The sequence below is a fragment of the Acipenser ruthenus genome, chromosome 29 (assembly GCF_902713425.1).
Source record: "Acipenser ruthenus chromosome 29, fAciRut3.2 maternal haplotype, whole genome shotgun sequence".
NCBI lineage: Eukaryota > Metazoa > Chordata > Actinopteri > Acipenseriformes > Acipenseridae > Acipenser > Acipenser ruthenus.
In genome coordinates, this window is record NC_081217.1 from 11533572 (window position 1) to 11677750 (window position 144179).

The 144179-nt window shown below is 42.3% G+C and overlaps 3 protein-coding genes across 6 annotated transcripts; 1 reads left to right on the forward strand and 2 right to left on the reverse strand.

The window, feature by feature from the left end:
• Positions 1-10313: 10313 nt before the first annotated feature.
• Positions 10314-27461, forward strand: LOC117431472 (casein kinase II subunit alpha). Of its 3 annotated transcripts, none has more exons than XM_034916123.2 (13): positions 10314-10514; positions 14571-14798; positions 15617-15728; positions 17055-17156; positions 18332-18382; positions 19112-19168; positions 20413-20496; positions 21411-21521; positions 22046-22147; positions 22874-22974; positions 23786-23934; positions 24822-24896; positions 26226-27461. In XM_034916123.2, the coding sequence occupies exons 2-13, from the start codon at positions 14698-14700 to the stop codon at positions 26333-26335; spliced, it is 1155 nt and encodes a 384-aa protein (XP_034772014.1). In that variant the 5' UTR covers positions 10314-10514; positions 14571-14697; the 3' UTR covers positions 26336-27461. The 3 variants fall into 3 exon arrangements, with proteins under 3 accessions (XP_034772014.1, XP_058859769.1, XP_034772013.1); XM_059003786.1 differs by having other exon boundaries at positions 10317-10541; positions 19109-19168; XM_034916122.2 differs by having other exon boundaries at positions 10318-10514; positions 19109-19168.
• Positions 27462-31080: 3619 nt separating this feature from the next.
• On the reverse strand, positions 31081-75683 carry LOC117428173 (tumor necrosis factor receptor superfamily member 5-like). Of its 2 annotated transcripts, none has more exons than XM_059004212.1 (9): positions 75636-75683; positions 40798-40876; positions 39446-39562; positions 38827-38973; positions 37662-37755; positions 34873-34931; positions 33650-33751; positions 32587-32612; positions 31081-32196 (listed from the first exon to the last, which is right to left on the reverse strand). In XM_059004212.1, the coding sequence occupies exons 2-9, from the start codon at positions 40799-40801 to the stop codon at positions 31996-31998; spliced, it is 750 nt and encodes a 249-aa protein (XP_058860195.1). In that variant the 5' UTR covers positions 40802-40876; positions 75636-75683; the 3' UTR covers positions 31081-31995. The 2 variants fall into 2 exon arrangements, with proteins under 2 accessions (XP_058860195.1, XP_058860193.1); XM_059004210.1 differs by lacking the exon at positions 75636-75683 and adding an exon at positions 50067-50264.
• Positions 75684-78455: 2772 nt separating this feature from the next.
• On the reverse strand, positions 78456-84682 carry LOC131702030 (zona pellucida sperm-binding protein 3-like). Its single transcript, XM_059003445.1, has 7 exons — positions 84490-84682; positions 80917-81094; positions 80687-80801; positions 80451-80542; positions 79654-79844; positions 78934-79071; positions 78456-78586 (listed from the first exon to the last, which is right to left on the reverse strand). The coding sequence occupies exons 1-7, from the start codon at positions 84680-84682 to the stop codon at positions 78456-78458; spliced, it is 1038 nt and encodes a 345-aa protein (XP_058859428.1).
• Positions 84683-144179: the final 59497 nt, after the last annotated feature.

A 144179-nucleotide genomic window follows, 5' to 3' on the forward strand; every position in this document is an offset into this window, starting at 1 on the left:
CCAGAACATTTTAATAACATTTGTGGGGACCCACTTGCACACCCTGGAATGTGACCCCAGGTTGTTCCCATGATGTGCTAGATAATGTTTGGGTTATCAAATATTCAAAAATGTCATCAGGGATGAACAACTGGAAAACATGAATTAGGATAAACCAAGTTGTGTGCACCTGGTAACTGGTGTGCCATAAAAAGGGGTATTTGAGGTTGGGGTGGGGTCCAGAGGTAGAACAGCTGAAATCTACCACCTCTCTGTCCAGGTCCACCTACTGTACTGGGTTCAGACAGGGGCTCAGGCTCTGTTTCCATAGGCTCCTCGTCCTCACCACTGCTGATCTCCTCACTGGAGGACGTGTCACTCGGCTCATATTCACTGCCAGAGTCATCTCCCACAAAATCACTCTCAGAGCAACCTCTACTGCCCAGTACAAATACAAATAAGAAAATGCAATAATACAATTAGACCCTATACTATTGCAATGGTTGTTGTGAGAGGAGAGGAGATAATTCAAGAAAAAAAACATATCATAAAGTCAAGTAGTTTTTTTAAAGCAGAAATACATTTTATATATATATATATATATATATATATATATATATATATATAAAATAAATTTTACACTCTTAAAAAAGAAAGTGGGTATTTTTTTGTTTTTTTAAATCTTTTTTTTTTTTTCGTCTTCACAATTAAGAATTGAGCCGATTTTTACCTAGGTCTGCCTCAATGGACGCTACGCGCCGGCTGTGGTTTTTTTTTTTTATGAATTGGGGACGGCAACACAACCACATTACATAGTTCTGTGTTAGTTTTCATGCAGAATGCTGGACCACATCTGAGCTTTCATTTATAAGAAGCCATAACAAATATGTACGTAGTAATACATACCAGTGAAGGAAGGGGAGCTCAGGCTTACTATTAAACTATTTCAAATGTGAAAAGGAGCCCTTTTCAAGTGAATTCCGATATTTTGTTGGCGTTTCACAGGGAAAAAACAAAAACAGCACATGCATTGCATTGCAGCAGTCAAGTTTTAATCAGTGCATCCTACAATGCAAACATTAGAGTAGGCCTATATAAAGACAGTTAGTACTTAAAATGTCCCTACTAATGAAATGAGATCTAATATACAATTAAGTAAGAGAAATAATGCTATACAGGGATTACAAATACAAATATTTGATGCAAGTAGATGAATCTGTGAAGAATGCTCAAAAACGAGCTCACATCACTGGAGGAAAGAAAATGTCAACACAAGGTTTGAACTGCCTCCTCACAGCCTTAGATAATCATGAGAAATCAGTGAGTAAAGATGTGATGTTCTCCTCACACAGTGAGACAGCACAGAGTGCTGGAGAGCCTCAGCAATGCCCCTCATGCAGTTTATCACGAGAAATCAGAAAACAAGGGCTTCAAGTTTTCATTGTATTTGAAACATAACAAAAAGCAAAACAACCAAATGATTATAAGCTCTATTCCAGTGATTACACCTCCTGAGCTGCTGTGGGGATTCTTGGTTGCTTCTGCCTGGAAGAAGAATAGTTAGCGCTGTAACCAGCAGGGATGGAGCTGTGTTACTACGAAGACTGATGTTTTGTATATCTGATGAACCTTTACCAGCATTCTTACATGGTCTTCACGACAATGTGTAGAAATTCCACATTTCTACAAAACGCTCGTTACTGTGTTCTGATACAGTCCACCTGTTTCTGCACACATGATGGGAGCTCCGGGATGTCATGCTTTGACATGTACTGTATCTGGATAAGCACTTTGGGATGAAGCTTGCTTTGGGCATTCTTTAGTTATGGGGGAGTTTGGGGAATCTGGGTAATGGGAATTTGCAGTAAATATCTTCATAGGGTACAATTTCAGGACTCTGCTTACTATTAGAAGTTTAGGAAATGCTGCGGTGCTGATCCAAGCTCTTGCGTATGTAAGAACGTGGGATCCTGGATTTGTTATGCTGTGCTGTCAGTCTGAAGTTGTCTGAAAGCTTTCTGTTGCGCATGTCCCTTTAAGAAGGGAGTTACTATTGCGAGAACGACCAGAAGAGTTAATACACAGACCCCTCCAGCGAGTCCCACTGTCAAACCCCAATGTGCCTGTTCACGTGCTGCCAAGGGAGACTGCTTTACCTCCTTCAACACACCCACTGCTGGTTCAGGACAGCCTGGAAACGAACAAGCAAAAGAGGCATCGCAGTTAGACATGATTGGCATCTGAGCCCCACTGAACCAAGGTCATCTACAGCTATGGCCAAATGCTTTGCATCACCTAGAATTTGAGACATCATTATAATAATTTAGATCTTTTAATTTAACATCATGCAATCAAAGAAACTACAAAACGATATCTCAAAAGTATATCGGAAGCCTTACTAGTAGTACAGTGTTTCATGTTAGATTTCACTATGTCACATTTTTAAATTTTTGTCAGTTTTTCGTTTAGTATATGGGAAAACTAGAAAGCGGTATGTAATTCAATATGCTAGCGTAACATTATTCACCAGGTTTCATTTGACTTTATGAAGCAAAATGAGTTAATTCTAGAGGGGGGATGCACAAGCTTTCGCCACAGCTGTTATATATTTAAAAGAAAATACGCTGTAGCAATTTGTTTCCTTTACAACAGATCAAACTCCTAGACGTTTCACAAATGAACTTGCCTTCCCAGTACATCATTAAAACAACTCAGATTCCCCTTTTAACATAAGGTGTGCCTCTTTCATACACAGGGAAATACGAGATCTATGGGGTGACAGCAAAACAAATTGATTTACTGGAATTATTGTGTTAGCTATTGGTACTTCAAGGCAGTGGTTCTCAAACTGGGGTCCAAGAAAACTTTTCTTTTATACACAGAACAAGCAGGCCTTCAGGCCTTGTGATCCTAACAGACACAACACTGCACAGAAATACCTCCAGTGCTTGAATCTGAAGGCCTTGTGATACTAACAGACTCCACACTGCACAGAAATACCTCCAGTGCTTGAATCTGAAGGCCTTGTGATACTAAAAGACTCCACACTGCACAGAAATACCTCCAGTGCTTGAATCTGAAAGCCTTGTGATACTAACAGACTCCACACTGCACAGAAATACCTCCAGTACTTGAATCTGGGGGTTATACTGAAACATGCACATTCACTGAAGTACAGTTGCCTTTCCTCAGCTGCTTTAAGGTAACACTTCAAGTACAGCCCTCAGTTTCTGTAGTTTTACAGGAGAGCCTAACCCAAAGGCCCTGTGTGGTGCTGACCGACTCACCGTCAGGGAGGAAAGTGCAGTCCCCCTCTTGCATGCGTTGTCCCAGGGGAGCCCAGAGTGTGCAGCGGTACAGCCCACAATCCCCCAGCCCTGCGCCTGGGATTAGGAGGGAGTAGTCCTCCTCTATCTGGTAGCTGTGATTAGCAGAGCTGTATAGATAGGACCTGTTAGTGTGGAGATCCTTCAAAACCAGACCAGTCAATTCACCCACTCCGCCTTCAACCTGCACATCAAAACAACAAGACAGCTTCACTTTACACTCCACTTGTATTTGAATGCATCACAATATCACTGCTCTCATGCTTTATATGAAAGTGTTGCCCAACATCTTAGCTGCGGCTTACTGTGTTGTTCTATTCCTTTTTCAAAGTATTCATTGCAATTGTTTTGCTACAGTTCAGGGAAGCTTGGAGTGTGTCATTAAACTGTGCCTATTTCCACACAGGGCACTGTGAAATCAGACTAAGCTGTTAGTATCCTTTTTGCTTGGCGTGTCAAGTAATCTAACTATTATTTGTCTTGTATATAGGGCAGCAGTGTGGAGTAGTGGTTAGGGCTCTGGACTCTTGACCGGAGGGTTGTGGGTTCAATCCCCAGTGGGGGACACTGCTGTTGTACTCTTGAGCAAGGTACTTTACCTAGATTGCTCCAGTAAAAACCCAACTGTATAAATGGGTAATTGTATGTAAAATAATGTGATATAATGTATAATATGATATCTTGTAACAATTGTAAGTCGCCCTGGATAAGGGCGTCTGCTAAGAAATACATAATAATAATAATAGTATATAATCACTTTGCATATTTCTTTTTGTTTCAGTCTTCACATCCTCGTGACTTTAAAACTCTGAAGCTGAAAGGACCCCTGTAGCCTTTATAGAGCTCTTAAAACATCTCTTCTAAGTACAGCTGGTACACCAGAGTGTAACCATTAACCTGTCCCCCTGAAACACTCCTCTCAAAACATATCTTCCAGCACAGCTGGTACACCAGAGTGTAACCATTAACCTGTCCCCCTGAAACACTCCTCTCAAACATATTTTCTAGCACAACTGGTACACCAGAGTGTAACCATTAACCTGTCCCCCTGTAACACTCCTCTCAAACACCTCTTCTAGTACATCTGGCACACCAGTGTGTAACCATTAACCTGTCCCCCTGTAACACTCCTCTCAAACATCTCTTCTAGTACATCTGGCACACCAGTGTGTAACCATTAACCTGTCCCCCTGCAACACTCCTCTCAAACATCTCTTCTAGTACATCTGGCACACCAGAGTGTAACCATTAACCTGTCCCCCTGCAACACTCTGTACCTAGTGGATGCAAGAAATACCTAATTTCCTGTTTTGCTCGAATCAATCATACAGGTTGGTTACTCGCAACAACTCCAACACAGCCAGATTCAGGGTCTTGTTTTTTGTTTTTGATAAATGACATAGTTGTGTTTTTTAGAACTATAAACCTTTTCATAGACACATTCTGCTAGGATATGGCATGTTGTTTAATTGACTGGTTGTTCCCACATTGAGACCAATTGCAATCCAATTTGAAAAGCAGGTTGATTGTGAGGAGGTGAGGTGGGGAAGCACGGGATTCAGCGCACAGCAGAACGCTAACATGCCTCAGCTCTCTTACTCGCAATCATCCTGGAGGAATCTTTTCAGAAACAAAGTATTTGCTGGAACAGTTATTAAGCATAGCAAAAAAATAACATTAAACTACTCATACAGAAAACTAATAACAATATTATGAATCTTCCAAGATTAGACATGCTGATGATAACAAAGCTTTAGGAAACAAAGAGCAATGAGAAAGGTATATGACACTATAGTAATATCTGAACATACTAATGCCTGATTCACCGATTGGGTTTGCCTTAGCGCTGCACTGGCCTCGGTGCTCCCGTGGGTTAGGAAGTGAAGCTGCACTGGCCTTGGCGCTCCCGTGGGTTAGGAAGTGAAGCTGCACTGGCCTCGGCACTCCCGTGGGTTAGGAAGTGAAGCTGCACTGGCCTCGGCGCTCCCGTGGGTTAGGAAGTGAAGCTGCACTGGCCTCGGCGCTCCCGTGGGTTAGGAAGTGAAGCTGCACTGGCCTCGGCGCTCCTGTGGGTTAGGAAGTGAAGCTGCACTGGCCTCGGCGCTCCCGTGGGTTAGGAAGTGAAGCTGCACTGGCCTCGGCACTCCCGTGGGTTAGGAAGTGAAGCTGCACTGGCCTCGGCGCTCCCGTGGGTTAGGAAGTGAAGCTGCACTGGCCTCGGCGCTCCCGTGGGTTAGGAAGTGAAGCTGCACTGGCCTCGGCGCTCCCGTGGGTTAGGAAGTGAAGCTGCACTGGCCTCGGCGCTCCCGTGGGTTAGGAAGTGAAGCTGCACTGGCCTCGGCGCTCCCGTGGGTTAGGAAGTGAAGCTGCACTGGCCTCGGCGCTCCCGTGGGTTAGGAAGTGAAGCTGCACTGGCCTCGGCGCTAGTGTATAGCAACACCATTAAAATGTAGTTTATGCTAAAAACTTATGTTATTTGATGTTAATTAAGCTTCCAATTAATGATTATTACACGGGGAGTTTGTACAAAAAAAATATTCATTCACTTACCTAAAAAAAAGTGTTTGGATACTGTAAATAAAATTGAAATATTGAAACTTCTAGGCGTCGTTGACAGTTTCCTTCAAATCCATTATCAAAATACTGTATCGGTTGAAGTGATCTTCCTCAGACACTGCTAAGATTGCAAATATCATTGCTTGGTTTAGAAGTTTGGTTTAGACTACAGTATACTACGAAGTCGGATGAATGTAGTACCATGGGGGAGGGGGGTGTTAGGGTCGTACCAATCCTTCCCCGGGGTCCATGACTGCTCTCGGCGGCCCTGATCAGCGACCCAACCCCCCCTGCCCCCCCCCCCCCGGACTGATCATATACATTGCACCCTCTTTATTTTATCTGAGGGGAAGGCCCTAACATAGTCTAGCACATGTACAATTTCCAGTCAGCATGGTGTAGCTGTGAATGATGGAGGGAGCACTGCGTTTCCAGTTGTATAAGGGGGTCCTACCTTGTACCAGGTTACTTTCCTGTACTGCAGTCCCTGTTCAGCTCGGGCAGTGCATAGCAGACGCTCCGTTCCGTTATAATCCCCTGCAACCAGCATAGCAAGGGCCACACAGGAGGCTGTGAAGCATGTAAATGAGACATTCTTTATTAAAACAGAGCCTGCACCTGTGAAAAGCTGTGGGACAGGCAGGTGCTGAGGTCTGGGGTTCAGTATCAACATAAGTGTTATCCGAACTTAGCAACAGAAAAACTGTTGCTTCTCTGCATAGTAGTTTTGCATTGGTAGAAAAAGCCACACCTTGAAATCTTTGGCACGGGCTATATTAGGGCAATACACGGACGCTTAAAAAAAAGTACACCTTGCAATATAAATTAAAAAAAAAAAACGTATCTTCCACAAGCTATTTGAAGGATTAAGAAAGTATTTCTGAATGTCTCTTCTGCTGCAGAAGAAGTCTATGCCCCTAATTATTATTTGGTAGACAGTGTTTTATAACAATAATATATGAAGTGCCGTTTCATGTTTAGTCAGGCTTATTGCGTCCACACACCATTAGAATAGTTCAGTTACAATTCCCAGCAACGCAATGAACCGTCGAAATTAATACGATAGTATCCCACCATGCACTGTATTTTATTTTAAAATAATGTGTTATGCCCCATATTAACAAAGGTCCATATTGCATAAATGAAATATAACAAGTATTGCGTAAAAAGTAAATCCGAACACACACACACACAAGTAGGGCTTGAAGTTTTCAGGTTTTATTTTTAATCAGGTGAAGTCCCTTTAAACAAATTGAGCTGATTCTGTTTTATATTTAAACTCAGAAAAAGCTGTTAATTACAAAACAATCTTTGTTTTTACCTTCATATTTTGCCTGAGCCTAATTCTGGTCCTCTTAATTTTATTTCAGACAGAGCTGACAAAATACGTAATTTGTTCATCCCTGATCCTACTTTTAACTTGCATTTCATTTTTGCAGTCGCCTAATTTAACGTTGCGTTTTTGTTATTTTCCCCACTAGTTTAACAGAGATGTCCTGACAGATTTTTTGAAACATAAAAATGAGATTTTTTTAAACATAAAAATGAGATTTTTTTAAACATAAAAATGAGTACACTGATAGCACGTCCTTCAGGCACCAAACATACCACAAAGCATTTGGGGATATTGGAGGATACACAAAAAACATGTAGTTTGGTATTACAGCGTCCACATTTCTGATAAACCGCACTACCTGGTGCGATCTAATTAGAACCAGACTCGAGACTACCTCCTGAGGTGGTCTCGAGTCCGGTGTTAAATGCTGCGTGGTGTGGACGCAAACTGTATTTAGCACTTTTAAGCCGGCTTAAATGCAACCAACGGTTTAAAGGCATAGTGTGGACAGGGCCATAGGTTTCTGAAACTAGACTGTTTTCCTTCTGATTTCTGATTGGTTTCCTTATTCAGTAGAAGCTCTTCAGAATTCGTCATCACTTATTAGTGACTAGTTATTGAAAGGCTTGTTCAAGTGTCACGACAGAAAAGGTAAAAGTGATGGTGAAACGGTAGAAGTATAAATTATTTAAAACATGTTATCAAGTAGGGTTATCAAATAATGTCGTGTAAGACTTTAGTGTGACTCAGCAGGCAGACAGGCAGACACACACACACACACACACACACACACACACACACAACCCCGTGATCTGCACTGTCTAGAGTTTGTTGCAACTGTTAAACGTTTTACACAAAAGTAGAGCTGTGTTCAGCTTTTGCTGCAAGTAAAATAAAATAAAATAAAAGTTTGCGTAGTCGTAGCCTACTGGGTGCATATTTATGACCACTTCCAAGAAACAGGTCAATGTAAACACAGCGCTTTGAGCCGCATTATTTCAGATATGTGCGTGCATTCAGTGCACCTAATGCTAAACAATTTTGCAAAGCTCCAAAAACAAACAAATAAACTGTATCAGTCGTTTTAAAACACTTACTAAATCTGAACGGCAACGCCCGCATTTTGAAGACAGCAGCTCTGTACGGATGCAGTTTCTGTTGACAGTTTCGTTTTGCGACGGGGAATTCCACTTTGCACACGACACGGAAATACGGAAGCCAGACACGTAGATGTCAAATAAATAAGTAACAGTATCTATCATGTACCAACATTACAGTTTATATACGACAAACTAACACGTAATATCTATAGTAAGACCCAGATGGATTCCTATGTATTCCTTAATTATTTATTTAGGGAGCACGGGAGTGATTTTCACAGAGAAACACTCACGTAAAGCATGAGAGACTGGGGGGGGGGGGGGGGGGGGGTCATTGTGCGGTAGAGAGCAGCTCACCGACTCTATTAGGCCAATAAGAACAGGAGAGAGCCACCTGTGGCTAAAAATGAGTAATAGCATTGTCACCTGCCAAACAGATATCTACCTTGTGTGCAGCCTACACCCCTCCCCCCCTCCCCTTGTTACAAAGAAGACACCTTCCACAATCTGCCACTTCCAGGCCCAGTGAAGTGTGCTGTTCTGCGGTGACTTTAATGCCAGAACAGGCACTCTGCCTGACTTCATTAACACACAGGGGAACAGCCACATATTTGGACAATCCCCTCTGTACCACACACAATGACTACAAACAGGACTAGCCATGGTAGTGTTGTAAATAAAATGAGAGACTATTGAATCTCTGTCAAGGCCTAGGCCTATATATCATCAATGGCAGGATGAGAGGGGATTCTTTAGGTTGGTTTACATACAGCTCAGCTCTTGGTAACAGTATGGTGGACTAGCAGCAGTTTTTAAGTATTCTGTAAATATTTCATCTAATGGTTATATATATATATATATATATATATATATATATATATATATATAATACAGTTGTAGTCAAAAGTTTACATACCCCAATGGAAATTTATAATTTCTCGAAAACAAAATGCTGGACTGTAGGTGAACATTCTTAGAGATTATAAAAGGGTTTGGCGTAGGATGATTGCTGTCATTACCAATAAGTCAATATGGGAAAAAGTAAAGAGCTATCTGAAGACCTTAGGCAGAAAATTATATATTGTCATAAAGCTGGAGAAGGACATAAGAAGATTTCCAAGCATTTGAGTATCCCAATTTCAACTACTGTTTCTACTATCAAGAAGTACAAGACTCATGGTACTGTCACAACGCTCCCTCGGTCTGGAAGAAAGAAGGTTCTTTTACCAAGAACAAGTAGAAGAATTGTGAGGAAGGTTAATAACAATCTGAGACTGACTGCCAAAGATATTCAAAGTGAATTGGCTGCAAGTGGGACTGGGGTTTCCATTTCAACCATAGGTCGAGTATTGCATCGTGAAGGTCTCAATGGTCGCAGGCCACGGAAAAAAAACACTCTTAGGAAAACGTCACAAGGACAGTCGCTTAACGTTTGCAAAACGGCATTGGAATGATGGATATGAGTTCTGGTCAAAGGTTTTGTGAAGTGATAAAACACAAATCGAAAGAACACCATACCTATCAAGCATGGAGGTGGTAATATCCTTCTACGGGACTGTATTTCCTCTAATGGCACAGGAAATTTAGTTCCAATACATGGTAAAATGGATTCCATAGCATACCAAAAGATATTGGCCAATCATCTGAAACCCTCCGCTACAAAACTTGGTTTAAAGTGCAACTGGCTGTTTTCTGAGTGCAAATCTTTCTTGCATTTTCCTGCATGAAACCCGTCCTTCCTTTGTATCGTCTTTAAATAGTTTTTGTGCAAACGTATTTGTCTTGCATATCCTGCTTGATCCCAACACATGTTGAGTTTGGTTCCAGACGGAGAACAGTGTAAAATATTGTTTCAATGTGGAAAAACTGGTGAACTGGGCAAAAACAAGTTTGACACCCAACCATTCCGTACGAGTACTAACATAGGACTTCAGTTTTTTAAACTTAGATGTTGAGTCCTGGTAGCTTGGAATATAACAAACTAGAGGTGAAGATAGTTTTCCGATCTAGCCTCTCCGGCGCGCTGTTTATGACTGTGCCTGCATTGCATTTCCGCTTCCTTGGCACCCGCGCTCTGTTTCCTGTGTGGCTGGGAGAGTGTGGCGCGGCCATATTGTCTCTGATACAGCAGAAATAGCTTCTCTGTCGATACCGACGAGACAGGGAAGGGACCGGCCGCCTTACCGGAGGAACCGACACCGAGAGCAACCGGAGGAGGTAAAGAGAACGCCCGGGCAGAGGCGGGTGAGGTTCCTGGACCGCGTCTGGGTGTGGTCCGGGGTAGCCAGGGCGAGGTGGTCTCTCACTCTCCACAATGACGGGTGCAAGCGATGTGCAACCATTTAATCCAGGCAGCAGAGCATACAGACCTCCGTGAACTCAGGGGTACATGAGGGTTAACCCCTACACAGCCAGTTTGAGCAGCTGGGAGATCAGGGGGGGAGACCGATGCGGATGGGTGTAAAAATAGCAGCGGGGTTTGAGAAAAGAAGGCTGTACCGCCGGTGTGTAACTTACATTGATATTATAAGGGTAGCGTGTTCATTTTGTTCTGCTCCGATCAGTATGCATACAACGGATTAAATGTACATACAAAGATTGTCCGGCCTAGTCCCCCGTGCACGAAGAATACTAAAAGAAAACTAAGACGGCCAAGATATTTTTTTTTCTAAATACAGTCCATTCTGATACCCGGTCAGACACTATACGACAGTGTATTTGTTAAATACATATCATTTCGGTGCGGAGGTATTTCCATTTATTGTGTATATGGAAATATATTTAACAGGACTTGACATTATCCGTGGTTAATCATGTAATGAAGACAGCAGGGCAGTGTTTGACATTTGTGTGAAAGAGCATGATTTTTATTCCCAGATTGAAGAAAGGCCGAAAAGAGTTTGACAGTGCAGGCAGTTTGTGAACGGTGGGTTATTTATTGTCTACACTACATTAATCAGATCAGTTCTATATAGTTCAGGACCCACAAACCAGGAGCAAAATGATCAATGCATTAATCACGTAACCAAACTTTATGACATTTATAACTACCTAATGCTGCAAGTTTTGGACGGGAACTCTTGATTGTCTGGCAGTACACTCTTTTCAGGTAGATGGCACTCTGTGTGGGTGGTTTGGTTGATCTTTTGTGCGTTACAGATATCTAGGGCAGGCAACTAGAATTGAAGAGCAGATCCTGAACTCCCCAAGTCAAAGCACCATAACAGACTTGATCAAAAAATTACATTTGAGTAATTTCTATAAAAAAAAAAGAATGTTCTAAAATGTAATTTCCATGTTAAGGGGTTGGGATTAAGGGAAGTTGCCATGATACCAGTTTCTGAGGTCTCGCTGGATAATATTAATTTAGCCAATGTCAAAAAAGGGTCCTTTTTACCTATTGCATTGCAAACCAGGATATAAACTGTGAGCTTTTTAGACTTCTGCACCCTGGCTACTGATAAGTGCTTGTGTTGACTGTGATGTCAGCTGATCAGTCACTAATCAGTGGAACACAGGGGTTCAATAAGGCTGTGCTGACGTGGGCTGCCCTGTTGTACAGTTATCCACACCCACTAAACCGGCTCTGGTGGAACCAATAATCAAATTTCTTGAAATTATTTTGGAATCACAAATGACTGTTTTGTATTTGTATGAAACATGTAGCCATTCTTGCACGTTGGGTAGGTACAGTAGGTGAATATTTATTTTGCTCCTCAGCTTTAGAAAGTTAAACCTTTACTAAGTTTGATAGGGATTATTGTGCTTTGAGAAACTGGTCCAAATTGATCCTTTTAAAATATAATAAAATAGGATATTGGAGATTGCTTAACATTCTCCAGAAAGATAAAAGCGGTCATCTATTTATTTCTTAAGCAGCTTTGACGTATGTTTATTGGTAATAGGTCATAAACCATTTGAGATGCTGCCTTCATATTTTCAAACTCCATAGGCTTTGGATCCTGCACACAGCTGTATTCTGTGAAAAGGTCTGCGACACGATGCGTCCTTCGTACAGCAAAGTGAAACTGCACCGCTTTTCCGGCTGACGGATTGCAGTCATCTGGGACAGAAGTATGAACAGGATTAAGCCAGAAAAATAACATGGGGATTGTCTTTGGAAGACTGGATAAATAAACTGTTCTGGGGGCAAGATTGCTCCCCGGGCCTTGTGCTTTAGTTAACGGAGTGTCATACCCACAAGTTTACATAGAGCTAAAATAGAGTTGATCTGATTGTGATTAAACTTGGAAATGAGAGAGAATATAGGTAGAGCTGGCAGGGGTGCCTAACTTTGTTTAAAAGGGGGAGCAGGGGTCCCTGAGTGGCTCATCCAGTTAAAGTGCTGCCGCGGGGAGCGCAGGACGAGTCACACAGCTTGGATGGCGCCGGTTCACGTCCAGGTTGTGCAAAGAGGCCGAACTTTGCTGGGGACTCCGAAGGGGGCATCACATTGGCTCCTGGGATGGTGGGTGGGAAACCGGCAGGGACCCTTTTCTCCTCGTCGCGCAACAGCGAACCCTACTGGCCAGACACCGAGCACATTCAGAGTTGATAAGAGGCAGGGCTGGTCTCTGTTCTCTGGGATCGGTAGCCCCGCCCACCTCTGCTTTGGATTGCTCGGCGTAAAAGCGATTCTGGCTTTAGGCTTGTGAGATCGGAGGACGCTCACACACCCTCAGAACATCTATGCTGTGTGGGGACCCACTGCGGTGAAGAGAAAAAAACATAATTGGACATTCCACAAGTAGCACCAGTGGTATATCTGCACAATGTTATACAGTACCTGTAATTCCAATATGCAACTTATTAAAGGGAAGTGCTAAACAAACACAAAGAATAACATATACAAAATATTATAAGATTGTTTATTGATAGATATATTGATATGTATGTTACCAGTTAAAATGTTCCTTGCTCAGCTTTGTTTTAAATGTGCTGGATGCTACAGTTCCACGTTTTATCATCAGACATTGCTGAGCTATGAGACTCTCAAAGTAAATGCTTCCTATAGCAGGGCAATGCTTGGTGCTGATAGGTTGAAACAATAAGCACCCGCCCTCACACGGCAATGCTAATTGGTTGAAACGGCTGATTCATGACAATATTACAGCAGTGCAGCTCAACCATACACTGCTCGTCCGTTAACAAGTACAGTTGTGAGTTCGGCTACACCGACAGCACTCCCACTTCCTGTATCCTCAGGCACCAAAGTAAATAAAAATGGATGCGCCAAGTATGTGAAATCTACCTGCCCCAGACCAATGCAGTCGATGATAGACTGAAATCAGTCTGCATTTATTTCTACATTTTTACAGGAATTCAGGGACATAATGTACCTAAATGTTTATTATTAAACAAGTTTCAATTATTAGTAAGTACACAAGTTTTGATATGAAAGCTGAGCATTAATATCAGCAAAGAACAAGTTACAAGTTTTTAATGAAAAAATAATTGTAGCCAACTTTTACACTAAAGTAAAATCAGGCTTGTGGTTTTGAAATGCTACTTTTTGATATATTTACTACTGCTTAATCCAAGTTAAATAAGATAAAGGTGGGAATTGAACTTGAACTTGTTCATGGCCCCGCGGCAACATTAACCTCATTTTTAATTCTAGACGCAATATTATTTAATTTACTTTCTCTTCCTTACCTTATATTCTTTTAATAATGGTCTATACTCTCTCTTCCTTCAGATATTTTTGCGAGTCATAAGTAAATCTGTGCGTATGTTTAAGGATTCATGTTCATGCCGTCGTCTCTCTTGACCGCCTGCCGAGTTCACATTCACTTCACGTCGTCTTTTCTTACTGTTTGCTAACGTTAGCCACGGTGCAGACCTTGGGTCAAACCAATGTGTTCGTGTAGAGAGAATTTATTGTGATTGTTTATAAATGTGGCCCATCCTCTGAATACTTTACCATTTCTATATTTTAAACACATATAGGGGGGCATATAGTTTGACCCCCCCCCCCATATTCAAAGTGAGGGGGCACATGCCCTTCTGCCCCCTGGGTTAGGCGCCTATTGGAGCTGGCTTTACATTTATTACATGTGCATGCAATATGAATCTAACTATAGCAGTCAAAAGGACTGGTTCTGACACGAGTACTGTACGTGACAATAAACAAATATAGAATGACTAATACTGAATCAAATCTATTTTTTCCATAGGCAGTTTACACACAAGTTCAATAATTGAATCTACTAACCATTACAGGCTTCAGTGCAGTAGCTCTAACATTGTGGTTGTGTGTTTGCTTGCTTACAGCTGTACAGCACAGGCCCCCCAGGCCAGCCCCCCAGGTGTGTGTGCAGATCGGCAGTGGGAGCTCGCTCCGCCCCCCATAGTCTTCGCTCCTGCCCCTCGTTCCTCCTCCTCTGTCAAGCTGTCTGACATGTCGGGCCCCGTGCCGAGCAGGGCTAGAGTTTACACGGATGTGAACACGCACCGCCCCCGGGAGTACTGGGACTATGAGTCGCACGTCGTGGAGTGGGGGTGAGTTGACATTAACACGGGACAGGGCTCTTCTGGAGTTTAGGGGAGTAATACTGTTTTCACACTTGAGCAAAATTAGTTGAATCTAGCAGTCAGATCCGGGACTAGTTAATGTGAATTTGCTCCCTGTTCTGTTCGCACTGGAAGCTAATCCCAGGTTTGATGCGGTTTAGTTTTTCCTCGGTGTAATCACACTAAAGCTGGAGTTGACAATGCAGTGCAGTTCTTTTGATGTGCGCTTGTGTAATGTTAATCTTTACATGCAGGACACAGGCGCAACTGAAAAAGTACGTTGCATTTTTTAAAAACGTGGCTTAGTTTTTTTTACACACACTAATGCTGGGTAAAATGACTCTGGTAGTAATTCATGTGGATTTGAAACTACCTCTGGCAGGAGGTGGATTAGCTGGTCCAGCAGTCAGTCGCACTCAGAGGGGAGTGTAAAGAAAGCAGGTTGCGAGTCTTAATTCAGTGCGCACTCAACACCACTTCACAGTCCCAGTGTGAAAACGGTAAAAAGTTTGTTTAATTTCCTAAATGTTTAAACTTTAAGAGTCGTTGCACCAGTTAGAAAAAGCCACCATTAGAAACTGTACAGTAGAGTACTGTTACTGTAAAATATTAGTGAAAAAAACATGTTTGTACCAACACTAGTTTTTCATAAACCTGACCAATTGGGCTAGATCGTCCCTGCCTATTTCAGCTAGTCAAGGAGAATGTTAAATGTACAGGGGCTGTTCTGTGGCTGGCTTTCTGCACACATAGTATCCACATGTGCAATATGGTGATCTGATGGCTGTTATATTCATTTATTTTAGAAATCAAGATGACTACCAGTTGGTTCGTAAACTCGGTCGAGGCAAATACAGCGAAGTGTTTGAAGCAATAAACATCACAAACAATGAGAAAGTAGTGGTGAAAATACTAAAGGTAAGACTGATAAAACGCCATGCCACTGTAGTACATACAGGTTATTGAATTGGTACATTTCCAATGCACCGCAGGGGAGTGTCTGTAAAGTGTAAGCTAGTGTGCACAGAACTATATATTCCAGTAATATTACCAGCTCGAGTCTAAGGGATGTGCTCTATATATCGTCTGAAATTGCTACTTTCTTACCTGCAAGATTCTTTTTTGCTGGCTTTACACTTTCTAATATTTGAGCAAAAAATGTCCTCTGAAAAGATCAATGTTGATTGTGGTATTCCACCCAGTGTTGTCTTTGATCTGCACTTCCAAATATCAGAACCCAAGCACATTGGACTGAATATTTATTTAGGAAGCAACATGTGCAATGACAATACTGCTTATCTGTACACAAATTAATAATTCAATTGGTAATCTACCTGTGTAAACCAGTCCAGACATGGTCTCGAGGGTCCAGACATGGTCTTGAGAGTCCAGAGCAGTTTGTTTTAGTAGTCCAATGCTTCAGAGCTTGCATAGTCTTGTCTCACAGTTCAGTTGTGTAATGTCACAGAGTCAGGTACTTCTGTTATTGAACCTCTCTGGATACACCCAAGGCTACACAGCTGTGATGATGTATTTCACAGAGTACAACCCAGTAGATGGCGCTAAAGGACTTACTATGTTACTTGAAGGTACAACCGGTTTGTAATCTGGCATAATTATATTTCAGTTACATACAAATGTGCTCTTGATATTGATACTCCCAGTGAATGAATGGAAGTGTTGTATGTTTCTCAGTGTTCAGTGGCTACCTCCTAATCAAGTTGAGTGTATTTTATTTCTTGTGCACTGTTTACTATGTCAGGCCAGTGCCAGTGAAGCAAGTCAGGCTCGTCAGATAAAGAGTGCATGAGAAAGTACACTCTCACCTCCGAGGTCGTGCTAGCTTTTCTGTTTGTGTGTTCCTGAAACGCACATGCCCCAAAGTTTATGTCCCATCCATCAAATATACATGGTAACACAAAGGTTAAACTCCAGGGATGTGCATTTTGGTACATTTTTATGAACGTTTAAACTCTGTGGCATGTAGTAGTTTACAAAAATCTCTGTCTGTGTATAGATACACATGTAAACACAGACACACTTCTTTGTTTTAAACTACTACATGCTATGGCATTCAATCCAAACAGAAAACAGACTAAAAGCCAGGTTTAACGCTGTTAATGTGTCAGTGGTATTGTTCATTCTGGAGCTGAGACTAGCCTGGGTGTGCATTCTCTACCAGATCTACACCTATTGTGAACAGCACACGCTTTTGCTGTTATGAGAAATCCTTTCTTTTTACAGCCAGTAAAAAAGAAGAAAATTAAGAGGGAGATTAAGATCCTGGAGAACCTGCGAGGCGGCCCCAATATAATCAATCTCCTTGACATCGTCAAAGACCCCGTGGTGAGGATCTCCTTCAGCTGCTCTTAAACTGAACCTGGGACAGTGTGCAGGCTCCTGAGCAAGTCCAGATACAAGCACTTGCACAATACGAAGTTAAAGGAGTGCTCGCCCAGGTTTTAAAATGAACACTATTAATGTTATCACCTCTCCTGGTCAAATAGCTCTTGGCTTGTTTTGTATTCTTTAATCTGGGAGATGTAATTATTTGAAATCCAGTGCATACAAGTGATAAACTGCTCTGTTTCACTCTGATCTGCAATTGGGACCTATAGGACAGGTACCAGGATGCACACGTTTACCTATAGCGTGGTCAATATTTGGAGATCACTTTTTTATTAAGTGATGAATCTCTAGATTCCCATCCCTATTTCTTTATTTTAAAAGTCTGTGTTCATGCGACTGTGTTCTGGGGCAGCTGTTTTCTTCTAGTTGCCAGTCATAGACTAGTAATGTGGGATAGCTCAGCTGTCAGTGTGCTTCTATTAGTAAGCATTGTGGGATAGATCAGCTATTGGTGTGCTTCTATTAGTAAGCATTGTGGGACAGATCAGCTATCAGTGTGCTTCTATTAGTAAGCATTGTGGGATAGATCAGCTATCCGTCTGCTTCTATTAGTAAGCATTGTGGGATAGATCAGCTATCGGTGTGCTTCTATTAGTAAGCATTGTGGGATAGATCAGCTATCCGTGTGCTTCTATTAGTAAGCGCAGCACCATCTAGAGCACTGCAGTGTATAACCAGAAAAATGAAAGGAAGCCTAATTCAAAGTGGCAGATCACCAGGTGGTGCTGGTTCGTACTTGAAAACACAGGGGCTGATCGAGTATCAGCAGCATGTCTCTGTGGCTGCTCTTGAACTCAGACTTGTAACAGACTTACCAGAAACATACAAAGTAAACCATTTGAGTCATTGCAATGTAACTGACTTACCAAAAACATACAAAGTAAACCATTTGAGTCATTGCAAAACAAGTGTCGTAAATAATGTGTATATGAAACGTCAAGCTGCTTGCTGTTAGACTTGTACTTTATAAGCCAGGTCTACAATTTAGCAGTTTGAATGTTTGACTAATATTTGTGAGAGTAGTCTATGGGAGAACAGGCAAACATGTTGAATAAATACAACTAAACACCTACAAGTGTACCATGAGGTAACCTGAGGATTTCTTTTCTCAGTCCAGGACACCTGCATTGGTTTTTGAACATGTGAACAACACAGACTTCAAGGTACAGTTTTCTTTTTTAAATGTCAGCGTGCTGTTTTAAAGACCTCCAGCATACACCATGAGCATTCATAGAGTCCCAGACCAGCCCCCAGGGAGCTGTATCCTCATGAGGGAGAGAACCACAACACTTCTGTTCATAATGCATGGAATTGAAATGTTTAACTATACTTAACAGCTGCATTCAGGGAATAACTGTGCTGTCATGGAATTTAAATGAATGTAAAGTTAAATCTTGTAATGAAAAACAAGAAATATTCGATGGTGGATCTGTCGAGACTCACAGTCTTCAAATCTCAGCTTAAAGTTCTGCTGCTTTCTCATAAAAAGCAATGTTAGAGCCAGCATCCCAGTTCTAGATACAATACTGCAGGAACGGCTGTAGACAAGCGTCAAATCAGTTCTATGACCAGACTTGCCTGATTTATTCTGACTGCCCTCGGTAGGGATAACTGTGACTTCATACTTAATCTGTGTGTTCAGATGTCTAGGGCTGTCTTCATACGCAAACACTGTGTATCCTAACTTAAATGTTTTGTTAAACAAAATACATCCTAGGAAGTGAAAAGCTGAAAGTTTCAATCATAACAGACTTGCATCCCTCGTTTTGGGAGTGTGTATCCTTATGCTAAGGTAACCATTGTGTAGTTTCTTGCTTTGAAAAAGCAGACTAACTAGATATGTGAAGCACTGAACTGTGAGTGACTTGTGTTTTGTGTCTTCTCAACAGCAGTTGTATCAGACTTTAACAGACTATGACATACGATTCTACATGTACGAGATCCTAAAGGTATGTTTTCTATTTTCACGCTCGCTTACTTGTAACACCCTGTGAAGTTTCTAGGAAACACATTGCATTACCGTCGCTGTGTCCTGTCTTTTGGTCGGATCATAGTGTTATATTTAACACGTTGCCCACTTATACAGTTTTGAATCGCACATCATGGGTCATAAATTGGCAATACATTTCTCAACATTTATCAAGAGCACTGACAAGGAGAAAAAATGATCTTGTAAGGATTGCAGTGTATCCAGATCATGCTCCCTCCTGCAACAATGCTGGTGACTGAAATGTGTGGCATGTTGTGGGAACAGAAAATCAGCATTGTTGTAGGAGGGAGCATGAACTGGATACACTGTGATGTTTGAAGAAAAGAATCTTCCCAAGTAAAGGAGGCGGGGGGGGTAATTATATAGTTGTATTTACTTCTGAATAAGAAGTCTCAAAACTATCGGGAATATGATGAAACCGACAACACGGGACAGCAAAGGTGTGAGCACGGCAGGGGTTCTGGAACACTGGGAGGACAGTGTGTTCACAATATGGAACCACAGCACTTCACAAAGATCATTTCACTTACACACTGAATACTGCATTAGAACATGTATTGAACTCAGTTTGTTCTGTGCATGTGTATAAATACCAGAAGCCAAGCCATGCTAAAGGGTTTTATACAGAAATATATGAGCTGTTCCCTCTGGAGCTGCTGCATAGATGCTGTGCTAGTTCATCTGTTAGGTCATCGTAACAATAATACCTAATTAAAATACTTTTTTAGTGCTGGGATGAATATTCAAACTAACACTGTGTGAAATGTATTCGCTGCAGAAATGACCATGTTTGTATTCGTTCATATAACATAATTTATAAATGACTGGATCTGAGGAAACCAATGCATGAATGAAGTCTTAAAAACAATTCTCTTCTTTCTTTAATTGCAAATGGGGTTTATTTTACTCTTGTTTTGTTTTACTGTAATGTGGTACACATTTCTACTTTGTTTACCAGCTAGTTCCAAATGAAATAGTATTCAAGTATTAAGAATTGAAGGACTGTTTAAACAAGAGTAACCCATGTTTGTCCCAGCACTATTTAAAAATGATTTAAATACATGTATTGTAACATTGGTCTTCTGCAGACTAGTGCTTCCATAGAGCCCCTTGAACACAACTGTTTGCTGTATTTATACAGAAAACTTCTCTTATTTGTATTTGGTTTCTTTTTTAAACTCTTTGGTACTGATTCTTTTCCAGGCTCTTGACTATTGCCACAGTATGGGAATCATGCACAGAGATGTGAAACCTCACAACGTCATGATCGACCATGAACACAGGAAAGTACGGATACATCCAATTACATGATTAACAATTCCCTGCATGGATAACCATGGATTCTTCCAGTGCTGGGCAGGGCTTTGAGGTGCAGGGGGGCCCTGGGCAGGGCTTTGAGGTGCAGGGGGGCCCTGGGCAGGGCTTTGAGGTGCAGGGGGGCCCTGGGCAGGGCTTTGAGGTGCAGGGGAGCCCTGGGCAGGGCTTTGAGGTGCAGGGGGGCCCTGGGCAGGGCTTTGAGGTGCAGGGGGGCCCTGGGCAGGGCTTTGAGTGCAGGGGGGCAACATTGAATGTTCATTCATGTAGCATCATTTATAGCAAACATATCATGCAAAACCAATGCATAAATGAGGTCTGCAATAAATTACGCATTGTACAGCACAGAAGAATTTCTCTCTTCTCAAGTCATTTCATGGATAGCAGGTTTATTTTGATCCCACTAACATAGAATATTATTTCCAGCTAAATCTGAATGAAAGCATATTTGAATAGTGGTTTCAGTTTTGAAAGAATATTTAAACGTGAAAGCCATGTTCGTCCCAGTACCAGGGGATGTACAATGGGACCTGCTTGTTTGTCTGGATTTGCCATGTTTCAGCTGATGAAATCCTGTCTCAAAGGGATGTACGTGTCACACGCTTGCATATATCTGGAGAACAGCTCATCCCGTTGTCATGAAACATGATCTAGATATCGAGGAGGGTATGGGGATTCATCCATCCGTATGCATGTCACACTTGCATTGTTACATGTATCCAAAGAGTGATCAGATTGTGATTTAAACACTTCAGTGCTAATTCTTCCTCTCTAGTATTCTGTACATACTGTTGATGAATGTCACGGTCATGCCTGGTGACTCTGGTTTTGAATGGACGGCCGTCGCAGAGTGTATATGACTGACATGCTTTCTGTTTCTTTTGTAGCTGAGACTGATTGACTGGGGTCTGGCTGAGTTCTACCACCCTGGACAGGATTACAATGTGCGAGTCGCCTCGCGCTATTTCAAGGGTCCAGAGCTCCTTGTAGACTACCAGGTAAGCAGGACAGTCCTCCCAGTGGAATATGGTTTTGCAGGGTAAATCGCATAATCCAGTATGGATTTGCAGGGTAAATCGCACAATGCAATATGGGTTGGCTTACTTGAAGACTGATGTTTCCTTTTCGAACGTGCTTGAAACCCAGCAAAAACACGAAAAGCACTTTCATTCAACAAATGTCTCGAGAAACCTGGTGAGGAACAGTTTTGTATAAGTTATTGAGAGAATCAGAATCTAGGGATGTATGGAGACGTCTGTCCTTACTTGCACACTTGCATAATTGGGCTATAATGGAGGAGGCTGTACTTCCATCTGTGTCATAGTTTCACATTATTAATAGTTTATAATTTTACACAGCAGGAAGTCCGATTGTAATGAGACTTGCTAAGTGTACTGTCTGTACAGCTGTGGTTGTATGTTACAGCTTGATTTCATTCATTTTTTTACAGTTTGTTGTGGGCAGTCACAGTTGTCAGACTTGGGTTCAGATGTGAATTTTGTGCACCTCTTCTGTGTTGTAGATGTACGACTACAGCTTGGACATGTGGAGTTTGGGCTGCATGTTGGCCAGCATGATCTTCAGAAAGGAGCCGTTCTTCCATGGACACGACAACTACGATCAGGTACTGCTTCTCTGGCCAGGATGGGAGCCTGAATCAAGGGATCGAGAGAATGGACTCTAATGATCTAAACCGGGCCAAATATCAAATACTAAAGGGCAGCAGTGTGGAGTAGTGGTTAGGATTCTGGACTCTTGACCGGAGGGTTGTGGGTTCAGTCCAATGTAGGGGACACTGCTGCTGTACCCTTGAGCAAGGTACTTTACCTAGATTGCTCCAGTAAAAACCCAACTGTATAAATGGGTAATTGTATGTAAAAATAATGTGATATCTTGTAAGTCACCCTGGATAAGGGCATCTGCAAAGAAATAATAATAATAATAATAATAATAATAATAATAATAATAATAATAATAATAATAATAATAATAATTTTCTTTATTATTATTAAATGACAAATGTTCAACTGGAAGTCTCTTAACATGCCGCCTTGTCACCAAAATGGTGTTCAGAAATCCTGAACGTTTTGTGCGCACATTTCAAGCAGTGTTTAAATATTTAAGCACTGATGGTAAGCACTATACCTCAGTAAATCTCATAACACAGCAATTGCATACCTGGAGAATTATAGAACACGCCAACATATTTCAAAGAGTTCTTTATAGTTTGACCCTTTCTGTGTCCTCGTTATCAGAGGATAGACAGGAGTGTTAAAATAAATCTTTGACTTGAAGGTTTGGCACAGAACACCTTTTATATAATTGTCTGCAATGTTACTTCTCTCCTCAGTTGGTGAGAATAGCCAAAGTCTTGGGCACTGAAGATCTGTATGATTACATTGACAAGTACAATATTGAACTGGAACCGCGGTTTAATGACATCTTAGGGAGGTGAGTGCTTCCTCTTTCTTTGAAACCTGAAGCTTCTTGCGTGTGTGGTGTGTAAAGTGCTGTACAGTAGTGTGAAGGGGTGTGTGTACAGTGCCGTACAGTAGTGTGAAGGGGTGTGTGTACAGTGCCGTACAGTAGTGTGAAGGGATGTATACAGTGCCGTACAGTAGTGTGAAGGGGTGTGTGTACAGTGCCGTACAGTTGTGTGAAGGGGTGTGTGTACAGTGCCGTACAGTAGTGTGAAGGGGTGTGTGTACAGTGCCGTACAGTAGTGTGAAGGGGTGTCTGTACAGTGCCGTACAGTAGTGTGAAGGGGTGTGTGTACAGTGCCGTACAGTAGTGTGAAGGGGTGTGTGTACAGTGCCGTACAGTAGTGTGAAGGGGTGTGTGTACAGTGCCGTACAGTAGTGTGAAGGGGTGTCTGTACAGTGCCGTACAGTAGTGTGAAGGGGTGTGTGTACAGTGCCGTACAGTAGTGTGAAGGGGTGTGTTTTGCCATTTCTAATTCCGTACTATTCTGTACGGTATCTGCTATATGTCACACTCAGGCTCTAACATTGAATTCACAGCTGTGGCAATGGGGGAATGTGTGTTACTGACATGCTTGTGTACGCTGGGTCATCTTGTGTAGGAGAACTGTGAAACGCTTCTAATAAGACACTCTACTCAGCTACTCTTAATCACTGAAACAAAGATCATCCTGAACAGCTGCTGGGAAGAATAGAAAGTGGGGCTGTATCTTCTGTGAAGTTTGGCAAACCTGTAACTTGCTGGTTGATTTCTCTTCCGTGCTTGCTGATTCGTTTCCCAGGCATTCTCGTAAGCGATGGGAGCGCTTTGTTCACAGTGAGAACCAGCACTTAATCAGCCCCGAGGCCCTGGATTTCCTGGATAAGCTGCTCCGATACGACCACCAAGCAAGGCTTACTGCGCGGGAGGCTATGGACCACCCTTACTACTGTGAGTATGTAACTGCACTGCGCCCTGCTTCTGAAACACAGTATGTCCAAAAAGAGACAGGAGTATGTCATACATATCCAAAGCGGTTATCCAGTTGTCATGAAACTTGGTATTAACTTTACTTGGCAAGTTTATTGCTATCCCTTTCTGTCTGTTCATACATCTGTTCATCTGTGTCACACTTCTATGTGCATATTTATCTGGAGAGCTGCTTATCCAGCTTGCCACTTCTATATATAGCACTCTGTGCATCCTGTTCTATGTCGTGATCATCGTCTGTATCATCTATAGCACTCTGTGCATCCTGTTCTGTCATGATCATCGTCTGTATCATACTGAGAGCTGCAATTGAATTTACAGCCGTGCCAATGGGGGTGGATGTTACATACTTCTTGTCAATGATCTTCTAATAGATGGCTGCTCGCACTCCTCGGGGGGTCACAGTGGAAGTGACAATGTCCTTTTCTGTATCCCCTTAAGTGTTCAAAGTGACCCTTCCTCTACATTTGAAATGCCTGTATAAAACAAAAGGCAGTATGAAAATAAATGTTATTTAATAGTAAAAGGAAACTATGGAAGCCTCACTAAATGAAATGAGTTGTCTGATATACAGCACCGGGTCCATTATGAGAACTCTGTCTCTGATTGGGACTAATGCATTCTCCCCACCATTGCTGAAGCCCCCAGATGACTTTGTAAGCACTGCCTGTATAATATAAGAATGTGCTGTGCACTGCCTGTATAATATAAGAAAGTCCAGTGCCATGAAAGCTTGGCTCCTATAACATTCAATGAGATGTGAGCGGTGCAGATTATGCTGTGCTGGCTCCTATAACATTCAATGAGATGTGAGCGGTGTGGATGATGCTGTGCTGTTGTCTTTGCAGACCCCATAGTGAAAGAGCAGTCCCGAATGGGGGGCCCGGGTAGCACCCCTGTCAGCTCAGCCAGCATGATGTCAGGTAAGCACCGTCCTCCTGGTGCTGGAGCTCTTTAACAGCTTCATTCCACTTCACTTCCGCTCGTTAGTCTCTTAAAGAAACGCATGTTATAGCAAACCTGAATTTTCATTTAAAACAATAATCCATACAGTTCACATCATGCATATCCATTCACTGGACAGGTCACTATAATCCATACGGTTCACGCCATGCATATCCATTCACTGTACAGGTCTCAGTAATCCATACGGTTCACGGCATGCACATCCATTCACTGGACAGGTCTCTATAATTCATACGGTTCACGGCATGCACATCCATTCACTGGACAGGTCTCTATAATCCATACGGTTCACGGCATGCACATCCATTCACTGGACAGGTCTCAATAATCCATACGGTTCACGCCATGCACATCCATTCACTGTACAGGTCTCAGTAATCCATACGGTTCACGTCATGCACATCCATTCACTGGACAGGTCTCTATAATTCATACGGTTCACGGCATGCACATCCATTCACTGGACAGGTCTCAATAATTCATAAGGTTCACGTCATGCACATCCATTCACTGGACAGGTCTCTAATTCATACGGTTCACGTCATGCACATCCATTCACTGGACAGGTCTCTAATTCATACGGTTCACGGCATGCACATCCATTCACTGGACAGGTCTCTATAATTCATACGGTTCACGGCATGCACATCCATTCACTGGACAGGTCTCTATAATTCATACGGTTCACGGCATGCACATCCATTCACTGTACAGGTCTCTAATTCATACGGTTCATGGCATGCACATCCATTCACTGTACAGGTCTCTCTAATTCATACGGTTCACGGCATGCACATCCATTCACTGGACAGGTCTCTATAATTCATACGGTTCATGGCATGCACATCCATTCACTGTACAGGTCTCTATAATTCATACGGTTCATGGCATGCACATCCATTCACTGTACAGGTCTCTAATTCATACGGTTCACAGCATGCACATCCATTCACTGGACAGGTCTCAGTCATGTTTGGATTTTAAAACATGGTATCTGGTGCAAGGCTCGACCTGGCTCCACCCTTTCAGGGCTTTGTCTTGTCAGTAACCAACCAGCCCCTTCCCCCTAATGACTGACATGCTTTGCAGCCAGTAAGATGCTTTGACCAGCATGGATGTTTTAAAATGAGAATACGTTTAGCGCATTGAGATCTATAGTCAGCGGAATTGCACGACGGTGAAATGTATGAAATGATTTTGTAGCTGAAGCCACACCTTGGTAAACACGCCCTGTTGGGTTGAAGTTGTGAGTGGATTGAAACCGCTCTGTTTTTTGTCTTGTCCAGGGATTTCTGCAATGCCAACCTCCTCCCCTCTCGGCCCGATGGCTGGCTCGCCCATCATTTCTGCTGCCAGTGCCCTGGGGACGCCAGTGGCAGCCGGAGCCCAGCAGTGATGTCACTTCCTTTCCCAGTTCCATTGCCAGAGCGGCGGTCTCCTTGCCTACCCTTTTTTTAACGGGGTTTGGAAGCTGGGACAGCACCTCTGAACAGTTTTGCTTGTGGATTTCTAAGTTCGATGAAACTAAAATGGCTAAATTAATACAATTCTTTTTTTTTTTTTTACTTGAATTTTTTGTATGTTCTAGATATACACGGGTTCCATGGATCTGACAGTTGTGAGATATATACATATATAAATATATATAAAATATGAATCTTAGTGATCCCACTTAACCTCATTTGTTGTAACAAAAGCAATCTTTATAGACAGTATCTTTATTTTTTGCGCTATTTAATCGAAGGTAAATCTATTGGTTTTTTACCTTGTATTATTTTTCCTGTCTTTTTTTTTAAACTGCTGCTCACCTTCGGTCACTTCAATTAGCACGTGTAGCCTAACCAAAGTTGATGCTGGTTTACTTGGAAACTTGACTGCCATTTAGGTAAAGCAAAGCAACACCAAAATAATTAACAGCTCAAACAGATACTGTCTTTGAAAATGCTGTTCACTTACACTGTTAGAAATATGGGAAACCTGTAGTTAGTTTTAACATAATAAAAAAAGAGCACAATATTCATTAAACGTTGTGCTTGAAAAATGATTTTCTACCACGGACTGCTGTTTAAGCCAAAAGACAATGTTTGTTTTAAGTTTAATATCCTTCTAAATACAATTCCTCTGGAGTCATAGTCACATAGGGTTACTTCTGGTCAATCTCATTTAGGGTTAAAACAAATCACTTTCTTTTCTTGAGTTTTTACCTGGGTATTTTCTTACAAACTGTATTGTCACGTAATGCAGTATAGGAGGCCGGTTCTAAGTTTCACTTGAAGAGGGTGACTCTCTCCTGCCTTTTGTGCCATTTGATGGGAATTTTGAGAACCTTGGGCTTGCAAGCTGAGACCCTGCTGTACATACGCATCTGGAATGTTTGTTTCTTCATTCAAACTGAATGTCACATTCTAAGGAAGTTCTTTCAACCCTACCATCACTGTATATAATTTGTCCTCTATGTGGAAGATCAGTATTTGGAAATATTTATGTAAATAAACATTTGTGTTTTATTTATCAAGGCTTAATTGAAGTCGGTGTGTGACGTCATTTCATATTTAGGCTTCTCTGTGAGGGGAGCTTGGATGAGTCTGGAGCTCCTCTGGTCCATGCCTGCTCATGTCTGATAAACCACTGCGGTTTCTTCATGTTTTCAGTGAGACGACCCTTTCACCTCTTGCCGAAGAAGCCCACCTGATTGAGGCCTTGCATCTCAAAAACCATTTCAGATAGTGACTTCATATTGGCGGGTTTTATAAACCCTGCATGATAAATGTGTTGCTAACCATGACAGAGACCTCTTGCTTAATGTGGCTGCAATACTAAGATCATGTGAAGTGAAGTTTCTTCTGTGTAGATGGTGCACTTTGAGTTACTGTCTTTATGTTTGATACAAAGCTGTATTTGATTTTCTTAAGTTCCATCCATAGTGTTGTCCTGTAAAAATCAACCCTGCATTTATCAGTTAGAAATCTGAATGAAGTGAAAAGCCCTCTCAGAACAAACCCGCTCCTTTAAAAAGACGAGCCATTAATAGAGTATTTTGTACACGCCTAGAAAACAAAACAGAAAAATGCAAGCAGTATAATTAGACGTATGTGTACTTGAGGATCACAATTTACAGGAGCAAAAGAGACATACAAAGAATGCAAATGGTACACATACTGGTTTAAGATTAATTCCTAGAAACATGAGTACAGGGATTTTACATCCATGCAAAATAAAATAGTTTTCTCTGGAGGTTTAGTCTTATTCTATTCATTCCTTTTAGAAATGGTAAACTATCAACATGTGGCTCCAGCGGCTGTTTCTGCTTCTCTATGATGAGACGCAAAATATAAATATAATCATTTTATACCTGCAATATAACATTTAAACATGCATCTTTTTAGTCTAGCGCCAACACTCCATTTGTATAAAAAGATTAATTCATCTGAATAAGGACGCTTGCCACATTCCATGCTTGCCAAACAAAACTCGCTTGAGTCGCTAAATCAGCTTCTTTACTGAACACCGAATGCAGCATCTGCTTTAAGTCTGATCCAGAAGGATATTCTGATGAAAATGTGTTGTGATTTGTTTGGTAATGACGTTTGAGGTTGCTCGCCTTGTAGTAGGCTACAGACAGTGTGTAAGAGATTTGTTGCAGATGAGACACAGGTTTACCACTGTTTGTAGTGAAAGCAAACTCTTCCTCCCAGTCTGGTTTAAAGCCGCATGCTTTCGTTTATTACGCGTGGAGGGTTTGCTCAACGCCATTGTCCATGAAATGAATGAAATTCAAAATTATGAAAGTTTCTTTCAACTGCACATCCTACTTCAAAATACGCATGCAATCAACAAGTGAGCTTTGCCGTGAACATGCAGGCTGAAAGAAACAGGAGAGAGAAACAGAGAAAAATGATCACAAATAATACATCATTTTGACTTTCTCTCTTTGTTTTTGTTTATTATTTCATTTCATTCGAGGTGCAAAGTGTGCGTCACCCAGCATTTCACCGGGAGCCGCACTTGAAGTGCTGAAGAGCCGCAAGCGGATCGCGAGCCGCGGTTTGGCCACCTCTAATATAGGCCACGTGTCTCAAAATAGGAAATATTAACGTATCCCTATATACAAGCAAACAGGTAAGAAATCTTAAGCAGTGTCAAGTCTGCTAGTGCAATCAAGTACGTCAGTAACATACACTCCCCTGCACAGCTGTGCATTCCGAATCACAGCTATCAGTACGATGACGTACATGAACAGTAAGAACAGAAGAGTAAAAACTAGGAAACAGCAATGAACAACTGAATGAAAATGAGATAAGTGGTATTTAAGAAACAGCAATGAACAACTGAATGAAAATGAGATAAGTGGTATTTAAGAAACAGCAGTGAACAACTGAATGGAAATTAGATAAGTGGTATTTAAGAAACAGCAATGAACAACTGAATGGAAATTAGATAAGTGGTATTTAAGAAACAGCAATGAACAACTGAATGAAAATTAGATAAGTGGTATTTAAGACCTAGATGTCATTAGTTAAGCAAATGTGGTGTTAGTATCATTGTCAATTAAACTGTACAGTATGTAGAATATCTTCTTGTGTTCTCAAGATGCTGTAAAAATATCAGTGTGGCTTCCAGACAGTCATACAGATAGGTGCCTCTATATATCCCCACAATCATCCTCCCAATAACTTCTACTAATTAATGTTCACTCCAAGTTTCATCACAGTTTAATTAGCAGCTTTCCTGATAAATGTAACAATGTAATGTGAGAGACAGATGGACACATGCATGGACATATAGACACCTCTATATATACCTATAATGTACTACTCTCAATCTGTGATAAATACTGTTAATACAAGTTTCACATTTCCAGATATGTGCACAAATGTAAGCGTGACATACGTGCGTACGACTGCCTCCACTACATCCCTGTCACTAGAGAGGCGAGAGGTGAGAAGAATGAATCGAAATCAAGTTTTAAATACTTATATGTCACTTATTATAAAGGAATTCCAATGGAGTTTCTCAAACCTTTTGGAAGAGGAATTATGGGACAAGCACGGGAAAGCATTATATTTAAATCAGTGCGTGTGCTTTATGCTTTCTCTTGTGAATTTCATTTTTTCTGCTAGTTTGTCAGCATGCTGGTTGCTTTATTTCTGTTGATAACTGGTTATATTCCATGTGCAGTAATCCAATGTCTATTTGTAATCTTCTCAATGTCTTTTGAGAGTGCTGGAGGAACTGAACCAGGCCTGAAATGACTCGCCTCATTTTCAGTGCCTGTTCACAGTAGGTGTTATAATGGCTGTTCAGCAGTCAGATGGGAAGGTGTTATTTTCAGATGACAAATTAGTTAAGCAAGTGACCGCTTGACTAATAACTAACCAATTTAAAATCAACCCGCCTATAAACTAAAATATCAAATGCCTTTATTTGAAAAGGACAGTAGTTTTAGTTTACAAATAGGAGTATAATTAGGGCTTCTGGTTTTCGGTTTTAACCGATAACACCACCCCCCATACAAAAAAAAAGGAGGAGATCAGGGTATAGCCAATAAACACCGGAAAAACCGTGGAAATGGTTACTCAATAACGAGATTACAATCAGGAACGGAGACTTGTTAGCGGGATTTAAAGCTGTATTACAGTGAAGACACAGAGGATTTAAAACAGAATTGCAAATTGTGGCGAAATGTAAAAAAATGCCTACACACAAAAACCATAGGAAGAATGTGCCCGTGACCATAAGGATTTAGTTGTGGAAGACAGCAAAGGAAAGAAGGCACAACTTAAGTGTGCAAGTACTGTCGAGTTACTACTGTACATATTTTGACAGAAGAAAACACACAAAAAAAAAAAACGTCCAAACGTCCAAAAGTAACCGAAAACAATAATTTCATACAGCATATAAAAAGAGAAAGCCCTTGAAAAAACCCCAACAACAACGATTTACATAAAACTCGAAAATAGCTAACACCAAAAACAGTATTTCATTCTTTTGCTTAACCTTCAATACTTGGTTTTCTAGCTGAGTTTTTTTTGTGCCTTCTTCAAAACATAAATTGGCAATAAATAAAATACCTAGACAGAAAACCCCAAACTACTGCAAATGATTAAATATTGTGAACAAATAAATACTTTTAACAACACGCATGACTAATGTTTTATTAAGTACATATATACATTTAATAAAGGACAGCACCCTTTTGGAGAACATCACAATATCAAACCAGAAACCTACTGTACAACATTAATACTTTAAAAAATGACATTTCTTCATGTTTTTTTTTTTATGTTGCTGCAAAATGCTTGCCTATGAAGATCATTGAAAGTTGTTTAATATATTGAAAATGTTTAAACTTTTGAAAGCCAATGAATTTGGAACAGGCATTGCAGTGTGGTCCTGCTGATTCAGTAGCAGGCTGATCCACAGTAGAATGGTACTGCGATGGATTACCAGCAGTGTGGATGTTAATGCTAACGCGTTGATACCATTCTACACATAGCAGCCTCGTCCTATTGTAGCTGCCCTTGCCTGTTAGTTCTTAGGACAGTGGGAAGGAGACACTTCTTCGGGAGTGGGGAGGGGATGGAAAAGGTTACCTAGTCATGTTGTTGATGCTGAATCACTTTAAGACCCAACTTGACAAAGTTCTGAGATCAAACAGCTGTTAGGAACCGGACGAGCTTACATGGGCTGAACGGCCTCCTCTCATTCGTGAATGCTCTTATGTTTTTTTCTGGTACTGCAAGGTATAGGGAAATTTAGCCTGCTTTGACCCGTGTTGAAATTAAGATATAAATACGGGCAAAAAAAAAAAAAAGAAGTGTATTTACAATGAAAACACAACAAACATTTAATGCTCCAGTCCTCCCGTTTTCTGACCACTGTCATTCACTGCTGTGCAGAGATGCAATTGTCTTATACTCCACAAAAAGCTGTAATCTTTGCAGAACACAGCATACTGCCCCCTAGCCCCTGGGAGGTGTAATGAATTGATGCGTGCAGTCCAGGGTTAGTGTTGCCTCCTCATCTCACAGCTGCTTGTCTGCTGGCTTCTCCTCATTAGCGGAAGTCTTGTGAATCTTGCTCTGGCATGTGTGAGTCCTTCCCCACCTCCTGGGTCACCAGCCTTTTCCCGTCGGACAGAGTTTCCTCAGTGGGACTCTTGGGTTCTGGTTCCTCGAGAGGCTGCTGGTCATCCATCTCTACAGGGTTGTTGGCTTCCTTAGCTGGCGCTGGCACTGTGTGGTATTGTCCCTTATGCTGAAACACAGGGTGTCATCTGATAAGTATTCACTGGATATGGGGTTTTAAAGAATGCAGCAAGCACATGTATAGCACAATATATATTTTCATTTTAAAACACGGTACCCGAGAATACACTAGGCTCAAGTAATCTATTTGCAAGCCATGCTTTTACACTGTCTTGCACTTCCTGGATCACCCAGTGTGAAACTTCCCCCTCCCCTTCACTGGCTTCTTTCCTGTCAATAACCAATCAGCTGCTTCCACTATTGACTGACATGCTTTCAGGTGAAATGAACAATGAAGTAAATCAACAAGAGACTTCCTGGAAGACAAGACAAGCACACACAGAACTTGGGGGTGGAGAGCAAACATTTATATCAAACATTGTTTTTTCTAAAGACATACCTTTTTGCAGTGCTCTGTCAGCTTTGCTGTAAAGAATAACAGAAATGTTATCAGCATGATTGCACAAATTGGTATTTCTTTATACAAATGCAGTATGGTTTAAAAAAAAAAAAACCTATCCCTCTATCTAACCAGCAGACCACACTTCGAGTGATGAACAATGAGAAAGATAAAAGCATAACTGAAAGCAGCAAGGCAAAAGAAACAGGGTATGTAAAATAGTGCAACCCCTTTATTAAGCAATATAGACTATAGCGGAGAGGAGACACAAACATTCATGGAGTACTGTGGTTATTGCACACAATAGGATGACCAATATCCCACAAGTTCTTCATGAGTGAAATCATTTAGTAGAAGATATGCATTGTAAAGACAACACTGGCAATGCAACCCTAACACCATGTGACACGAACACTGGCAATGCGACCCTAACCCTAACACCATGTGACATGAACACTGGCAATGCGACCCTAACCCTAACTGTATCCCCGCTGTAATGGAAGTTTATTGAGAGAATCATAGAATACAGCAGTGTACCAACTGGAAAGACCCTGTGGAAGCATGGGGTCTGTAACATTGATATGGCCATTAAAGAAATGCGGCAGGGAACGTTTTGTTTACTGGACAGCACTGGCAACGGCACTGAAGACAGCGGAGTACCAACCAATCAACAGCAGCTCACACTGTACCGTCTCAATGCAGCTGTAACTTCAAATGACCTCGATAGAGGCCAGTGTTGTGGTCAGCAACACACAAAGCATGCAGAGTTCATACAACCCTATGAATATGAAGACACTAGCTCACATGGTTTCTGAGATAGGAGGCTTTGACACCCACAATCAAAGTTAACCCAGGAGATCGCAGAATATATGTGTGTGTTGAAGATCTTTATCACATTGGAAACCAAAAAGTCACATGACCCCAATATGGTGGCCATCTTAGGTCAAAGTGAAGGGTGCCGTAAGATTTTGCCATACTACTGAAAATATGAAGTTGTCATTGAAATGGTTTATGACATATTACTAGCAGGAAGTGTTTGCAAACTCCCACAGGCTCCCCTTACCTCTTTGTGTGTAAACACTAAAGCCCACTGCTACCAGAACTGCAAGAACCCCCACTGTAATCCAGACTGCCATGGCAACTCTCTCGTCTCGTTCACCGGGACCTGGAAGACAAATTGAAAGCGCTAAGCCTCAAGCCCCTTGTTGTTTTATAACCTCTGAGACTCTGATTACCGCTGTGCTGGGTTTCTATTGGATTTAGAAGGGAGTGAAACACAAAACCAGTGCTCCACTGCTACCCCCGTATCTAACCAGCAGACCACCCTTCCTGAGTGACGAACAACAAGAACGAAAAAAAAACACGGGCTGTGATGGATAAACAAGTACATTGTAACATTAAAGAGATGGGCTTTGTATCAGAAAACTGGTGACGAAGTCGGAAATCACCTATATATATAGGTGATTGATTTTGGGCTTGTAAAACACGACTGACGTGTATCTGGGTAATGGATATCTGACTAAGTGCTGACTAACATGAATATAAACAGAGTACTGAACTGTGCTGTAAACACCAGATCCTGAACTGTGCTGTAAACACCAGATCCTGACCTGTGCTGTAAACACCAGATCCTGACCTGTGCAGTAAACACCAGATCCTGACCTGTGCTGTAAACACCAGATCCTGACCTGTGCTGTAAACACCAGATCCTGACCTGTGCTGTAAACACCAGATCCTGACCTGTGCAGTAAACACCAGATCCTGACCTGTGCTGTAAACACCAGATCCTGACCTGTGCTGTAAACACCAGATCCTGACCTGTGCTGTAAACACCAGATCCTGACCTGTGCTGTAAACACCAGATCCTGACCTGTGCTGTAAACACCACACACTGGGGGCTGGAAAGGCAAGGTTTACAGGACATGAGAGCACTGCAAGAAAGGGTACCAAGGACCTGAATAACCAAGATTTTATAGTAATGTGAAATGAAAGCAATGAGACTGCTGCACTGCTCAGATTGGTATTATATTGCATCAATAGTGAAATGGCAGTTCAGAATACTGTGTAGAAGTACCAGGGGAAATACACAAATACAATGTTCAACTCCAGTGAGTCCGTGTCAGCTCTCCAGAGACTTGGATAAAAGACATCTCCCAAATAAACAACAACAACAACAACAACACTACTACTACTACTACTATTACTACTACAACTACTACTACTACTACTACTAATAATAATTCTAATAATAACAGTAATAATAATAATAATAATAATATCACTCACCACACACGACATCAGAGGTTGCTGTGCCTTCTATTTTCACGATGAGTCCTGGTGCACACCTGGCACACAAACAGCCCAAACACATCAGGTTAGTTCCAATCTTTCACTTCCATCAGCTGCACAGGTCTCAGATTTGCAGTTTTGAAAGAGCAATTCATTTAATTTTAAAACACACATCTGGTACTACACGAGGTTAAAGCAAGTTCCCAGTTTGCGTGCCTTGCCTTTCAGGAAGTCAATTACTGCTTTACTTCCTCGGTCATGTCACCTCACCAGTGTCTTTTGGGTCAAAGCATGCTACTGGCTGAAAGCATGTCAGTCAATAGGGGAAGAAGCTGACTGGTTAATGACAGGAAAGAAGCCTGTGAAAATGTGGGAACAATTTCATCCTACAGGTGAAATGACCCAGGAAGTACAAGACTTCTTTGACCTAGAGTAGTACAAATATGTCATGTTTTAAAAAGAAAACACGTTTCTTACACACTGGAGATCTATAAATTGAACATGTGCATGGCGGAGACAATTTATGAACTATTGTGTCAGCTACATTTACTTAAATCTACACTGTTCAATACTATATGAACTAAAAGCACGTTGGTATCTGTTTACAGCCCTGCTCTCCTCAATGAGAGGGACAGCCCAGCCCTGCTCTCCTCAATGAGAGGGGCAGCCCAGCCCTGCTCTCCTCAATGAGAGGGGCAGCCCTGCTCTCCTCAATGAGAGGGACAGCCCAGCCCTGCTCTCCTCAATGAGAGGGGCAGCCCTGCTCTCCTCAATGGGAGGGACAGCCCAGCCCTGCTCTCCTCAATGAGAGGGACAGCCCAGCCCTGCTCTCCTCAATGAGAGGGGCAGCCCTGCTCTCCTCAATGAGAGGGACAGCCCAGCCCTGCTCTCCTCAATGAGAGGGGCAGCCCTGCTCTCCTCAATGAGAGGGACAGCCCAGCCCTGCTCTCCTCAATGAGAGGGACAGCCCTGCTCTCCTCAATGGGAGGGACAGCCCAGCCCTGCTCTCCTCAATGAGAGGGACAGCCCTGCTCTCCTCAATGGGAGGGACAGCCCAGCCCTGCTCTCCTCAATGAGAGGGACAGCCCAGCCCTGCTCTCCTCAATGAGAGGGACAGCCCAGCCCTGCTCTCCTCAATGAGAGGGGCAGCCCTGCTCTCCTCAATGAGAGGGACAGCCCAGCCCTGCTCTCAATGAGAGGGGCAGCCCTGCTCTCCTCAATGGGAGGGACAGCCCAGCCCTGCTCTCCTCAATGAGAGGGACAGCCCTGCTCTCCTCAATGGGAGGGGCAGCCCTGCTCTCCTCAATGGGAGGGACAGCCCAGCCCTGCTCTCCTCAATGAGAGGGACAGCCCTGCTCTCCTCAATGGGAGGGGCAGCCCTGCTCTCCTCAATGAGAGGGACAGCCCAGCCCTGCTCTCCTCAATGAGAGGGACAGCCCTGCTCTCCTCAATGGGAGGGACAGCCCTGCTCTCCTCAATGGGAGGGGCAGCCCTGCTCTCCTCAATGAGAGGGACAGCCCTGCTCTCCTCAATGGGAGGGACAGCCCTGCTCTCCTCAATGGGAGGGGCAGCCCTGCTCTCCTCAATGGGAGGGGCAGCCCTGCTCTCCTCAATGAGAGGGACAGCCCTGCTCTCCTCAATGGGAGGGACAGCCCTGCTCTCCTCAATGGGAGGGGCAGCCCTGCTCTCCTCAATGAGAGGGACAGCCCAGCCCTGCTCTCCTCAATGAGAGGGGCAGCCCTGCTCTCCTCAATGGGAGGGACAGCCCAGCCCTGCTCTCCTCAATGAGAGGGACAGCCCAGCCCTGCTCTCCTCAATGAGAGGGGCAGCCCTGCTCTCCTCAATGAGAGGGACAGCCCAGCCCTGCTCTCCTCAATGAGAGGGACAGCCCAGCCCTGCTCTCAATGAGAGGGGCAGCCCTGCTCTCCTCAATGGGAGGGACAGCCCAGCCCTGCTCTCCTCAATGAGAGGGACAGCCCTGCTCTCCTCAATGGGAGGGACAGCCCAGCCCTGCTCTCCTCAATGAGAGGGACAGCCCTGCTCTCCTCAATGGGAGGGGCAGCCCTGCTCTCCTCAATGGGAGGGACAGCCCAGCCCTGCTCTCCTCAATGAGAGGGACAGCCCTGCTCTCCTCAATGGGAGGGGCAGCCCAGCTCTCCTCAATGGGAGGGGCAGCCCAGCCCTGCTCTCCTCAATGGGAGGGGCAGCCCTGCTCTCCTCAATGAGAGGGACAGCCCAGCCCTGCTCTCCTCAATGAGAGGGACAGCCCAGCCCTGCTCTCAATGAGAGGGGCAGCCCTGCTCTCCTCAATGGGAGGGACAGCCCAGCCCTGCTCTCCTCAATGAGAGGGACAGCCCTGCTCTCCTCAATGGGAGGGACAGCCCAGCCCTGCTCTCCTCAATGAGAGGGACAGCCCTGCTCTCCTCAATGGGAGGGGCAGCCCTGCTCTCCTCAATGGGAGGGACAGCCCAGCCCTGCTCTCCTCAATGAGAGGGACAGCCCTGCTCTCCTCAATGGGAGGGGCAGCCCAGCTCTCCTCAATGGGAGGGGCAGCCCAGCCCTGCTCTCCTCAATGGGAGGGGCAGCCCTGCTCTCCTCAATGGGAGGGGCAGCCCAGTTCTCCTCTCCTCAATGGGAGGGGCAGCCCAGCTCTCCTCTCCTCTAAATGGTAATTGCTCCTGTACAGGTGCAGCATCAAAGCTCTTTTTGGGGGGATTGTGCATGTACACTTTTGTAAACCGTTAGTATCAATGCCGAGTTTTAAAAGGTCTTCGATCAACACTCACAATGTCCACTGGATGCAGGGCTCTTTTGCTGACGTGATGTTGGAGTAGTAGTTCTTAGGGCACGCCTCACACTCAGTGTCTTTCTGCTCAGTAGCTGTAAAGACAGACAAACAGACAGACAGACAGGTAAGTTATACTTGCCTTGACTGATATCCAGCTTCTTAATTCAGTTGGTGTTACTTTCCATATTATTGAGGATGATGAAGAGGGGTGTGTGGAATGCATTGAAGCGTGTTTGTTATGTATTATTTGTTTTTCAAATTTGGTGCATTTCCGCGTGCTTTGTTATACTTGATGTCCTGTGCATCACAGTAGTAACACTAGGAAGATACGGTTACAGTATAGGGTTATATTATAAAATGCACAATGTAACAAAACAATGCAAGACTTTTAGAAAGTATTATACCTTATAGAAAATATATTTCCATTACAATGATCAACACATATTTAGCACTGACCATTTCTAGACTTGACTCGGTTCAGTCAAAGAAAAAACACACTTTCAATTTAGGCACATTGCTGAGCCCACAGATGTTTACAAGCAGCTAGGTGACCAGTCAAAGACGCTTCTTTAGATCAGTTAGCCCTTTATTCAGTGGATTGTGGGATACGAGAAGGTGGTTCGTTCTTACAAACTTGCTTGGACTTTCTCCCGTAATACATGTGGATATAACCCTGATGCTGGTCCTGAGTCGTCTCCAGTCTCTCGTACTGTTACACTATATACTATAACCCTGACGCTGGTCCGAGTCGTCTCCAGTCTCTCATACTGTTACACTATATACTATAACCCTGACGCTGGTCCCGAGTTGTCTCCAGTCTCTCGTACTGTTACACTATATACTATAACAATGTCGACATTGCATTTCAAATAAAATAGCAACACGATTTGAACATGCATGTGAAACGAATGTGCCGATGAGAAAGGGTGAATTGAATAGAAAAAGGTTTTCCAGGACAAGCACAAAGCCAGATTTAGAAAAAGAAAATGTTGGACCAACAGAACTGAGAACCACCCTGAATAACTTCAAACCAAGGGACAAAGCTATTAAAATTACCATGATGAAAAAAAACATGTATTATAAAACTGTATTGAAATTCATAGCAATTAACCATTAAGTGCTACCAATATTTCATTAATGCAAGGTCCTGTCAGCACTAGTACCTGCTGCCTTGACTCCATGTCCTTTGTCACATTCTGTGTTTGCATTGCAGGTGTCACAGTCCACACTGGAGCAATGGGTCCCTTCTTTGCATAAACACTGTGCATTTTCAACACGGCTCCCATGAGTCTTATAAACAAAGTTAAGATCTGCAAATGAAGAGCAATACATGAAATCTCAATGTCCTGTCAAAACCTGCAAGCTTGCATTTTTAACTAGAGTGATGTACAATTTATCAAGATACACTTTTTGAAAAAATCAATGCAACATTCTGTTATTTTTATAGCATTAGGCAGCCTCTCTCTTAAAACATGAATGTTCATATTACTATTATAATAATAAAATATAAGAGGAGTAAAGTTTAAAATGTACATACAAAGCAAGTTTTAGTCTAGAGCAGGGAAAGCAGGTGTTTCTGGGTAACTAGCTACAGCACACGAGGCTCCAAATAGGGCACCAGGGCAATTAATCGATCAATGATTTATGAATGTTAATGGTGGCAAAATAAAAGCCATGGTGATCAGTAGTTGATTAACTGTACTGTGCCAATCAGTCTATCCCCTTCTACTAAAATGCAAAACCAAAATTTCTAAAAAAGTACAAATGTAATTGAAGCCCTACTTGGATCACAGTATGTCTTCACAATGCAGGATGTCTTGGGGTTGTATTCTGGCATGTACTCTCCATCCCCACAAGGTACACATATTGGGCTTTCACATCCAGACACTCTCTTCTCACCTGAAGAACACACAAGGGGGGTGAGAAAACAAACGCATATTCGGAGACCCCGTTCTCAAAGCATGATCATGTTAAATCTCACATCAAATGAAATTGTGTTGAACTATTTTGTAATGCCAGACTCTGAGCACAGCTTCCCAGAAACCTTTGCTGGAAATTAAATCTACGTAATAACAACACATGCCATTTTTCCCCCCCAAGCACATGTATTTTTTTACTTTTGCCCTTTTGCAAAGGGCAGATTAGCTCCCACTACATCCATTTCTGAGGTGATGTTCGATAGTACCATTTGATTAATGGATTATTACAATATTTTATCAATAAGACTATATCCTGGGCTTGAATCCCTGCCCCCTGTCCTGGGTTTCAGAACTCCCCTTGTTTAGGTATATTATTGAAATGACCATGTACCAGGAGTTTGAACTCTCTGGTAAATCCGCTCTGATGAACCGATTCTCTGTATGTCTACTAATAGGGTTGTTCATTTAAATGGATTATGGTAAAGAATTAATAACTGACAAATACATATTCAATACGAAAATGTTCCTTACTGTACAAGTTCTAGCATCTATGTTATGCATATCTTTGTAAACAGTTGTTCCAGAACCCCTGCAGTGTTTACCAGAAACACATTGCTTTACTTTGCTGCATCACGTGTTGTCCATACCACAGGAGATTCCTTTCAAAATATTCCACATTGTTTAGAGATGTATTTTATTCACACATTATAGGTAAATAAACTAGGGAATTCGTTTTACAGGGTAATGTTGACCGGAATTTTTTTATTTTTTTTTTCTTCTGAACACTGCGGTATATCCAGTTCATGCTCCCTTCTACAACAATGCTGGTGCTCAGATTGAATCGAATGCCAGATTGTGGGAACAGAAAACCGGTGCTGTTGCAGGAGAGAGCATGATCTGGATACACTGCGATGCACAGAAGAGAAATGCTTTTTCTCCTGGCCAGCACTCCCAAGTAAAATGTTGAGAAATGTATTGCCCAGTTGATTTATCACCATGATGTGTGATTAAAGTAGACAACACGTTTACAAATATAACACGCAGCACAGCAAAGGGAACCTTGCAGGGTGTGCTGTAACCCATGTAATCAAAACCTTGAACTCTGCTATTGTCTGCTGGTGATAAAAGTGTAAGACTCAGAGGCTGGGAAGGGCATTACAGATATGAGGGATGGAGTCTGGTTCCTTGACAAGAGTGGTAGAATACTAGACTTACCCATCGGACACTTTTCACAGCACTTATTGTTTTCATCAAGGTATTGTACCGGTCCACAGGTCGGAGCGGATCTGCACCCCTGAAATACAAGAGAAGGTACGATGTTAGCTTTGAAACCCCCATTCTCCATGCTCGTGAAAGGGCTGACACTTACTGTACCATCTCCACATGTACTCCACTTGTCATGCATTTCACGAATGTGTACAGAAACAAAGCATTCCTATGTGTCATCGTGCCATGTGACATGCACATACGGTAGCTTTGACAGAATGTCACTCGTTAAATCAATGGGTGCTAGTGAAACAGTTTTTAACTACCCTCGTAATGGAACTTGCCTGACAATCATAGAACACAGCTGTGTACCAAATCTACAGAAGAGTTTAAATTACTATACTTGACCTAAGGAATCAGAGAGTGTACTAGTGCTGCATGAAATGATTAATCTTGTAGATTAATCTATTGATTATTGCTTAAATTATTCAATTATCTGGATAATTAACAAAACCTCAGCAAGTTTAACCATTTTATTATGTTATTTTGTGAATAAAGCAATATTAATGTATGCACACAAAGGGGCATTGCTTCCTTTGCTCCAGTACAACATTTGTACCAGTTTTTCCTTTTATGAACATTCTGTTTCCTTTTAAGAAAAAACAAAGTTCATATTGCAAAACTTCAAATAAGCAACCTATATATAGGCCGAAAACAAATTGTTGTTTTTTTTTTTGCGTTACTCAAAAAACATAACTATTATCTGATCAGTGGTACTGCAGTTGTAATATTTATTTGGAGTACGAGAAAAGAGGATCGCAATACAATATAGAAAGCGGCGACTTTAATGAGATTTTTAATCCGTAGTAGTTTCTTTTAGGTATCATCAGATGCAAGAGTGCAAAGGCCAATGCAGTGCTACCTGAGGATTCAAACCAGCCAGATCCTGAGTGCATGACTCACCCCACTCCAGTGCCTTCACTAGCTTGGCTCAGAGCACAAGAATTTACAAACGACAGGAGACTATTCAGCAAATCTCAGCTTGTCCAGTACCTAGTAGCAGATTGATCTCAGAGCTTTGTTAAGTTGGGTCTATAGGGATCCAAGTGATTCTGCATCAATAACGTGACTTGGTAGCCCATTCCATCCCCTCACCACTGTGTGTGTGTGTGTGTGAAGAAGTGTCTTCTTCCCAATAGAAAAGCATAAGAAAAATAACCCACTTAATTAGAATATCCCTCAAAAAGGTTCCCCGGAGCAGGTGTCAGGAAGTGACTCAAACAGATCATTTCCTGTGTAAAACTCAAGACGCTTGCAGCAGCTTGTGCATTAGCAAGGCCAGGGATTTTCAAAAGTTCCCCTTGGCTAACCAACTTGGGGAGATTCCCCCTGAAGGAGAGGTCCCACCTAACTGAAACAGCAAGCAGAGGTAACTAACAAGACCCGCCCAGACACCCTCTGAAACAACAAGCAGAGGTAACTAACAAGACCCGCCCAGACACCCCCCTACTGGGACAGTGCATCACTGAATAGCATTACAATAACATCACTATAACCCAGTTTATATACACACTGAATAACATTACAATAATCTCACATACCACCCAGTTTATACACAGACACAGTCTAGTCACTGTTATGACCTACACCTATCAGGACATCGTCTCCCCTGATCAGTCTTGACACGGCATGGCATAGACTCCACAAGGTGCTGGAAGGTGTCTCAAGGGATCTATTCAGTCATTAATATTTCACACAACTAGCGCAGAGAGACAGGCAGGTGATCGTGATGACGAATGCATTGTTCAAGTGCATCATCTTGATCTGTAACAATGCTTAAGTAAACCACTGCATTCCTTCAGTCTTTCAGAGTAATCAAATCAAACCCAGAAATAACCATTGTATTATGCCTTTACAAAAGGTTTAGAAAATTCCTATACTGGAAAAACCCTACCAGAACATAACCTAAAAAACACCCCTACTTAGAAAATTCGGTTTTTATTTTTTAAAGCCGATAACACACAGCATTAGCAATATATATATTATATATATATATTTTTGTAACCAAATGTTGTTTTTTTTTATTGAGGAACTCAAAAGAACAATAACAGTACAAAAAAGATCACACGAGATCCTCATTTTCTTTATAAATGTGCAAGTTACTGACCCTCTACATAAGGAGCAATTTTCACAAAACTTTCATGACAGTTTAATCTTTAACAGTTTGTGGAATACATGCTCAGTGGACCCCCTACAAACACTGAAATTACAGCACAGTGGATTGGAAGGGGCAGCATGTACAGTGGCCACCATTGGATTATGTTGGCAGTGCCCGTATCCAGTGCCAATGTGGAATGCTCTTTCTCGCAAATTCATGTCAAAAAGCAAAGGCATGCAACGATGCCACTGATACAGCCCAACTTTTAATTTTCGTTCGTGGAGTGACAGAAACATTTGAAGTACACCAGGAGCTGGCATCTCTAGCTTCTCTGCATGGCAGAACCACTGGATCTGACATCTTTAATGCTTTTAAGAAAGCTGTTGAAGATTTAAATTTGAAGTGGGATAAATTGGTGGGGGTGACAACCGACGGTGCTCCGGCTATGGTTGGCAAGACCAGCGGTTTTATAGAGTGTTTAATAAAGCACATCGGGGATCGAGCTGCGCTGCTGAAGCAGTATCACTGTATAATACACCAGGAAGCCTTGTGTGCAAAATACCGGAAGTTTAAAGAAATGATGGACTTTGTTGTATCCACAGTTCACTTTATTCGTTCGCGATCTTTGAATCACTATGAATTTCAGTCTTTTTTGGAGAATATTAGCGCCACTTGATTTATCACACTGAAGTGAGATGGTTTAGCCGGGGGGCACCGTCCTAAAGAGGTTCTTTTCACTGCGAAAATAAATAAAACATTCTCTGCAAGAGAAGTGAAGAGACACGTCTGTCATGGAAGAAAGCGACTGGATTGCTGATCTGGCAATTTTGACTCACATTTAAATGATTTAAACCTAAAGTTACAAGGAAGTCAGCATCTCATTTGTTTGTTTGAGGCAGTGTGTGCGTTTGAAATGAAATGAAAGCTGTTCACAAACCAGCTCGAGAAAGGGCAGCTGACACACTTTGAAACATGTCAACAAGCCTTTCCACGTGAAGAGACATACAAATGGAAACGCCATGCAAGTGTCCTGAAAGAACTACATGGGGTGTTTGCCAGCAGATTTGAGCAATTCAGGAGCGAGCGAGCCTCTTTTAAACTCTTCGCGGATCCCTTCTCTGTTGATGCAGAAAGTGTACCTGACGATCTCCAGCTTGAAGTTATTGAACTGCAGTGTTCCGCTGCGCTGAAGAGCAAACACAGGGACCTGCCTCTCCTAGAATTCTACCCATCACTGGACCACAATCTGTCTCTTAATCTTAGCAGAGAAGCTTTGAAATTGCTGTCTTTGTTTGGAAGCACTTATAACTGTGAACAGGTGTTTTCCCTTATGGAGCTAAACAAGACACACCTCAGATCAAGGCTGACAGATGATAACCTGCATGCAGTGCTTAGAGTAGCCACCACTTCACTGGAGCCCAACATCTCTCAGCTTTATATATATCTATATCTATATATACAGTGCCTTGCGAAAGTATTCGGCCCCCTTGAACTTTGCGACCTTTTGCCACATTTCAGGCTTCAAACATAAAGATATGAAACTGTAATTTTTTGTGAAGAATCAACAACAAGTGGGACACAATCATGAAGTGGAACGAAATTTATTGGATATTTCAAACTTTTTTAACAAATAAAAAACTGAAAAATTGGGCGTGCAAAATTATTCAGCCCCTTTACTTTCAGTGCAGCAAACTCTCTCCAGAAGTTCAGTGGGGATCTCTGAATGATCCAATGTTGACCTAAATGACTAATGATGATAAATAGAATCCACCTGTGTGTAATCAAGTCTCCGTATAAATGCACCTGCACTGTGATAGTCTCAGAGGTCCGTTTAAAGCGCAGAGAGCATCATGAAGAACAAGGAACACACCAGGCAGGTTCGAGATACTGTTGTGGAGAAGTTTAAAGCCGGATTTGGATACAAAAAGATTTCCCAAGCTTTAAACATCCCAAGGAGCACTGTGCAAGCGATAATATTGAAATGGAAGGAGTATCAGACCACTGCAAATCTACCAAGACCTGGCCGTCCCTCTAAACTTTCAGCTCATACAAGGAGAAGACTGATCAGAGATGCAGCCAAGAGGCCCATGATCACTCTGGATGAACTGCAGAGATCTACAGCTGAGGTGGGAGACTCTGTCCATAGGACAACAATCAGTCGTATACTGCACAAATCTGGCCTTTATGGAAGAGTGGCAAGAAGAAAGCCATTTCTTAAAGATATCCATAAAAAGTGTCGTTTACAGTTTGCCACAAGCCACCTGGGAGACACACCAAACATGTGGAAGAAGGTGCTCTGGTCAGATGAAACCAAAATCGAACTTTTTGGCAACAATGCAAAACGTTATGTTTGGCGTAAAAGCAACACAGCTCATCACCCTGAACACACCATCCCCACTGTCAAACATGGTGGTGGCAGCATCATGGTTTGGGCCTGCTTTTCTTCAGCAGGGACAGGGAAGATGGTTAAAATTGATGGGAAGATGGATGGAGCCAAATACAGGACCATTCTGGAAGAAAACCTGATGGAGTCTGCAAAAGACCTGAGACTGGGACGGAGATTTGTCTTCCAACAAGACAATGATCCAAAACATAAAGCAAAATCTACAATGGAATGGTTCACAAATAAACATATCCAGGTGTTAGAATGGCCAAGTCAAAGTCCAGACCTGAATCCAATCGAGAATGTGTGGAAAGAACTGAAAACTGCTGTTCACAAATGCTCTCCATCCAACCTCACTGAGCTCGAGCTGTTTTGCAAGGAGGAATGGACAAAAATTTCAGTCTCTCGATGTGCAAAACTGATAGAGACATACCCCAAGCGACTTACAGCTGTAATCACAGCAAAAGGTGGCGCTACAAAGTATTAACTTAAGGGGGCTGAATAATTTTGCACGCCCAATTTTTCAGTTTTTTATTTGTTAAAAAAGTTTGAAATATCCAATAAATTTCGTTCCACTTCATGATTGTGTCCCACTTCTTGTTGATTCTTCACAAAAAATTACAGTTTCATATCTTTATGTTTGAAGCCTGAAATGTGGCAAAAGGTTGCAAAGTTAAAGGGGGCCGAATACTTTCGCAAGGCACTGTATATAGGCATTGCATTTGACAACGTACATGGTGGCCAGTTGTCTTTTTCGTGATCTGGCCCTCACAAAAATAAGGTTGTGCACCCCTGGTCTAGATGAAGACATTTCTGAGTCAACATAAACTCCTAGGTCTTTTTCATAGATTCCTTCTTCAATTTCAGTATCTCCCATATGATATTTATAATGCACATTTTTATTGCCTGTGTGCAATACTTTACACTTTTCTCTATTAATCATTTGCCATGTGCCTGCCCAGTTCTGAATGCTGTCTAGATCATTTTGAATGACCTTTGCTGCTGCAACAGTGTTTGCCACTCCTCCTATTTTTGTGTCATCTGCAAATTTAACAAGTTTGCTTACTATACCAAAATCTAAGTCATTAATGTAGATTAGGAAGAGCAGAGGACCTAATACTGATCCCTGTGGTACACCACTGGTTACCTCGCTCCATTTTGAGGTTTCTCCTCTAATCAGTGCTTTCTGTTTTCTACATGTTAACCACTCCCTAATCCATGTGCATGCATTTCCTTGAATCCCTACTGCGTTCAGTTTGAGAATGAATCTTTTATGCGGGACTTTGTCAAAAGCTTTCTGGAAATCTAAATAAACCATGTCATATGCTTTGCAGTTATCCATTGTCGATGTTGCATCCTCAAAAAAATCAAGCAGGTTAGTTAGACACGATCTCCCTTTCCTAAAACCATGCTCACTGTCTCCCAGGATATTGTTACCTTGGTAACATAGGTAACATACCTAGGTTATATAGGTAATTTTCCATTTTGGATCTTATTATAGTTTCCATAAGTTTACATACAATAAGTGTCAGGCTTATTGGCCTGTAGTTACCTGGTTCGGTTTTGTCTCCCTTTTTGTGGGACCTTTTACTTCTCACAATTACCTGAATCCTAAATGTAGACACCAAGTAAAAAGTTGTATTATTATTATTATTATTATTTTTTTTTATTTGTATTATTATTATTATTATTATTATTATTATTATTATTATTATTATTAAGCAGCCTAAATAATTACATTAGACTTACAGTTACAAAGTACTACAATTAAGGTAAATTGTAATTTAAATTATAGAAACCGAAAGTTGATATGTTTGAGTGGTGTTTATTTTTAATAGCCGAAAATAACCAATTTTGTAAAACAATAATAAAAACCAAAAAAACCCCAAACTAAACAAAAAATAAAACCTGAAAAAATCAAGCCCCAATTACGAGCAACGGCAACAAATATTGCACTGTCCTTATCTCCACACACAGCAATATTTAACCTGTTTCCTAAAAGTAATAAAAAATGAAGGGCTCTTACTTTTACACGAAAACGTGTGCTCAATTCAGCAGGAGTTTTCATTTTTTGTCCTGTGCAGTATAAAGCTGTGCACACATATTTTTTGGTGCCTCTATATAACCCAGTGCTGCAACTATGAATCTTTACAACCAAAGAATTGTGGCATTAAGTCATATTTTTGAATAATGCTACTTTACTGGATCAGACAGGAGGGCGCATGAAGATAAAACTGCTTTAAAAAGATTGAAGCGTTTTTTTTTTAAAATGCCAGCAAGTGAAAAGCAGACATAGAGAAAAAGAACTACTGAATAGAAAGTCTCCTGATTTAAGCTCATTGGGGTTAATGTGATTAGCTGAAAAACTAGCATTGAAAATGTCACTACAGTCCAACCGTACACTGCAAATGCTCTGCAATACGCCTCTTCACAAAGCCACAAAACACCTGTGGTAGAGATCAGGTGCTGTATGGTTAGATGTCAGCATCACTGTACCTCCTACAGAGAGCGATAGGCTTTGTGAGTGCAGTATACCGAGTGATAGGCTTTGTGTGTGCAGTACACCAGGTGATAGGCTTTGTGTGTGCAGTATACCGAGCGATAGGCTTTGTGAGTGCAGTATACCGAGTGATAGGCTTTGTGTGTGCAGTACACCAGGTGATAGGCTTTGTGTGTGCAGTACACCAGGTGATAGGCTTTGTGAGTGCAGTATACCAGGTGATAGGCTTTGTGTGTGCAGTATACCGAGTGATAGGCTTTGTGTGTGCAGTATACCGAGCGATAGGCTTTGTGTGTGCAGTATACCGAGCGATAGGCTTTGTGTGTGCAGTATACCGAGCGATAGGCTTTGTGTGTGCAGTACGCCAGGTGATAGGCTTTGTGTGTGCAGTATACCGAGTGATAGGCTTTGTGTGTGCAGTATACCGAGCGATAGGCTTTGTGTGTGCAGTATACCGAGTGATAGGCTTTGTGTGTGCAGTATACCAGGTGATAGGCTTTGTGTGTGCAGTATACCGAGTGATAGGCTTTGTGTGTGCAGTACACCAGGTGATAGGCTTTGTGTGTGCAGTATACCAGGTGATAGGCTTTGTGTGTGCAGTATACCGAGTGATAGGCTTTGTGTGTGCAGTACACCAGGTGATAGGCTTTGTGTGTGCAGTATACCAGGTGATAGGCTTTGTGTGTGCAGTATACCGAGCGATAGGCTTTGTGTGTGCAGTACGCCAGGTGATAGGCTTTGTGTGTGCAGTATACCGAGTGATAGGCTTTGTGTGTGCAGTATACCAGGTGATAGGCTTTGTGTGTGCAGTATACCGAGCGATAGGCTTTGTGTGTGCAGTATACCGAGTGATAGGCTTTGTGTGTGCAGTACGCCAGGTGATAGGCTTTGTGTGTGCAGTATACCGAATGATAGGCTTTGTGTGTGCAGTATACCAGGTGATAGGCTTTGTGTGTGCAGTATACCGAGTGATAGGCTTTGTGTGTGCAGTATACCGAGTGATAGGCTTTGTGTGTGCAGTATACCGAGTGATAGGCTTTGTGTGTGCAGTACGCCAGGTGATAGGCTTTGTGTGTGCAGTATACCGAGTGATAGGCTTTGTGTGTGCAGTATACCGAGCGATAGGCTTTGTATGTACAGTATACAGAGCGACAGGCTTTGTATGTACAGTATACAGAGCGACAGGATTTGTATGTACAGTATATTGGCATTTGCCAGTAGTGACTGATCATCAAGTCTTGTCCTCCCTCTTACCAGGGCTGCTACCACCACACTGTGGGAGTGAAGCTGACCTACAGCACCAGTTTCAATGTTAAACGAACGGGCCTTGCCTGTCAATGTTTGTCGGTCTGCTGAATATAGGCGATTGCAAACAGGATGTACTTTACTCATTTGAACATGTACAGCAACCACAATCACACCGAGCTGGCGCGAAGCGAGTGGAAAGTCCCGCGTCAGTCACGTACAAAGCCCTTGTTTAATACAGAAAGTCCATCATTCCCTAACCTTTAAACACTCGGCCGACCAACAATAATAAATAAATCTTAATTCGAGAAAACGATGGTACATTATACGATGCATGCACAACTGCTGTGGTATATTTAAATACTTTATATCAAACGCCCTTCTTCATATTGTATTATTTAATACCATTTACACGGTACCTCCCCAAAAAAGGTAAGGTACGTTGGTCGCATTTTCCCAGTACAATTTTGGGAATTATTTTAGGCCATATTCAAATAGACGATGAAGAGCGTTGAAGTCGGTTGCGTAAAATCTAAAGTGAAACCAGGATCTACACAACTCACAAGACAACAATAACGTCATTTTTTTGTTGTTGTTGTTAAACACTGCCAACCGACAAACCAAGAAAGAAAGTCACATTTTTCTTATTATTTTTTTGTCGTTATAAATATGTTCATTTCATTGAGTTGAACATTTGTGCTTTAAGGAAATCCCCACAGCCACACAAAAATACGAACATAATTTAAAAAACAGGAAACTGCCTCACACTTGCCATTATAATAAATATTAATAGAACCACACCTTTTATATTTGAATCCACAAGCTTGCACGGAAATTGAGCATTTTACTAAAATGAACAGCTTTCTCGAATATATCCGTATTAGTGACGTGTCACGAGACCTCTACTTGGTTAATGCTCAAATACTAAATAATCTACTTTATAGAAATACTGCTTATTTTAACTACTTGTTGATTAAAGTATTTATACAAACCTGAAAGAAGACGATAGCCATCTTCACAATGAGTACCGAGGCAAAATGCATTTCTCTTCTCAGGTAAACGCAAAAACAAAAAATCGATCAGTAAAATAAAACAATATGGTTTTGCACAGCAATACCGAGATCAACAAAGACGCCCACCACTTCTGTACGTTCGAGTCAGTCTGAGTTCAGTCTGCTTTAGACAGTCCCAAACATGACCTGAGTACCAATCAGAAGGCAGGGTGTGTTATACTGAGGGGCTTTCCGCGACCACACTGCGTCACACTGTGACAAGGAGCGTTACAGCGATTTAACTGCCCTAATATTCCCAAAGTAAACCAAAAAAAAAAAAATGCTACAGCATTCATGCAGCGTCACTGCAATCAAACACGCGTTATTGTATTACAATTACATTGTACGTACCAGTAATACAATAAACAACTACACTGTACAGCACGTCTGCAAAATAACCCTGTCCGCAATACTGCAGTGACGCTGTCTCACTGAACCCTAAACATAACCATAATCATGTATTAAGCGTACATGCTTTTAAAGGAGTTTGTTTCCCTATACTATACTTACTATTTATGAGTGATTGGTATTGCAGTTCATCAAACGTGGTATTATTATCATTATTATTATTATTATTATTATTATTATTATTATTATTATTATTAGAGTGTTTTGACTAAGTTACAGGGTTGCTGTTCTAGTTGGCTGCGGCCCTTAGACATGTGTAATGTAGGCTGGATCACCCAAAGTGCTTTTATATTAGTAAGTGCTAGCTACTGCAACCTTTAGTGTATCGACAGATAAGAGAATTACATTTGAGACTTGGGGTGGAGGTTGTATTGCCCATTTGTCTCACTTAGACCTTTATAATACAAAATATCTTGCTAGCTCTGAATAGATAATCATGTCCACTGTAAAAATATGCCAAACATGCAATGAGCAAGACATCTCACAAGTAGCATGGTCCCCTGACGTGTTCTCCTGTTTCTAAGAAAGCAGTACACCTGGGGATGGGGAGTTTGTTGCTGCTAGCCTCGATCAGACTGTTTGATCACTAAATATCTTGGTATCCCTGAAGAAATTGTCTCCACTCTAAAAATATGCAAAAGATTTTGATGAGCAATCCATCACACAAGTGCAGTGATACCCCAAATCAGATCCATTTTCAACGCTGAATCACTGGATGGAGAATTTGTTCTTTCTTTTACCCCAAATGAGTGACTGCCCAGACTGGTACAGTATTCAGTGTAGTGTTGTCCTTGGCAGCCTGAAATCTCTTTTCTGAGGGTAAAATGGAGAGAAAATATCAGACCCTGTCATTTCACATGGAGCGCTCCCTTGTTTCGCTATTCCACATGAAATGGTGTTCATTTCAATTACAAAATTGTGAACTGTGATTTTTGTTTTTAACAGTATACATTAGAATGACACAGCAGTGTCCCTGCAATGTGGAATATACCTTAAAGTATGGAATGCATTGGTCATAGGAAAGTTTGGGATTTGCGTGTGCGTATGTGCGTGTTGTCTAGTTTCTGTTACACATGACTTTTCTTTCTCTGTATTGGGAAATTCTTTAACATTCTCACTTCCCTACCATGACAGGTGGTAAACAGAGAACCAATGACGGCAGCAACATTAGCAGCACTATGACACACTAGCTCACCATGACATAAAGACAGAAGCACAGAGCCTCAACAATACTTACATTCTCACCCTCTCAAAGCCTCAAAGAATGCTCTTTTCAAGCTTCATAATCAAGTGGTTTTTTTAGATACACATGCCGGCCACTTTATTAGGATCTGTCTGTCTCTATTATGACATGTTCTCTGGTATCTCCTGGGGCCGGTTTTTCAGAACTTGTTATGTGGATAAGTGTGATCCGGATTTTGTAATACTATATTTTGTGATCGAGATTATGTTTTTTCAGAAAATGGCATTGCTGGAATAGGAGGCTGTGTGGTCCAGTGGTTAAAGAAAAGGGCTTGTAACCAGGAGGTCCCCACTTCAAATCCCACCTCAGCCACTGACTCATTGTGTGACCCTGAGCAAGTCACTTAACCTCCTTGTGCTCCGTCTTTCAGGTGAGATGTAATTGTAAGTGACTCTGCAGCTGATGCATAGTTCACACACCCTAGTCTCTGTAAATCGCCTTGGATAACATTGATCCAGATTACAATTAGGATTTTTTTTTTTGTTTAAGTAATTTCGATCATGAAATTTAGGATTACAAAATCTGGATCACTGTTTCCAGATTATAAATTTTGAGAAACCGACCCCATGGGTACTTTATTTACTCTGGAAGATTGAATAAATAGATTACTTCTGCATCATTCCACCCAGCAATGCTGCACTGAGCCAGAACTGTGTGCAGATCCACTGAGCCAGAACTGTGTGCAGATCCACTGAGCCAGAACTGTGTGCAGATCCACTGAGCTAGAACTGTGTGCAGATCCACTGCTCCAGAACTGTGTGCAGATCCACTGAGCCAGAACTGTGTGCAGATCCACTGAGCCAGAACTGTGTGCAGGTCCACTGAGCCAGAACTGTGTGCAGGTCCACTGAGCCAGAACTGTGTGCAGATCCACTGCTCCAGAACTGTGTGCAGATCCACTGAGCTAGAACTGTGTGCAGATCCATTGCTCCAGAACTGTATGCAGGTCCACTGAGTCAGAACTGTGTGCAGATCCACTGAGCCAGAACTGTGTGCAGATCCACTGAGTCAGAACTGTGTGCAGATCCACCCCTCCAGAACTGTGTGCAGATCCACTGAGCCAGAACTGTGTGCAGGTCCACTGAGCTAGAACTGTGTGCAGATCCACTGAGCCAGAACTGTGTGCAGATCCACTGAGCCAGAACTGTGTGCAGGTTCACCGCTCCAGAACTGTGTGCAGATCCACTGAGTCAGAACTGTGTGCAGATCCACCCCTCCAGAACTGTGTGCAGATCCACGCCTCCAGAACTGTGTGCAGATCCACCCCTCCAGAACTGTGTGCAGATCCACTGGGCCAGAACTGTGTGCAGATCCACTGGGCCAGAACTGTGTGCAGATCCACTGAGCCAGAACTGTGTGCAGATCCACCTCTCCAGAACTGTGTGCAGATCATTTGGAAGCATGCCAAAGACTTCAGACATTTTCCTTCATCAGAAGTTTCAGAAGCACCAAACAATTCAAATGCATTTCAAGTGAAATCAACATGAAATCCTGACTTTGTCAAGCTAAACCTGTCGCTGATTCCTTGAGAACAGGCTGTTATCAATAACGCACAGAGTGCGATCTATCAATCTCCATTTAGGATAGAAAGTACAAGAGTTATCGTAATTGATGCATCTTGTTTAGATTTATTTTGTGCTTCATTCATCACATCCTGGTGGCTTTTTAAAAACATAGCACCTACTACTTGTCTGTCTTTATATATATATATATATATATATTATATATATATATATATATATAATTAGCTCAAAGAGCCAGCTCCCCAACGTTTCAATATGTTGTACATATCTTTCTCAAGGGAGCCTGTGTTTGAATCAAAACATTGGAGGTATTTATAGGTTTTTGACGGCATGACAACTACTTGTTATTGTTTACATTCAAAGCCATGATTTATTCTTACATGATGTAATGGTGTTCTATATATTGTGACATCATTTTTACTTCTATCTTTGAATCTGTATTAATTCTAATTAACATTACTTTATATAAACTTATATTTTTATTATATCATGCAATGCTGTCTCTGAGGATCAGTCTAGATTTGGCCTCCCCAGCGCATCAGCATGCACAACTTTTGAATGAATTTTGTTTATTTATTTAAATGTTATATATTTATTGAAGTTAATTAGTTCATTCTTTTCTGTTGAGTCCCGCTGGCTTAATTGTGTTCAGTCTATTTATCCATTTACTTTCTTTTATTCTTCTATATGTCGCATTGTCTAATTTTAGCTGTTCTTATACTACAAACTTTACATCATTTATGTCATGTCCTTGACTGGTGAAGTGCTGTACTATTGGTTCATTCATTTTTATATTTCTAATTAATGAAAGGTGGTTCTGAATTCTTTTATATAAAGTAGTTCCAGTCTCTCCAATATAGTTGATTTCATCACATTTTTCACAGGCTATTCCATAAACAACATTGCTATTTTTACAGTAGGTATTAGTTTTTAGTGGATATGTGGTGTTCTTATGTTTAATTATATTTTTACTTTTGTCTATGTATTTACACACTTTACATCTACTGGTGCACATGTTCGTAGAACCTATTCTGTCAATTATTCTTTTATGTTTACTGTGAACTAAAATATCACCTAAATTAGCTTCTATTTTGAATGCTACAACTGGGGCCTTAAGAAATACTTTTTTAAATTTTTCTGAATTACGTAGAATCTTTCCAAACTATCTTAGAACTATTGGGCAAAAGTTTAGAGTAAGTCATTACTAATGGGACTCTTTTTACCTTTTTATCTCTATTTTTATAGTCTAGTAGATTTTTAGTTTATCCACTTTTCTTAACTCCATCTCTATAATTCTTTCTTTGTATCCTCTTTTTTTTTTTTTAAATATATATTTCAATTTAAATTAAAGATCACTTCAATAAATACCAGTTCCATTGTTAACTGTTCAGCATTTTTTTCCTAAATAACAAGCTGCCTGTGTTTGAACTCTTAGTATGCTACAGTGTATTAGGCACAGCACAGTGTAATCATGAACCTGTCTCACTTAAATACCAAACTTACAAACTGCCCGCTCTGCCGCACACCACTCTTGCAGCTGGAAGTGTGCAATCACTCAGCCATGCGTGCAATGCAACCAGATAGGCACTCCTGTAAGCGCCGTGCTGGTCATGGAGGCAAAATGACTGTACCAGCAGATGAAACCAGAAAGGTGAGGCAGATGTCAAAGCAAGTACGGGCAGTTTTAGTTTCAAACAGACACAGGTCTTTATTTCAAGCCAAAGGAGGCTGAATGGCTGAGCAAGCTGCATGACTGCGCTGTGTTTAAAATACAATAAAAAAAGCACTTTATAGTACCTTTCTAACCATGGCCATAGCAATATGAGTATTGCATTGCTGTGCTGCATCCTTGTATTGTTTTGCACACATTTATTAAAACCATTGAAAACTCATGTTTAGAGTTAAGGACATTTCAGACAAATTAACAGCCTCCATTGCCAAGGTGTTTGAGGCTCTACTGCAGGCAGAAGAAAATGCCACATGTTTCATGATTGGATCAGGCTTAGACCAGATGTGGTTTCTGTGACATTTACTCTGGGTAAAGTGTTACCTGGGGGACATGTATAACTAAAGTGCTTCAAGCTGAGACATGATTCTCAGAGCTCTAGTGATGCTCTAAACTTCAGTCCCCAGGATGTGATGACTGAATCAGAAAATAAAAGGAAATCTAAACAGCAACAAGAATACATTGTATAAAATAACATCTGTGAAAAATCTGCTTTAGAAATGGAAGGTCTGCTTTGAAATAGGTATTCAGCTAAAGTACAAAGCTGTTTAAGGTCGCAATAAAACTAGTTTACTGCAAATTAGCATTTCGATATACTATATTTTCTACAAGCTCTTGCAAAGTGACACGATAAGAAATGATAAGCAGGATTGAGGGGATCTGAACCCTGGGATATAGAATAGTGGGTTCATATAAGACTACACTGTGGAATAACCAGCTGTTAATACAGAGGAGGATCTGAAGCACTGTACTTACCTAACACTCTTTCTAACACTGACTCACAACTAGAGGGGATAACCCAGCTGGATTCTGAGAACAGAAGGGATTTCATAGCCGACAGTGAAACGAATATAAATAATGAATCCCAGTGAAAGGCTGTTTGTTCAGAGTAAATTTTAAACAGTCCTTGTGGTTCAAAGAAAAGGGATGTTGCTCTTTTTGAAGGCCTGTGAGTAAGAGAGTCATCGCTGGTAGAATACACAAGGTTCTGCTTTCTTAGCTTTGGGACTTGCTGCTGTGTGGAGGCGGTTTCGTACTTGTGCAGTACAGCATGACAAAACTGCTCACTCCAGTTGAAGAGAAGCCTGTGCTTTTAAAGACATGCCATTTACTATTTGGCAATATTTCATTTCGTTCCTGTTATTTGGTTTGTAGAATCTATAATGCTTTATTCACTTCCTAACGATCGCTGAGCCTGCTTCTGAAGTTTAGAACAGTAAATATATACAGATATTACAGTATGAGTACACATCCCCAGCTAATTCAAATGAAAGCAATCTGTATGATGAAAACCAGAACGATCATGACGTATAACAACAGCATGCACAGAACAGTATAGAAAAGGAAATGGCAGTGAATAGTTTAATACCAATTCGATAATGGGAGACCTAGATGATGAGGTGTTAGTAGCATGATAAAGTGTATAAACTATCACTCTGAGTGTGGTGTGCATGATTATATCTATAGGTGTATCATTATATACCAGGCTTACTAACTATTCCAGAAAAATGCTTCTGAATAGACTGATTGTGGCAAATTGAGGTAGGGAAGTGTGTTAGGGTTGCACTGTTCACAGAAGCCCATAGGTGGAGAGCTGTGCCTGAAGCATGTGCAGCATCAATATGCTTCCCCACCTCACTTCCCCACAACGAGGCTCGAAGAGTCTTTTGAGATGCATTCTTTGCTAGAATAGTTAGCAAGCATGGTAAATAATGAGTGAAGCAGAAACTACAATATAGAGTGATAGAATATAATTGAATTTGCTAATTGTGACAAAGAACCTGGCTATACAGTTTGATCCTGTACAGAAACAGTATTGTAACTTGGCTAGTGTCCCAGTTCTACAAAAGATCTCAGATTGCATACAAAATGCATGAGTGCTATTCACCTGCAGCTGGGAATCCTACCACAAGCTGTCACTCCTAAACACCTGCAGATTGGACCAAGGGTTCTTATATCTCTAGTGAGACAGTGCCCTCAGATCTGATTGTTAACATGAGCAACACGTTTCAAGTTACCATTAAAGTGTTGATCATGAGCCAGGGGCTCCTGTTCCCTTTGCACGCTTCATTAGCTGACTGACAGGCACACAGTGCCTCTTTTTCACAGGGTATTTGCAATATAGCGCAAAGTAGATTGGCAATATATCAAAATGTAATCTATATATACGTATTGTTACTTTTTGTAGTATTTATTAATGTTTTATCTTTGTAAAGCGCTTAGCACCAATCTATCGTGAAAGGTGCTATATAAAAATAAGGATTGATTGATTTATCTAAGTAAACCCGGTCACCTGTGGTGTCCCTCAAGGATCTGTCCTTGGACCCCTTCTCTTCAACATCTACATGCTTCCCTTGGGTCACCTCATCCGCCAGCACAGCCTCATGTTTCACTCCTATGCTGACGACACCCAGCTCTACTTCAAACTGGACCCTGGAAGCCCCTCTGCCATGGTCTGGCTCTCGGCTTGCATTCAAGACATCGAGTGCATCCTGTACTTCACACAGAGAGCCTTTACCAGATGCACCACTCGGGAGCCCTTGCTTTCCATGCTCTTAAGCCTGATATCTGTTATTAGCTGTTGTGTTGTTGCTGCTATTTTTTTTCTCCTCGCATCCACAATGTTTTTGAATTCTTTTTACATCCTAGTCTTGTATTTACTGTATTGTGCATTGTTTTTCACTGTATTTCATGTATTATGCATTTTTCGCTGTATTTCATCCTTTTTTTTGTTACTGTATCTTGTAAAGCGCTTGGTGATGGTGGTCCACTATGAAAGGCGCTATATAAAATAGATTGATTGATTGATTGATTGATTGACTGATGTATATTGTGCAAATAAGGTATGCATGTCAAAACTCTTTTAGCTATTACACTAGTCGGATTTCTTGAAATTGAGGCTTACTAAGGAAGCTTGAGGCATTTCTTGTTAAAAGTTGGTAACAACTTGTTCTAACACAATTAGGACCCGCTGATCTCAGAATGTGATGTTACCAAGCTGAACTGTAACCCTGAGTGCTAATCAAGTACACCTTATTTTTACAGGACTTGATGCATTTCATTATTACAGAAATCAGGATCCACATAATATAAGAAGTGTTGGGAACATTTTTAAATGTATCAATGCATACACATACAGCTATGGCCAAAAGTTTTGCATCACCTAAAATCTTTGGAATAATAATATAATAATAATAAACTTTATTTTGTATAGTGCCCTTAAAAGCAATCATCTCAGAGCGCTTCACAATTAATAGTACAGCAATAAATAAAAAGATTATACATTAAAAAAGCACAAGGAAATAAAACAAATCATAAAAATCATAAAAACGCCTTCCTAAAAAAGGAAGTCTTTAAATCAGCTTTAAAAACACTCAAAGAAGCCGAGTCCCTGATCTCTAGTGGAATAGAGTTCCATAATTTGGGAGCATAGCAACAGAAGGCCCTGTCGCCCATAGAGCATAGTCGAACAGGCGGGACACACAGCAGTCTGAGATCAGCAGAGCGGAGGTTGCGAGTAGGAGTGTAAAAAGATAAAAGATCTGACAGATAAGTCGGAGCTAGCCCATGAAGAGCCTTATATGTCAGCAGTAAAATTTTAAAATCAATTCTGAATCGATAGGCAGCCAGTGTAAGGCCTCCAAGACAGGAGTAATGTGATCTCGAGCGGGACCGAGACAAAATTCTGGCTGCAGAGTTTTGGACAAATTGAATTTTAGTGGGGATGCTATTAGACACCCCAGCGAGCAGGGCGTTACAGTAATCAATCCTGTAGAAAACAAAAGCATGAACCAGTTTTTCAGCTGCAGGTAGAGAAAGCATGGGGCGCAGTATGGCAATATTTCTAAGGTGAAAAAAAGAAACCTTGACAGTATTTAGCACATGCGATTCAAAAGTTAACCCAGGATCGAAAATCACACACAAATTTTTCATCTTAGATCTGAACTCAAGCAATGTTCCATTAACAGACAGATTTAAAGCATTGGTTTTTCCTAGCTGGCGGGGAGTACCTAACAGCATTACCTCAGTCTTGTCACAATTAAGATGTAAAAATTTTTGCGACATCCAATTTTTTATATCAGAGATACAGGCAGTTAGGGCAGAGGCAGCAACATTGGTATCAGGTTTAGAATTAATATAGATTTGAGTCGGCTGTGTAAAAATGCCAGAGTCAGTGCCAGAGATGCCAAATAAACACTCTAATCTATCAAGTAGGATCTCGTGATTTACAGTATCAAATGTCACACTAAGGAGGATTAAAATTGATAATGCACCTGAGTCAGCAGCCATTAACAGATCATTAGTGACTTTGACCAGGGAAGTCTCAGTGCTATGAAGATGTCGAAAACCAGATTGAAAGGGTTCAAAAAGATTGTTAGCAGTCAGATGCCAGTTTAATTGCCTACTGACAGCTCGTTCTAGTAGTTTGGCAAGAAAGGGGAAATTTGAAATGGGGCAAAAATTATTAAGATTGAGACATAGTTTAAAAATAATAATAATAATAATAATAATAATAAGAACATAATTTAGATATTTTATTTAACATCATGTAATCAAAGAAACTACAAAATTATATTGCAAAAGTCTGCTGGAAGTAGTTACAGTGGCTCTCAAAAGTATTCACACACACAACGTAATAACTGCAAGAGACCCCCACACACACACACAACGTAATAACTGCAAGAGACTGACCCCCCCCCCCCCCACACACACACACACAACGTAATAACTGCAAGAGACCCCCCCCCACACACACACACACACAGCGTAATAACTGCAAGAGACTGACCCCCCACACACACACACACACACAACGTAATAACTGCAAGAGACTGACCCCCCCCCACACACACACACAACGTAATAAATGCAAGAGACCCCCCCCACACACACACACACACACAACGTAATAACTGCAAGAGACCCCCCCCCACACACACACACACAACGTAATAACTGCAAGAGCCCCCCACACACACACAACGTAATAACTGCAAGAGACTGACCCCACACACACACACACACAACGTAATAACTGCAAGAACCCCCCCCACACACACACAACGTAATAACTGTAAGAGACACCCCCCCCACACACACACACGCACAATGTAATAACTGCAACAACAGACTCCACACACACAATGTACAGTGGCTCTCAAAAGTATTCACCCTCTTGGATTTTTCCACATTTTATTGTGTTACAACATGGAATCAAAATGGGTTTAATTAGGAGTTTTTGCCACTGATCAACACAAAAAAAGTCCATAATGTCAAAGTGAAAAATAAAATCTACACATTGTTCTAAATTAATTACAAATACAAAACAGAAAATAATCGATTGCATAAGTATTCACTCCCTTGAGTCAATATTTGGTAGAGGCACCTTTGGCAGCAATTATAGTCATGAGTGTATTTGGATAAGTCTCTACCAGCTTTGCACATCTGAACACTGCAATTTTTGCCCATTCTTCTTTGCAAAATTGCTCAAGCTCCGTCAAGTTGGATGGGGCCCTTTGGTGAACAGCAATTTTCAACTCTTTCCACATATTCTCAATTGGATTGAGGTCAGGGCTTTGACTGGGTCACTCTAGGACATTGACCTTTTTGTTTTTAAGTCACTCCAGTGTGGCTTTGGCTGTATGTTTGGGGTCATTGTCCTGCTGGAAGATGAATCTTCTCCCAAGTCCCAGGTCTCTTGCAGACTTCAGAAGGTTTTCCTCCAGGATTTCTCTGTACTTTGCTGCATCCATTTTGCCCTCTATCTTCACGAGCTTTCCAGGCCCTGACGCAGAGAAGCATCCCCATAGCATGATGCTGCCACCACCATGTTTCACAGTAGGGATGGTGTTCTCAGGATGATGTGCAGTGTTAGGCTTGCGCCAAACAGCGCTTAGTGTTGAGGCCAAAAAGCTTTATTTTGGTCTCAGACCATAGAATCTTCTTCCACTTGCTCTCAGAGTCTCCCACATGCCTTCTGGCAAACTCTAGCCGAGATTTGATGTGAGTTTTTTTCAACAATTGCTTTCTTTTTGCCACTCTCCCATAAAGGCCAGTTTTGTGAAGCACCCGGGCTATTGTTGCGGTATGCACAGCGTCTCCCAGCTCAGCCGTTGAAGACTGTAACTCCTTTAGAGTTGCCATAGGTCTCTTGGTGGCCTCCCTGACTAGTGCCCTTCAGTTTAAGGATGGCCTGTTCTAGACAGATTCACAGTTGTGCCATATTCTCTCCATTTCTTAATAATGGACTTTACTGTGCTCCGGGGGATATTCAATGCCTTGGAAATGTTCTTATATCCTACCCCTGATTGGTGCTATTGAAGAATCTTATTCCAGATTTGCTTTGAATGTTCCTTCATCTTCATGATGTAGTTTTTGTTAGGAAATGTACTTACCAACTGTGGGACCTCCCAGAGACAGGTATATTTAACCTGAAATCATGTGAAACACCTTAATTGCACACAGATGGACTCCATTAAACTAATTATGTGACTTCTAAAGACAATTGGTTGCACCAGAGCTCATTTAGGTGTGTCATAGCAAAGGGGGTGAATACTTAGGCAATCAATTATTCTCCGTTATATATTTGTAATTAATTTAGAACAATTTGTAGATTTTATTTTTCACTTTGACATTATGGACTTTCTTTGTGTTGATCAGTGGCAAAAACTCCTAATTAAATCCATTTTGATTCCATGTTGTAACACAATAAAATGTGGAAAAGTCCAAGGGGGTGAATACTTTTGAGAGCCACTGTACATTGTGTGTGTGGAGTCTGTTGTTGCAGTTATTACATTGTGCGTGTGTGTGTGTGGGGGGGGTGTCTCTTACAGTTATTACGTTGTGTGTGTGTGGGGGGGGTTCTTGCAGTTATTACGTTGTGTGTGTGTGTGTGTGGGGTCAGTCTCTTGCAGTTATTACGTTGTGTGTGTGTGGGGGGCTCTTGCAGTTATTACGTTGTGTGTGTGTGTGTGGGGGGGGGTCTCTTGCAGTTATTACGTTGTGTGTGTGTGTGTGTGTGGGGGGGGTCTCTTGCATTTATTACGTTGTGTGTGTGTGTGGGGGGGGGTCAGTCTCTTGCAGTTATTACGTTGTGTGTGTGTGTGTGTGTGGGGGGTCAGTCTCTTGCAGTTATTACGCTGTGTGTGTGTGTGTGTGGGGGGGGGTCTCTTGCAGTTATTACGTTGTGTGTGTGTGTGTGGGGGGGGGGGGGGTCAGTCTCTTGCAGTTATTACGTTGTGTGTGTGTGTGGGGGTCTCTTGCAGTTATTACGTTGTGTGTGTGTGTGTGTGGGGTCAGTCTCTTGCAGTTATTACGTTGTGTGTGTGTGTGGGGGGGTCTCTTGCAGTTATTACGTTTTGTGTGTGTGGGGGAGGTCTCTTGCAGTTATTACGTTGTGTGTGTGTGTGGGGGGGGGCTCTTGCAGTTATTACGTTGTGTGTGTGTGTGGGGGGGGGGGTCTCGCAGTTATTACGTTGTGTGTGTGTGGGGGGGGGGTCTCTTGCAGTTATTACGTTGTGTGTGTGTGTGTGTATTTGTGTGTGTGGGGGGGTCTCTTGCAGTTATTACGTTGTGTGTGTGCGTGTGTGGGGTCAGTCTCTTGCAGTTATTATGTTTTGTGTGTGTGGGGGGGGCTCTTGCAGTTATTACATTGTGTGTGTATTTGTGTGTGTGTGGGGGGGGGGCTCTTGCATTTATTACATTGTGTGTGTGTGTGTGTGGGGGGGGGGCTCTTGCAGTTATTACGTTGTGTGTGTATTTGTGTGTGTGGGGGGGGGGGGGGGGGGGGGCGGGGGGTTCTCTTGTTGCCGTTTAGGTAGCCAGAACAATTCACCTTAGATTCATGTTTTTCTTGCCCAAACTGCACAAGATGACACTCTTACACAATAACAGACACCCCACATGCCACATAGAGAATGGTACTATTGTTTTAAATGAAGAAAAATGAAAGCACAGTAAAGCTGTTTGAATAACACATCAAAGGAAGTTTTGCATTTTTTAAGTCTTATTAGAGGCTCGACTTCTGGACACATCAATGTTTGGGTTCATCACATCCTGTTTATATTAAAGGGAGATGTTGCCAAGTTTTACCAATGTATAAAATACACAGCATCACAATTAAATAAAAACCATGGAAAATGATAATAGCGTTTTTATTTAAACTCATTTCAAAGGCTTTAAAATACATAACATCCATTTCAGGATTCAGCCACCTCAAATTTTGTTAAATCATGTTGCCCACTTAATGTTATATTCACTTACCTCATCAAGTCAAGGCTGGATGCATTCTAACTAACCACATCTTTCAAATACTCAGCTGGTCCCTGTTTTAGAGTGCTTAACATGGTCGCAGTGGACAAAATAATTTCATCAATCTTACCTGTAATGCATTTCCATTCCCTATACAGGTCTCAAATGTGCAGTTCTGACAGAAACACACAGAGAACTTGCATTGTCATAAAACATATTACACTGTGTAAAAGAAGCTAGGTTGCCTTGCCTTAACCTATCTTTGGGGGTCAAAGAATCTTTCTGGTGGCAAAGCATGTGAATCTTTAAAGGAAGCAGCTGGCTGGTTACTACCAGGACAGCAAGACCTGCAACAGAAGATTCCTTAGTGTAGTTCACATATCATGTGTTAAAAGTACATGGAAGGTAAATTCATCTATCTACTGCTGGGAAAGTACAAGCCCTTACCACAAGAGCACGCCAGCATCGGCTTTGTTCTTTAACTTCTCATTAAAACCAAAAGCTATGAGAAATATCAACAAGAATAAAAAGGGAAGTGTTGTTTTTTATTTGAAACACAGTTCAACTTTAAACCAGAGCTATAGTGGAAAGGAAGGAGGTTTAGACAAGGAAGCAAACGCTGATGTTTGTATTTGCAAACTACACAATCTTAAACAGTACTGTGCTAGCTCTGGGGCAGGAAGTCTGTGCCTGGGAGCAGAGCCAGAGAGAGGGAGAGGGAGAGGGAGGGAGGGAGAGAAAGGGAGGGAGTGTTTTTTCCACGTGATTTCCTAGAAACCTTTGGTTTTCTAGAATCCCAGAGAACAGCACTGCAGAATCTGGTAGATCTGTATTTGAAAGGACAAGCAGAAACAGATTACCTTGGCCTTTACCTTACAATCTGCTGTTTGATGCAGAGACCGCCTTAGATAACTAAATGGAATGGAACTTTAATACACGTATGTTTGTGTTTGGGAATCAAACTAATCTTTTTAAGTTTCAATTACAAGTCATTTGAGTCTTAATTCTACTTTATTGATAATCAGTGATACTGACAACAACAGAATGAAACACAGCCCTACAGCATATTAAAATGATAACTTCAAACTACAGCTAAGGGCAAAAGTTTTGCATCACCCAATAAATTAACTAATTTTGCTTCATAAAGTCGAATGAAACCTGCTGAATGATGTTGTGTTAACATATTGATTTCCATACAGCTTTGTAGTTTTCCATATATAAAAAACTGACAAATTGAAACATGTGACGTTTCGAAGTCTGACATGAAATACTGTACTGCTATTATGGCTTATGGCAGACGTTTGCGATGTCATTTTGTAGTTTCTTTACCCCCTCAGGCTGGTGTGTTTGAAGCACCTGGGTTCTGCTTGACTAACGATGCATACAGGCTCAACAAGTCTGGGAGCCACAGTGAAGCAGACTGGGGTCTATTTCCAGTAAACCCAACACAGACACGCACATGGTTAACTGGAATTAAAACTGGACATCTCAATCTTGAGAGGTGTATTTGTGAATCATTTCAACATTATGATTATTAGCTTTTTGTTATTATTATTAGATTTGTGTTGTTAAAATCTTTTAAGGAAGGCCAATCACACAATCATAAAACAGTCCATATAAAATGATATGACTGCTTAGTGGTGACCTGCGAATCAACTTAAAGAGTGATGACCCTGAAGCAATAAACCCAGACCTTCTGTGGCTCCACTTTGAACATGTGCAAACTCAGAGAACTTCTTTGGAGTCACCGAAATGTCAAGGACAAGTTGATTCCTAAACACAAGGAGATCAACTCTATTCATGTATTGGGATTATAAACCAGGGGGCAGTGCAGATAGGGTCCCCTGCTCTCCCCTGACTGTGTGACACTCTGCACAACATACGGCCGTGCTTTTACCAGTGAGGAGAACTAGAAGCATCTTGGAATGGGCTTCAGTAGAGACTGCTAGGAACCAGGTTGAGCTGAAACATTATAAAAATGAGAATCCCAATACCATGAATGAGACACTGAGATTTTTCTTTTTTAATGTTGCACACCCTGTTTGTCAAACCTTTAAATGGACCAGGCCCTTTGTCTACAGAGTCTGTGGACTCCCTCCCTCTGCAGCCTTCAGACAGGGAAGTGTGGCCTGTCTGTAGCTCCTCTTAGCAGGGAAAGTTCCTGTGATTCGATGAAACAGTGCAGTGCTTTTTTTATAATTGTCACGGATTGGAAACAAAAGAGTTTGGTGCTAACCAGATGATTCACTGATCGAGAAAGGGGAATTCAGTCACCCCGGGGGGACAGTAAAACAAATAACAGATGAGAAGTGTTATTTCTGGCCCTACGGAAATCCCCTTCTAGCTCTGTGAAGAGTTCAGGGCTGTAAACACGGCAACCAGGCTGCAGGACCAGCCACCGTCTCTGGGGGCACGCAGGACGACTCAGAAATGCACAAATAAAAATGAAAGTAAAAGAAAGTACTGACCTGGAATTGTTTTTTTTTCATGGTAGTATATATTATCTCTAAACCACTCTGCATAAATATTTCAATTTGGTTTAGCAGCTCAAATGTTAGTAGACTGTATAGTTTCCAAATGATCATCCACCTGTACGATGGCATTATTTCTATTAAGTGGCGTCTGGCGATTCTGCCTATGGAGAGCGGTATGTCCTGCTCATTTTAAATGCCACACATCATTATGCTGAGATGGGAAGTAAATGGTAACGTGACAAACATTTAGAGTGCAGTCTATTTTGGATTATTTATAATAGCTTTGCCAAGTGTTTCCGAAGAGATTCACAAATACTGTGTTTTGAGTCACGCATCCAAAGACCTGTAATTACAAGTTTTATGAATTACTGTTTGGTATTCTGTCCTAAACCAGCAGTGTGTCAGACCCAAACTGCTGTGACAAAAATGATATATCAAATAAACAAATAAATGTGTTAATCAAATTATTCTGCCTTTCATTGCAGCTGTGGTACCATTCAGTAGAGTGAAAATTGTAAAGGGGTTCTTGAGACCTCCAGACAGAAGGGGTAGGCTTCGGTTTAAAAAAAAAGGTTCAAAACCACTGGTCTATAGGATGTGTATTCTGAAGAAAATGAAATGTGTGTTCCGTAAGGTATTTCACCTGACATTGAAGTACTATAGAGAATGTTGGCAGAATTTTTCTTTTTCGTGTTTTTTATATGTTGGACCACTTGTGCAATGTCGCTCATTTTAAGGTTCCTATGCATTCATGTTTTAATGGGAGCTCCTTCTTTAAACTACTTCAGAGTTCAGAATGCTGTTTGGTATTGTGAGAATATTAAAAGATGGGGATGACATTTAAAACTGGTAAAAAAAAAGAGTACAACTTGAGGCCCTAGTCTATACGTAAACTATTCTCTACCCTCCCCCCCTCCTCCTCTATCTCCTCTGATGACTTTGCCTCTTTCTTCTCTTCTAAAATCTCAGATATCCGCAAACTCTTTAACACCTCTCCATCCCCCGCACCCACTCCTGCTCCAACCCCTACACCCACTGCATCCCCTACTAACTCACCCTCCTTCTCCACCTTCTCGCCCCTCTCAGACTCTGACGTCTCCTCCTTGCTCCAGGTGCCCTGGACCCCCTCCCCACTCACCTCTTTCAAGCTGCTGCTCCTGCTCTACTTTCCTTCATCTCCTCCCTTCTCAACACCTCTCTCCTTTCTGGTCTCTTTCCCTCTGCCTTCAAGAAAGCCTCTATCACTCCCCTCCTCAAAAAACCTACCCTCGACCCCACCTCCCTCCAGAGCTATCGTCCTGTCTCCCTCCTACCCTTCCTCTCCAAAACCCTCGAGCGGACTGTATACCGCCAGCTCTCTGCTTTCCTGTCCATCCACTCTCTACTTAACCCTCTCCAATTTGGCTTCCGCACTGCTCACTCCACTGAAACCGCCCTCCTGTTTGTCACCAACTCACTAAACTCTGCCCGAGCTGCCTCTCTCTCCTCTGTCCTAATTCTCCTCGACCTCTCTGCTGCCTTTGACACTGTCGATCACTCTATTCTACTATCCTCTCTCGCTGACCTGGGAATCTCTGGCACTGCTCTGGCCTGATTGTCCTCCTACCTCTCCAACCACACTTACCAGGTAACCTGGCGTGGAACAACCTCCACACCTCGCCCTCTCAACAGGAGCCCCCCCAAGGGTCAGTCTTGGGTCCTCTCCTATTCTCTCGCTACACCCGCTCCCTGGGCCCCCTCATCGCATCCTATGGTTTCTCATACCATTTCTATGCTGATGCTGCTCAGATTTTCCTCTCCTTCCCCATCCCTGACTCCACCATCCCCTACCTGTCTGTCTGCTATTTCCTCCTGGATGCACTCGCATCACCTCAAACTCAACCTCTCTAATCTGACCTCCTTTTCTTTCCCTCCTCTTCCTCCCCCTCTTCTGATCTCTCTATCTCTGTTCCTCTGGAATCTACCACACTCTCTCCCTCTTCCTCCGCTAAGAACCTCGGAGTCACCCTGGACCCCTGCCTCTCTTATTCCCAGCACATCTCCATTCTGGCACGCACTTGCCGATTCTTCCTGAGCAACATCCGAAGAATCCGACCCTTCCTCACCAACTACGCCACCCAGCTCCTGGTCCAGGCCTTGGTACTCTCCCGCCTAGACTACTGCAACTCCCTCCTGGCTGGCCTCCCTGCGTCCGCCACCCGTCTGCTCCAGCTCATCCAGAACTCCGCTACTCGCCTGGTGTTCTCTCTGCCTCACTTCTCCCACGCAACTCCACTACTCCGCTCATTCCACTGGCTCCCGATCACCGCTCGCATCCAGTTCAAGACTCTTGTACTAGCCTACAGATGCCTGACCAGACTGCACCCAGCTACCTCCAGACCCTCATCTCTCCCTACACCCCCACTCGACCTCTCCGCTCCGCCTGCACTAGAAGACTGGCTCTACCTCCTCTACACTCCCCTGCCTCCAGAGCCCGCTCCTTCTCCACCCTCACCCAGCAGTGGTGGAATGACCTTCCTACAGATGTCAGGACTGCCCAGTCCCTGACCACATTCCGGCGCCTCCTCAAGACTCACCTCTTCAGAAAGCACCTGTAGCAACTCCTCTGATTTTCCCCTGGGACACATAACCCTTCCTTAAATGTGCTTTACTTGCTCTTATCTGCCCCCTATTTTACTGCATTTAATCATGTACTTCAGAGTACTATAATCTGTCAAGTGTTTAATCTGTTGTATTTAATTATATCCTGATGTAACTATCACTGACACTTATCTGCTGTATTATTGAATTGTATTTTGTCACACTTGTACTTGCTTGAACCAAAGTCATTGTATTCATCTTTGTATTTATCTTGCTCTTAATTGTATTAATACTTTTACTACGACTCTTGAAATGTATTTTTTGTTTATGACTGTAAGTCGCCCTGGATAAGGACGTCTGCTAAGAAATAAATAATAATAATAATAATAATAATAATAATAATAATAATAATAATAATAAATAATAATAATGTACTACACATACTGTGTTTTAACAGTATGTCACAGAGAGTCAAAATGAAAAACAAGACACAAATAGAATCAGCAGGCGCCAAGCTGAGAAACTAGCAGAAGAGAAATTTCACAACAAAAAGCACAGTCCAGAGCCTTCAAGGAAATGACATAAAACACCCCTCCCACTCCAGGGTTAAAGATAGCTGTATTTCCAGGGCTTGTCCCCTTACTTCCCTTTACAGAATACCCAACGAGAAACCCCATGCATATTCCTTTACAATCCTGTAAAAGAGACGACCTAGTATTGAAATGATTACATCACTTCATTATTAGCGCATATCACCGAGAAGGATCTGTTCAAATGCTTACCTGTGTATCATCCCACACACACAGAACATATTAAAAAACACCACCATTTAATAGGGCTTCATGAAAGCAATCTTCATTTGTGTGATTTGTAGAAAGTTCACACAGCGTACAGTATGTCTCTTATTATAACATGAATCATTTCTCCCAGTCTGAGCAGCCAGATAATAGGAGACAACTGGATTTTAAGCAGCCTCTTCCCTGGCCCGCTGTTCTTTGCTGTAGACCTCTTCCTTCTTTGTTGTATACAGGGATATTTTCTTTAATCTTTCATCCGATTATGAGACACAGGTTCTATATCATTTTTAGGCAGTGGCGTAACTTTGGTTTCAAAAGTGCGGGGGACAGTTTCTATAGCTGGGGCTGTAGTAAGAACACTACAAAAAGATGTTTGTTTCGAGCAGGGGCTGGTGCAGGAGAATTAAGATATATACAGACCCTTTTTTTACTGTTTCCCTGTAAAGCAGGCGAGACAGCAAGCGAGCGGTGGGTGGGCCGCTTCTTAGAGAACATTTACTTAAGATAATAATGTATTACAATTGGCAATCTATAATATCAGGAGTTTGAGTCTAAATAGGGAGTCTCCCGACGAAATCTGGAGACTTGGCAGGTATATATTTTTATATTATTGAAACCATAGATATCGGAAATCACGATTGAGAAACTACAGGACTTTTACAATAAAATTAATGATGGAGGTGATTTTTGTACATACTACGACTGAATTAGCAAATTCAATATAATAATTACACCTAAGGATTTCTTCATAGTGATTAATGGCACATAATAAATCACATACACTACATAATACTATAATGAAGTCTATTCCCACACTCTCCATAAAGGGTATTAATATTACAAATGATAAATATAGTAATTCTCATATTAGAAAAGTTTTAATATCCGATACCAGCTGTATCCTGACAGCTCCCAATAAATGGAAATTTATTTAATAACATTAATTGGAAAATTGCTTGAAATTCTCCAAATAAACTTCTGATACCAAACAAAGTTAAAGAAATTGATTTTAAAGTTATTAATAGGTTTTATCCATGTAACTTCTTTTCGGATATGTCTTGCTGCTCCTTCTGTCTCACAGAAAATGAATCAGTCCTACACTTATTCTATACATGCAAGTTCTCCGAAATCTTTTGTAATGACTTGTCCCTTCTGATATTTAGAAGCTTCAGCAAATGAGTTCAAATGTCAAAACACATGGTCCTGTTCCCGGATAACTACAATGTAAAAGTAATATCAATGTATTTGAGTACAATATTTACAATATTAGGTGGTTTGTATGCTGATCTCAATACTGCCTCTTTTTGTAACTTTGTATTGTTAATAAAAACCTAATAAAGGGGGGGAAAAGAATTACATAAAAGTTAAGCAACACTGCCATCTAGTGATTAACCCCAAAATAATTGTTAAAACGTATGATCTTTAATTACCTCAGGGAATAGACTAGCATGTTAATGGCGCTAGAAACACTGCTTTAAAATCCCTTGTACCTGTTATGAATATTATCACTAGTATTAGTATTCAGATTGAGGATGGGCAGGTATTTCACAAGTATAGATACCCGCCAGTAGCCGGTTACATGTGCAGTAGATCACATGGACTGAGTGCTTATAACAGGTAAGGAAATACATGTTAAATTATCAAACACTGAGAATAGAAAGCAAGAACAAGCTGTTTTAAATGAATGTTAAAGATTATCAAACCCTGAGAACAGAAAGCAAGAAAATAACTGTTTTAAAGTAACCTCAAGGACATACAACATGTAAAGCACACACCATTAAATGACAATGTTTGAAACATTACAACACGTCAAAATGATTGCCTTCCTACTGTAGCTGGCATTAACATGTGATTATAGTAGATGCTGGTTGAAGAGTCCCCCCATTATAGACAGGTATAGCATTATTATATACGTCTGTAATACCTGCTATACATCTACACCCTTAACATGTTCTTAAAATGCTCAAAGCTTTTAACTTCCAATTGTTATGAGCACAGTTGTTTTGCAAAGGAACAATATCATTTCTAGATGAATCGGAGAAACTTCAAATGTGTGGATTGTTAGTGTCTGGAAAGCTATTCAATCTGCGATTATTGCACTCGGGGACGTCACTAGAGATTCATGGATAGGGGGGCTAAGCCACTTTTAGGGGGGTCTGGGCATACTCCCCCAGGATTTTTTTAAAGCCCCCAAAATGTCTTTTCATCATGTATTTTTAGAGTAACAACGGGTGTAAAATCTATCAAAATAAGGTTATTTTTGGTCAAGGTTGGCTAAAAGTATACCTGTCTCATAGTTTGTGTTAGACACTGATCTAATATGACTTACTTAATATGACATGCTCCCTCAGCCCTGTCAGCTTCCAGCTTCTTTCCCTCATTCTTGTCTGCTGTGTTTTGACATGTATTGTTATTAAACTCATATTTACAATAACTCAAGGCTTAATAGGTGATTAATCAGTTATTTGTATATCCATCTAACGTTAGTCGTTAGCTAGCCTACAGTTGAGAAACTCAGGATAATACAATGGCATTGTGATCAACACTAATGTCACCTTTTTTACACATAACCTACTGAATTGTTTTGCAATGGCCTACTGAATGAAAGCAACTGAGTATAAAAAGATATGTGCATGATGTTACGTCATCTGTCTCATTTATAGCCTGGCACAGATAGCAAAACTACATTAAATACAACGTTAATTAGATATCATCGCCACATAACTTATGTCGAATTTAAAAGACACCGTTAACGTTACCGTTAGCTAGCTCGCAAAGTCTGTTACACTGTAACTTACAGGCAGCCTCACATAAAAACGTATTGGTTAACAAAGCTTTGATTACTATGTAACACAATTTTTGTTCCTGGGTAGTAAGTGTTATTTCCTAATTGCTTATGCCTCAAAAGTATAGAAAATGGCTATTATTCCCCACAAACTTTGCTTTTGTGACCAGGACAGTGATATTTTGAAATTTACCTATTTCCAATGAGAAAACGGGCAAATTTGTGTCTTTTCGTTCACATAAAGTCAGAAAAAAACATCATATGAATCCAAATTAACATGTATTTATACTAAAGTAATACAAAAATGACTACAAGAGATTTAGAAGAGTAGTTTTTCGAGATTTATGATTATACTGTAAATCACTTTCACGAATCAGCCCCCAAATGTAGTCTCCCATCATGTTCTCGTTATACTGTCCTTGGTAGCGGCGTTCAAAGTCCAGTATATCCTGGTGGAAGAGCTCGCCTTGCTCCTCCGAGTACGCTCCCATGTTCTCCTTGAATTTATCAAGATGAGGATCAAGGATATGGACTTTGAGGGACATCCTACAGCCCACTGTGCCATAGTTCTTCACCAGTCTCAACCAGCTCCACATAGTTTTCGGCCTTGTGATTTCCCAGGAAGCCCCGAACCACTGCGACAAAGCTGTTCCAAGCCGCTTCAAGCCGCTTCCTCCTTACTAGTGAGCTTCTAGGGGAATAAATTGCACTCCAGGATCTTCTTTATCTGTGGTCCGACGAAGACACCGGCTTTGACCTTTGCCTCAGACAGCTTAGGGAAGAAGTCTTGAAGGTACTTGAAGGCTGCCGACTCCTTATCTAGAGCTCTGACAAATTGTTTCATAAGGCCCAATTTGATGTGCAGTGGTGGCATCAGCACCGTCCGGGGGTCCACCAGTGGCTCCCACTTGACGTTGTTCCTCCCCACAGAGAACTCGATCTGCTGTGGACAGTCCCACCTGTGGTAGTGCGCCTTGGTGTCCCTGCTGTCCCAAAGGCAAAGATAGCAGGGAAACTTGGTAAAACCGCCTTGGAGACTGTGGCAAAGTGGTAATGACGTGCAGGTGAGTGCAGTGCAGAATAATCACACAGACAAACGTTGGTACAGGTGCAAGGGTGTTTATTTAAATTAATAAATGTCCAGAGCCTCAAGGCAAAACATGTAAATAATAATAGTGCTGGAAGTGATACAGCGGCGTATATCACTTCTCGTTATAATCCTACGGGTTTGACCCGCAACCCCAAAGTCCTGTTCCGACACCCACACTAAACACAAACACAAAGACAGTGCGTGATACAAGTGCTAAAAGGTGCAAAACAAAAGACAGTTCCAGTAGTGAAAAGGTGAGTGGTGAAGTCCGGGTTTGTCGCTGGCCTGCGGCTGCAGCTCCGGATCGTGCTCAGTAATCTTTAGTGAGAAAAACAACACAGACACGAAACACTCACGGTCGATTTCACAAACGGGCTCCTTCTTGGTCATATAATTTAACCATATGCAAAGGAACAGATCACTCAAGCCATGCCCCCTATTTATACCCTCGCCCATGACCCCGAGGTTAACGAGCGCATCCGCTCCTCCAGTCCTCGGATGCCACGCCGCTTACCGTCTGGGTCACTGAGCTCGGGTGCCATGGCTCCGCCCCCTTCCGAACTGACCGACTTCCATCTACCCTACGGAATAAATTGTCGTGCCATTTCATTAAGGGTACTCTGTTCCTCGTATACCGTGCTCTCACAGGTCGAGAGGGAGATCTAACACTAAGACTCATTCGATCTTTGTCACAGAGACCCATCAGGAATGCCACCATTTTGAAGTCTCAAAATGCGTCTGCCGGATGCTTGCAGCCTCTTGATGCCATCTCAGAAAAATGCAGATATGTATCCACTTAGGCAGCTGGAACTAAATTGAACTGGTGGGCTTAAGGCCCCTGTATTTATACTACTATTTATATTACTGGAAAGTTCTAGAATTTACTCCAAGTTTACTCGGCACTGACTCTATCTGGAATGTTCTGGAAAATAGGTAAATTTCAAAATATCACTGTCCTGGTCACAAAAGCAAAGTTTTTGGGGAATAATAGCCATTTTCTATACTTTTGAGGCATAAGCAATTGGGAAATACCACTTACTACCCAGAAACAAACAAACAAAAAAAAAATTGTTACACGGTGTTATGACCAAAGTCTATAGTAGTGAATACTCTCTCTCTCTCTGTTCTAACTTACCACAAATTCACATCGTAGCCTATCTGCATGAATCCGTCCTGTCAGAGCCTTTTCCTGTCCGTTTACTGTTAGCTAGCATTCTCAAGCCACAGAAGTAGCTAACGTTAACCAAAATGTTAGCTACAAGTAGGCCTAACAGTCACTAGCGCGTGCAGCAGCCTCTGCAGCAGCAGCCTCCCCCAGGTCCTAGTGCCCGCCCGGTAAGAAGTTTAAGATGCGATGGAACGGTTGACGAAAAAAAAAAGAAAATCACAGAGAAAAATATATTGACTGATATATTGATTTATTTAGGGGGGGCTAATGAATATTTTAGGGGGGCTAAAGCCCCCCTAAAATAGGCCTAGCGACGTCCCTGATTGCACTCATGCGTTTGATATCAAATACATTACACACCTCTCTCGTTTGAATTCCCCAGCGTGTGCAAAGTGTCCACTTCCTGCAACAGCGGATCATTTTCTTCCTATAAGCTGCTGTACCTTACATACGGTCCTGTACATTCTCATACATGCCAACAGTCCCTATGGTCGAGACAGTCCCGATTTCAAAGCAAATGTCCCGCGTCCCGATGCATAGGAAGAAAGTCTGTGTATATTTACCCATAAAAATATATATATATATATATATATATATATATATATATATATATATATATATATATATATATATATATATAAATAAATAAATAAATAAAATAAATCATTTATTCTCCAAAGCAGACTTGGTGAAAACCACACGCTGTGCTCTTCGTACGGCTGACACATCTGCTGATCACTAACTTATACAAAGGTAAGAAGTCTTCATTATGTTATTATTTTCTTTTGATCAAATACTATTACGTTATTTAAATGAATAATACAACTTTATCCGCAAAATGTATGTGGGGTGTGTGTGTGTATATATATATATATATATATATATACATATATTGGTGCACAGAGTATAAATTGGGCTATGTAGCACAAGTGTTGTAAAAACGTGTATTTTTATTTGGATTTAGAAAGGGGGATTGCACAATCACTTCACGTGCAGATAAAATGTGTATTAATAAGTGTGGGCACGGGGATTGCACAAATTAGTTCACGTGCTGGGATTTAAGTGAATGATTAATTAGTAATTGAACCCAGACACAGCTGTTATATATATATATATATATATATATATATATATATATATATATATATATATATATATATATATATTAGCTCAAAGAGCCAGCTGCCATATATATATATATATATATATATATATATATATATATATATATATATATATATATAGTGAACCAGCCAGGCACCACTCATGGTTTTTGCCCCTTTAAAAATTACACCCAGACACAAAAATGGATTTATCGCGGTGTCGCGCTATATTTAATTTACAAAAACACAAAATAAACAAACACCTAGCTCCTTTCAGAGCACTGACTAAACACACGGGAACCTAACTAACCCACAGGACGGCTAAGCTGTTTACCCGCTACAAACACCAAAACACGACTTACTTCTCAACGACTGCTTGGAAGCAGCGCACCTCTTCTGCCTCCTCCTCATCAGCAGCCACGAGCAAACTTACTACTTCCCTTTTATACCCTGTATCTGGCTCTAATTTAATAATAAGCACCAGGTGCAGGGGATAATTAGGCAATAAAACAATTCACAAATTAATTAAACAATAAAGCAAAACAATCAAACAATAAAAGAAACTAACAAAAAGGTACCTGCACACATATCCTACGCAGTGAGGATTTTAATCCCTCTCCCACTCTGTCTTACAAATAATATATATATATATATATATATATATATATATATATATATATATATATATATATTAGTGCCACAGACGGTTCTGGCATGTCCCTTTTGTGCTATAAATCATTAGATCCTCTTGCAAGGAAGGTCTCGGTTGCAAGGGTGTGCGGTTCTTTGATGGACCCAGATTCAGTTCAAATGTGTTTGCCCGCTGACGATTGGAATAAGAATATAGAGATGGGAGCCCAGCTAACAAGACTGAAGTTTTTGCAGGTATCAGGCTTTTAAAGACTGTCACTGACACCTCTGAGCAGAAACTGACTCAAGACTGTCACAGCTACTGGAAGCAGGCCGATCTTTGAGAAACAAATTGAACATTTGTGAAACTGCAAAAAATATTGTAATGACTAATGTGTTTTAGAAAATATTTTTAGCAGATGTGCACAGGCCTGTCGTGGTGTTCACAGAACCAGTCCGAGCTGAGCCTGGCGCAGAGTTCCAATCCCGTTGGGAACGTGCACATCTGAACAATGCAATTTTCGCCCATTCTTACAATTTTTGCAAAATTACTCAAGCTCCATCAAGTTGGACTGGGACCTTTGGTGAACAGCAATTTTCAACTCTTTCCACATATTCTCAATTGGATTGAGGTCAGGGCTTTGACTGGGCCACTCCAGAAATTTGACCTTTTTTTTTTTAAAGCCACTCTAGTGTGGCTTTGGCTGTATGTTTGGGGTTATTGTCCTGCTGGAAGAGGAGTCCCAGGTCTCTTGCAGACTTCAGCAGGTTTTCCTCCAGGATTTCTCTACTTCGCTGCATCCTTTTTGCCATCTATCTTCACAAGCTTTCCAGGCCCTGACGCAGAGAAGCATCCCCATAGCATGATACTGCCACCACCATGCTTCATGGTAGGGATGGTGTTTTTAGGATGATGTGCGGTGTTAGGTTTGCACCAAACACAGCGCTTAGACCAGAAAGAGGTGATGAGAAGGGAGGAGATGAATGGAAGTAGAGCAGGTCAGAGTCTGAGAGGAGAGAAGATGGAGAAGGAGGGCGAGTTAGTAGGGGATGCAGTGGGTGTAGGAGGGAGAGGTGTTAGTTTGTGGATATCTGAGATTTTAGAAGAGAAGAGGCAAAGTCAGAGGAGATAGAGGAGGAGGGGGAGGGTTTAGGAGGGAGGAGAATGTAGAGAATAATTTACATGGATTGTTAGTGGCAGCTTGGATTAGATTGGAAATAACATTTAGCAGAGGAGAGAGCGGTAGAGGTCTAGGGCAGCAGGGAGTTTGGTTCTCTTCCATTTCTTTTCAGCAGATCGCAGTTTGGTTCTTGCCGAGCGCAGAGGAGAGCCAGGAGTGGAGGGAGGAGAAGAGGGTGGAGATAGCAGAGTCTACAGAGAGTTGGGAGAAGGAGTCGATAGGAGGTGAGAGAGCAGTGGAGGCAAGGGCAGAGGGGGAGAGAGAGCTGAGGTTATGGTGGGAGGTCACCATGGGGGTAGGAGGAGCAGGGAGAGGAGAGAGACAGAAAAAGAGATGAAACAGTGATCAGAGGTCCGGGGGGGGGTGGGGGGGGGTGATAGAGGGTAGAGGGGCAGCAGGCCCTGGAGAAGGTGAGGTCCAGTTGACAGCCAGCTTTGTGGGTAGATGGAGAGAGACAGAAGTCAAAGGAGAGGGAGAAACCCAGCAGAGTGGCTGGGGGTTGGAGAGACTATGCCAGTTGAATACAGTTACACCCTCCTACTGGTTAAGAAACTAGAAGAACCACAGTGATAGTTAAGGAATTTGGCTACAAGGGAGGGTTACAAATCTAGCATTACAAGTTGTTACAGAACATTAAACCTCTTGTACTCTCCTATCACCATCTTGATGTTTCTGCTGCCTCTTATCTCTAGGCTATTTCTCCCTACACGGGCAGATTAGCTGTACCCCCTCTCCACTTCCAGAACTCTCTCCTTCACCCTTACCCCTCAGCGGTGGAACAACTGGCCCATGGATAAGGACTGCTCAGTTCCTGACCACCTTCCAGCACCTCCTCAACACACACCTGTAAAACTTCACAACCCTGGACTACAGCATTCGATTCTATCAGTACTTGCATCACCCTTGTACTAAAACTCCTCCACAAACTTGCTGTATTCTGCTACTACTCTCAACTATAACTTTTGCATCTTGTACTTTAATTTACTTAAGAGGTAACCGTATTCACATTTGAAATGGTTATCCATTTATTGTACTTATTTGCTCTTAATGGAATGCACGCAAGCATTATCGCAACTGCTTTGTCAAAATTGCTCTAATGCAACTTACTGTTTATTTTCTCTTATTTGAATTCACTCCCATTTACAACTGAATCTTATAAACCTAGTCACCCTGGATAAGCACATCTAAAAAAAAATATATATATGAAACACATTGCATGTCTTATTATACGAGAAGTCACCTTCTGCAGTTTGAGTGAAAGGAATTTTACCACCACCAAGCATTGACATTGTGCAACACAATCGTCCTATAAAAACACAAGACCACTGAGCAACTCCATTAGCTTAACAAGGCTTTTATTATTCGAACACATCAGGAAGACACAGCAAGCAGTTTGTCACTAGACCGGGAGCACCTCTTCAGGAACACAGCCAACAGGACAGCACAGGAGAGAGCCAGAGCCACAGCAGAGACTGCCAGCACAGGGACAGAGGAGCCCGAGTCTGAGACAGGAGACAGAGGGGTTAACAGGACAGCACGGGAGGGAAGCTATACCCATTGAAGACTCAGGAGTAGGGGTTTACATTGGGAACTGAGGATATTGTGGTCCAATGCTGAACCAGCTATAGCAAAAGTCGGTCAAGGCTCAGTTTCCCAGTACTGCTAAAAGCAGTCCAACATGCTTACAGGAGTGATGGAACATTAGATGACAATGCAGACTACAAGTATCTAAAAAAAACAAAACTCTCATTTGAAATGACAGACAACTGTTACACTCTTTAGATTAGATAAAAGCAGGCTAACCCTCCATTGACAGCAAGCTGGTTCAGAGCTCAGTAGCAGCACTTACCCTGCACTTCTTCCACAAGCTGCAGGGGGTGGTACAGGGACTCCTTACTGAGCACGACAGCATGGTCTCGGACTACATGAACCACGGTCAGGGGGCCGATGGTGATCTCCTTTACATGCACTTGGGGGTCCTGGCCAGCTACACAGAGGGGGGAAGAGACAGGAGGGCAAGGTTAGTGTCATTGAAGCCAAGTAATGCACTGGTAATTGAGCTACTCCACAATGCAACTCCATTGAAGGGGAGCACACATGGTCAAACTCTCCACTGAAAAAGGAGGGCAAAATGAGGTTAGAAATGCTTTAGCACTAGAAAGTCACTGGTCCCCATTTTCTTCCATTGAATATAGAGTATCATTGCAAGTTTGGCACATGCAGCTGTGGAACACAAGGTGATGCTGCTTCCTGGTACCCAATCACTTCATATGTTTAAACTCACACCAATGGTCTATCCAATCAGACCAAATGACCTACTGCAAAGGTCATCCATTAAATGTTACAATGGCAACAAGAGGATTTTGAACCATTGGTTAGAACTCCAAATGCCCAGAGTTCCCATACCCATTTAATGCTTGTCTTGTCTATCATATTGTACACTGGCAGCAAAGGATTAAGACTAAATTAATTGGAGTTGCCAAGTACAAGTGTGACAGTATTTATACAGCTTGGTTAGAGTTCCAGTCCTATGAAGAGGCCTCGCCCAGGCTGGGTGTTCAGACAGTACCTTGATCAAGAGGAGCCACTCTCTTCGGCAGCAATTTTCCGCTCCAGTTGGGCTGGTTGATCTCGGCAGGAATCCTGTAGCTCTTACTCTGCCGGGGAGGAAGAGGGCCTGTGAGGAACCGGGGTGTCCCAGAGCACGAGCCAGCGTCACAGCACCCACACACTGCAGAGGAGCCGTCCTCAGAGACCCACCTGAAAAAGGGAGGCATGGCATGAGGGGGCAGGATCAGACAGGAGAGCCAGCTAGGATACGAGGACTGTGCAGAGCCAACGAGATCTACACAACCGCCACTAAAAATCAGTACCATCAACCAGTACACAGGGAGGAGCAAGTATTTCTGCAAGGGGATATGAAACTTAATATGAAGACTGTAGGAAGCCACTAAATGCAAAGTTTCACACAGGTTCAAGCAGAGGCATGGGCAGGGAAAGGGACGTTAACATCAAAAGCAGACCGAGGAGGGAAAAATAAAGCTAAACCCCTTAGGACCAATAAGACAGTAATTCGGATTCCAGGCCGAGACTCCACAAGACATCAGGAGTCTTGCAGGGTTTGTACTTGCAGGGTTTGTACTTGCAGAAGAGCTGCAACTGGGCCACAGAGGTAGGCTGCCATGATTGCAGTGGCAAAGTTCATCTCACACATGCTCATCTGGATTGAGAAGTGGGAATTGTGCTCGACAAGCTAGACCAAGGTCCAAGAGCCAATCGCCAACAATAGCATGGTGGAAGGGTCCACATTAAGACTAATCTGTTCAGCATAGAGGATCTGATCACTCTTGCACTGCAAGAGCTTACCTGTAGGTTTGCTTCTGGTAGGAGCAGGCCTTGTTGGAGGCATCAGCTGGTTTGTTGGCATTGACTGCTCTCAGTGTGCAAGTCATGTAGATCTGAAACAAGAGGGGAAGGGGTCACAATGGGAATGCAGTCAAACACACCACAGCAAATCAACGTACCAGAAAACCACACTGGTCATTATAGTACACTTTGACAAGACAAAGTTAGTGATGGACCCAGGTCTAGACAAGCCTTACCATGCTCCTGGAATCCCCCTGGAACTTGAAAGCAGTGATATCAAAGCGCAGCTTGTTCAGAGCAGGTCTAGTGAATGAAGAGGAGTTGTCTGGAGACTTGCTATCCATCAGGCAGCTGGGAGAGACAGGCATGAGGAGAGGGTTACACCTCCAACACACAGCATTGAAACAGGTTCAATAAAGCAGCGTGCAGCACGAGCCAGTGTGTTTGAAGTAACTCCAGTTCTCACCCAAGCTTGTCCACGACAGCATATCTGGGCTCAGAGTCCTTGTTGTTGCTCAGGGTCGCGATGCAGCTGTCGACGTAGAGCCGTAGCGGCACGTGGTTGTCGACGGCAACAGAAGCCTCAACATGAAGGATGTCACCCAGGTAGATGACATTGGAGACTCTGGGACCACTCCAGTTATCTGGAACAGAAAGCAAGGACACAGACCACCATTTAAAAAAAAAAAAAAACCACCCTATCCCTCCATACCACTCATAAGCAGCAAGGAGAAGTCCACGATTTGCTCTGTAGAGGCTGTTGAAGTGAAGGGCACCCAGGTTGGTTTTATGGGGCTGTTGCTGACATTCCACCTTCTGAAAGAAATAAAAACCACATCCTTGTAAGTGATATCATGCATCACTGGCATCCTATTTAAGATAACACAGGAATACAAGAAATGTTGTCTTCAATAGAATTGAGTCCAAATCTTATACTACAGCAGCAGAGACTTGAGAACCCTGGTACAAGCGAGTGACCAGCGGCAAAGTGATTTAGTGTGAAGTTCAGATACGGCCCCTCAGGTCCCCGTTTGCTTGGTACAGTACCTCGGGTATCGGCATTCAAAAAATATATAAGACATATTAACCATGGTGATGATGCCAACGCTGGCAGGCTTGTAATAGAGATGGTTTGTGTAGCTCAGGAAGTCTGGGAATACCTAGGGAGAGGCCCATAGAATCATATGCTAACTGAATAGCATCCACTATCCAAAGAGAAAGGCGTTGCTTAGACAACGGCTGACCCAAAGTCTTAGAACCATGGCATATGAACAGCTGTTCTGTTTGCCTCACAGTCCTTGTGCGGTCAATATAACACCTCAATGCCCGCACGGGGCAGAGCATGTGTAACCGTTCTTCCTCTGGGGAAGAAAAAGGAGGATGGAACGCCATCAACTCGACTGGTTGGTTCATGTGAAACGGGGATATGACCTTGGGTAAAAAGGCCGGATTTGGACGCATGGAGACCTTAGAACCGTCTCCTGCGAAACGAGTACATGATGAATGCACCGAAAGTGCATGTAACTCGCCCACACGTTTTGTTGATACCACTGATAGCAAAAACGCAGTCTTTATAGACACGAACTTCATATCCACACTGTGGAGAGGCTCGAACACTGCCTTGGTAAGGGCTTCTAGCACCACATCAAGGCCCCATGACGGTAAACTGGTCGACCTTGGAGGCCGCAAGCGTCTTGCGCCCTTTAGGAACTGAGATGCCAGAAAATGGCAACCAGGTGATAACCCGTCAATGCGTACATGGCAAGCCGAAATAGCGGCTAAATACACTTTAAGTGTAGAGGGAGATTTCCCCTCATCTAGCAGCTTCTGCAGAAACTGTAATATCACTGCCATAGGGCAGGAGACCGGGTCATGGCCCTCAGCCAGACACCAACTCTGAAACAATTGCCACTTATACGCATACTGCGACGAGTAGAGGGCACTCTCGCACTCTGAATGGTCGATATAACTGCCGTCGAAAGCCCTAAGGCTGACAGGCGCTCCCGTTCAGGGGCCAAGCCCATAACTGCATGAGTTTGGGGTTTGGGTGCCATAGCCCTCCTTGGGCTTGGGACAACAGGTCCACTCGCAGAGGGAGCTCACTCGGGCAACCGTGCAACAACTGCACCAGACTCGGGAACCATATCCACCGAGGAGCGATTAGAATCACTGTCGCTTGCTCTACCCTGACCTTCTCTAAGAAGGCGGGGAGCATCGGAATCGGTGGAAACACATATAGGAGCCCTGGCGGCCATTCGTGAGCCAGTGCATCGACTCCTAGGGGGCTGTCGAGATCCTTCACTGAGAACCATAGGGGGCAGTGCGTGGTCTCTTGCGAAGCAAAGAGATCTACCTGGGCTGTGCCGAACCATTCCCAGATGCGCTCTACCACTTGAGGGTGGAGACGCCATTCGCCGGCAAGAGGGCCTCCTCTGGATAGGAGATCTGCTGCGTAATTGACTCTGCCTGGTAGGTGAACCGCACGCAGAGAGGTTAAACGCGGTTGTGCCCATAGCAACATCCATGCTACCATCCGATGAAGACCGGGGGACCGCAAGCCGCCCTGGTGGTTGATGTACGCCACAACTGTGGTGTTCTCTGACCGCACTAACACATGCTTGCCTAGAAGCACTGGCAAGAAGTGCCGGAGGGCGAGGTCCACCGCTCTGAGCTCCAGAGCATTGATGTGGGCTGACCTCCAGGGTCCTGACCACACTCCACGGGTCCCTGTCCCGTTCCAGACTGCTCCCCAACCGTGGTTGGAAGCGTCGGTCGTGATGACCTGCCTTCTGAAAATGGGACCCAAGCGTACGCCTTGGCGGAGGTTTGACGGAACTTTCCACCAGCGTAGCGCTTCCCAGCAGGCTCTGGATACCCTTAGCCTGCGGTGTTTGTCTCTCCGCGGATGCAACGCGAAGGCATTGAACCAGGCCTGCAGAGGTCTCTGGTGTAGTAAGCCCAAAGGAAGGGCTTGTGAGGCGGCAGCCATCAACCCCAGCATGCGCTGACACAGCTCCATGCTGACTGTTTGTCTCAACCTGAATAGGGAGAGACACCGCTCCAGCGAGGCAACTCTTTGTGTCGACAGGGTCGCTTCCATGGACACTGAGTCCAGATGCAGACCCAAGAATTCGGTCTGTTGGCTCGGCACTAGGCGGTTCTTTTCTGAATTGATCTTCAGACCTAGCCGCTGAAGATGGTCTGTAACCATCACTGTGTGCTGTGCCACCTGCTCCTTCGACTGCGCGCAGACGAGCCAGTCGTCCAGATAATTCAGCAGTCGGACACCTTGAGCCCGCAAGGGAGCTAGAATGGCATCCATACATTTTGAAAAGGTTTGAGGAGCTAGTGACAGGCCGAATGGAAGGACACAAAACTCGTATACCCTGCTCTGAAATGCGAAACGCAGATACTTCCTGTGACCCGGGCAGATGGGAACGTGAAAGTACGCATCTGTCAGGTCCACGGTGGTGAAACAGTCGCCGTGTCGGACTGACTGGATGATGTGCCTGTGCGTAAGCATCCTGAATGATAACACCCGCAGGTATTTGTTCAGTACTCGCAGATCTAAAATAGGACGGATCCCGCCGCCCTTTTTTGGCACTAGGAAGTACTTGGAGTAGAACCCCTGGTCGGTCAGAGCAGGGTCTACTAGTTGAATGGCACGCTTCTTGAGCAATGCCTGTATTTCTGCATTTAGAGCTGAGGACTGAACCGAGTCCTTCACTGCAGTTACCACCACTCCCCGGAAGGGGGGAGGTTTTAACTGGAACTGAAGGGTGTACCCGGTGAATATAGTTTTGCGCACCCAGATGTCGTTGGTGCATTGTTGCCAGAACTGGAGCTGTGGGACAGTGTAGGGGTGGGTTAACAGCTGCCTGGAGTTTTCAGGGCTGTTTTGGCTGCGCTTGCTCGTGAGGGGCCTGGCCAGAGCCACGAGGACATGGCCTGCCACCTCCTCTAGGACGCCACCCTCCGCGCTGCAGTCTTACAAACGAGGGTTGGTCGCGCGCTGATGGACCTGAAGGGGAGGTCTTACTACCCCGTGGTTGCGCCTGCTGCTGTGGCGGTGTCCTGCGCCACTGGTGTTCCTGAGACCGCTTTGGCTGGAACGGCTTGTTTGGCCACATTTTCGTCATTTTCTGCGACGCCTCCTGCGCCTTGACGGAGCGTTGCAGCATCTCCTCCACCGCCGGACCGCATGTGTGTCCCAGTGTAATTGGGGCAACCATCAATGGGGCCTTGTCAGGTTCCTGCACTCTCGCTTGCGAGAGCCAGAGCTGCCTTCTGGCCACCACCAGAGACGCGATGCTCCTGCCCTGAGCCCGCGAGTTGAGCTGGGCCAGCTTCACCAGCAGTTGACTGACGGTCCACAACTCGCTTCTGAGGGCCGCCGAAGGGCACTCAGGTAGGTCTTTAATTAGTGCCGCAGGTTGTGGAGGGGCCACTGGCTGACTAGCAATGGGCCCAGTCGGTTGTTCTGGGACTGGAGGCACCACATTTGCTAGGGACATGAGGATGGACTGCTGCCCCATCATAACCTCCATAAATTGAGACATTTTGGAGGTTAGCTCCGCCACCCCCGACCTGTCTCTGTATCGCCTGTCCCGACGAGGGGAACGAGAGCGTGCTCTCCGTCGAGGCGATCTGGAGTGCGACCTAGACTCCTGACGGGGGCGTACCCTACGAGGGGAGGGGCTGCGTTCCCAGCGACAGCGTGTGGAAGCGACATCGTGGGAGAAGTACAGTCGTGGACAAGTACAACGCAGTTAGAAGCAGAAAGGAGGAATTACATCTTTAAATCTGGAGTTGCTTTAATCAGAAAACATTGCAGCTTAAAGCCTTTCAGCTGCGTGTATCTTTCTGATCAGCTGAAACTCGGAGCAGCTGATTAAAATCCGGCGGCGTTCTGGGACATGGGGGAGGAGCGGAGCACGCAGCACAAACACAAACAAACAAAAGGCAGGCAGACTTCCCAGCGACAGCGTGTGGAAGTGACATCGTGGGAGAAGTACAGTCGTGGACAAGTACAACGCAGTTAGAAGCAGAAAGGAGGAATTACATCTTTAAATCTGGAGTTGCTTTAATCAGAAAACATTGCAGCTTAAAGCCTTGCAGCTGTGTGTATTATTATTATTATTAATTTATTTAGCAGACGCCTTTATCCAAGGCGACTTACAGAGACTAGGGTGTGTGAACTATGCATCAGCTGCAGAGTCACTTACAATTATGTCTCACCCGAAAGACGGAGCACGAGGAGGTTAAGTGACTTGCTCAGGGTCACACAATGAGTCAGTGGCTGAGGTGGGATTTGAAGTGGGGATCTCCTGGTTACAAGCCCTTTTCTTTAACCACTGGACCACACAGCCTCATACATCTGTATCTTTCTGATCAGCTGAAACTCGCAGGTTGACAGCTGCAGAAGCTACACTAAACAAAAAAAAAGGTCTTCAAGCCAGTAATCTGTGACAACTGCATGATGTGGGAAATCCGAGAAAATCCAAGAGAGCTCAACCAAGTTTGTGTAAAGTGCCGCACCATCCAGGACTTGCTTCAGCGATTAAGCCTGCTAGAAAAGGAGATGGAGGAAATGAGACAGCAACAGGAGCTTGAGGAGCTGACACACCCACAATTCATGGAAGTCTGCACCCCTAGCAGACTGAAAGCCACCACGGAGATGGAAGAGAGTTGAAACAGCTGGGTTCAGATAGGCAGAAGCAGGGAAAAAAAGAAACTTCGTCAAACACAACCACCAGAAATCCAGACACCCAACACATTTGAGCTACTTCAACATTTAGATGACCAAAACCAACATCACGAGAATGAAAGAAACAACACCCAGGACCCTATAAACAGTGCTGACCAGGCAGCAAAAAGAAGGGAGGTCATGATTGTTGGGGACTCCATACTGAGAAACACAGCAAGTTCAGTTCGCAGTTTGGACCCCCTTACTACAACAGTGTGCTGCCTTCCAGGAGCCTCAGTCAAGCACATCACTGAGAATGTGGACAGGCTCCTAGAACGAACAGGAGATGACCCGGTAGTAGTCATCCACATTGGTACAAACAACATTGGAAGAGACAGGCCAAGATCCCTGCAAAACAAATTCAGAGAGCTAGGAAGCAAATTAAAAGACAAGACCAAAACTGTGGTATTTTCTGGGATACTGCCGGCGCCTTGCAAAGGACCATATGGACAGCTGGAAATACAAAATCAAAATGCATGGCTGAAATCGTGGTGCACACAGGAAGGCTTCACCTTTCTTGAACATTGGATCACTTTCTACAACAAGGACTATCTATACAGGTGGGACGGACTGCACTTAAACAGAAAGGGAACCAATCTACTCGGAGAAAGGATCCTTCAGGCGGTACAGAAGCATTTAAACTAGAAAGGAAGGGGGGAGAAAACAAAAAAACAGAAGGGAGACTACATCAAAACAAGGGCAACAACTCAGGTAAGACCACTATTAAATGTATTTATCTTAATGCTAGAAGTCTCAGAAACAAAATGTTAGAACTTGAAACTACTGCACTAACAAGTAACTACGATGTGATAGGTGTTACAGAAACTTGGTTGTCTGAGAGTGATGGAGACGAATATAATATGAGTGGGTTCACACTGTATAGGAAAGACAGGCAGGACAGAAGAGGCGGAGGGGTAGCGCTATACATAAGAAATAGCCTTGAAGCCCAGGAGTTAAATTAGGACAAAGAAAACAATGCAGAATCAATATGGGTCAGAATAATGGACACAAATTCAAAGGGCATAATAATAGGAGCATGCTATAGACCGCCAAATTCAGATGCTGAGCAAAATAATCTGTTGTACAATGACATTCGAAATGCGTGTAGAAAAGGAGAAGCCATACTAATGGGGGATTTCAACTTCCCCTGTATAAAATGGGATAACCCAATGGGGGGCACGACGGATGAAATTTAAATGGTGGAAATGACAAATGACTGCTTCCTAACGCAATTTGTCAAGGCACCAACTAGAGGGGAGGCATGCCTTGATTTAGTCTTTTCAAATAATGAAGACAGAATAACTAAAACAGAGGTCAGAGAGCCATTGGCAAACTCAGACCACAACATGGTCTCATTTGAAATATCTTTTAAAACCCCAAAAGTAATGACTAAATTTTAGAAAAGCAAACTACGAAGGTATGAAACAGAGACTAGTAGAAGTAGATTGGAGTAAAATAGAGAAAACATCCACAGAAAAAGGGTGGCTGTTTCTTAAAAATGTAGTACTAGAGGCACAAAACAATTATATCCCAAAAGTAGACAAATCTAAATCTAAAACAAAATGGCCAAAATGGTTTAATAGATCAATTAAAAAAAAATATTCAGTGAAAAAAGGCACTTTACAGAGCGTTTAAAAGGGACCAAAAACAAAGCACACAGAAAGAGTACTTGGAACTGCAAACACAAGTCAAAAAGGAAGTTAGAAAGGCCAAGAGAGAGATAGAAATCAATATTGCTAAGGGGGCTAAAACCAATTCCAAAATGTTTTTCCAATATTATAACAGCAAGATAACATTCAAAGAGGAGGTTAAATGTCTAAGAGACACAAATGGCAAAATCATAGATGAAGAAAAAAAAAATAGCAAATATATTAAATGATTACTTTTCAAAGGTTTTTACAAAGGAGGACACGGACAACATGCCCCACATGTCGACCTGTTCCTATCCAATTTTAAATAACTTTAGCATAACAGAGGCAGAAATGTTAAAGGGACTAGGAGCTCTTAAAATAAACAAATCCCCTGGGCCAGATGAGATCCTCCCAATAGTACTCAAAGAAATGAAAGAAGTTATTTACAAACCGCTAACCAAGATCATGTAACAGTCTCTTGACACAGGGGTTGTACCGACAGACTGGAAAATAGCAAACGTAATACCAATCCACAAAAAGGGAGAAAAAACCGAACCAGGTAACTACAGACCAATAAGCCTGACTTCTATTATATGTAAACTTATGGAAACTATAATAAGATCCAAAATGGAAAATTACCTATATGGTAACAATATCCTGGGAGACAGCCAGCATGGTTTTAGGAAAGGGAGATCATGTCTAACTAACCTACTTGACTTTTTTGAGGATGCAACATTGAAAATGGATAACTGCAAAGCATACGACATGGTTTATTTAGATTACCAGAAAGCTTTTGACAAAGTCCTGCATAAAAGATTAATTCTCAAACTGAACGCAGTAGGGATTCAAGGAAATGCATGCACATGGATTAGGGAGTGGTTAACAGGTAGAAAACAGAAAGTACTGATTAGAGGAGAAACCTCGAAATGGAGCGAGGTAACCAGTGGTGTACCACAAGGATCAGTATTAGGTCCTCTGCTATTCCTAATCTACATTAATGATTTAGACTCTGATATAGTAAGCAAACTTGTTAAATTTGCAGACGACACAAAAATAGGAGGAGTGGCAAACACTGTTGAAGCAGCAAAGGTCATTCAAAATGATCTAGACAGCATTCAAAATTGGGCAGACACATGGCAAATGAAATTTAATAGAGAAAAGTGTAAAGTATTGCATGCGGGCAATAAAAATGTGCATTATAAATATCATATGGGAGATAGTGAAATTGAAGAAGGGAACTATGAAAAAGACCTAGGAGTTCATCTAGACAATGTGGGGAAGCTATAAAAAAAGGCTAACAAGATGCTTGGATATATTGTGAGAAGTGTTGAATTTAAATCAAGGGAAGTAATGTTAAAACTCTACAATGCATTAGTAAGACCTCACCTAGAATATTGTGTTCAGTTCTGGTCACCTCGTTACAAAAAGGATATTGCTGCTCTAGAAAGAGTGCAAAGAAGAGCGACCAGAATTATCCCGGGTTTAAAAGGCATGTCGTATGCAGACAGGCTAAAAGAATTGAATCTATTCAGTCTTGAACAAAGAAGACTACTCGGCGATCTGATTCAAACATTCAAAATCCTAAAAGGTATAGACAATGTCAACCCGGGGGACTTTTTTGACTTGAAAAAAGAAAAAAGGACCAGGGGTCATAAATGGAGATTAGATAAAGGGGCATTCAGAACAGAAAATAGGAGGCACTTTTTTACACAGAGAATTGTGAGGGTCTGGAACCAACTCCCCAGTAATGTTGTTGAAGCTGACACCCTGGGAACCTTCAAGAAGCTGCTTGATGAGATTCTGGGATCAATAAGCTACTAACAACCAAACGAGCAAGATGGGCTGAATGGCCTCCTCTCGTTTGTAAACTTTCTTATGTTCTTATGTTCTTATGTTCCCGAGCGCGTCTGGTGGGGGACGTCTGACCAGCCGTTAGCTGGGAGGACGGGCTCCTGGAGAGCTGCAGCCGCCCTGGCGGCGTCGCCGTAGACGACAGCGGGGCAGAAATGGTGTGGGACGATCCAGAGGAAGGAGAGTGCCCACCCACTGCTTTCTTCGCCCTTTGGCGGAGGGTGCGTGTCTGGAAACCAGCACAAAGATGGCAAAAAGCCCTATCCGCCAACACGGATGTGGCGTGCTCTGGCCCCAGACACGCCACAGTCCTCATGGGGATCGCTCGCTGGCAATTTTGCCTGGCAGGTGACGCAACGGTGGAACCCGGACATGGTTGCCACTCTGACCCTGAATGTCGAACGGCGAAGCGTTGAACGTGAAGGTACGTGCACTAAGCGACGATGCGTCGAGTGCGTGCACTGATCGTTAAGGCGTCGATGCGCCGAGCGCCGAAGCGTCGAGGTGCGTGCACTGATCGTTAAGGCGTCGAAGCGCCGAGCGTCAAGATGCGTGCACCGAGCGTCGACACGCCGAGCGTCGAGGTGCGTGCACCGAGCGTCAAGGCTTCGAAGCGCCGAGCGTCGAGGTGCGTGCACCGAGCGTCAAGGCGTCGAAGCGCCGAGCGTCGAGGTGCGTGCACCGAGCGTCAAGGCGTCGAAGCGCCGAGCGTCGAGGTGCGTGCACCGAGTGTCAAGGCGTCGAAGCGCCGAGCATCGAGGTGTGTGCACCGAGCGTCAAGGCGTCGATGCGCCGAGTGTCGAGCGCCGAAGCGTCGAGGTGCGTGCACCGAGCGTCGAGGCGTCGATGCGCCGAAGTCCCCAAGCGCAGATGCGCTAGCACCAAGCGCTGATGCGCTGCACAAAGCGCCGAAGCGCTGCACCAAACGCCTAAGCACAGCACGCCGGAGCGTGAGTACCGAGCGTAGAACGCTAGCACAGACGCCTAAGCGTCAGCCGACCCGGAGAGCGGAGACGCTAAGTGCTGATACAGTGTCCTGGATGCTGTGCGCTACTTACCTGTTGGTGCTGGGGATTGGGCTTAGTGGTCGTCTTACTCTGTGTAGTGAATGGGATTTTTTTTTTTTTTTTTTTTTGAACGCTGCAGCAGCACTAATGGTAGTGATTATGTGACTGGGGCACAAATATATGTGGGCACAGTACAACTACCACGCGGTTGTTTTTTTTTTTTTTTTAAACACACCGCAGGCAGTATGTGGGAGACAGCAGTGCAGGCTCCACACACGCGGTCTAGCCAAGGCAAGACCGGGGCTGCAGACACGCGCGCGGCCAAGGCCAACGCAACGTGCGTCACAAAATATATAATACACACAGAATATATACAATTTTAATTACAAAACCCAAAACACAACACTAATAATCAAAAATAATTATTAACACAGGAAAGACGGAGACCACGAGACAACGCGATGCAAAGCAAAGCGCCAATCGCTACTGCCTGACGGCAATATCCCATACCTTGATGGTTATTTTCGACTTGAAAGGGAACTGGGTTATAAACCGGCTGATCCGGCCAGGTCCGTCCAAAAGCGCCGTGGAGCTGCACAAATAAAATCAAAGCGAGCGAAAGCGCTGTCTGAACACCGCGCGTCCCCATTGTAAACTCTTCAGTTCAGAATCAAACACTGCAGCTGCATACCGATAAGCGCGTAGCCAGCACCTTTATACTCCCTGGAATTAATTAACGTGTTAAACCTGGCTGGGTAATTAAACAATCATACACAGACACGCATTCACTACGGTTACATGAGATCAAGTCTTAAGAAAACGAATGTAGGGAATATTCGGGTACTGAATCAGCAAATTGGTTTTGTGAAAACGACACTTTTCAGTGTTTACGTGACTTGGAAAAGATAATCCAATTACAATTCTGATTAATTCAACTGGGTAGCCTACATGGATTTATTTTTTCCGAAACATAGCGAGCAGGATCCTCTCTTTGAATGATGCCTACACAAGACCTTTTTAGGTGCTTCTAAGAAGCTTTCTTACATGGACTCTATATTATCTACTTGGTGACACTCGGTTTTGTCATGTAAGCTATGAAACATGTATTGAAAATAGGAGTTTGCAAAACAATCAGGGGGCGTGGCCCTGGACTGTGCACTGAGTGTTAGTTCTCATTGCTTGTGTTATCAGGTGGGCGTGGCCTGGACTGTGCACTGTGTGTTAGTTCTCATTGCTTGTGTTATCAGGGGGGCGTGGCCCTGGACTGTGCACTGAGTGTGTTAGTTCTCATTGCTTGTGTTATGTCTGTATCTGTTGGATGTGTTTTCTGTGCTAATTTACATACATGTAGCACTGTGTTTATTATTAACCAGGTCCACCTGAGCTGTGTGTATCTATCTATCTATCTATCTATCTATCTATCTATCTATCTATCTATCTATCTATACAGTATGTGTATATACTGAGCATCAAAAGAAACGTATCACTGTTATAACACATTTATTTCCGAAAAAATTAAGGTAAATAAATGATGGGCATTGACGAAATGTTTTTGGTTTGTTTTTAATCACTCGATCATTCATCCTTGACCATGACACGCTTGAGTAACTATGACTGAAGCATATGCACTTAATCACCTAATTAGTGAGACAGTTGATTGGACACTGGATATGGAGTGACTTCAGCTGTTAAATTGCAAGCTTGAATAAAAGCAATAAAGAAAATCACAGAAAAAGAGCAGCGCCTTCGTGCAATCGGCATGTTGGAGGCTGGACTAGGGAAGCGTACTGTGACTCGCCGTCTTCGGTGCTCGTGTGGGAGGTATGTAAAATACCCACCCCCATATTTTTTTTGTTAAAACAGTACATTTATTCAAGTTATGTTCGGTGAATTGCAAAAGCTTTTATAAGTGTGGTTTGCTGGAGGACAGTGCAACCGCATCAGTAGAGGGAGCCACAGGATTGCGTAACAACTACTGCTCCGATCAGTAGTATAGGCTGTCGGTAATAAGAGAGACACTGATAATATTGCGCTGTACTAAAGCAATGCATTTTATGATTTTCAGGTAAGCAAACCGGCCCTGATTAATCGCTGTTATCGTTGAAGTTGTTAGGAACATGTGAAGTAATAGAAATTCGGTTTATTTGAATAAATAAATGTTTACACACACACAATATTCTTGCCGCATGGAAGACCGCATGGTTCTTATTAGCCTGCACTTAGATTGCATGAATGATAAAAGGCCTTCCTTTTCGTTTGCTTGTCTGTGTTTGTTTTGCCAGTTTATTTTAAATCCTTAATGAATATGTTCTAATGTGATTAGTTGTATCATTATAGAGTTTGTGGTTATCTAGAATGTTCGCCGATTAGAACTAAGACGTTTGTGTTGAAACTGAAAGTAAAGTGTAACAACTACTGCTCCGATCAGTAGTGTAGGCTGTCGGTAATAAGAGAGACACTGATAATATTGCGCTGTACTAAAGCAATGCATTTTATGATTTTCAGAAATAAACGAAGAACATTCTTTTCTACAACACGTTTGAGTCGTCTTGATTTCAAGTGTGTAACAAATATTGGCGAGCCAGCCAGGAGAAGAAAGACGCGTGAGTAAAAAAAAAAAAAAAAAAAAACACGTTTCTTTTCTTTTAACGCGAACCTGGGAAACAAAACAGAACTGCGTGACAATCTGTTGCTGAGAATACACCATGGAACTGGAAAAACTACAGGATAGGGTGAGTGAAAGCCTCATCCATTTGCAGTTTAACCAGTTGAAGGATGTGTGTGTTAAGGGGAAGATTGCTGCAGAAAATGACATAATGAATGGGAATAACAGGCGTGCATTAATGAGAATAATAAACACAGCGCTGGATGATACAGTAGAACAGGAGGAACAGGACTGTGCTCAACAGTATCTTTTGGATTTGCTTGCATTCATCAGTGAAATTAAACAACAGGATGGGTCATGTCAGGGAAACACAGGAGATAACACAGAGGCTGAAATTGCTCAATTAAAGGAATTGAAAATACAGTATTCTAAAATGCAGAAGTCTTTCCAGGCATCTACTCAAGCCATGGAGGATGAAATTAAATACTTAAGTGAAAAACTAAAAATAAATGAACAGAGCACAGCTGAATCCCTGTCTAGACTGACACAACCCAACAAAGGGAGAGTTCCAGAAGTGACCATTAGGAGGGATTTCAAGATCTCTGGCCAGATTGGGGAAAGGGGCCAAAAAGACAAACTCTCATATACAAATTTGATGTACCAGGTTGACACAGGCCTGCAGAAAGGCCACACTGAAGTAGAAATCGTTGAAGCTGTGGTGAAAGCTATTAGCCCTGGACTTAATCTTCGAGACATGCTGGAAATTAAAAGTGACCTCACCCTTTCCCAACTCAAAATAATTCTAAAGGGTCATTTTAAGGAAGACGGCTCTGCTGACTTGTACCATCGTCTGGTCAGTATTTCACAAGACAGTCGTGAATCTCCACAAAACTTCCTGTTTAGGGCAATTGAACTAAAAGAGAGACTCTTGTTTGCTTCCAAAGAAGTTGGGGCAGATGAACAGTACAGTGCAGAGCTCATTCAGAGGAAGTTCTTGAGGTCGGTGAACACGGGACTGTTAAGTGACCATATTAAGTTCCAGCTGAAACCCTACTTGGATGACCAGGCTGTAGCGGATGAGGTGCTTATTGAAAAATTGAATGAAGCAGCCAGCTTCGAATGGGAAAGACAGCAAAAACAGAAAAAAAATCTATGCCATAAAATCACAAAAGTGAATGAATTGCAAACCGAAGTACAAATACATCAGCAGAGTGGTAACAGGACAGAGAATTCCAAGTCTCTTCAACAGGTTGCACAGGATAACTCCCCAAGCAGTGGCACGCCTCTACCGGAGAAAAGCAGGAAAGCAGTGGAAACGGACAAGAGGATGGATCCAGACCTTTATGACATAGTGAAGCAGCTGAAGGAGGACATGGCAGAAATGAAAGAGATGGTCAGCCTCTCAGTGAAGCACAGCCACAGACCCAACCCCCAAAAGCGAGGATGCAGGGCTTGTCAAGACACAGGTGAGGGTGAGATGTGCAACCATTGCTTTAAATGTGGTCAGCAGGGCCATCTCTCCAGAGGCTGTAGAGCACAAAAACAGCAGGGAAACGAGGGAAGGTTGCCGTCACGGGACAGACAGTAACCTCTTTCGAACCAAAGTCCCATTGCTGCCAGTGGTGTGGAAAAAAAGAAAGTCACTCTCTGCAGTTTAAAAATGTTCAAGAACCCTATGCTGTGTTCTACTGTTCAGAAGTCTGCCAGGAGCAACACAAGGAAATGCACAAGAAAGTACGTAATGGCATTAGTCAATTAGAATCCATGGGGGCAGAAAAAGCAAAACAAGACAGTAAGAGCGAACTCACAGGGTCCTGCTACATAAGCCACATTACACCAAAATGTCAATCAAAGCTGCTAAACTTGATTGGGAGAAAATGTTTAATCTGGTGTTCCTTAGATGGCATTGCCACACAAGCACTATGGGACACAGGATCCCAGGTCTGCCTCATCAATGAGGAGTGGAGAAAGAAACACCTACCTGGCACCAAAATCAGAGCTGTGGAAGACATCCTAGTGCCTGGTACACTCACAGGGAAGGCAGTGAACCAGACAGAGATTCCATTTGCTGGGTGGATTGAATTAAAATTCCAGCTCGGAAGAGAAAGTAGGTCCCAACCGGAATTCAGAGTTCCTGTCCTTGTGTCCTGTGAGCCAGGTGTGGCAGAAGAACCAATCATTGGCTACAATGTGATTGAAGCACTAATCAACCTGGATATGGAGGCTGAACCGTCTGCAGACATCATCATTGACGCGATGAGTTCAGCCTTCTCTTGTGATTCTAAGAAAGCAGAGGCATTGATGAAGCTGATTAAAAGCAACGATCCTGACAGCAGTGTGTGTGCAGTTAGAGTGGGAAGACAGAGAGTAATTATCCCAGCAGGCCAGACCATTGGTGTCCGATGCTGTGTGCACACAGGGCCACTTTTAGGGAACCAGGAAGTGCTCTTCATACCGGATGAAAACCCGAGGTGGCCTGATGGACTAGCCATTGCGGAAACTCTTCTTTGTCTTCAGAAGGGCAGCTTGTCTAGAATAATAATTCCTGTTACGAATGATACATGTCATGATCTCAGGCTTAATCAACTATTAGGACACATCCAGCTGGTGAAAGCAGTTTATCCCGCTGCAGCCAAACCCGTAGAACCCGTTCTAAACCAGCCCTCAACATGTGAAAAGCAGCTGACCAACTGTAATAGTGTTTCAGAGACAGTCCATCAACAAGAGAACAAGGACAGCCCGACCCAAAAGAAGGACAACGGTGATACCTTGTGGGACCCTCCAGTTTCAGTGGCCCACCTGACGACAGAACAACAGCTGGTGGTAAGGAAAATGCTAAGAGAAGAATGTGGTGCATTTTCTAAGGATGATAAAGACATAGGCTGTATTCCCTCTCTACAGTTACAGATCAGACTGAAAGATGACACCCCAGTGAGGAAAACGTATATGTCTGTCCCCAAGCCACTACACAAGGAAGTTAAAGAGTACCTTGAAGACTTGCTGAACCGGGGGTGGATCACCAAATCAAAATCGCCGTATTCCTCACCAGTTGTGTGCGTGCGGAAGAAGGACGGGAGTCTACGGCTGTGCTGCGATTACCGTGAGCTTAATCAGAAGTCCATTCCAGATCGCCACCCTATTCCCCGAATTCAGGATATGCTAGACAGCTTGACAGGGAGCTCCTGGTTTTAAGTGCTTGACCAGGGGAAGGCTTACCACCAAGGGTTCCTGGAGGAGAAAAGCCGACCGCTGACAGCCTTCATAACTCCATGGGGACTGTACGAGTGGGTCCGAATCCCCTTCGGTCTCAGTTCTGCCCCTGCAGAGTTCCAGAGAAGTATGGAAGAGTGCTTAGCAGGGCTACGAGATGAGCTATGTCAACCATATCTTGATGACAACTTGGTCCATAGTAAGTCATTTGAAAACCATGTAATGGATGTACGCACAGTGTTACGTCGCTACCAGCAGCACGGGATCAAGCTGACAGCAAAGAAATGTGAAATCTTCAAACGGCAGGTCAGGTTCCTTGGCAAGATTGTGTCTGAAGATGGCTACTCCATGGATCCAGCTGAAGTTGCACCAGTGCAATCCCTGAAACAGCAGAAGCCAGCAACAGTGGGAGAGCTTAGAAAGATCTTAGGGTTCCTCTCATATTACCGTGCGTACATACAAAACTTCTCTCGGATAGCAAAACCACTCTACGACCTGTTATCAGCTGAGAAGACGGTTGGCAGTGGGTGGAAAGCAAAAGCATCGAAGAAGCAGAAGGGTCAAGGGCAGCTTTCTTCTCGTCAGCCAATTAAATGGATGGGAGAACACCAAGAGGCCCTCCATCACCTGATAGATTGTTTGTCTCATCCACCAGTTCTTGGATATCCTGATTTCAGAGAACCATTTATCCTGCACTGTGATGCTTCTCAAGAAGGACTCGGTGCAGTTCTGTATCAGCGGCAGAATGGCAAGCTGGTGGTCATCGCTTATGGCTCAAGAACACTGACTCTACCAGAAAAGAACTATCACATGCATTCCGGCAAACTGGAGTTTTTAGCAATGAAGTGGGCCATATGTGAAAGATTTCGGGATTATCTATACTTTGCTCCATCATTTGTCGTCTACACAGACAACAACCCACTCACCTATGTCCTCTCCACCGCTAGGCTAAACGCTACAGGGCACAGGTGGGTGGCGCAGCTGGCGGACTTTAACTTCACAATTAAGTATCGTCCAGGGAAGACAAACGCTGATGCCGACGGTCTGTCCCGCATGCCATTAGACATTGAACAGTATATGCAGCAATGCTCACAAGAAGTCCACCCTGACGTTATAAGCAGTACCGTGCAGGCGATCCAAATACAACATGAGGAGCTAGTGCCATGGATGTGCCCTGTGACCCTCACAACTGCAGTAGTACAGGACGATAGTGTCAACTTACCATCTCCAGTTGCTGTGATAACCAAAGAAGCCATGAGAAAGGCTCAAGAAGATGACCCTGTAATCGGAACTGTGTTGCGGTTTAAAACCAAGAGACAGCGTCCGCCAGAAAGAGGAAAAAAGGGTGTGCCAGATAACACTGCAACACTAACGAGAGAGTGGAACAAACTGTTAATAGATGAGAATGGGATCCTTTACCGGAAAACAGACTCACGATCCCAGTTGGTTCTGCCAAAGAAATTCCACCAGGACATTTACAAGCAGCTTCATGAAGACATGGGACACCTGGGGGTGGAACGAACCATACAGTTAGTAAGGGACCGATTCTACTGGCCACACATGCAGAGAGATGTGGAGCATTATGTTACCAAAGTATGCTCTTGTCTCAAGCAAAAACGACCGAATAAACCAACCAGAGCACCACTATCAAACATTGTCACCACCTATCCATTTGAGATGATCTCTGTTGACTTTCTGCATCTGGAAAAGTGCAAGGGGGGGTACGAATACATCTTAGTTGTGATGGACCATTTCACACACTTTGCACAAGCCTATGCAACCACGAATAAATCTGCACAAACAGCAGCAGAGAAAATCTTCAATGACTTTGTGCTGAAATTTTGTTTTCCCACGAAGTTGCATCATGATATGGGGAGAGAGTTTGAGAATCAACTGTTTTCTAGGCTTGAGAAGTACTGCGGAGTCAGAGGTTCACACACTACCCCATATCACCCCCAGGGCAATGGCCAAGTGGAACGGTTCAACAGAACGCTCCTGAGTATGCTGAGGACCCTCCCGGAAGATGCCAAAGCCGATTGGAAGGGTTCTCTTGCTAAAGTGGTGCATGCTTATAACTGTACACGTAGTGAGGCCACAGGATTTTCACCCTTCTATTTATTATTTGGAAGAGCACCCAGGCTTCCCATTGATCTCATGTTTGGACTCCCATCAGCGGAAAAGGGAGACACACCTGAAGATTACGTGGAGAAGTGGAAGAGGAGAATGCAAGAAGCATATCAGTTAGCGTCCAAAACAGCACTGAGAGAAGGTGGAAGAGGCAAGGAATATTATGACAGAAAAGCTTATGGTGCAGAGCTACTCCCTGGGAACAGAGTCCTGGTCAGAAATTTGAGTGGGAGAGGTGGGCCTGGTAAGCTTCGATCCTATTGGGAAGAGAGAGTTCATATTGTTACCCAAAAGAAACACCAGGACACGCCAGTTTACGAAGTCATACCTGAGATTGGCATTGGTAGACCCAGAATGCTGCATAGAAACATGCTGCTACCTTGCGATTTCCTGCCTGTTGATGAGCCCCTCCCAATTAGAACTAAGAAAAAATCACAGAACCGGAACAAGGCCAGTAAGAAGACACAACCAGCCCCACAGCAGGCTGTAAGTGAAGCTGAGAGTGACTTGGAAGAGGAGGATGATCAGTGGGGATTTATGATCACACCAGAACAGCACATCACCCCCAACCAGGCCAGCCATCAGCTAAATCCTGAAGCAGAGGAGTTTGAACCCTACCCAGCTTCAACAGAAACTGGTTCGCATACAGTCATGGACACAGAGGATCGCGGGACACCTGCCGATTTCAGAATAGAACCAGGCCAAACTGTTGAGGAGGTGGACATACCTGATCCAGGAGCAGGTTCAAATGACCACAGTGACTTAGAAGAAGAAATTTATTCTCCCCCCAGAAGAACATACCCCAGAAGAGGAAGACGACCGCCCAAAACACTGACTTATGACAGCCTGGGGCAGCCCAAGATTGTGCCAAGAAACGTTTGACATGGACTGAGATATGGACTGTGACCAATTTCTGACATTGACTTGAACTACGGACTGTGACCAGTTTATAGACTATACTGTACTATTGACTCCACTGCACTATGGACTATTGAACTGTTGAAAACTGTATAGGACAGTTAAATGTTAAGATTGTTTAATGAAGGGGTTAAATACTGTTAATGCAAAGGGGGTCAAATGAAAAGAAATACCATACACCCTTTATAATGGATCAAGGTCAGTAAAGCACGTAGTAGTAGGCCGCATCAGACAGCAAGAGCGATGGTTGGGTTCATGTTCAGGTAAAAGGTAAAGGAGACCCACCTATGATCCGTTATTCTGTGATTCAAGGTTGAAGTGTAAATCACTTACCTTTTGTGGACATAATTCCCTGCATAAAGTGGCAGAGGAAACAACTAGATATCATAGTGCACGATGTTTCTAGGTGTTCGAAAACAAGAACTGTTGTAACATAGGAGGTGTCCAATAACCACCACTGAATCACCCCAGTCTGAGGACTGATAGTGTTATGGGAAATTTATCGAATGTCGAGTCGACATTAATTAAGTAGGGGAGAGTGTGGGAGGTATGTAAAATACCCACCCCCATATTTTTTTTGTTAAAACAGTACATTTATTCAAGTTATGTTCGGTGAATTGCAAAAGCTTTTATAAGTGTGGTTTGCTGGAGGACAGTGCAACTGCATCAGTAGAGGGAGCCACAGGATTGCGTAACAACTACTGCTCCGATCAGTAGTATAGGCTGTCGGTAATAAGAGAGACACTGATAATATTGCGCTGTACTAAAGCAATGCATTTTATGATTTTCAGGTAAGCAAACCGGCCCTGATTAATCGCTGTTAGGAACATGTGAAGTAATAGAAATTCGGTTTATTTGAATAAATAAATGTTTACACACACACAATATTCTTGCCGCATGGAAGACCGCATGGTTCTTATTAGCCTGCACTTAGATTGCATGAATGATAAAAGGCCTTCCTTTTCGTTTGCTTGTCTGTGTTTGTTTTGCCAGTTTATTTTAAATCCTTAATGAATATGTTCTAATGTGATTAGTTGCATCATTATAGAGTTTGTGGTTATCTAGAATGTTCGCCGATTAGAACTAAGACGTTTGTGTTGAAACTGAAAGTAAAGTGTAACAACTACTGCTCCGATCAGTAGTGTAGGCTGTCGGTAATAAGAGAGACACTGATAATATTGCGCTGTACTAAAGCAATGCATTTTATGATTTTCAGAAATAAACGAAGAACATTCTTTTCTACAACACGTTTGAGTCGTCTTGATTTCAAGTGTGTAACACTCGCAGCCAGCAATTTCAAACCTGGCGAGACGGTATAACCAGACACACTCTGTCAATGACAGGCCACGAACTGGGAGAGCAAGAGTCCCAACACCTGCCCAAGATCGACAGATCATTTTACAGCATCTTTGTGATGTCAATTGTAATCAGCACAATAAAAAGTCACTGCACCTGCTCTAAAACAGTGAATTTTATCCAAATAGAAGTGATACGTTTCTTTTGATGCTCAAATATAAGTGATAAGTTTATTTTGATGCTCAGTATTTATATATATATAGAGAGAGAGAGAGAGAGAGAGAGAGAGAGAGAGAGAGAGAGAGAGAGAGAGAGGAGAGATTGATTGATTGATTGATTGATTGATTGATTGATCGAGATTCCTGCATTATTCCTAGTGTTAGTTCACATTGACGGTCAGGTCCGTGGATAGCTCATATACTCTCTGATGAAAAGACATTGGTTATTGAATGCAGCCCGGGTTAAAAAGGTGCAGAAACTATATTGTGCTCATTTCAAATGAAAAGTGCATGTAGACGTTCAAGTAGGAGACATTGAGGAGCTCTGACACGGACGGGTTGTATGCAGGTCGGGATTCAGAAACTCTCCGATGCCGTGTTTAAAAGCTACCGAACGCGTCTGCTCTGGAACAATATGCTGCTTTAAAACGTGTCAGAACCAAAAGTATTTTCTCAACTTAGGGAAGAGGCGATGTGTAAAACTCTGGGGATGCAAACTGAACAGGTAGCCAGGACTGTACACCGTCTCCAGGGAAACGGGGGACGTCAGGCTGGTGTTTGTGACGTTACATTTTTGTGCGGGTCACGTGTGCTGTAAGGTGGCGGCCAGTTTAGTCTTGTTGAGAGTTTAGCGGAAGATGGACGTATTTTTGCGGTTACAATTTTCTTTAACAAACAAAAAACTTCTTTCTAAATCTTGTTAGATTTTGCATAGAATTGGTTTTCGGACTGTTTTTGGAAGACCTTCTGCACTGAATTTCGTTTGGATCCTGGAAGAAAGCATTTGTTTGTCTTTTATGACAGGATTCTTCTACTGGGTGATTTTAACCTACATGTTGATACCGAATCTGACTCCACTTCTGTGGAATTGATGAGGCTACTGGATTCCTTAGATTATCTCCAGCATGTAAAAGGTCCCACACACAATTGTGGCCATACTCTAGACCTGGTAATCCCTCGTGGTTTAGTTGTTAAAAATGTATTAACTACATATCTCACCATTTCTGACCATCTTGCTATTCTTTTTGAGGCCATTATAACAGTAACTACAAAATCCATGGAATGCACACTTACATCTCGGGATATTAACTCCTTAACTGCTGGTAAATGTTCTGATATACTGATTTTATTATCAATCCCGGAGGTCTTATCTGTGATGAGATGGTGAATACCTACAGCACCTCATTGACTGGTATCTTAGATGTTGTAGCGACAGTCAAAACTCGGAGGGTGTTTTTAAAAAAAGCTCACAGTGGTTTAATGAGGCTTCCCTAATTCTTCTTGATCTAAGTGCTGCTTTTGACACTGTAGACCACTCCATCTTATTAATTCGGCTCAAATACTTGCCTGGTCTTATCCTGGTTTCAATCTTACCTATCTGCTAGGTATTTGTCTATATTGCTGATCTCAAGTGCTAGATGTCTTGCATCTTCTTAATGTTGAATTCAGATAAAACAGAGGTTATGTTTGTAGGCTCCCATAACCAACTAAAATGTAGGATTGCATGAGTTTGACCCTAGCAGTCTTTTATCAAAGCCTAAAACTGAAATACAAGATTTGGGGGTTACCTTTGAATCCTGATTTATCATTTGAGTCTCATATTAGAGAAGTTTCTAAAATATCCTTCTATCACTTGAGAAACATAGCAAAACTGAGACCTATTATCTGATGCCGAGAGACTAACACATGCCTTTGTTTCTTCAAGAATTGATTACTGTAATGCACTCCTCTCTGGCATCCCAAAACGTGCGGTGTTCCACCTACAGCTTGTTCAGAATACCGCTGCTAGAATTTTGATTAAAGCCACAAAATATCATATCATCCCCGTTTTAGCTTCCCTGCACTGGCTCTCTGTGCAATATAGAACTGATTTTTAAAATCTTATTATTGACCTAGAAAGCCTTGGATGGAGCAGCACATAGCTATCTGTAGGAGCTACTGACCGCGTATCTCCCAAATCACACTCTTAGATCACAGGAAGCGGGGCTGCTCGTTGTTCCCAGGGTCAATAAAATCAATACGGGAGGTAGGGCTTTTTCTTTTAGAGCCCCTAAACTATGGATTGCTCTTCCTCCATGTGTTAGGGAAGCTAGGTCTGTGGGTAGTTTTAAGTCTAAACTTAAAACACATTTTTATAAAATGGCATTTTTATCTTACTGGTTTTAATGCAACATAATTGCTAGCTTTTAATGATTCTTTATTATTATTATTATTTGTATATTTTGTATTTTATTGTATTTTTATGTATTTATGTACAGTGCCTTGTGATACTTTGGTATGAAAGGCGCTATATATGAAATAAATAAATAAATATCAGATGCAAATATTGAGTTAAAGTCATTTGCTTTGTAACATACAACCCTATTTACAAAACATTCACTTATGAGTTAAATAAAGACGTGTAATAGTCTGTTTGGAGAGAGTAAATCATTGTGCATGCATAAAACTCAAGACTGTTAAACTGATCTTGTGTCTTCTGTGTTTTTCCAGATGTCGCATGAGGGACGATGTCCGAAAACAGAGAAGAAGATGAAAGGAGTTGCTGCAGCTCCTGAGGTCAAGGCTGCCTCCTGCTGCACAGTAAGTCAATAGGGATACATTGTATATTCATTCAAAGGTGAAAATAATGTGCTTTTTCTATATGCTTCTTCATGCAGCAGATGAGCTCTTCTGGTTTTAAGAATGTCTTCTTACAGAGTTAGCTTCTGACATGACCTGCCAGGCAGAAGAGATAACTACTGGTCCTTTGTGAGCTCGAGCTCCTTAAGAGTGCCCCACTGTGGTACAAGTTTAGTCAGCTCTGTTCTGATACAAGGATCCAATCCTGTCTGTTGTTAGATCACTGTGTGTATGACCTGTAGTCTAGTCTATACAATGCTGTCTTTAGGACAAACAAAAACATGATTAACAAAAATTGATTTCTTATATTAGAGTGACCCACTGGTAAAATCTGCTCCTAGAAAAGGTTACCACTGTAAAAGTACTACATAGTGTAGTGAAAGCATAGTAAAGCATACGCAAGCATGGTAAAGCACAGCTGGTAAAATGATGGTAAATTGTCAAAACGATTATAAATTATATATAAAATTAATATACAAAAGTGTTTAACAAGTGTTAAAATGACAATGGGACCTTCCCTTTCTCATAAAAAAAGCCTTGCTTTCAGGGTAACTCTTTTTCACTCCTGTTTATAGGTTGGTTCAGAGGACTGGGACCCTGTGGAAGTCAACGTCCTATTGGAAGAGCTGCGAGACATCCCAGTGACACCTGAGAAGAAGGGAAAGAGCAGCAAAGTGTCTGGGGGAGGTAAAGACCCTGGAAAAGGGGAGAACACGCAGCTGAAGGTAAACACCTCAACCAAAAACTAAAAATGAAATGTATTAAACAGAACCTGGTCACTCAGGATGAATGGGTTTGATTTCCGATTCCCCAATATCATGACTAGGTAATGAGTATGGTTTCTGTTCAGATGAGGAATCTGAAAGAGATGTTCTCACACCTAGCATGATGCCCAAAAGTGTGATCCTGGACGATGCAAAACTTCTCCAGGGCATAGCCTTCAGAGGAGAGGTTCAGCTGGATGAGGTGATACTCAAACCTGGGGTGGTTGACTCTCCTGTAGAGGCTGGGCATTACAGTGAGATGATACCTTCTCCCTACATCAAGTACCTTGAACTGACCAGGCACAACACTGACACAAATTACAGTGTCAAATTAAACTCTCCAAAGCAGCTAACTTGGATGTGAAGCCAAAGGCTTCCTACAATCATCAAATGAGGAGGTGTGGTTCAATTGGAAATTACATTGGTAGAGTCACACGATGTGTGAGGGAGGCAGAACCTGTGTTGAAAATTGGAAGAAAGTGGGCGGCAAAGGAAGCTGTGGATGCAAAGGCTGCCCTTCGTATCAGTGATATCATGGGGCAAGTACAGCATGGAAGAGGAAGCCTTAGTCCCTGTTCAGCTCCTCCTACATGGCACAAAGCAGCCCAAGCTCAACGGAGGAAGCTGGTAGTCAACGAGGGGCAAAAGGAGGAGGAGAGGATGAGGTGCATAAAGGCAGTTTCCCAGGCCAAGCAGGGAGAATGGACGAGATGGGAGAATGTGGGACAACGCAAGATCGGCTGGCGAGGTATATGGACAATGGAACAGGGCGGGATCAGTTTCCTCATTAGGTCAACATATGATGTTCTCCCATCACCACAGACCCTTAATCTATGGGTCGAAGAGGATTCGTGGTGTCCTTTGTGTTCATCGCCAGCTACATTAAGACACATTTTGACAGGATGTAAGGTGGGTCTTAGGCAAGGACGGTTTACTTGGCGTCATGACCAGGTGCTGCGATGTTTGACCTTAGCATTGGAAAACAAGCGCAGCATGACCAACAGCTTGCCACCAATGCCAGCAATATATGATATATGAAGAACAACATTCCTCCATCCAGGGCAGCAACCACCAAGAAAAGGTATTAAACCAAAACTCGTCTAGCACAACTGGAAGCTGCTCAGGCCTGGAAAATGCTGGCAGATGTTGGACAATGGCTTATTTTCCCACCTGAGATTGCCACCACTAACCTTCGACCAGATATTGTCTTGTGGTCTGGATCAGCATGTCTTGTTCACCTGGTAGAGTTAACAGTGCCATGGGAGGATTCTGTGGATGAGGTGTACGAATGAAGAAACTTCGGTATGCTCAACTAGCTGCTGAAGCGGAACATCGAGGATGGAGAGTCCAGGTTTACCCAGTGGAGGTGGGTTGTTGAGGATTTGTGGCACACTCCACAACCTCACTCCACAACCTCAGCGACCTCAGTGGTCAAGAGTTGCGATGCATAGTGAAGAACTTATCTGAAGCAGCAGAGAAGATTCTGGTTGGGGACCTCAAGCACAGTAGAAATAAAAAAAAAATATTGATGTAAAGGAAGCTGGGGGGCGGAGGGGGGTGATGCTGGGATGCCAGAATAACTGTTGAGCCCTCTTAAGGTGTCGTGGGCTAGTCGACACAACACCAAGGATGGAAGATGCCCACTTGAAGACCCCAGAGAAGTACCCTACTCAGCTCAGTCCAGACAGTTGTCATGCTGATGCGCTGGGGAGGCTGCACTGTGATTGATCCCTGGAGCCAGCATTGCAGCCGTTGTGTGTGCTGATGCGCTAGGGAGGCAAAATAGGCTGATCCCTGGAGCCAGCATTACACTTCAGCCATCAACACCAGGCAGAAGGATATCTACATCATCAGATGGAAGGAAACACAGATGGATCACATTAGTTTACAGTTAAAGAAGCTATGTCTTAGTTGGTGCTTATCTTGGCGAGAGCTGAGTCCAATATCAGCATGAAGTTTTAACACCTGCTCTCATGTAATGGAAATCAGTGTATTACCATGCTGGATAAGTACTGGCCCTTTGTGAGCTGGAGCTCCTTAAGAGTGCCCCACTGTGGTACAAGTTCAGTCAACTATGTTCTGATAAAATCCTGTCTATTGTTTAGATCACTGATTAGCAATAATTGATTAGCAATAATTGATTTCTTATATTAGGATGACCCACTGGTAAAATCTGCTTCAAGAAAAGGTTACCACTGTAAAAGTACAACATAGTGTAGTGAAATCATAGTAAAGCAGACGCAAGCATGGTAAAGCACAGCTAATATATAAAAAATAGCATAAAAAGTGTTTTACAAGTGTTAAAATGACACTGGGACCTTCTCTTTCTCATAAAAAAGCCTAGCTTTCAGGGTAACTCTTTTTCACTCCTGTTTATAGGTTGGTTCAGAGAACTATGACACTGTGGAAATCGACCTCCTACTGGAAGAGCTGCGAGACATCCCAGTGACAACTGAAAAGAAGGGAAAGAGCAGCAAAGTGTCTGGGAGAGCTGAAGGTAAACACCTCAACCAAAAACTAAAAATGAAATGTATTAAAACTAGGGGTTTTAATCGTGGCATTTTCTTTTGATCGATTAATCACACCATCTGGACGATTAATTAATCGATTAATCTTACTAATTTGGTATAATATGTAATTACAGTGAAACTGCATTAAATTGTAGTGAAAGAAAATTAAAAGTAACACTTCCTATTAATGCTATTTTTTAACGCATTTATCACGTCTAACAGGCAACTCTATTTACTTTACCGACAATTTGACAGTTACTTACAGGGATTCTGAAGGGACCCTTTGGTGTTGCATCACAAATCCTGCGATTGCGTTCTAGCTGGATTGCGTTTTTGGAGGAGAGTCTTGGTGGTTGGCGGAGTTAGTAAATTGTGATTACAAAATGGGTGAAAAAGGGGGGAACTTTAAGAGTCCAAATTTTAATTAAAACAAAATAAAAAAACTGCATAGCTAGTTCTCTGAACTAGCCCATTTTTCAAACGTACAAGTTTTTCAATATTATCCGGCAGAAGTGAGCTTTGTCTCGCCTCAACTATGCATTCTGCTGAGCTGAACAGTCTTTCAAAAGGTACTGAGGCGGCTGTAATACAAAGGCGTCTCTTCGCAAAAGCAGCCATTCTGGGGAAGGCAGCTTTGTTTATTTCCCAAAAATCAAGTGGATCTGTTTCCAGTGGTTCAGGCTTTATTGCCCTGTACATGTCAAGCTCACATTTTGTTTTGTTGCTTTCAGTGTCCTCCTCAGACTCACTGTCATCAGCGAGACTCTTGACCATTGTTACTTTTTTCAAAGGCGACTCCATTGATTCATGTTCTTTTTCATCATGCATGCCAGCATGCATGCCAGCATGGATTGGATGTTTTCTCTATTTTACTCCAATCTACTTCTGTTAGTCTCTGTTTCATACCTTCATAGTTTGCTTTTCTAAAATTGTAAACCTTAGCTTTAGTCATTACTTTTGGGGTTTTAAAAAATACTTCAAATGAGACCATGTTGTGGTCTGAGTTTGCCAATGGCTCTCTGACCTCTGTTTTAGTTATTCTGTCTTCATTATTTGAAAAGACTCCCCACAAGTCGGTGCCTTGACAAATTGCGTTAGGAAGCAATCATTTGTCATTTCCACCATTTTAATTTCGTCCGTCGTACTCCCCACCGGGTTCTCCCATTTTATACGGGGAAGTTGAAATCCCCCATTAGTTTGGCTTCTCCTTTTCTACACGCATTTCGAATGTCATTGTATAAGAGATTAATTTGCTCAGTGTCTGAATTTGGCGGTCTATAGCATGCTCCTATTATTATGCCCTTTGAATTTGTGTCCATTATTCTGACCCATATTTATTCTGCATTGTTTTCTTTGTCCTGATTTAACACCTGGGCGTCAAGACTATTTTTTATGTATAGCGCTACCCCTCTGCCTCTTCTGTCCTGCCTGTCTTTCCTATACAGTGTGAACCCACTCATATTAAATTCGTCTCCATCACTCTCAGACAACCAAGTTTCTGTAACACCTATCACCTATCATATTAAATTACATTTAATAGTTGTCTTACCTGAGTTGTTGCCCTTGTTTTGATGTGGTCTCCCTTCTGGTGTTTTGTTTTCTCCCCCCTTCCTTTCTAGTTTAAATGCTTTGGACCTCCTCAAGGATCCTTTCTCCGAGTAGATTGGTTCCCTTTCTGTTTAATTGCAGTTCGTCCCACCTGTATAGATAGTCCTTGTTGTAGAATGTGCTCCAATGTTCAAGAAAGGTGAAGCCTTCCTGTGTGCACCACGATTTCAGCCATGCATTTTGATTTCGTATTTCCAGCTGTCCATATGGCCCTTTGCAAGGTGCTGGCAGTATCCTTGAAAATACCAGTTTTGGTCTTGTCTTTTAATTTCCTTCCTAGCTCTTTGAATTTGTTTTGCAGGGATCTTGGCCTGTCTCTTCCAATATTCTTTGTACCGATGTGGACAACTACTACCGGGTCATCTCCTGTTTGTTCTAGGAGCCTGTCCACGTTCTCAGTGATGTGCTTGACAGAGGCTCCTGGAAGGCAGCACACTGTTGTAGTAAGGGGGTCAAAACTGCGAACTGAACTTGCTGTGTTTTTCAATATGGAGTCCCCAACAATCATGACCTCCCTTCTTTTTGCTGCCTGGCCAGCACTGTTTATAGGGTCCTGGATGTTGTTCCTTTCATTCTCTTGATGTTGGTTTTTGTCATCTAAATGTTGAAGTGGCTCAAATTTGTTGGATGTTTGGATTTCTGGTGGTTGTGTTTGACGAAGTTTCTTTTTTTCCCTGCTTCTGCCTATCTGAACCCAGCTGTTTCGAAGCATCTGGGGGGGAGGCCCCTGTACACCCTGTAACAGAAATTGTACTGCACAATGATTTAAACAGGAAGCAAATGCAAATTGAATCAAAGTATCAGGCTTTGATGAGAGACTGGGATAAAGACGATGACTACCATCGTCAAAGGCTCAAAGATTCCCCAATATCATGGCTAGGTAGTGAGTACAGTTTCGGTTCAGACGAGGAGTATGAAAGAGATGTTCTCACGCCTAGCATGATGTCCAATAGTGTGACCCTGGACAGTGCAGAGCTTCTTGAGAGCATAGCCTTCAGAGGAGAGGTTCAGCTGGATGAGGTGACACACAAACCCGGTGTGGTTGTTCCCATGGTGGTTGACCCTCCTGTAGAGGCTGGGAATTACAGTGAGAGGACACCGTCTCCCTATATCAAGTACCTTGAACCGACCAGGAACAACACTGACACAGAGTGTCAAATTAGACTCTCCAAAGCTGTCAACATGGCTGTGAAGCCAAAGGCATCATCCATACTGCCTCAACCATGCCCCAGTAACAAAACTGTGATTATAGGAGGAAACAGTGAAGAGGAGTCCAAGACCTCATTCAGCACTCCTGAGAAGCGCCTCTCCCCAGGTGACAATGTCCCCAGTGTCTAGGAGCGGATCTGCACCACTGTTTTCAGAAAGGGCAGGGGCAAAGAGAAGAAACAGGGTGTCAAGACAAAACACCAGTCTTATCTGTGTTCCATTAGTAAAGCGTTGGTGAACCTTTGTTGTCTGTAGACATATGCAGACAAGAGAGGTGGCAAACGATGAACGCAGCCTTGGGAATCAGATCACTTCTCTGCCAGAGAAAGAAACAGAAGGCTAATGAGGTAAGACTGTTGATGGCTGTGTCAAGTATATATTGGGTAACGTGAACATGAGTAAAGTACTAGTTTGTTACGAGACACAATGGGGTAAGTTTTCTAAGGTGACTACATTTTTGTCAGACATCAAGAATTACACATTTTCTTACACAGGCTTATTAGAGTCCTGATGTTCAACAGTGACTATGTAAGTTGATGTTTCTATTTGAGCACACATGTCTAAAACCCTCCATAAGGTTACAATTGGATTTAGACGCCTAAAACTCTATGGGATTTTTGGAGTTACAGACTTCAAAGTCTCCCCTCCATGTAGTACTGTAATGTATGCAAATGGACAGAAAGTCTTCATTAGATAAGTATTCACCCCCTTTGCTATCACACTCCTAAATAAGCTCAGGTGCAACCAATTGCCTTCAGAATTCACACAATAAGTTAAATTGGAGTCCTTCTGTGTGCAATAAAAGTGGTTCACATGATTTCAGATTAAATACATCTGTCTCTGTAAGATCCCACAGTTGGGTAGTGCATTCAAAGCAATGATACTACCATGAAGACCAAGGAGCTTTCAAATCAACTCCGGGATAAAGTTGTGGAAAGGCACAGATCAGGGGAGAGGTATAAAAAGATTTCAAAGGCATTGAATATCCCTTGGAGCACAGTCAAGTCAAACATTAAGAAGTGGAAGGTATACGGCACCACCCAGAATCTGCTTAGAGCAAGACTTGAAGATTGCTGTCCACCAACGATCCCCATCCAACTTGAAAGAGCTTGAACAACTTTGCCAAGAAGAATGGGCGAATATTGCACGATCCAGATTTGCAAACCTCGTAGAGACTTACCCCAAAAGACTCACAGTTGTAATTTTTGCCAAAGGTGGTTCTACCAAGTATTGACTCAGGGGGGTGAATACTTATCTAACCAAGACATTTCCGTTTTTTTATTTTTCATTAACTGTTGTTTCATGATAAAAATTTTCTTGCCTCTTCAAAGTGTTGAGTAGGTTGTGTAAATCAAAGGAAAAAAATTTCATTTAAATGCATCAAGATTTCAGGTTGTAACACAACAAACTGTGAAAACATCCAAGGGGGGTGAATACTTCCTATAGGCACTGTAGCTAACTGCTGTTACAAACTTGAGCTGTCTCTGCAGGGATGCAGCTGTGACATCCCTGTTTTATGGGAGTGCTTCTTTGACAAGTGTACATGGTTTTAATGGATATCCGCTGTCACCAGTATATTTAAAAAAAGAAATAAACAATTTATGTCCTTATACAATACATTGCACTTACACTAGACTCCAGTACAAATGTCTAAAACCCTGTTGCACCCATCTAAAGCCCTTAGTCACCTTTGAAAATGTACCCCAATGTATCTGGGGATCATAGATGACATGTCCATATCGAGGTCTTAGAACCAGAGGGCGTAAGTGACATTTTCATAATTTTACAGAAGAGCAAAAATAATATTTTGATTGTATGTGTTCAATTGCCATTTATCAGTACATGCACAGTATCAATATAATTTTGAAGAAAATTAAAGTTTATTTTTTAGTTTTAATTTGAAAGAATAGCACTAGAAATTTTGCTTAAAAGTTAGATTTTCCATAATAACACACTGAAATGAATACCCATTGCAGATAAAAGTGAGTTTTTCTTCACTAGCTAGATATGACCTCCTGGCACTAAGTTTACCTAGATTTTGCAGTTGTGTCTCTATTACTTTCTCACTTTATTCAGTGCAGTTTGTGATTTCAGTGAGGTCCTTTTGGTACTAGATAGATCTCATCAAGAGCTTTAATTTGATATATAATATGCCATTTTGACAAAAACGTCACTTAAAGCCCCTCTGGTTCTGAGCCCTCGATATGGTCAATACTGTTTCTTGTGATACAGCTAACTAGGCAGTCACCACTGCAGTGAGAAACACAGTGTTGCAGGGCTTGGACTGCTTCATTCACAAGCTGAAAGTTTCAATCTCTAATGTAAAATTACTGTATTTACTGAAGTTTAAGTCACCCCTGCATTCAAGTCACACCTCCAAATTTGAAGACCAAAAAAATAAAACAATCACCTCTATTACAGTTGAACTGGGAAAGTAAACATGTACAGTACGGTACTTCCAGTATTGAATGGCAGTCCTTGCAGTTTACGGTAGCTGGAAAAGGGTAGATTACCTTTAACTTTATTTCAGTTAGTTTTATTGTCCTCCTTTATTTAATTTGGCCATCGTGACATTCTGTCACGTTCACAAGCAAAAATAGCATTTATGATTCCATCTCCATCTTCTGACACACATCTCAGATGCCCCAAATTTATGTTCTGCTGCACAGTCCCTTTTCTTCAGCAAACAAGAGGACTTTTCTTATAAAAGCTGCATCATCAAATTTGCCTAAAGTTTGCTGCGTAGCCATTTGAATATACCAGTATTGTATCAAGAGTAATTGCTGTAGTGGTGGGCATTACTGTGTGCAGTAGCTCTTGTTCAAGCTTGCCAGAATAACTGACATACGCAAATATAAATTGCTCCCCTAACTGAAAAACCCTGAATCCAAGTCACGCTCGAATCCAGGTCACTCCTCCCAAATTTGAACTTTGGTCAAAAAGGTGTGTCTTAAATTTGAGTAAATCTGGTACATGAAATAATGTTCCTCACAGAGTAAAATCCTTTCCTTCACAGTCTGAGAGCTGTTGCTGGATGTGTGTCTGATTGTGGGCAAACATACACCAGTTCCGGACTCACACAGCCTGGTGGAGAAAGCAGATCTGATCCCAAGGTAAAGCCAGCGGTGGATTCCATCAGACTTGACAGCAAAACAAAATCTTCCTGCTGCTTCAGCTTTCTAAAGAGGGGAAGAAAACACAACCTCCTGACAGAGGCACTACAGTCCTGAAGAGAGAGTCAACGCAAAGTCAAGTCTGAAGCATAGTTCTATATATAACACTAGGACCGTGTGAAATGGAAGCTTTTTTTGTCTTTTTTAATTTAGAAAGCCCAATTATTTTACTGCTGGTTTTCTTCCCAATTTAGAATGTCCAGTTCTGTTTCTTCAACGCAGCAATCCCCACACCGCTCAGTAGAACTGAAGGTCCTCCGATCCCATGACCAAGCCAATTGTCTCTTTACACCAGGGAGCTTGACAGTGGACCTCAGCAAGCTATGGGATGCAAAAGTCCCTGTCGGTTTTGCCTCCCTAACCCACAGGCGCACCAGAGCCAATGAAATCCACAGTGAAGACCGAACACGAACCTGCATTTAAAACTCAACCTAGACTGTGTAATTAGCAATACATCAACAATCTCCCCTTTACTACAGGATTACCTTCCCACATCAGGACACACAATACGAAAGCCTGCAGCAGAACACCATGTAGAACAAGAGCCCTCCTCGACCATGTCCTAGTACCAGAACTGTGACTGAAGGAGGAAACAGTGGAGAGGAGTCTGAGTCCAATTCCAGGCCTCTTGAAGAGCACCACTCCCCAGCTCACATTGTCCACAGGTTCTGGGAGAGGTTCTGCTCTGCAGCCCTGGGAATCAGATAGTTTCCCTGCAATAAAGAGAAGTAGAAGGCTAATGAGGTAAGACTGTGGATGGATAAGTCAAATATATATTGGGTAATCTGAAAGTACTTATTTGTAAAGAGATACAAATGATCAGGCAGCCATAATTTTTTACCTCTGTCCTACAGCTGCTGAGGCAGTCACCACTGCTGTGAGAAACACATTATCGCAGGAGCTGGACTGCTTAATTCATTAGACAAACTGCTAAAGTCTCACTCTGTAATGTGAAATGATATGAAATAATGTTGCTCACTGAGTAAAATCCTTTCCTTCACAGTCTGAGAGCTGTTGCTGGATGTGCGTCTGATTCTGGACAAACATACACCAGTTCCGGACTCACACAGCCTGGTGGAGAAAGCAGATCTGATCCCAAGGTAAAGCCAGCCACATATGTATTACTTGTCATGACACACGTGCATCAACATAGGAAATTAACGGAATAAGTATGTGTATGTTAATAAACTATAATAATAATAAAATAATAGACAAACTAATGTTAATAAACTGACTTTCAAACTAAATTAACACAGCACACCTACACACGATAAAAAATACAGCAGCAATATACAAGACATGCACATTATTTAACAGAACAGGATACACCAAATTGCTCAACAACTTGTGTCTGATTCAGGATTCTTTCAAGAGCTCGAACAATTTTCAAATTTTTGTAGCAAGAGAAACAGCGGTGCATTTTACCATTTTGTTTAATGACATTTTGTGCACTCGTGGAAATCAAAATACAAAACGAGTCAATGATATGATGGCAGTTCTGGAAAGATTTAATAAAGTGTGCCACGAGACGCTCTCGCGATGACAAGTTGCTTTTGAAAAGACTGAATAAACCATTTTAATTTAAGTTTGATGATGATCAGTTATCAGGTTACAAAACAGTTCTGCAAGCATTGTGAACGGATTGCTATCGGTGCCAAGAAGGTGTTCTTTTAAGCAAAGTTCCTGTTCCTTTAGCTGAAGCATTTACAATGGGGGAAAAAAATCAGTTTCACCACAAGGGTGTTCCCTTAGACAAAGTGTTCTCTTAGGAGGTGTTCCTATACGAGGCCACTACTCTACGAGATATCATGTTTTCAAATAAAACTGGCCATTTGAGACAAATATAACAAGTGGAGGTGTGCACCAGGTATGATTTATGGAATTATTAGCTACAATCACCAAGAATACCCGAATAGAATAATGATTTCAGAAATGGGTAAGACAAGCTTCCATCTCACTAGTTTGGCCCACAATCATCCTGAAATCTGAGGTCACTGGATGCATTTGTAACACTGGGCAGGTTAGTTTGATGTTAATATAGGCCAGAAGACAGTATCCAGTCCAGACATGGATTGTGGGTACAAGCACAGAGCACATTTATTTTAGTAGTCAAATGCTTCAACCCATACACTTCCATTTTATAAGATGTCTCTGAGTCAGGTATTATTGAGCCGGCTGCAGTAATTTACTCATCCAAGGCACGTCTACACAGCGCTCAGCCTTCTTTGCAACTGAGAAACATTCGGCAACCCAGTAGATGGCGCTAAAGAAGTATCACCATTAGCTATCACCAAACTACAATAATCAAGTAGTAAAAGATCATTGTACCTGTAGCTTTACAATATTGACTCCCCCTGTTAAAAAGTGTGTGCCTTTGAACTATTCTGAAAGAAAGAAATGCAATAGAAAGAAAATCCATTCTTAGGTAGCAGAGCAGTTTGTTCACAGTCCAGTTGGTTTACGTTCCCCAATGGGTTCTAAATGATATAGTGGCAAGAAGTCTTGATTCAGAGATCACGCGGAATCTGTGTCGTCAGTGTTATAGCACGTGTTTCCCGGATAAACAAACATAGAAATAATCATTTTAAATGTATAATACTTTTCATTGTTCTGCAATTTGATGTCAGGGTTACTGTAACTTGCTTTGCTTGGACTCCTAATACCAATTACTGATATTTATCAATATTTAATAATTGTTTTGCTGGTCCCTTGAAGTTTGTATTAATGAGAAATGACTGTATATTTATAAACCTTAACATGCTTTATATTGTCCAGGATCTGTGCATGCGTTTGCTGTTAATAATTGCAGATTTTGTCTTGTGTTCAAAGCGAATGTACTGCCCATGAAAGATGCTGGATTAGAGCAGGTATCACACACACACTCATGTTTGTATTGCTATCTTTGTGTGGACATTACATTGATTGACATATTAATGACTCCTAATTCCAAGCTATAGAAACTTCCCTGGGCAAAAGACTAGATTTTAAGTAAGATATATTTTGTTATTTCTCCAATGGTTTGAAGACTATACATACACACACATACGTTTGTTTGTAGTGTTTATGAGGACTTTTCATTGGCTCCCCTAATGTGTACATTTCTTATTCTAAAGGCATGGATCACTATAAAAATGAACATTTATATAGTCCTTATTATTTTATGTTTTAAATGTATGTTTATACATTACATGGGGCATGACCTGTGTCCTCATAAAGTAGGTTTTTTCTGGTTTTCTTAGCTTGGGGGAACATTTTTTTTTACCCTGTGCACTGTTTGTCTGCCCCTTATTGCAGGGAAAGTGGGAGCCCTATTAGTTCCATGATCAAGAAGACCACGAGAACTCATACTGGCATTCAGCCGATCCACAGGACCTCATGGATTTGAACCGGCGACATTCCTCGGTGTTGAGGCTTGTGGGGCTGTACTGGAGTCTGTGCTGGTGTGAAGACCCCTATCTGCAGCAGTGGCATCTGTCATAGCGCTCTTTTCTTCCCTCCAAGACCCCGAGACACCCCTGGAGAAGGACACAAGAGGAGAACTCATGAGGAACGCACAGAACTGCCCCCTCCTGTCAGCTTCAAACAGAAAGTTACAATACTAACTCTTTAAAGGGGTGATACTGTATATCACATCATTTTGTTAAGGAATTAAATTTGACTATCGGTGTATGGATTATTTGTTAATTATTATTAATACACACCCCTCTGTCGGGTTCTCTATCCCTGTTAATGCCACATTTTTCATTGACTACTTATAACAGACAATGCTACTCTGAGTGGTTAAAGGAATCAGCTTTGAAGATATGCTGAAAGAACTGAGGGCAGTTTGTTTCACACTATTCTCTAGTTTTCATTTGGAGACATATTAAAGAGATACTTCATAATGTGTTCTTTCAATCCTACTTCATTTGAGAGGTCACTCATTTTATTAACCTGTAACAACTAGCTATCAAGCATGTTCACAGAGCGCCTACACGTGAACCTGCTGTAGGACTCTAACAAGCATGAGCACAGAGCGCCTACATGTGAACCTGCTGTAGGACTCTAACAAGCATGACCACAGAGCGCCTACACGTGAACCTGCTGTAGTGCTCTTGTGTGTTGTCTTTAAAAAAAAAACTGAAACATGTTCCAGCTTTTAGGAGTTTTTTCAGAAGCAGACTCCATGGTCATCGAATAAGCAGCTTCAAATGTCATGTTGGTTGCCCTGTCAGCCCCACCAGCTGTCTATGTAATGGAGAAGTGTTGGAAAGTCACAGTTGCATGAATTGAATGGAATGAGGAAGGCTGTTCAGGCCCGGCATGTAGGATTCTCCAGACAAGCTCAGAGCACCTCAGGTAAAGGCTGATACAGAATAATGATCAGAACTCAATACTGGAGCAACAGGACCACGCAGAATGAAAGGGGCTCCGTACAATAGTACGAGAAATGTGAAAAAACAAAAAGAAGCTGTCTGTGACAGATAATCAAATAAATTACCTGAACTGTGGAATTATACACAAGCACAGCTAGGTGAGGTAAAACGATGGTAAATTCTCAAAACGATTATAAATGATATATCAAATTTAAAAAAAAAAGTGTTTTACAAGTGTAAACATGACACTGGGACTTTCTCTTTCTCATAAAAAAGCCTAGCTTTCAGGGTAACTCTTTTTCACTCCTGTTTATAGGTTGGTTCAGAGGACTGGGATCCTGTGGAAGTCGACCTCCTATTGGAAGAGTTGCGAGACATCCCAGTGACACCTGAGAAGAAGGGAAAGAGCAGCAAAGTGTCTGGGGGAGGTAAAGACCCTGGAAAAGGGGAGAACACGCAGCTGAAGGTAAACACCTCAACCAAAAACTAAAAATGAAATGTATTAAACAGAACCTGGTCACTCTGGATGAATGGGTTTGATTTCCGATTCCCCAATATCATGACTAGGTAATGAGTACAGTTTCTGTTCAGATGAGGAATCTGAAAGAGATGTTCTCACACCTAGCATGAAGCCCAAAAGTGTGATCCTGGACGATGCAGAACTTCTTGAGAGCATAGCCATCAGAGGAGAAGTTCAGCTGCATGATGTAGAGATGCAAGTCAGTTATGATCAGTTTGTTTTTTTATCAAGTCTTTCAGTTGGGGTTAATTAAAATGTTTAAAACCCACAAAATCTTTTCGAGTTCGGTGCAGGGTTGTCTTGCGAATCCTCATTGTGATGCAGAAAATTCACTTAATCTGAACCCGATCTGAAGATCATCTGAAAACACAACCTCACTCAAGCAGTGAGCAGCAATGTCACAGCGTACATCGCGCTTCCAATTAAAGCTACAGTGCCACATTTGCTGTGCAGTACACAAGAGTACCATCATTTTTGCTGTAGTCATGATAAAACAACATATCAAATAGCAACCTAAATATTTTACATTTGCTTAATTCTAACAAATAATAACATTAATAAAATAATCTGAATAGTGCAACAATTCTACACTGTTGGAGTATATGTTCTATTGTTTTGGCCAGGTTACAATATTCCAATCAATCAATCAATCAATCAATGTGTTTCTATATATTGCCTTTCATGGCAATGTCCTCCCAAAGCACTTTACTGGAAAAATAAATAAATAAATAAATACATACAAAGTACAATGTCATACCTGAAATAAAAACAGGATTACAGACATCCCTATTACCAAAAGCTAGGCAGTGCTTTGCATTTCTCAGGAGAATGAGAGCCTCTCACACTAGTTGCAAGTCTGATAAATATTTAGGGACAGCCTTGAAGATCAACAGAAGAATCCTAAAATGAACCTGATGTTTGAAAAGTATCCAATGCAAAGTTTCCAAGACAATGTCATATGTTCAGTTTGTTTTGTACTTGCCAGTATTCTTGCAGCAGCAGCATTCTGGACCAGTTGCACTATTCAGATGATTTTATTAATGTTATTATTTGTTATAATTAAACAAATGTACAATATTTTGGTTGCTATTTGATGTGTTATTTTATTGTGTTGTGTTGTACTGCGCAGCTAATGTGACACTGTAGCTTTAATTGGAAGAGTGACGCGCACTATGAAGTTGCTGCTCACTGCTTGATTTAGGGGGTGTCTTCGGATGATCTTCAGATCGGGTTCAGATTAAGTGAATTTTTCACAAGACAACCCCACCCCGAACACGAAAAGATTTTGGGGTTCTAAACATTTTAATTAACCCCAACCCGATGGGGTCGACCCGATCTAGATGCGACAGACTGAACTTTTGTTTTTTAAATAAATAATTTCCAGCTTCAGCTTTTCACTTCTAAGGATGCATTTTTTAAACAAAAGTGCCCCACTGTGGTACAGGTTTAGTCAGCTCCGTTCTGATACAAGGATCCAATCCTGTCTGTTGTTAGATCACTGTGTGTATGACCTGTAGTCTAGTCTATACAATGCTGTCTTTAGGACAAACAAAAACATGATCAGCAATAATTGATTTCTTATACCAGGATGATCCACTGGTAAAATCTGCTTTAATAAGAGGTTACCACTGAAAATGTACAACATAGTGTAGTGAAAGCATATTAGAGCATATGCAAGCATGGCAAAGCACAGCTGGTAAAATGATGGTAAATTCTCAAAACCATTATAAATTATATATAAAATTAATATACAAAAGTGTTTTACAAGTGTAAAAATGACACTGGGACCTTCTCTTTCTCATACAAAGACTAGCTTTCAGGGTAACTCTTTTTCACTCCTGTTTATAGGTTGGTTCAGAGAACTATGACTCTGTGGAAGTCGACCTCCTATTGGAAGAGCTGCGAGACATCCCAGTGACACCTGAGAAGAAGAGAAAGAGCAGCAAAGTGTCTGGGGGAGGTAAAGACCCTGGGAAAGGGGAGAACACACAGCTGAAGAAAATGCCTCAAATGTCATTTAAGCCCCAAATAAATTGAAATCAAGACTGAATTATGATTAAAAGATATTAAATGTGCACATATGTATATATGCATATTAATAGATAAAACCAATACCAATCTTTTTCAAACATTATTAGAAAGCTTTCAATATATACTGTCAGCAAAACTGCAAAGTTTTTCTGTTTAGATAAAAAATACTATAAATTTGAGTTTGGTGGGGTCCAACCCAGACTGTAATATAGGAGCCTTCAGCGCTGTTCCTCCAGGCGAAGTGGATTTCCTATTGGCTCTGTGTTGATGGCTGAAGTGTCATGCTGGCTCCAGGGATCAGCCTATTTGCGGAGGATCATAGAATACAGCCGTGTACCAACTATAAAGACTAAGTCTGAAAGTGAGTGATCTGCATCGCATTAGTATGGACACGGTTAAAACAATGTGGCACTGCAATGGTTAAAGTTTAGTGGTTTGTTTTTCCCTTGACAAGAAAATGACAAAAAAAGAAAATGCTTTTATTCTCCAAAATATTTCAGATCTTCATCATTTTTGTGTTTGTTTTTGTAATTAAGACAACGGATGATGAAAACTGGACTCTCTGTACTTCAGTCAGAGCTGCCTGATGATGAAAACTGGACTCTCTGTACTTCAGTCAGAGCTGCCTGATGATGAAAACTGGACTCTCTGTACTTCAGAGTCAGAGCTGACTGATGGCGAGTCCTGAGAGTTTATTTGATTCACGATGAGCTCTATGAATACTGAAGATATTTATTAGTGGGGCCCACTTTAAATCTTCGACATACTACTACTTCTTCTTCTTCTTCTTCTTCTTCTTCTTTGGCACACTACTCCTCTTACACCGTTTAAGCTACAAATGCCGTTCAAACTTTAAAACATGTAGACCGGTCTGGAATAGTGTGCTTGTATGCAACTTTTTGATATCTTTTATACTTTTTAAACTATTAAGCTTTTGGTCCTTTTTTTGTCCATCTTCATTAACTTTAATGGGACATTTTTCAACATTCTAAAGCTCCCCATTGTTTAAAAACTCCCAGACTTCCAACATTCTATTTACTGTAAACGATGTAACTTTTGACATAAATCAGCTACTTTGACCACTTTCCCAACAAGTAAGACAAAAAGTTAGAGTATATGGAATCTTCCTCTACATCTCTGCTATTCAAATCTGAAATCAAAACAGAAATAACTTTTACTAATCAACAGGTACAGCTGTTTTAGTAACCGCATCAACTAAATTTTTTCTAACTTTTTATAAACAACTGAAATTTTGACCACTTTCCCAACAAGCTAGACAAAAAGTTAGAGGGTATGACATCTTCCTCTACTTCTCTGCTATTCAAATATGAAATCAAAAAGTAAATAACTTTTACCAATCAAGAGGTACACCAGTTTTAGTAACTGCACCAGCTACGTTTTCTGTGAACTTTTAGAAATAAATGCCGTTTTGACCACTTTCCCAACAAGTTAGACAAATACTTACAGGAAATGAAATCTTCCTCTACTTCTCAGCTATTCAAATGTCAAAACAGGAATGACATCTGCCAATCAAGAGGTACAGCTGTTTTAGTAACCGCATCAACATCTTTCAGTTGGCTACTTCCCACTGTTGAATTAACTGTCATTTCAAATTCTAGTTTATTATTATTATTATTATTATTATTATTATTATTATTATTATTATTATTATTATTATAGCTCAACTGACCGAGGAATCGCTTCGTGACGTCATACTGTAGGTATTTAACAAACTGTTGTTGCTCCAAAGATCCACTAGGTGTCATCAAAGAGACAGGTAGGGTTGTCAGCACACAGAGCGCACGACACGGGCATTCAAATTGAAACATGTGGAAGACAGGAGACCTGCAGCCTGGAGTAAAAACCCTTTATGATTTACTTCTATGAAGGGTTTGGTTGACTCGGTTCTACAGTAAATTATAATACTACTTCAAGATAAAATCAAACAGCAAAGTTTTGTTTTTATGACAAATAGTGAGACAAGCATGAGTTATCTAACAGAAGTAAAACGCAGAACATTTCGTACTGTTGCGTACAGAGGATGTTTTATGCCAAAATGATAAATCAATAAATACATAAATATCGAAATAAATAAACACATGTCAAAACAAATAAATAAAATGTATTATTTATTTATATATTCATTCATGTATTTATTTCTTTCGATAATTATTATTATTTTTTTTATTTTGGCATAAAATATCCTCCATATTAGTACACATTGCGAAACGAGAAAAGAATGCGTTCAGGACGGCGGATAGCTCATATACTCTCTGATGAAAAGACATTGGTTATTGAATGCAGCCCGGGTTAAAAAGGTGCAGAAACGATATTGTGCTCATTTCAAATGAAAAGTGCATGTAATTCAAGTAGGAGACATTGAGGAGCTGTGACACGGACGGGTTGTATGCAGGTCGGGATTCAGAAACTCTCCGATGCCGTGTTTAAAAGCTACCGAACGCGTCTGCTCTGGAACAATATGCTGCTTTAAAACGTGTCAGAACCAAAAGTATTTTCTCAACTTAGGGAAGAGGCGATGTGTAAAACTCTGGGGATGCAAACTGAACAGGTAGCCAGGACTGTACACCGTCTCCAGGGAAACGGGGGGCGTCAGGCTGGTGTTTGTGACGTTACATTTTTGTGCGGGTCACGTGTGCTGTAAGTTGGCGGCCAGTTTAGTCTTGTTGAGAGTTCAGCGGAAGAGGGACGTATTTTTGCGGTTAAAATTTTATTTAACAAACAAAAAACTTCTTTCTAAATCTTGTTAGATCTGGCATAGAATTGGTTTTTGGACAGTTTTTGGAAGACCTTCTGCACTGAATTTCGTTTGGATCCTGGAAGAAAGTATCTGTTTGTCTTTTTTGCTTTAATAATTCAACTCTTAAAAAAAAGTATTGAATTGGTGTGGGATAAGAGACAAACATAATACATTTCGACAGTTAATGACTATTAGAATTCGACTAAATTTAGATTTCATCTATTTCTTTATTTATTAATGCTCGTTGATTTGGACAATTTGAACCTGTTTGTTACAGTTTATTAAAGGCAAAAAAGACATCTTAAAGAAAGTGAATCTAGTCATTGCGGATTGCTTGCATTCCTGAATCTTTTTAGATGAAATCTGGTTCTGCTCTTCTGGAAGCCAAGGCAGGGATTCATTTTCACAATAATCTTTAGCTCTCTGATCAAGACCAGTAACATATTATATTATAAAAGTCTATGAGTGATGTTAAATAATATGAGGGACCACAAAATCCTTAAGTACTGTGGTATGTGATGTAGTGAATCTTTGTATACATTTATGATAAATCGAGGCTATGTGTTTAAAAAAACGTCATACATACATATATAGTCAAACAGTCTGCTTTATTCACAGTGACATGTGATGTCACTGTACCATGCTGTGAGTGAAATACATGGACCTCACAAAGCAGGAGTAATACTTGGTAATACTTACCCACTTTTAGGATACTGACATCTAACTGGTTGAACTTTGCAGTGACATCATTGCTTTATGTTGCTGTTCCATGATGCTATTGGTGGAATAAAATGACAGCACAAGACTGTTCTAGATAGCTCCTATGAGTAATTGTTCTGGTCACCTCGTTACAAAAAGGATATTGCTGCTCTAGAAAGAGTGCAAAGAAGAGCAACCAGAATTATCCCGGGTTTAAAAGGCATGTCGTATGCAGACAGGCTAAAATAATTGAATCTATTCAGTCTTGAACAAAGAAGACTATGCAGTGATCTGATTCAAGCATTCAGAATCCTGAAAGGTATTGACAATGTCGACCCAGGGGACTTTTTCGACCTGCAAAAAGAAACAAGGACCAGGGGTCACACATGGAGATTAGATAAAAGGGCATTCAGAACAGAAAATAGGAGGCACTTTTTTACACAGAGAATTGTGAGGGTCTGGAACCAACTCCCCAGTAATGTTGTTGAATCTGACACCCTGGGATTCTTCAAGAAGCTGCTTGATGAGATTCTGACCGCGTCTCTCCCAAATCACACTCTTAGATCACAGGAAGCGGTGCTGCTCGTTGTTCCCAGGGTCAATAAAATCAATACGGGAGGTTGGGCTTTTTCTTTTAGAGCCCCTAAACTATGGATTGCTCTACCTCCATGTGTTAGGGAAGCTGGGTCTGTGGTTATTTTTAAGTCTAAACTTAAAACACATTTTTATAAAATGGCATTTTTATCTTACTGGTTTTAATGCAACATAATTGCTAGCTTTTAATGATTCTTTATTATTATTATTATTATTATTTGTATATTTTGTATTTTATTGTATTTTTATATATTTATGTACAGTGCCTTGTGATACTTTGGTATGAAAGGCGCTATATATGAAATACATGAATAAATATCAGATGCAAATATTGAGTTAAAGTCATTTGCTTTGTAACATGTGGCCCTATTTACAAAACATTCACTTATGAGTTAAATAAAGACGTGTAATAGTCTGTTTGGAGAGAGTAAATCATTGTGCATGCATAAAACTCAAGACTGTTAAACTGATCTTGTGTTTTCTCTATTTTTCAAGATGGAGCATGAGGGACGATGTCCCAAAACAGAGAAGAAGATGAAAGGAGTTGCTGCAGCAAATGAGGTCAAGGCTGCCTCCTGCTGCACAGTAAGTCAATAGGGATACATTGTCTATTGTATATTCATTCACAGGTGAAAATAATGTGCTTCTTCTATATGCTTCTTCATGCAGCAGATGAGCTCTTCTAGTTTTAAGAATGTCTTCTTACAGAGTTAGCTTCTGACATGACCTGCCAGGCAGAAGAGATAAGTACTGGTCCTTTGTGAGCTCGAGCTCCTTAAGAGTGCCCCACTGTGGTACAAGTTTAGTCAGCTCTGTTCGGATACAAGGATCCAATCCTGTCTGTTGTTAGATCACTGTGTGTATGACCTGTAGTCTAGTCTATACAATGCTGTCTTTAGGACAAACAAAAACATGATTAACAAAAATTGATTTCTTATATTAGGGTGACCCACTGGTAAAATCTGCTCCAAAAAAAGGTTACCACTGTAAAAGTACTACATAGTGTAGTGAAAGCATAGTAAAGCATACGCAAGTATGGTAAAGTACAGCTGGTAAAACAACGGTAAATTCTCAAAATGATTATAAATGATATATCAAATTTAAAAAAAAAAGTGTTTTACAAGTGTAAACATGACACTGGGACTTTCTCTTTCTCATAAAAAAGCCTAGCTTTCAGGGTAACTCTTTTTCACTCCTGTTTATAGGTTGGTTCAGAGGACTGGGATCCTGTGGAAGTCGACCTCCTATTGGAAGAGTTGCGAGACATCCCAGTGACACCTGAGAAGAAGGGAAAGAGCAGCAAAGTGTCTGGGGGAGGTAAAGACCCTGGAAAAGGGGAGAACACGCAGCTGAAGGTAAACACCTCAACCAAAAACTAAAAATGAAATGTATTAAACAGAACCTGGTCACTCTGGATGAATGGGTTTGATTTCCGATTCCCCAATATCATGACTAGGTAATGAGTACAGTTTCTGTTCAGATGAGGAATCTGAAAGAGATGTTCTCACACCTAGCATGAAGCCCAAAAGTGTGATCCTGGACGATGCAGAACTTCTTCAGGGCATAGCCTTCAGAGGAGAGGTTCAGCTGGACGAGGTGATACACAAACCTGGGGTGGTTGACTCTACTGTAGAGGCTGGGAATTACAGTGAGAGGACACCTTCTCCCTACATCAAGTACCTTGAACCGACCAGGCACAACACTGACACAAATTGGAGTGTCAAATTAGACTCTCCAAAGCAGTTAACTTGGATGTGAAGCCAAAGGCTTCCTACAATCATCAAATGAGGAGGTCTTGCTCTGCTTGCAACACATTCACACTGCCCAACATGCAGAAACTTAGAGAGCCGACAGGGTTTAAAAGCAGGGATCAGGGCTTCAGCAGCTTTCGGCCTTGGAAGAAGGGTTCTGTACAACCAATGGCTTTATTGAGCACCAAGCTCATAATGGAGGAGTGTGGCAAAGTGGTAAGTGGTAACAGGTGTATAGCAGGTGCAGTGCGGATACAGTAATTCCAAGAACGCACAGACAACAAAGTACGGGTTTTAATGGTTTATAATCCAATGGTCTGATGACCCGCCAGTAAATAATAAAGAGCTGGCAATACACAACAATGTGTATTGCACAGTAAGAAAACGAAGGGCTGCAGTCCCGCAAATAATAGACACGGTACAAAACACACACAATTAGACACACACGATCACTGTTCCAAAGTGAGTGCTCTCAGTGCTTGTGGTGAAGTACAATATAATACGTGCTATTAGTGAAACAAGTGCTGATAACAATGTTTATTCGTGACGGTAGTGCAGTGATGATCCGGTTTCGTGCTGGCCCTTGGCGACAGCTCCGGATCTGTGTTTAGCCGTCTAGTGATTACAAACACAGACAATCACTAAACAGACAAAGAAACAAACAAAACACTCATGAACTCCTTTCGTTTATTTATTTTGGGCAATCTCCCGGTCCTTCCAGTTTCCACGTAACAAAAACCCAAGCGAAGGAAAAGATTTACAATTCTCCAGCCCCTTTTATGCGATTATGCATGACCCACTGGTAAACGATTACAGCTGACTCTATTGCCTGCAGCTGCTACCTCGTTTACCTTCCAGGTCAATACATTCTCGCACTGGAGTCTCGTCTTTTTCCAGGCTGATTGACTTCCCGACCCAGGGAATGAACTGTCAGGACAACCTGTCCAAAGCCTTTCCCTTTCGCTACTTTGTATCCTCACAGTCGAGAGGGAGATTTACAACCAGAACTCATTATATTTCCGTCACATATCCCACCGCTCAGTGTGGAGCCGAAGGAATACTCGGCTGAATCTATCTTTCCCATTACTCCCCCCTCCCGGGACAAATAATCCGCATTTTGATGGTCTTTCCCTGCACGATGTACCATATGGTACATGAAGAGCTGCAACGCCAGATACCACCGAGTTATCCGGGCATTGCTGTCCTTCATTGTACTTAACCACTTGAGTGGGGCGTGGTCTGTGACAAGATCAAATGAGTGTCCCAGCAGGTAGTATCGTAAAGAGTGAGTAGCCCATTTGATGGCCAAACACTCCTTTTCGACTACGGAGTAGTTGCGTTCCCGAGGTAGCATTTTTTTAATGATGTACAGTATCGGGTGTTCTACTCCATCTATCTTTTGAGACAAGACAGCACCCAAACCCACATCCGAGGTGTCGGTGTGGAGGATGAATCTTTTGGTGAAATCTGGGGTGATAAGAGTGGGGGCCTGGCAAAGTCTACGCTTAATAGTATCAAACGCACCCTGACACTCAGCTGACCACTAAATTAAATTTGGAGCACTCTTTTTGGTGAGGTCAACTAAAGGGTTAACCACTGTGGCATACTCGGGGATAAAGCGGCGGTAATAACCGGCTAATCCCAGCAGTGACCTCACCTGAGTCTTGGTTTTGGGGATCGCTGCATTAACCAAAGCCTGGATTTTAGTGACTACAGGTCTCACCCTTCCATTCCCCATTAAAAATCCCAAATATTGAGTCTCTGTCTTGGCAAACGCACATTTTCTCAAGTTAGCTGTCAGCTGGGCTACCCTTAGAGACTGAAGGATGGCTGCAATCCTAGCCAAATGCTCTCGCCAGGTGGAGCTGTAAATGACCACATCATCAATATACGCTGCTGCATATTCATGATGTGGGTGTAAAACCTGATCCATCAGTCTCTGAAAGGCAGCGGGCGCACCATGTAGCCCAAACGGCATGGTTTTAAAGTGAAACAGCCCCTCTGGTGTTGAAAATGCAGTTTTCTCTCTAGAACTGCGGGTTAAAGGGATCTGCCAGTATCCCTTCGTCAGGTCCAAAGTGGAGATAAACCTCGCCTTACCCAGTCTGTCTAAAAGTTCGTCGACCCGAGGCATAGGGTACGCATCGAACTTGGCAATAGCGTTTACCTTCCTGAAATCCACGCAGAAGCGGTTGGTGCCGTCTTTCTTAGCCACTATGACAATAGGACTGCACCACTCGCTCCTGGAAGGTTCAATCACCCCAAGTTCGAGCATGTCCCATACCTCTTTGCGAACGCCACTTCGTCGACTTTCTGGGATCCGGTAAGGTCTCTCCCACACGATGACACCTGGTGGAGAGATAATGTCATATTCAACCAAATTAGTTCTGCCGGGCAAGTCAGAAAAAACATCGCTGAATTCCTCAATAATCTTACGCAGCTCCCGTTGCTGGTCTGGAACCAATTGTTCCCCCATCGGAATGATTTTTGTGCTAGGAGTCTCTGGACAGGGGCCTAAATCATCCTCTATGTTGCCTGGGGCTATAAATAAGACCTCCCTTGCCTGCCAGGGCTTTAATAAATTTACATGATAAATTTCACGTTCATTACGGCGATCGGGCTGTCTAATTTCATAATCCACCTTTCCTATAGCCCGAATCACTTCATATGGCCCCTGCCATTTAGCGCATAACTTGGATTCTGAGGAGGGAAGCAGCAGCATTACCTTGTCTCCTGGTCGAAAGGTTCGAATTAATGCATTTTTGTTGTAATGCTGCTGTTGTTGGTGCTGAGCCGATCTGAGGTTGTCCTGGGCCAAACGACCGACCAAATCTAGGCGATCTCTTAGTAAGAGCACATGCTTCACTACGTTTTTGGAAGAGCCTTTGTGCTCTTCCCACCCCTCTCTCAACAGATCGAGGATGCCGCGAGGCTGTCGGCCGTACAAGAGCTCGAAGGGGGAGAACCCTGTCGAACTCTGCGGCACCTCTCTCACTGCAAAAAGGAGGTAGGGAAGGAGTGATGCCCAATGTTTTTGCTCTTGCATTACAAACCGTTTCAGCATCGACTTCAAGGTCTGATTAAAACGTTCCACCAAACCGTCCGTCTGTGGATGATAAACAGACGTCCTGATGGGACGTATTTTTAATATTTTATATACCTGCTGTAACGTGTTAGACAGAATATTGGTTCTATGATCAGCCAAGATCTCTTTGGGGATCCCTACTCCCGCCATAATCTGTACTGACTCGGTGGCTATTGCAGCAGCACTAGTGGACCTCAATGGAACTGCCTCTGGATATTGTGTTGCATAATCTACCACTACTAATATATGTGTATACACAGAGTCAGAAGGTAGCAGAGGGCCCACTATGTCCATTGCAATGCGTTCAAAAGGAGTGGAAATAATCGGCAGTGGAACCAAAGGGGCGGGGCGCACTCGACCCGGCGCACTCGACCCGGCGCTACTCGCTGGCAGTCTGGGCATGTGGCTACATATCTCGACACATCAGTATGAAGACAATAGAATCAAAGCAATATTCGTTCCCTCGTCTTCTTGGCTCCGAGGTGCCCCGCAAAAGGGATATCATGCACCAGCCTCATGATCTCGGTCCGACAAGACGGGGGAACCAATAATTGTGTTACAGGCTGTCCAGTGCCCGCGGCTAGATTTACCCTATTTAGTAATCGCCCCTTGATACTGAAGTGTGGATATACTAGCGCCCCAGCACCATCAACATCCTTACCTTCAATAGACCGGACCTGCCCCCAAGCGTGCACTAGTGACGGGTCATTATGTTGGCCCCACACTATGTCCGCACTTGAGAGCCACATGTCTGGTATATTGAGAGGGGCCAAAGTAACATCTGCCCTGGATGGCCCAGTAACCTTGCCCTCTCGGTCACACTGCGTTCCGACTCCTTTTGACTGGCGTTTGTTACCATTCAAGCACTCTCCCACCAGACCCCAGCCTTGTCTCAGGGATGCTCCCTCCCATTTTGCGGTCCGTCTCTCCTTATTTGTTTTTCTAGGACGGAAAATAGGAGAAAACATTTCAGCTTGAAAAGGAAACACATCACCAATCCGTTCCCTTTTCTTTTCTTCTGCCACGTTTACGTGTGCGGCCGAGACTGCCATTATTTGCATTAGTTCTTTAAATTTTGGCCAGTCTCGGCCCAGAATAACTGGGTGTGGCAACCTTTCCGCCACCCCTACTACCAGGTGACGTTTTATCGGTCCTACCGATAAATATACTTTTAGTGTGGGGTATGCCGCCGTGTCTCCATGGATACAGGAGATGGCCACCTAACCTCGTGGCCGCCACGACACAACGCCCAAGAGAGCTGTTCTAATCAAGGTTTGCTCACATCCCGTGTCCACTAATGCGTGGGTTTTCACATTGCCTAAAACCACATCAATCATACAAGGCCCCTCCCGACCGTTTTCCCCACGCTTACCTATCTCAGGTGCCCAATTACATGCGGCCACGTCACACTCCATGGCAGCGGGGCATGACCTGGCCAGATGTCCCTGTTGGTTGCACCTAAAACAAATCGGGGGGACAGAGGAAACAGTGTCTGTCCCGCTGCTGGTATGGCAACGGGGCAGGGGCAGCTACCCCAGCTGGGGGCCAACCTTGGTCTCCTTGGAGGGGAGGCAAGGTGGCCCATTGGGGTCGGCGGTCTCGGAGGTCTGGGTCCCGGGACTGATGAAGGTGGTGGTGTTGGAGGAGAGAGAGATGAGGGTCGGCTGTTCCGAAGGGCAGGAGCCGACAGTATCCCGGTCCGGGCAGAAACTAGGGAGTCCTCGTTGTCCTCGGCCAGTTTCACAGCGCCCTCCACGGTGTCGGGGTTGTTGCGCCATATCCAAGCCTGGGTATCGGTGCTGACCACATGGCAGAACTGCTCCACCACTATTGCTTCCCCCATTTGCACGTTGGTTTTGGTCTCGGGGGTCATCCAGTGACCATGTGGTCACATAACCACTCTGCAACCACCCTGGGGCGTGTCTCCGGTGATCTTCGGTACTCCCTAAACCGAACCCGGTGGGTCTCTGTCGTTATGTTGAGGTGGCGGAGAATGGCCTGTTTGACCAGGTCATAGCTGGCGGCGTTGAGGTCGCTCATGGCCTGGTAGGCTGCCTGAGCCTCCCCGATCAGGCAGGGTCCCAGCTGGCTTGCCCAGAACTCCCGTGGCCATGACGCAGTGGTAGCCATCCTTTCAAACGCCACCAAGTATGCCTCCGAGTCGTCCTCCACCGATATCTTCATCGCCCGAGCCTTCGGTGCCGACATCGCTGGTGCTGCAGTAGGGGCTTGCACTGTGGACAATGCTAGCCCTACCCGTTCAATGAGCGCGGTGTAGCGCTCCTCTCTCCTTCTCTCCTCTGCGTCCCGTCTGCTCTCCAGTGCCTCCAGCAGCTCCGCTAGTGCGTTGCGATCCATCCCGTGTCTGACACCACGTGTGGCAAAGTGGTAAGTGGTAACAGGTGTATAGCAGGTGCAGTGCGGATACAGTAATTCAAAGAACGCACAGACAACAAAGTACGGGTGAAAATTATTGTTTTAATGCTTTATAATCCTATGGTCTGATGACCCGCCAGTAAATAATAAAGAGCTGGCAATACACAACAATGTGTATTGCACAGTAAGAAAACGAAGGGCTGCAGTCCCACAAATAATAGACACGGTACAAAACACACACAATTAGACACACACGATCACTGTTCCAAAGTGAGTGCTCTCAGTGCTTGTGGTGAAGTACAATATACTACGTGCTATTAGTGAAACAAGTGCTGATAACAATGTTTATTCGTGACGGTAGTGCAGTGGTGATCCGGTTTCGTGCTGGCCCTTGGCGACAGCTGCGGATCTGTGTTTAGCCGTCTAGTGATTACAAACACAGACAATCACTAAACAGACAAAGAAACAAACAAAACACTCATGAACTCCTTTCGTTTATTTATTTTGGGCAATCTCCCGGTCCTTCCAGTTTCCACGTAACAAAAACCCAAGCGAGGAAAAGATTTACAATTCTCCAGGCCCTTTTATGCGATTATGCATGACCCCTTGGTAAAATATTACAGCTGACTCTATTGCCTGCAGCTGCTACCTCGTTTACCTTCCAGGTCAATACATTCTCGCACTGGAGTCTCGTCTTTTTCCAGGCTGATTGACTTCCCGACCCAGGGAATGAACTGTCAGGACAACCTGTCCAAAGCCTTTCCCTTTCGCTACTTTGTATCCTCACAGTCGAGAGGGAGATTTACAACCAGAACACATTATATTTCCGTCACAAGGAGACAAAGTCTTTAAAGCTTGACAAGAAAAAGCCAATAAGCTCCAGCCTATCCAAGGGCATCACGACCATTCTGGAGAACACCTGCGAGGTCAGGTGCATTGACACCCCAGATCTCCCTCACGTAAATAAAGGGGTTTATAAAAACACCTCTGTCAGGGACCACAAAATACTCATATCCGGGTTAATGGCTAGAAATGTGCCCTTACTGAATATGAAAATATTTAGTATATTACCATGCTGGATAAGTACTGGTCCTTTGTGAGCTCGAGCTCCTTAAGAGTGCCCCACTGTGGTACAAGTTTAGTCAGCTCTGTTCGGATACAAGGATCCAATCCTGTCTGTTGTTAGATCACTGTGTGTATGACCTGTAGTCTAGTTTATACAATGCTGTCTTTAGGACAAACAAAAACATGATTAACAAAAATTGATTTCTTATATTAGGGTGACCCACTTGTAAAATCTGCTCCAAGTAAAGGTTACCACTGTAAAAGTACTACATAGTGTAGTGAAAGCATAGTAAAGCATACGCAAGCATGGTAAAGCACAGCTGTTAAAACGACGGTAAATTCTCAAAACGATTATAAATGATATATCAAATTAATATACAAAAGTGTTTTACAAGTGTAAAAATGACACTGGGACTTTCTCTTTCTCATAAAAAAGCCTAGGGGGAAATTTTAATTAAAACAAAAAAAAATGATAGCTAGTTCTCTAAACTAGCCCATTTTTCAAATGTACAAGTTTTTCAATATTATCCGGCAGAAGTGAGCTTCGTCTCGCCTCAACTATGCATCCTGATGAGCTGAACAGTCATTCAAAAGGTACTGAGGTGGCTGTAATACAAAGGTGTCTCTTTGCAAAAGCAGCCATTCTGGGGAAGGCAGCTTCATTTATTTCCCAAAAATCAAGTGGATCTGTTTCCAGCGGTTCAGGCTTTATCACCCTGTACACGTCAAGCTCACATTTTGTTTTGTTGCTTTCAGTGTCCTCCTCAGACTCACTGTCATCAGCGAGACTCTTGACCATTGTCATTTTTTTCAAAGGTGGTTCCATTGATTCATGTTCTTTTTCATCATGCATGCCAGCAAGGTGCTCCAGTATGCGTTGATAGATTTCTTCCTTTTTTTCGGGGCTCAGTCCCTTCAAACATGTGAAACGTGGATCTGCTGCTGCCGCTTCCTGTAGTAAACTGTGAGCCAGCAATTACAGTGAGAGGACACCTTCTCCCTACATCAAGTACGTTGAACCGACCAGACACAATACTGACACATGGGGCCTGATATCTATGCTATATAAACACAAACACAAAATTGTACCAAACCAGCGGAAAAATGAGTCAAAACACAAATGCAAATAGTAGGGCATATTCTTATTTCCATTCAGTCTGACCAATCGCTTGTTTAATTAGGACAACATAAAACAAACAAGCATGATCGGAACAAATCTGAGTTGTAGGTTTGAAAGGAGGTATAGCTGCAGTGTACAAAAATGAAAAGGAATGAAAACTTTTTTTTTTGAATGTACACAAAAGGTTTAAATGAATCATGTATCATTTATTTCAGGCCGCTTATTTGTTTTTTTCTACACAGATGAAGACAGGCTTTGGTCTAATACATCCTGAAATATATATATATTTTAATCATGTAAACCTTTTTTTTCATATTTATGTTATGGTCCCAAGCTGAAATACGACCACATCGGGTCGTAAGGAGCGTTCATTCACATTTTTAGAAAGCCAAAATCTTATTCGTCTTGTGCAGACAATTTACCAAAGCCAACCTGAATAAGAACGAATACCAGAAAAAGATCTGACCACCCCTTTGTGTCAAAGTGAGACTAGTTTGAATTATTTACCAGAACAAGATCTGACCACCCCTTTGTGTCAAAGTGAGACTAGTTTGAATTATTTACCAGAACAAGATCTGACCACCCCTTTGTGTCAAAGTGAGACTAGTTTGAATTATTTTCCAGAGTAGCCCCAAAGGTGTCCAACTATGCTTTGGAAATAAAACATTTAAAAGTAATAAATAAATAAATAAATAAATAAATGCATTGCAGACATATGCTTTTAAATAAAATAATCAAACCATCCAATGTATTTATTCATATATTTCAGTACTAAAGTGGGCTAAGTAATGTTTAATTATTAAGTCAATATTGAAACAAGCATAATATCAAAACATTCCAATATCACAAATATGCACTAAAGAAAATGAACAGTGCTCAAAGAAAACGGTGCAGCAAGTAGCGCATATGCATTGAAATGCTGAATACGGTATTGTTAAACTGAAGCCGAAATGAAGAGAAATGAAAGCTAACTTTCTGTAAGGAATGTACTGTATTTATTGTATGTTCATCCACAACTTTAAACACTAGATTATAAATCCTACTGAAAACTAAACAGCAACAGAAAAAAGTCAATTTAACAAACCATTCTGTTGTAAAGTGACCTGTCCAAGTTTACTATTCTGCACCGTACAGAAAGCACATTTTCCTTGTTGAAGTTCATATTTCTACTTTTCAAAGGTAAGCACAGTGTATATCTGAAGTGCAAAGCAATGTGTACACTGTATCATTGTTGAACATCAGTCTCTACCACGAAATAACATTTTAGCACCGTAGTATATTTATAGACCTTATCGTTTCCTCCAGCATGGTTTGTTAAATTGACCTTTTCTTGTTCAGGTCTGTGTGAGTATGCTGTATTAAATGGGGAAAGCACGAAACTTAAAAATGGGTTATTAGACAAGATAACAAACGAAAGCAAATTCCATGTTAGACAGGGAAGAATACGTATGGAGAAGAAGCTGGCCGAATAAAAAGCCAACTTCAGCATTAACGTTTGACACATTCGGTGCTACCCTGCAAAATAATTCAAATTAGTCTCACTTTGACATGAAGGGATGGTTTGATCTTCTTCAGATCGGCTTGAGGTAAAGAGAATTGTGTGCACTGCAATGGGATTATATTTCAGCTTGGGATCCTAATACAGTACACACACGCACGCACACACACACACACGCAGACACACACAGACACACACACACACAGACACACATACACACAGCTGCTTCTAACATAAGTACATAAGAAAGTTTACAAACGAGAGGAGGCCATTCAGCCCATCTTGCTTGTTTGGTTGTTAGTAGCTTATTGATCCCAGAATCTCATCAAGCAGGTTCTTGAAGGATCCCAGGGTGTCAGCTTCAACAACATTACTGGGGAGTTGGTTGCAGACCCTCACAATTCTCTGTGTAAAAAAGTGCTTCCTATTTTCTGTTCTGAATGCCCCTTTATCTAATCTCCATTTGTGACCCCTGGTCCTTGTTTCTTTTTTCAGGTCAAAAAAGTCCCCTGGGTCGAATTTTGAATGCTTGAATCAGATCACTGCATAGTCTTCTTTGTTCAAGACTGAATAGATTCAGTTCTTTTAGCCTGTCTGCATACGACATGCCTTTTAAACCCAGGATAATTCTGGTTGCTCTTCTTTGCACTCTTTCTAGAGCAGCAATATCCTTTTTGTAACGAGGTGACCAGAACTGAACACAATATTCTAGGTGAGGTCTTGCTAATGCATTGTAAAGTTTTAACATTCCTTCCCTTGATTTAAATTCAACACTTCTCACAATATATCCGAGCATCTTGTTGGCCTTTTTTATAGCTTCCCCACATTGTCTTGATGAAGACATTTCTGAGTCAACATAAACTCCTAGTTCTTTTTCATAGTTCCCTTCTTCAATTTCAGTATCTCCCATATGATATTTATAATGCACATTTTTATTGCCTGCATGCAATACTTTACACTTTTCTCTATTAAATTTCATTTGCCATGTGTCTGCCCAGTTCTGAATGCTGTCTAGATCATTTTGATCATTCAGTGTTTGCCACTCCTCCTATTTTTGTGTCGTCTGCAAATTTAACAAGTTTGCTTACTATACCAGAATCTAAATCATTAATGTAGATTAGGAATAGCAGAGGACCTAATACTGATCCCCGTGGTACACTACTGGTTACCTTGCTCCATTTTGAGGTTTCTCCTCTAATAAGTGCTTTCTGTTTTCTACATGTTAACCACTCCCTAATCCATGTGCATGCATTTCCTAGAATCCCTACTGCGTTCAGTTTGAGAATTAATCTTTTATGCGGGACTTTGTCAAAAGCTTTCTGGAAATCTAAATAAACCATGTCGTATGCTTTGCAATTATCCATTGTCAATGTTGCATCCTCAAAAAAGTCAAGCAGGTTAGGTAGACACGATCTCCCTATCCTAAAACCATGCTGACTGTCTCCCAGGATATTGTTACCATATAGGTAATTTTCCATTTTAGATCTTATTATAGTTTCCATAAGTTTACATAATTATTTCCATTACACGAGAGTAGATGTTAAAACTTCATGCTGATTTGAACTCGGCTCTCGCCAAGATAAGCACCAACTAAGACGTAACTTTACAGTAAACTAATGTGATGCATATGTGTCTCCATCCATTTACGTTTCCTTCCATATGATGATGTAGATATCCTTCTGTCTGGTGTTAATGGCTGAAGTGTAATGCTGGCTCCAGGGATCAGCTTATTTTGCCTCCCTGGCGCATCAGCACACACAACGGCTGCGATGCTGGCTCCGGGGATCAACCACAGTGCGGCCTCCCCAGCGCATCAGCATGACAACCGTCTGGATTGAGCTAAGTAGGGTACATCTCTGGGGTTTTCAAGTGGGCACCTTCCATCCTCAGTGTTTCGTCGACTAGCCCACGACACCTCAAGAGGGCTCGACGGTGATTCTGGCGTCCCAGCATCACCCCCCTCCGTCCCCCACTCAACTCAGCCCAGCTTACTTACCTGTACATCAGCGTTTCTTTCTTTCTATTGTGCTTGAGATCCCCAGCCAGAATCTTTCCGTCTCAACCACAGCCAGTTGCTGCTCCTCTCTGCTGCTTCAGATAAGTTCTTCACTGTGCGACGCAACTCTTGGCCACTGAATCCGACGTCTCTGAGAAACCGGGTTGTAGAGTGTGCCACAAATCCTCGACAACCCACTTCCACTGGGTAAACCCAGACTCTCCATCCTCGCTGTTCCGCTTCAGTGGCTAGTTGAGCATACCGCAGTTTCTTCCTCTCATACGACTCATCTACAGCATCCTCCCATGGCACTGTTAACTCTACCAATCTATAATAGAAGTGAGGCTTATTGGTCTTTAGTTACCTGATTCGGTTTTGTCTACCTTTTTGTGGATCGGTATTACGTTTGCTATTTTCCAGTCTGTCGGTACAACCCCTGTGTCAATAGACTGTTGCATGATCTTGGTTATCGGTTTGTAAATAACTTCTTTCATTTCTTTGAGTACTATTGGGAGGATCTCATCCGGCCCAGGGGATTTGTTTATTTTAAGAGCTCCTAGTCCCTTTAACACTTCTGCCTCTGTTATGCTAAAGTTATTTAAAATTGGATAGGAACAGGTCGACATGTGGGGCATGTTGTCCGTGTCCTCCTTTGTAAAAACCTGTGAAAAGTAATCATTTAATATATTTGCTATTTTTTTTTCTTCATCTATGATTTTGCCATTTGTGTCTCTTAGACATTTAACCTCCTCTTTGAATGTTCTCTTGTTGTTATAATATTGGAAAAACATTTTGGAATTGGTTTTAGCCCCCTCAGCAATATTGATTTCTATCTCTCTCTTGGCCTTTCTAACTTCCTTTTTGACTTGTGTTTGCAGTTCAAGTACTGTTTCTGTGTACTTTGTTTTTGGTCCCTTTTAAACGCTCTGTAAAGTGCCTTTTTTGCTGAATATTTTTTTTTAATTGATCTATTAAACCATTTTGGCCATTTTGTTTTAGATTTAGATTTGTCTACTTTTGGGATGTAATTGTTTTGCGTCTCTCGTACTACATTTTTAAAAAACAGCCATCCTTTTTCTGTGGATGTTTTCTCTATTTTACTCCAATCTACTTCTGTTAGTCTCTGTTTCATACCTTCATAGTTTGCTTTTCTAAAATTGTAAACCTTAGCTTTAGTCATTACTTTTGGGGTTTTAAAAAATACTTCAAATGAGACCATGTTGTGGTCTGAGTTTGCCAATGGCTCTCTGACCTCTGTTTTAGTTATTCTGTCTTCATTATTTGAAAAGACTCCCCACAAGTCAGTGCCTTGACAAATTGCGTTAGGAAGCAATCATTTGTCATTTCCACCATTTTAATTTCGTCCGTCGTGCTCCCCACCGGGTTCTCCCATTTTATACGGGGAAGTTGAAATCCCCCATTAGTTTGGCTTCTCCTTTTCTACACGCATTTCGAATGTCATTGTATAAGAGATTAATTTGCTCAGTGTCTGAATTTGGCGGTCTATCGCATGCTCCTATTATTATGCCCTTTGAATTTTTGTCCATTATTCTGACCCATATTGATTCTGCATTGTTTTCTTTGTCCTGATTTAACACCTGGGCGTCAAGACTATTTTTTATGTATAGCGCTACCCCTCTGCCTCTTCTGTCCTGCCTGTCTTTCCTATACAGTGTGAACCCACTCATATTAAATTCGTCTCCATCACTCTCAGACAACCAAGTTTCTGTAACACCTATCACATCGTAGTTACTTGTTAGTGCAGTAGTTTCAAGTTCTAACATTTTGTTTCTGAGACTTCTAGCATTAAGATAAATACATTTAATAGTTGTCTTACCTGAGTTGTTGCCCTTGTTTTGATGTGGTCTCCCTTCTGGTTTTTTGTTTTCTCCCCCCTTCCTTTCTAGTTTAAATGCTTCTGGACCTCCTCAAGGATCCTTTCTCCGAGTAGATTGGTTCCCTTTCTGTTTAAGTGCAGTCCGTCCCACCTGTATAGATAGTCCTTGTTGTAGAATGTGCTCCAATGTTCAAGAAAGGTGAAGCCTTCCTGTGTGCACCACGATTTCAGCCATGCATTTTGATTTCGTATTTCCAGCTGTCCATATGGCCCTTTGCAAGGTGCTGGCAGTATCCTTGAAAATACCAGTTTTGGTCTTGTCTTTTAATTTCCTTCCTAGCTCTCTGAATTTGTTTTGCAGGGATCTTGGCCTGTCTCTTCCAATATTGTTTGTACCGATGTGGACGACTACTACCGGGTCATCTCCTGTTTGTTCTAGGAGCCTGTCCACGTTCTCAGTGATGTGCTTGACAGAGGCTCCTGGAAGGCAGCACACTGTTGTAGTAAGGGGGTCAAAACTGCAAACTGAACTTGCTGTGTTTTTCAATATGGAGTCCCCAACAATCATGACCTTCCTTCTTTTTGCTGCCTGGCCAGCACTGTTTATAGGGTCCTGGATGTTGTTCCTTTCATTCTCTTGATGTTGGTTTTTGTCATCTAAATGTTGAAGTGGCTCAAATTTGTTGGATGTTTGGATTTCTGGTGGTTGTGTTTGACGAAGTTTCTTTTTTTCCCTGCTTCTGCCTATCTGAACCCAGCTGTTTCGACTCTCTTCCATCTCTCTGGTGGCTTTCAGTCTGCTATTATTATTATTATTTATTTCTTAGCAGACGCCCTTATCCAGGGCGACTTACAATTGTTACAACATATCACATTATACATTATTTCACATTTTACAGATATCACATTATTTTTACATACAATTACCCATTTATACAGTTGGGTTATTACTGGAGCAATCTAGGTAAAGTACCTTGCTCAAGGGTACAACAGCAATGTCCCCCACTGGGGATTGAACCCACAACCCTCCGGTCAAGAGTCCAGAGCCCTAACCACTACTCCACACTGCTGCCCACTGCTGCTAGGGGTGCAGACTTCCATGGACTGTGGGTTGTCCCTTTTAAACGCTCTGTAAAGTGCCTTTTTTCAGTGATTTTTTTTTTTTAATTGATCTATTAAACCATTTTGGCCATTTTGTTTTAGATTTAGATTTGTCTACCTTTGGGGTGTAATTGTTATGCGCCTGTAGTACTACATTTTTAAAACAACAGCCATCCTTTTTCTGTGGATGTTTTCTCTATTTTACTCCAATCTACTTCTGTTAGTCTCCGTTTCATACCTTCATAGTTTGCTTTTCTAAAATTGTAAACCTTAGCTTTAGTCATTACTTTTGGGGTTTTAAAAAATACTTCAAATGAGACCATGTTGTGGTCTGAGTTTGCCAATGGCTCTCTGACCTCTGTTTTAGTTTTTCTGTCTTCGTTATTAGAACATAGGATCCACGTTGAATGCCAGGGAGACTCGGTCTGACTGGCTGTCACTGTTTTTTACTAGCGGATAGTCGTATTGACTGTGCTGAAGCAGGCGGAAAGCTAACTGGTGGATTTTACATTGTCCACCACTTTCATCTTTAGAAAATAGACACGGATTCTTGATGAGAAAAAGCCAATAAGCTTCAACCTATCCAAGGGCATCACGACCATTCTGGAGAACACCAGCGAGGTCAGGAGCATTGACAACCCAGATCTCCCTCACGTAAAGAAAGGGGTTTATAAAAACACCTCTGTCAGGGACCACAAAATACTCATATCCGGGTTAATGGTTAGAAATGTGCCCTTACTGAATATGAATATATTATTATTGTATTACCATGCTGGGTAAGTACTGGTCCTTTGTGAGCTAGAGCTCCTTAAGAGTGCTCCACTGTGGTACAAGTTTAGTCAGCTCTGTTCTGATACAAGGATCCAATCCTGTCTGTTGTTAGATCACTGTGTGTATGACCTGTAGTCTAGTTTATACAATGCTGTCTTCAGGACGAACAAAAACATGATCAGCAATAACTGATTTCTTATACCAGGATGATCCACTGGTAAAATCTGCTCTAATAAGAGGTTACCACTGAAAATGTACAACATAGTGTAGTGAAAGCATAGTAAAGCATATGTAAGCATGGTTAAGCACAGCTGGTAAAAAACAATGGTAAAATCTTGCAACCACTATCAATTATATATAGAATTAGCACTCAAAAGTGTTTTACAAGTGTTGAAATGACACTGGGATTTTCTCTTTCTCATAGAAAGCTTATCTTCCAGGGTAACTCTGTCACTCCTGTTTATAGGTTAGTTTAGAGGACTGGGACCCTGTGGAAATCAACATCCCAGTGACAACTGAGAAGAAGGCAAAGGGCAACAAAGTGTCTGAGAGAGATAGAGACCCTGGAAAAGGGGAGAACACGCAGCTGAAGAAAAGCGACGCCAGCAAAAACAAAAAATCCACAGCAATAAGACAGACCCCGGTCATTCAAGATGAATGGCTCCGACTTAAAAAGAATTCATATTCAGAAAGCAGCCCTGTGAGAATAGCTGCTAAGAAAACTTGTGCTACGGTTGACTTCACAAGAGAAACATCTGGGGAGGAGGCCTCTGTACATCCTGCAAAAGGGGAACACACACAACTGAAGGAAAGTGAATCACCCGAAAACAAAAAATCCAGAGCAATAAAACAGAACCTGGTCACTCAGGAAGAATGGCTTCGACGTACAAAGAATTCATATTCAGAAAGCAGCCCTGTGAGAACAGCTGATATGAAAACTTGTACTACGCTTGACTTCACAAGAGAAACATCTGGGGAGGAGGCCTCTGTACGTCCTGCAAAAGAGGAGAACACACAACTGAAGGAAAGTGAATCACCCGAAAACAAAAAATCCGGAGCAATAAAACAGAACCTGGTCACTCTGGAAGAATGGCTTCAACTTACAAAGAATTCATTCTCACAAAGTAACCCAGTGAATATTCCTACTACGCTTGACTGCACAAGGGAAGCATCTGGGGGTGAGGCCCCTGTACACCCTGTAACAGAAATCGAAGAACAACTCAGGCAGCTTCAGGTGTTCGTGGGTGTACTGCAGAATGATTTAAACAGGAAGCAAATGCAAATTGAATCAAAGTATCAGGCTTTGATGAGAGACTGGGATAAAGACGATGACTACCATCGTCAAAGGCTCAAAGATTCCCCAATATCATGGCTAGGTAGTGAGTACAGTTTCGGTTCAGACGAGGAGTATGAAAGAGATGTTCTCACGCCTAGCATGATGTCCAATAGTGTGACCCTGGACAGTGCAGAGCTTCTTGAGAGCATAGCCTTCAGAGGAGAGGTTCAGCTGGATGAGGTGACACACAAACCCGGTGTGGTTGTTCCCATGGTGGTTGACCCTCCTGTAGAGGCTGGGAATTACAGTGAGAGGACACCGTCTCCCTATATCAAGTACCTTGAACCGACCAGGAACAACACTGACACAGAGTGTCAAATTAGACTCTCCAAAGCTGTCAACCTGGCTGTGAAGCCAAAGGCTTCATCCATACTGCCTCAACCATGCCCCAGTAACAAAACTGTGATTATAGGAGGAAACAGTGAAGAGGAGTCCAAGACCTCATTCAGCACTCCTGAGAAGCGCCTCTCCCCAGGTGACAATGTCCCCAGTGTCTAGGAGCGGATCTGCACCACTGTTTTCAGAAAGGGCAGGGGCAAAGAGAAGAAACAGGGTGTCAAGACAAAACACCAGTCTTATCTGTGTTCCATTAGGAAAGCGTTTGTGAACCTTTGTTGTCTGCAGACATATGCAGACAAGAGAGGTGGCAAACGATGAACACAGCCTTGGGAATCAGATCACTTCTCTGCCAGAGAAAGAAACAGAAGGCTAATGAGGTAAGACTGTTGATGGCTGTGTCAAGTATATATTGGGTAACGTGAACATGAGTAAAGTACTAGTTTGTTACGAGACACAATGGGGTAGGTTTTCTAAGGTGACTACATTTTTGTCAGACATCAAGAATTACACATTTTCTTACACAGGCTTATTAGAGTCCTGATGTTCAACAGTGACTATGTAAGTTGATGTTTCTATTTGAGCACACATGTATAAAACTCTCCATAAGGTTACAATTGGATTTAGACGCCTAAAACTCTATGGGATTTTTGGAGTTACAGACTTCAAAGTCTCCCCTCCATGTAGTACTGTAATGTATGCAAATGGACAGAAAGTGATGCATTTGACATTCCCAGGTGCATCTTTGTTGCACACAATGGCAAACTGCCACAGTACCCAAGAAACCATCAAAAAGTTGAAAACCCCACATTGACAGAAAGATTGCACCTGGAGGGTAATGTGTAAGTTGCATTTGCACTATACATTAATAAGTTTAAGTTGCATACACGTTATGAAACACACATTTGCTCAAATAAATATTAAATCACACATACAGTTTGTTGTGTTTGAAATCTTGATGCATTTAAATAGGATTTGTTTTCTTTTGATTTACACAACCTACTCAACACTTTCAATGTGTGAAAAAATGGGGGGGGGGGGGGAGTGAAAAAACAAATCAATTAAAAATAAAAATCTGAAAAGTCTTCATTAGATAAGTATTCACCCCCTTTGCTATCACACTCCTAAATAAGCTCAGGTGCAACCAATTGCCTTCAGAATTCACACAATAAGTTAAATGGAGTCCTTCTGTGTGCAATAAAAGTGGTTCACATGATTTCAGATTAAATACATCTGTCTCTGTAAGATCCCACAGTTGGGTAGTGCATTCAAAGCAATGATACTACCATGAAGACCAAGGAGCTTTCAAAACAACTCCGGGATAAAGTTGTGGAAAGGCACAGATCAGGGGAGAGGTATAAAAAGATTTCAAAGGCATTGAATATCCCTTGGAGCACAGTCAAGTCAAACATTAAGAAGTGGAAGGTATACGGCACCACCCAGAATCTGCTTAGAGCAAGACTTGAAGATTGCTGTCCACCAACGATCCCCATCCAACTTGAAAGAGCTTGAACAACTTTGCCAAGATTTGCAAACCTCGTAGAGACTTACCCCAAAAGACTCACAGTTGTAATTTTTGCCAAAGGTGGTTCTACCAAGTATTGACTCAGGGGGGTGAATACTTATCTAACCAAGATATTTCCGTTTTTTTATTTTTCATTAACTGTTGTTTCACGATAAAGATTTTCTTGCCTCTTCAAAGTGTTGAGTAGGTTGTGTAAATCAAAGGAAAAAAAATCCCATTTAAATGCATCAAGATTTCAGGTTGTAACACAACAAACTGTGAAAACATCCAAGGGGGGTGAATACTTCCTATAGGCACTGTAGCTAACTGCTGTTACAAACTTGAGCTGTCTCTGCAGGGATGCAGCTGTGACATCCCTGTTTTATGGGAGTGCTTCTTTGACCAGTGTACATGGTTTTAATGGATATCTGCTGTCACCAGTATATTAAAAAAAAAATGATAATAATTATGTCCTTATACAATACATTGCACTTACACTAGACT

Coding starts and splice junctions, on each gene's coding strand:
- LOC117431472 (XM_059003786.1), top strand. CDS start 14,698: ATGTCGGGCCCCGTGCCGAGCAGGGCTAGAGTTTACACGGATGTGAAC. Junction 23,935..24,821: donor TATGGACCACCCTTACTACT/GTGAGTATGTAA, acceptor TTGTCTTTGCAG/ACCCCATAGTGAAAGAGCAG. Junction 24,897..26,225: donor CTCAGCCAGCATGATGTCAG/GTAAGCACCGTC, acceptor TGTCTTGTCCAG/GGATTTCTGCAATGCCAACC.
- LOC117428173 (XM_059004210.1), bottom strand. CDS start 50,117: ATGCATTTTGCCTCGGTACTCATTGTGAAGATGGCTATCGTCTTCTTT. Junction 39,563..40,797: donor CTGTGAAAAGTGTCCGATGG/GTAAGTCTAGTA, acceptor TGTGTTCTTCAG/GTGAGAAGAGAGTGTCTGGA. Junction 34,932..37,661: donor CCCTGCATCCAGTGGACATT/GTGAGTGTTGAT, acceptor TTTGTGTGCCAG/GTGTGCACCAGGACTCATCG.
- LOC131702030 (XM_059003445.1), bottom strand. CDS start 84,682: ATGGTTGCCCCAATTACACTGGGACACACATGCGGTCCGGCGGTGGAG. Junction 80,802..80,916: donor GCTGTCGTGGACAAGCTTGG/GTGAGAACTGGA, acceptor TGTCTCTCCCAG/CTGCCTGATGGATAGCAAGT. Junction 78,587..78,933: donor GCTTGTGGAAGAAGTGCAGG/GTAAGTGCTGCT, acceptor CTCCTGTCTCAG/ACTCGGGCTCCTCTGTCCCT.